Source organism: Rana temporaria, chromosome 5 (assembly GCF_905171775.1).
Source record: "Rana temporaria chromosome 5, aRanTem1.1, whole genome shotgun sequence".
NCBI lineage: Eukaryota > Metazoa > Chordata > Amphibia > Anura > Ranidae > Rana > Rana temporaria.
Genome location: NC_053493.1, coordinates 147,970,305 through 148,114,483, shown reverse-complemented (window position 1 = coordinate 148,114,483; position 144,179 = coordinate 147,970,305). Strand labels below are relative to the sequence as shown.

General features: G+C 43.8%; 1 protein-coding gene and 1 long non-coding RNA gene across 2 annotated transcripts; both read right to left on the bottom strand.

The window, feature by feature from the left end:
- Nucleotides 1-64,027: 64,027 nt before the first annotated feature.
- RALA (RAS like proto-oncogene A) lies at nucleotides 64,028-125,356 on the bottom strand. Its single transcript, XM_040353238.1, has 5 exons — nucleotides 124,975-125,356; nucleotides 86,614-86,769; nucleotides 83,693-83,901; nucleotides 73,253-73,427; nucleotides 64,028-65,007 (listed from the first exon to the last, which is right to left on the bottom strand). The coding sequence occupies exons 2-5, from the start codon at nucleotides 86,725-86,727 to the stop codon at nucleotides 64,885-64,887; spliced, it is 621 nt and encodes a 206-aa protein (XP_040209172.1). The 5' UTR covers nucleotides 86,728-86,769; nucleotides 124,975-125,356; the 3' UTR covers nucleotides 64,028-64,884.
- Nucleotides 125,357-130,986: 5,630 nt separating this feature from the next.
- Nucleotides 130,987-131,667, bottom strand: LOC120939593. Its single transcript, XR_005749290.1, has 2 exons — nucleotides 131,376-131,667; nucleotides 130,987-131,212 (listed from the first exon to the last, which is right to left on the bottom strand). It is a non-coding gene; the product is annotated as an uncharacterized LOC120939593 (long non-coding RNA).
- Between the last annotated feature and the right edge of the window lie 12,512 nt (nucleotides 131,668-144,179).

Sequence of the window (144,179 nt, the reverse complement as noted above, 5' to 3'; positions counted from 1 at the left end):
GTTGCTGGGGGTGTCAGGGAGACAGAGGTTCCCTTTTTCATATTTACTGGAACTGCCCGCTGATTGTCCCCTACTGGACTGAGTTGCAACAACTGTTGGGCCGCCTCCTGGAAGCACAGATCCCCATGTCCCTCAAATTCTTCCTCCTGGGCCTATCTCCCCTGAGAACATCGTTGCCTTGTAGAAAGCTAACGCGCCATATCCTCACAGCTGCCCGATGCCTTGTAGCTCTAAATTGGAAAAAACGCTCTCCCCCTGACCCGGGGACCTTGTACACTAGAATCAAAGATGTGGAGCTGATGGAGAGAATGACTGCCAGGATACAGGACAGGTTGGAAGCCCACGACGTGGTCTGGGCGCCTTGGCGTCTTCGGGAGGACCCACCGTGATCAGGTAACTGAGCTAACTCGATGATCTTTCCCTCTTCTTACCTCTCTACCTCCCCTCCTATTTCTTTTCTCTCCTTTCTTTTCTCCTTCCTCTCTTCTGGGGGTACCCCTGAGGCCCCCTCCATGTTCGACGTTTTGCAGTACACGTATGCATATTGATGTGCTATGGTATTTTCACCTTCAGTTTTGTGTTAGCTATTACCAAGACACATGTAAAAGGCCTGTGTTACTTATTACTTAAATACATGCCACACAGGCAGACACATGCCTTATTATCTTGTCTACCTTTATGCTGTGTCATATGTTCTTGTATACTGTACGCAACCTAATTTTTTTCTATTCAATAAAAAAGTTATTTGAGAAAAATATTTTTTTTTCACAAAACAGGAGGAGGAGAAAGTAAGAGGCACCAAATTGATGTTAGAGGGAGGGGGTGGGTGGGGTGGGGCAGGGGGGGGGGGGTGATGGAGGGTTGTATGGTTGTGGTTTGTATAGGGAGGTATGGTAGTTTGGAGGTCCCAAAAATGGTGAGTAGTGTGGAGGCCACAGGTAGAGCCCCTAGGGGAGGCCCAGGAGGGAGGGTGGTGCAGAGGGGGTAGGGATAGGAGGGAGGGATCTATTAGGGAGAGAGGGGGAAGGGTGGGGGAGGAATGGTTGGGTTACACACCACTATTAAGCGTTTAATGACACGATTTACAATTGCAATTTCCCTATTTAGATCGTTTTCATTATATTTATTTTTTACGGTATGGCGAAGTGAGTAAACACTTCTTGTGGTCCCCTTTTCTTCTTTCTTTTTACTGCTTCTTCAGTGATAGGAGAGTCGTATTATGCTCTCACTTTTGACAAAAGTAGTACCCTGGGGAGTTTTTTATATAGTAGTATCTTATTTTTAGATGTACGTGTTCCTTGCGGTTCCTTCTTTCAGTATATACAATTTTGATTGTTGTTCAGATTTTGTGCCTTCTCCCCTCTCTTTTTACTCCCGAGACCCCTTTTTCTTTTTGATTCCCAAGATACAAATTGGGCAAAGGTCAAGGGTTGCTAAACTCAACTATAACACATGGTAGATAAGACGCTCTGTATAAAATCTCTGAACGTGCGTGGAATGAGGGACCCAATCAAGAGAGCAACTATTCTGGATATGCTGGGGGGGGGGGGTGCTGGCCTGCTCTGTCTACAGGTGACACACTTAACTGCAAGTACAGCTACACAGTTGAGCGGTCCAAAATTCCAGGCCACTTACCACTCATATCACTCATCCTACTCTAGGGGAGTGAGCATACTGGTGGGGAGAGGATTGGTATTCTCCTGTAGAGAGAGCAGGATAGATGATCAGGGAAGGTTTATATTTTTATTCTGCTTAATTGAAAATAAATTATTTGTGATAGCCAGCGTTTATATTCCCCCCCCATTTAAATTTGTCCTACACAAATTGATTGAGTTTACATTGGACAAACCAGGAATACCGATAGTTATTATAGGCGATTTTGATGAAGCCTTAGATAGGACCCAGGATAGGTTCCCGCCAGGAAACAGACCTAAAACAAAAGGAGAGGACCGATTAGCGCTATTTTTGGATGAAGTGGGGTTATGTGATATCTGGCGTACGCGCTATCCGCAGGAATGTCAATACTCCTGTTTTTCGAAGACCCACCACACTTTATCCAGAATAGACATGGCGTTGGGTAACGAGGAGGCAGCAACACTAGTAACAAATATAGAATATGGCCCAAGAGGAGTCTCTGATCACTCGCCGATCGAGCTGACAATAAAAGCTAGGGGTAAATGGTACCCAAGAGAATGGAAAATTAGCCCTCATTGGCTCGAGCTAATGAGTGAACACAGTACGGTGATGTCGGCTCTTAAAGAATTTTTTACAGATAAATGAGGGAACTGCATCAGTGGGGGTGGTATGGGACTCCCTAAAAGCCTACCTCCGAGGCCTCCTGATCCAAAAGATAGCAGGGATTAAGAGGAAGAACAGGGAGGAAGAGAGTGAGATAAGGAATCGGTTGCTGCAGGCAGAGAAGAGATACATTGAAGCCCCAACCTCTCACAGTTTAAAAGAGTGGTTAGAAAAACAACAAATATACAAAATGACTACATTAAAAAGAACAGAGGGAAAACGAATATTCCAGAAACAGAATCAGTTCGGAGAGGGAGAGCGAGTGGGGCGCCTATTATCTCTGCTTATTAGAACTAATCTCCCCCCCCCCTCCACTGTTACAGCAGTTTATCAAGCGGGGAAATTTCCTCCGATAAAACCGTGATATTAAACACTTTTAGAGAATTCTTTGTATCCCTTTATAGCTCCAAGAGGAGGGAGGGGACTGAAGGACCGGGAACATTTTTCCAGGGATTGTCCATCTCGACTCTTTCGGAGGAAGATAACATTGATATGGAGGCGCCAATTACTCTAGGAGAATTAAAACAGGCAGTGGCGGGGATGTCAACTCAAAAGTCACCAGGCCAAGATGGCATGCCCTTAGAGATCTACAAAAGATATGGGGATATCCTGCTACCAGAACTCCTTAAGACATTAAATTGGGCATTGACTCATGGAATACTTCCCACCTCTATGACAGAAGCCACCATTATTGTCTTACATAAGGAGGGAAAGGATCCAACTGAGGCCTCATCGTATCGCCCCATCTCACTTCTATGTACTGACACCAAGATCTTGGCCAAAGTGTTAGCAACTCATCTTAACCGGTATATCCAAGTGCTCATACATCCTGACCAATCTGGCTTTATCCCCAATAGGTCAACCAGTATCAACGTCAGGAGAGTGTTCCTGAATATGCAAATTCCAACAGAGGGGGTGGGCTTCAGAACTGTTTTAGCCCTGGATGCTGCTAAGGCTTTTGACAGTCTGGAAGAGGACTACCTATGGAAGGTCCTAGAGAAATTCGGGTTTGGCCCCAGGTTTATTAGTTGGGTAAAGCTGTTATACAATCAGCCAAGAGCAAAAATTAAAATCAACAACGAATTTTCAGAGATGTTTCAACTAGAGAGAGGAACGCGACAAGGTTGTCCCCTTTCCCCCCTTCTGTTCGCTCTGGCGATGGAACCATTAGCCATTAAAATTAGAAAAACAGAAGATATACAGGGGTTCCGCAGACAGACTATAGAGGATAAGATCGCACTGTTTGCGGACGATGTCCTCTTCTTTTTGGGAGACGTCGAAACCTTGTTAAAAAATGTGATCAAAACAGTGGGCGAGTTTGGGCTATGCTCCGGGTTGGTCATTAATTGGGAAAAGTCAGCACTACTGCCAATTGACCCCCTTGGTGTCCAGATACCTCACGGAATTCCTTAGTTAGAAGTAGTAGTCATGATGAAATATCTCAGGATATGGATCACGAGGGACATCAATAGCTTTGTCCAAAATAACTTAATCCCCCTTTTGTCTAAATGGGAACATAAAATAGACATCTGGTGTAGACTACCATTATCCATAGCGGGGCGAGGTAATCTAATAAAGATGCTATGGTTGCCCCAGTTACTCTATATCCTTCATAACTCCCCAGTCTGGATAGATCAAAAATGGTTCAAAAGGATAGAATCCCTCTTCAGAGAGTTAATTTGAAAGAAGGGACAAGCCAGGATTTGTCTCCAGACCATGCAGTTACCAGCTAAAGAGGGGGGAATGGCAGTACCACACCCGAAAACATACTTTTTAGCTTCACAGTTACAACACCTTGCGAACTGCGGATTGGAGGGAGGTGGGAATTCCGGTAGATTGATGCTGAACGGGCACCACATAAGACAATAGTGGAGGCACTGGAGGCTGGTTCGTTTGTCCATAGATGTCCAACTATAAAACTTATCGTTAAAGTGTGGCAAACAACAAAAGTACTGATGGGCTACAAGGGCTGTTTCAGGTCGGTTTGCAGGTGCTATTTTTAGCATTATAGTGCCTCCAAAGCGACCCAGTGTGAAAGGGGTCTTATGGGTGCTGATATTGCTGCATTTATGGGTGCTGATGTTGCTGCATTTATGGGTGCTGATGTTGCTGCATTTATGGGTGCAGATGTTACTGCATTTATTGGTTATGGTAAGGCTGCATTTATGGGTGGAGCCAGGGGGGTCAGCAAAAATCCTCTCTTTCCTCCTCATCACACTGCGTCCCTCTCTGTCTGTCCCCAGTGTCCCTCCCTGTCCCCAGTGTCCCCCCCCTGTCCCTTGATTGTGTGTTAGTGTGTGTCATTGATTTTGTATGAGTTATTGTGTGCACCAATGTATTTTTAGTAAGTGTGCCAGTGTGTTGACATCATCAGTGATTTTTGTATCAGTGTGTGCCCGCGGGCCATTGTGTGCATGTGTGCCAGTCAGCAGCATGTGTATCAGAGCATGTGTATGGGTCATTTGTCAGTGAAAGTGTATGTCTTTGAGTATATTTATTATGTGTGTGTGTTCTTCCTCTTTGAAATGAATAAAAATTGGAGAGCCCAGCGACAGAATTTGAGAGCACCAGCCCTGACAGCACACTTCTATCAATCTTCAGGTGTATCGCAAAACCATGAAACCTTCCTTGACAAAGAAGAAGGAAAGTGGAGCTGAAGGATGGAAGAGAAGAAAGTTGGAGGCGGAGGAAGCCAAGAAGTCAAGCAAGTTCTTCATGACCTTTTTTGAAAAGCCCGGAACAAGTTGTTGGACGCCTTCCATGGAGTCCCCTGCACCTGCTAAGTTTGTTAGAATCTGAAGGTGGATCAAGTAAAAATGCATCACAAGCCGAGTATGATGAGATTAGAAGTGAGGAGGCCAGAGAGAACATGAACATGACAGGAGGGGAAGACGAGGTGACGGCGATGTTGTGTTTATTGATGATACTGAACCTGATGAATTGGATGGTGTTGAAGCGCCTCAAACTGTCTTACCAGAAGTTATTGAACAGCATGACATTGGACTTCTGAAGTTCGACAAGGAATCTGGAAAAGCAATTCTGCCTGATGCATTAAATACTTGACCACTGGGCACTTAAACCCCCTTCCTAACCAGACAAATTTTCGGATTTTGGTGCTCTCACATTTTGAATGACAATTACTCAGTCATACAACACTGTACCCATATGAATTTTTTGTTCTTTTGGAGCTTTCTTTTGATGGTATTTAATCACCATTGGGTTTTTTATTTTTTTTGCGCTATAAAAGAAAAAAGACTGAAAATTCAGTAAAAAAAATAATTATTCTTCATAAATTTTGGCAAAAATGTATACTTCTACATAATGGCCCGGATTCACAAAGCACTTACGCCAACGTATCTCGAGATACGCCGCGTAAGTGTAACTAGTAAGTGTAACTGAATATGCAAATTCCAACAGAAGGAGAGGGCTCTAGAGCCATCTTAGCCCTGGACGCTGCCAAGGCTTTTGACAGTCTGGAATGGGATTACCTATGGAAGGTACTAGAGAAATTCGGGTTTGGTCCCAGGTTTATGAGTTGGGTGAAATTGTTATACAATCAGCCAAGAGCAAAAACCAAAATTAACAACGAATTTTCAGAAATTTTTCAACTAGAGAGAGGAACGCGTCAGGGTTGTCCCCTTTCTCCCTTGCTGTTCGCCTTGGCGATGGAACCATTAGATATTAAAATCAGGAAAACTAAAGACATTCAAGGGTTCCATAGACATAATATAGAGGATAAGATCGCACTGTTTGCGGACGATGTCCTCTTCTTTTTGGGAGACGTTGAAACCTCGTTAAAAAATGTGATCAAAGTAGTGGGCGAGTTTGGGCTATGCTCCGGGCTGGTCATTAATTGGGAAAAGTCAGCACTACTGCCAATTGACTCCATCGATGCCCAGATACCGCATGGAATCCCTCAGCTGAAAGTTGTAGCTATGATGAAATATCTTGGGATATGGATCACGAGGGACATTAATAGCTTTGTCCAGAATAACTTAATTCCTCTTTTGTCTAAATGGGAACATAAAAGAGATGCCTGGTGTAGACTACCATTATCTATAGCGGGACGATGTAACCTGATAAAGATGCTATGGTTACCTCAGTTACTCTATATCCTCCATAACTCTCCAGTCTGGATAGCTCAAAAATGGTTCAAAAAGATAGAATCCCTTTTCAGAGAGTTAATTCGGAAGAAGGGACAAGCTAGGATCTGTCTCCAGACCATGCAGCTACCAGTTAAAGAGGGGGGAATGGCAGTACCTCACCCGAAAACATACTTTATAGCCTCACAGCTACAACAACTTGCGAACTGCGGACTGGAGGGAGGCGGACATTCCGGTAGATTGATGCTAACAGGAGCACCACATAGGACAATAGTAGAGGCACTCGAGGCTGGTTCGTTTGCCCATAGATGTCCAACTATAAAACTTAGCCTTAAAGTGTGGCAAACAACAAAAGCATTGATGGGCTACAAGGGAATAACAATATTTGCCCCTCTTTGGTGTAACCAAAACTTAAGAGAATTAAAAGACATTGAGAGATGTAAAGAATGGGAGAGACAAGGGATAAGCCGGTTAAACCAGCTGTACAAGGGAGAACAGATGAAATCCTTCGCAGACCTTCGACAGGAATTTAATATAACAAATAAAACATTTTATAGATACCTACAGATACGACATGCTATCCAAGCTCAGTTTGGGTCACAACCCATTGTATGGTCCTCGGCCCCCACCCTCCTGAAAATAACCTCTCCAAAATCAACTAAAGGCCTGATATCTGAGTTGTACTCTAGAATAGGAGCTAAAACCATAAGTAGGGCAGGCCCCATTAAGAGCAGGACAGGTTGGGAGAAAGACTTAGGTCAAATGACCACGGAACAGTGGAGTGCGATCTTGAGGAGGGGGGTATTGGTTTCGATCTCCCCACCTCAGAAAGTATCACACTTGTTCCTCTTACATAGAGTATACTATACCCCCAGGAGAATGTTTAATCTTGGGTGGAGAAGTACTGACGAATGCCCAAGGTGCAGAGCGACAGGTAATCTTATCCACATGATGTGGAAATGCCCAAAGCTATTTAGATACTGGGAGGAGGTGGTCACCATAATAAATAAAACCTATAAAACTAAGCTAGAAGCTGAGTCTAAGACATGCCTGTTAGGCAGCATAGAGGAAAATAGAGTGCCAGCCAGCTCCCTTGAAGTGGTACTGAGATGCCTTTTCCAGGCAAGGAAGTTAATTGCGTTAAGGTGGCAGGCTAGGACACCACCTACTGTCAAATCTTGGGTTGAAATTATAAACACAATGATTTGGAGTGAGAGAGTGACACTTACTCGACAGGGGAATTATAGTAAGTTTGTGAGGATGTGGAAACCCTGGCTAGACGAAACAGGATGTTCTATATAGAAATCGCCATTCAAATTTAACAAATATCTTAACCCGCTATCGGGTATTTCTTTATGGGGAAGATGTACTTAACGTAGTACATTTACTTCAAAAATTGGCTTATGGTGTGATGGGAGGGCGGGTGAGGGTTTAATGGGGTGGGAGAGGGGAGACGAGGAATGACAGTTTAGACACTAGGGGTTTTTTTTTGTTTTTTTTTTTCACTTATTCACAATGTCATAAAGAACGAGGATAGGAAAAGACAAGGGGAAAATAGGGGTAAAAATGTATGCTTGTGTATTGTTTATAACATGCATGATGATGTAATACTTTTTTGTATTTTTTTTGATACGCAAACAACAATAAAAAAAACACTGAATTTAAAAAAAAACTATGCGCCGTCCTATCTGTGCGCAGTGCCCACAATCTGAGATACGCCTAAAAATAGGCTTCCTACGACCGACGTAACTTGCCTACGCCGTCGTATCGTGGGCGCATATTTACGCTTCGCGCATTTTCCGCTCCCATTGATTTGCTATGCAAATGAGGGCGATACGCCGATTCACGAACGTAGTTGCGCCCGCCGCATAATATACGCGGTTTGCGTAAGTCGTACGTCTGGCGTAAAGTTATTCCCCATATAGGAGGCGCAACTCATGCAAAGGTAAGGACCAGGGAACACAAGCCGTCATATCTTTTGTCGTTTACGTTGTACGTGAATATGACTAGGCGTAGGTTACGTTCACGTCGTAGGCAGTGATTCGACGTATCTTAGGCAGTTGTTTCGACGTGATTCTGAGCATGCGCACTGGGATGCGGCCACGGGACGGCGCATGCGCCATTGATTTTAAGTACTTCTATAGCGCTTGGCCCATCATTTGCATGGGGTTACGCCTCATTAGCATGGCTCACGCCCACTTCCACCTACGCTGGCTTACGTCGAGGAAACCCAGTGTATCTTTAAGAGCGAGTGGGAGCGAGTGCTTTGTGAATCCAGTGCTTGCCTCTGTGCGCTGTGTCGGCGTAGCGTATATTAGATATGCTACGCCAGCATAAATATGCGCCAATGTATGTGAATCCGGGCCATCTTTGGTAAAAATATGTACAAATTGGTGTATATTATTTAGTCTGTGTGAAAGTTATAGAGTCCACAAGCTATGCTGACAATATCTGAAAATTGATCACACCTGAAGTACTGACAGCTTATCTAATTTCTTGAGACCCTAACATGCCAGGAAATAACAAATACCACCCAAATGACCCCTTTTTGGAAAGAAGACATTCCAAGGTATTTAGAAAGAGGCATGGTGAGTTTTTTAAAGTTGTAATTTTTTTTCACAATTCTTTGCAAAATCAAGATTTTCGCCCTCACCTTCCAGGAAAGCTACTTAAGAGATGATTGGCTCCACCCTCTACAGGAAACACAAATAAGATACATTTAAAAGGCCCCTCCCTTTCCTCTGACCCTCAGTTGTTTTGTGTTTCCAGACCCTCCAGGAGCACCGACATGTTTTTTGTTTTTCCTAGGTCTGTTAACTGTAGTTGGCAGACCCCCCTCCTCTGGCATCAGCCAGTGCTGGTTGTGACAAAGTCCTAGGTGTATTAGTCCCTGTTTTTTCTGTCAGAAGGGTCCCTATTTTGGAGGTACTTGCTTACCTAGTGTAAGTGATGGCAACTTCCTTCAGGTTTTTTTCCATAGCTCTGCCTGTTGGAAGCCTTGTCCTCGGCTTCACTGAGGTGTACCAAAATGGCGCCGGAACCGGAAGTCACGTGACGCACTTTCCAGCGCCGTGTTCACAAGGAACACACCGTTGTACATTCACCTGGGACAGCAGCCTTTTTCTCCGGCCGATCTCCACTCACTGCATGAAGCTTGAGGACAGGCCTGAGGATGGAGCACCCGCTTGGATTGAACCAGTGGCAGCCTCCGGTTCCCATACTGCCGCAAGGGTAACCCCTTGTCTGTGATTATACAGCAGGGGACCTTTTTTTGTATGGGCCTTCTTTTCTTATGGTTATTTTTTCAGTTTTTTTCTAAAAGAAATGTAGAAACTATATAGCCAGGCTGTCTGATGGATATAAAAAATTGTTTGTGAGGATTGCATTCCATCTAGGGCTAGTTCAGAGACTACCTCTGAAAGAGTTAATGTCTTTTATGAAGGAGGTTGTAGCCTTCTTCTGGTCTTTAAATGACAGGGCAGCAGGTCTGGGGCCTTCTTCATCTAGTCCCAGAATTCAAGTGCCTTCGGGCCTCAGTTAGACCCTTTCCTCTGTCCGAGACCAGTATATGCCTCTGATCTGGAAGAAGGGGAGAACCCAAACTCTTCATCTGATGGGGATTCCCCATCGGTGGAGGAGGCGGGTAGCTCTAAGTATCTTTTTCCAGCAGAGGATATTGATGAACTTTTTAAATCAATATATACCTCGGAACAGATTGAGATGCCACAGCAAATCCAATCTGTGCAGGATAAAATGTATAGGGGTCTTCAGGGGCAGAAATCAAGAACTTTCCCGGTACACCAGTCACTTAAGGATATGATTCTTTCAGAATGAAAGGAACCTGAAAAGAGGTTGTTCAAGTCTAAAGGGCACAAAAGAAAATTTCATTTTCAATCTGAAATTGAGGAGACTTTCTTTAAATGTCCTAAGCTAGATGCCTTTATGTCGCAGGTTTCTAAAAGGTCAGGCCTGCCCTTTTTGCCAAATCAGTGGTCTTCTTGGCTGATGCAGTCCCCGTCTTCTCAAAGGAATAAGCCACAGAATAAGAAGCCTTTTCGCGGTTTCCAGGACAAGGTTAATTTTAGAACCAACAGGCAAAGAAAAAGTGGTCTTTTAACAAAGATAAGCAAAAGAATGGGACTCTCTTTGCTCCTTCAGCCCCTTCCAAAAATCCCCAGTGATGCCAGGATAGGGGTAAGGTTGTCCCATTTAGTCAAAGAATGGGCAGAAATTTCCGACAATTCCTTTATTCTTCAAACATTGGAAAGGGGTTACAGGTTGGAATTCAAGAGTCTTCCCCCCCAGAGATTTTTTCTTACTCATCTGCAGAGAAACCAAGAGAGACGGCAAGCCATGTTTAATCTAGTTTCCGTGTGGGAAACAGAGGAGGGTCTTATCTCCTGTTTCGGAAAATCTAAAATCCCGGAGATTTTATTTCCATGTCTTTTTGGTTCAGAAATCAATTTAAGCATCCTGAACAAATATATTCTCTGCAGTTTCCAGGTGGAAAACATTTATTCTGTAAGGAATCTATTGTGGCTAGAGGTCTTCATGGTTACCCTGGATCTTTAAGACGCTTATCTTCATGCTCCAATCTGCCAGAGCCGCCGAAGATTTGCGATTCTCATGGACAACGGGCCGAGTCATTGGCAGTTCAATGCCCTTCCTTTCGGTCTCTCGGCAGCACCCAGAATGTTTACAAAAATCATGGCATAAGTCATGTTTTTTTTTTTGATACGAAGTGTATCGATCGTCCCGTATCTGGATGATTTTCTGATCTTTGCCCAGAGACAAAGTATCCCTAATCCGGGATCTGCAGTTGGTATTGTGGACCTTTCAGAATGTGGGGTAGAAAGTCAACCAACAGAAGTCTTGTCTGGTGCCCTACCATAGCATACTTGTTCTGGGTTATCTAATGGACTCTATTGCTCAGGAAGAAAAATTTTCTGAGGAGAAAATTTTGAAACTTCTTCTCTCTGTGCAGGCCTTCAAATTGCTCCCACAGACCTCTCTTCGGCGGATCATGCAGTTATTAGGATTAATGACTGCAGCCATCCCAGGGGTGCCCTGGGCCCAATTACACTCCAGACCCCTTCAGGCGTTTCTCTTACGCCATTGGGATCGCAGGAAGGATTCTCTAGATCAGCTGGTTCAGCTGTCGAGAGGATTTTCTCAATCTCTCCTGGTGGGAGCAGCGGGAACACCTGCAGGGAGGGAAGAACTGGCCACAACATGCTCCAGTAAAAGTTACTACAGATGCTAGTCTGTGGGGCTGGGGTGAGCACTCTCAGGGCTGGCAGGCCCAGGGAGTTTGGTTGCCAGAAGAGGCAAGCTGCTCCTCAAATTTCAGGGAACTACTAGCTGTAGGGAAAGCTCTCTTGACTCTGCAAGAGATGGTCTGTTCAAGAGACCTATTGGTTTTCTCAGACAATGGATCGGGCAGAAGTGGTTCTACCGGTAACGGTATTTCCAGGAACCTTCCAGGACAGCGTCTATATTCCCACCCTATTTTACTTTCACCTGGTGGTGGTGTTTTGGTGGTTTTTTTTCCTCTGCTGAGTGCACTTTGGTGGAGGTTTGCTTGATCTTCTAAACAACTGAGGGTCAGAGAAAAGGGAGGGGCCTTTTAAATTGTATCTGATTTGTGTTTACTGTAGAGGGCGGAGCCAATCATCTCTCAAGTAGTTGTCCTGGAAATACCGTTACCGGTAAGACTAACAGGGTTTTTTTTTTCTTTTTTCTTCACAAAATTGTCATATTAGCAGGTTATTTCTCACACACAGCATATGCATACCACACATTACACCCCAAAACACATTTTGCTATTACTCCCGAGTATGGCGATACGACATATTTGAGACTTTTACACAGCGTTGCCACATACAGAGGCCCAACTTGCAGGGAGCACCTTCAGTCGTTCTGGAGCACCCAGGCCAATTCTGACATTTCTCTAAAAATCATAATTTATTTGCTCGAAAATTACATAGAGCCCCAAAACATTATATATGTTTTTTTTAGAAAATACCCTAGAGAATACAATGGCGGTCGTTGCAACTTTTTATCTTGCACGATATTTGCACAGCAATTTTTCAAACGCTTTTTTGGGGAAAAAAACAGGTCTTGTGCTTTAAAAAAAACAAAACAGTAAAGCTAGCCCAATGTTTTTGCATAATGTGAAAGATGAAGTTACTAGTAAATAGATACCTAACATGTCACCCTTCAAAATTGCACAGGCTCATGGAATGGCGCCAAACTTCGTTACTTAAAAATCTCCATAGGCGACACTTTAATTTTTTTTACTGGTTACATATTTTGAGTTACAGAAGAGGTCTAGGGCCAAATGTATTCTCTCGCTCTAACGTTCGCAGCGATATTTTTTTCATTGTTCATTTTACTTTATTTTAGTTTGACACTTTGCCAAAAATAAATGTTTTGATCACTTTTTTTTTCCTACTACAAGAATGTAAAAAATAAATAAAAAGAATTACGATCCTGGCTTTGATCGTAGCGGTGAGTCAGTAGAAGCATCGGAGGGCGGTGGGAGGGGGGACGTCCCCTCTCGCCTCCCGTAAGAACGATCAAGTGGCAGAACAGCCGCTGTGATCATTATTATGTAGCTGCAGGCATCATTCAAAGTCAAGGATGTTATATGACGGCTGGTGGGCGGGAAGTGGTTAAAACGCATTTTTTTTTAACACAAAGTTGTCTATTTATACAATATTTCTAACACATAGCATGTCGTACCAAAAATTACACCCCAAAATGGATTCTCCTAAATAGATTCTCCTGCAGAGTACAGCCAAGTATGGCCGGGTATTGCAGAGTGTGGCCGGGTATTGCAGAGTGTGGCAGGGTATTGCAGGGTATGGCTGAGCATGCAGGGAAGGCTGAGCATGGATGGATGTGACTGCAATTGTAACAGAGCAGCGCTGTGGGCACTACAGATCCACCCCTCCTCTCTATCAGCCAACCCCCTCCTCTCTATTAGGCACCAACCTCCTCTCTTTCAGCCGCCCTCCTTCTCTATATCACGTGCCCCCCCTCCTCTCAATCAGGCGCCCCCCCTCCTCTCTATCAGGCGCCCCCCCTCCTCTCTATCAGGCACCCCCCTTCCTCTCTATCAGGCACCCCCCTTCCTCTCTATCATCAGCGCCCCTTCCTCTCTATCATCAGCCCCCCTCCTCTCTATCAGCCGTCCCCCATCTCTCTATCAGCTGCCCCCCTCCTCTCTATCAGCCGCCCTCCCTCCTCTGCAACGTGTGACAGGTGACGTTGTGGCAAGTGACAATCCGCAATATGTGGCAGGTGGCGTTGTGGCAAGTGACAATCCGCAATATGTGGCAGGTGGCGTTGTGGCAAGTGACAATCCACAATATGTGGCAGGTGGAGCCGTGGCAAGTGACAATCCGCAATATGTGGCAGGTGGCGTTGTGGCAAGTGACAATCCACAATGTGTGGCAGGTGACAAGTGACAATCCGCAATGTGTGGCATTGTGGCAAGTGACAATCTGCAACATGTGGCAGGTGACGTCGTGGCAAGTGACAATCCACAATGTGTGGCAAGTGACAATCCGCAATGTGTGGCATCGTGGCAAGTGACAATCCGCAATGTGTGGCAGGTGGCGTCGTGGCAAGTGATAATCCGCAAAAAGTGGCAATCTGCATCTGGTGGCAGGTGATGTGGCAAGTGACACACTCGGGGCTCCCACTGATTCTGCATTATGGTGAGTTGAACTATTTTATTTTATATAACAATGTAATAATAGAAATAATGTACTTCAATCATTTTTTTTGTGATTCGGCAATGCGATGATTTAACTGACAATTGCGCGGTCGTCTGACGTTGTACCTAAACAAATAGAGCTTTCTTTTGGTGGTATTTGATCACTTCTGCGTTTTTTTAAATTTTTTGTGCTATAAACAAAAATAGCGACAATTTTTTGAAAAAAAAATATTTTTTTACATCTTTCTATAATAATCCCAAACAAATTTAAATATACATTTCTTCATCAGTTTAGGTCGATATATATTCTTCTACATATGTTTGGTAAGAAAAATATGAAATAAGTGTATATTGATTGGTTTGCGCAAAATGATTGTGTCTACCAAATAGAGAATATATTTATGGCATTTTTATTATTATTTTTTTTTTTTTACTAGTAATGGCAGTGAGCCATGACAGGTCCACTTTAGTTACAGTGATATAAAATAATGAATGTGGAGGCATTTTGGTGGGCGTGATTTTTTTTAGGGGGCTGGCACTGGGTGATATGCTGGATGTTATTTACTAATAGCAACCAAGCGCTACATATAGAAGCAAGTTATCTGCAAAAGTGGCAATTTAATGGTTTTGTGGCCTTTGGTTATGCCCTGAAAAGTGGGTTGAGATTTTACAAGGCGAAGAAGAGGATCCAGTGCAAGGTTAAAAAAAATAGGAAAAAGGTGCAACCCTGCCTGTTGCCTCTGGATGTTGGTATAATGCTGCGTACACACGACCGGTTTTCATGACGCCATTTTTTAAATTGGTCATTAAAAACGACCGTGTGTAGGCTCCAGAGCATTTTTCTCGAGGTGAAAAATGACCATTAAAAATTTAGAACATGCTCTATTTTTTCTCATCGTTTTTCACGTCGTGAAAAACGGTCGTGTGTAGGCTTTGCGCAAGCATTTTTTTTCATGATCGTGTGTATGCAAGGCAAGCTTGACAACAATCTCGTCGAGAAAAAATTTGTTTTTTCCATGACATTAAAAACGATCGTGTGTACGCGGCATTACTGAAGATAATTGATGATTTGGTAAGGGGGTTATGGTAAATGTATTTTGTAAAAGAAGAGAAAACATGACCAAAAACCTGGACACTGATAATGTGATTAAGGAGAGACCAATCTATTTTGTCAAAAGCTTTCTCAGTATCAAAGCTCAGGACTAACAAGGAGGAGCTTGCGCCATAGCTTCAATTACTGTTCTGATGTCAATAATAAAGTGTTTTTTTTGTGAAGGAAAACCAATTAATAAGGGTGAATAATGAAGGTATGTGTGAAGTTACTATGACTAACTTCTGACCTGCTTCTAATGCCGTGTACACACGGTCAGAATTTCCGACAAGAAAAGTTCGATGTGAGCTTTTGGTCGGAAATTCCGACCGTGTTTAGGCCCCATTGGACTTTTTCTGTCGAAAATTTCCGTCAGCAAAAATTTGAGAGCTGGTTCTCAAATTTTCCGACGGGAAAGTTCTTGTCGGAAATTCTGATCGTCTGTATGGAATTCCGAAGCTTAAAAAAACACGCATGCTCTGAATCAATTTGACGCATGCTCAGAATAATTGAAATAAATTTTTCTCGGCTCGTTGTAGTGTTGTACGTCACCGCATTCTTGATGGTCAGAATTTTGTGTGACCGTGTGCATGCAACACAAGTTTGAGCCAAAATTCCGTCGGAAAAAAATCCACGTTTTTTTTTGTCGGAATTTCCGTTCGTGTGTACGTGGCATAAGCTGCTTCAAGTTGATTTGAACTTACATTCCCTTTATTTGTAATGGCAAAAGCAATTCTGACGTGGCCAAATATCCCTGTATACAGACCCCAAAGCTTCCAGAGCATGTTTTGTTGATGGTTTATACATTTACTTCAAGTATGATATCGTTGCATATTTTTTTTTTCATTCAAATTTAAGTTTATTTTCAATAAAATAAATACATACATTTGTATTAAAATAGCAGGATATAAGTCAATAGCTTACAGAAATATAATAATTTAAATACATTTCAATTCATATCAATCATTTCTGTCTTACAAACTGCCATTTATATCTAACTATCCCATATGCTCATCACCATATGGTGAAAGTAAGGCAGTTCACATAAGCAAAAAGGATATAGTATTTCAAAGTAATAATTTATATTTGAAAGAGAAAAAGAATAGTTCTATATATCAAGGAATTCCTAGGTCCATTGTTACCACACAATTAGTTATATAAAGGATACAACTAAATGAGTGTACCAGACCAAATTACATAGAACAATTAAAGGATAAGATTACCGGAGTACATCAACCTCTCCGACACCCCTAACGGGAACTTTCTGTGTCCTAGAGGCTGAGCAAAACCTCCAATCCACCCTCCCTCCCTCCAATAACTAATACTGGAACCCACCGGTATCCGAAAATATATTTTCAGAATCCCCATCAAACCTAATACCTCCAATGGTTTGGTAAAATCCTTCAATTACTTTAACATAAACTAAGTTTTTCCAAATAAAACAAACTGAGGATGAAAAATATTAAGGATTCTATCCCCAGAGAAAAAACAATGACACAAAACCAAAGAAGAATCAAAGAAAAAAAGAAAGAATGACAAAAGACAAAAGAGGAAGTGAAAAAAGAAAGCTGGAGGAAAGTCAGGAGAGATAGAAAAGTAGCCTGCCTGCCATCAACCAACATCGTCCTAAAGACTCTGATGTCTTCAAAACCTTCATGGAGTATAAGTTATCCCCATGTATTTCAACCAAGGTTCCCAGATTTCATAGAAAAGAGTAGACTTATCCAACATGGAGCACACCCTTTTCTCTTGTTCCATAATCCATGTGACCTTTCTTTTCATATATAGGATGGAAACATTAGTCTTTTTCCATGCAGCTGCGAGTGTAATCATGGCACCTGTCATAATATATAAGATGAGTTTCCTGGTAACCTTGGAAGTTAGAGGCAACATTCCGTTAAGTAAAGCAATAGTAGGAGATTGATGCAAGTTACAGCCTGTGACACGTCTGACTATATTAAACACCTTATTCCAGTATCCCCGAATTTTGGGACATTCCCACCAAATATGTATCATAGACCCCAATCCATGGCAGCCTCTGAAGCATAGGGGTGAAGTCGACGGATACATAGAGGTCAGTTTAACGGGAACAAAATACCATCTAGTATACATTTTTACGTTAGCTTCTATAAGAGAAACATTCACATAACCTTTAATGGATCTGGTATAATTCTTACACCAGTCCGACAAATCCCATTCGTTATTAAGTTCCTTTTCCCATGCCAGCATATGAGGCAATTTGGTGCTATTAGTAGCAAGTGAATTATATATAATTGAAATATTCCCTTTCCTGAACAAACCCTGATCACATTTACTTTCATAAGGTGTCAAAAGTCCAGATATCGAGTCGTTATCCCATAGGCTTTGAGCGTAGTCATGTAGTTGAGAAAATCTTAGTTTTTCTGAAACAGGAAGGCCTAGCTTGTCAATAAAATGTTGTTCAGGAAGGGGACCTGAACGTGAAAAGAAGCGTCCTGTACGATACAACCCCTTATCATGCCACCATTTGAAGGAATCCTTATCAATTTTAGAAATATAGGGCCAGATCCTCAAAAGAGATACGGCGGCGTAACTGCTGTTACGCCGTCGTATCCCTGGTCCTAACTATGGAACTGATCCACAGACTCAGTTTCCCATAGTTAGGACGAAGATCCGACATGTGTAATTGAATTACACTGTCGGATCTTAAGGATGCAATTCTAGGCCGGCCGCTAGGTGGCGAGGCCATTGAGGCCGGCGTAGAATATGCAAATGACCAGTTACGGCGATCCACGAACGCTCCGACGGGCCCGACGCTCTAAATCTACGTCGTTTACGTCGAGTTCCGCCGCGTAAAACTAGGGCTAAGCCCTAGTTGTCCTAAGCCATGTTAAGTATGGCCGTCGTTCCCGCGTCGAATTTTAAATTCTACGTCGTTTGCGTAAGACGTCCGTGAATGGCGCTGGACGCCATTTACGGTAACGTCTAAGCAAATGACGTCGGAGCGACGTCAGTTAGCGCAATGCACGTCGGGTAATTTACCCGACGGAGCATGCGCAGTACGTCCGGCGCGGGAGCGCGCCTAATTTAAATGGGACTCGCCCATTTGAATAGGAACGCCTTGCGCCGGACGGATTTAAGTTACAGCGCCGCAAAATTCCAGGTAAGTGCTTTGTGGATCGGCACCTAACTTTGGAATTTTGCGGCGGAGTAACTTAAATCAGAAAAGTTACGTTGCGCCAAGGCTTTGTGGATAACCCCCAAAGAGTGGGACTATGAAAATGCTCGATAAAGGCCTACCTTTAGAGATTAGAGAGGGATTGTTTTTAAGTGAATCCCATAAAACTAAAGTTTGAGATAGATTCGGAGATAATATAGAAGGCCTATTCTTGATAGGACTCCACATTAAATCCTCTATCGTTAGATTTGGGATCGCCTGTTCTTCAATATCTATCCAATCAGGACGATCACTTTTAAGAAAAATTTCTGATAATTGCGCTAATCTCGCTGATTGATAGTACCATATCAAATTAGGTACTCCTAGGCCACCCTGTTCAGGTAAGTTATAGAGAGTACGAGATGGAAGGCGTGGACCCTTGTTGTTCCAAATAAACTTGGTAATTTTGCCTTGAAAGGATTTTAGTTGACTTTTTATTATTGGTATGGGTAATGATCGAAAGAGATACAAAAGTCTAGGGAGAAGAGTCATCTTGACCGAATTAATTCTACCAATCCAACCTATATTTTGAGTACCCCAGTCTTTCAGATCCTTCTCAAGTTTTCTATACATAGGGGGATAATTGGCTAAATATAAATTCTGAATATTGGGGGTCAAATTGATACCCAAGTATTTAATATAAGAGGCGTCCCATTTGAATCTATATCGTTTCTTCAGTAGAGAAACCGTGGACTCAGAAAGTGAAACATTGAGGGCCCTGGATTTGGCTATGTTTACAGCAAGACCTGAAACCAAAGAGAATTTGTCCATAAGAGAATATACTTCGGGCAGGGATGCTTCCGGCGTGGTCAAAAAAAGTAAAAGGTCGTCTGCAAATAAGGCGCACTTATGTTCTGTTTTGGCACAACGGACACCCCTGATATTTGTGTTTTCACGAATAGCTATAGCCAGGGATTCAATCACAATAGCAAATATCAGGGGAGAAAGAGGGCATCCCTGCCTTGTACCCCTACGGATCTCAATAGATTCCGAAAAAATACCTTGAAAGCGTATTTTAGCTTCAGGGGAATAGTAAAGTGCAGACAGGACACCCAGAAATTTAGTGCCAAACCCCCAACGGTTCATCACCTTGAACATAAATGGCCAAGATACTGAGTCAAATGCTTTCTGAAGATCTATGGAAAGAAGCATACCCGTTTGACTAGTATCCCCAGACCATCCTGAGTTCAATATAGAAATCAGATCAATAGCTCTCCTAACCTGATCTGGACCTTGCCTTCCAGTAATGAAGCCTACTTGATCTTTACTAACATACTGACCAACGAAAGAAGATAACCTATTAGCCATTATCTTAGTAAGTATCTTAAGATCGTTATTGATAAGAGATATTGGTCTGTAGTTTTCCACCAGGCTATGATCCTTTTCTGGCTTAGGGATTACCGATATATAAGCCAAATTGAGTTGTCTGTCTATAGGAACTCCCTCGGTCATGTGGTTGAAAAACCTCACCAAATAGGGCGTCAAAATGCTCGAAAATGTTTTGTAATATGAACTCGAAAATCCATCAGGTCCCGGGGCTTTATCTAATTTTAGGTGCTTAATCACTGACGATACTTCCTCAGCCGATATGGGAGCCTCCATCACCCCTTTATGCATATCAGACAATTTAGGAAGAATCAAATTGCCTAGAAAATCATCCATCCTCTCTAAAGAAGAATCCTCAGTGGAAGCATAAAGCTTAGAATAAAAGTCATGAAAGGCCCCCATTATCCGCCTAGGATTCAGGGTGAATGAACCATCAATCATCCGTATTTTAGGGAGAGTTCTTGATTGAAATCTAGGTGACAATTTATGTGCTAGCATTGGACCTATTTTATCTTTAAATTTATAGAAATTAGCTCCAGTCCATTTCATGTCTTCCCCCGCCTTAGTCGTAAGTACCAGGTTCAGAGCAGATCTGGCAGCATCAAGTGCCTGAGTAGGGAAGTTATGAGGATCGGTTTTATGTTTTCTACACAGGTCTAAATAGTTTTTTCCAGTTTTTTTATGTCTAGGTTCTTCTGTTTCTTGAGGTTAGCGGCTACTTGTATTATTTTGCCCCTGATAGAAGCCTTGTGAGCAGCCCACAAAGTTTCAGGGGATACATCATCTGTATCGTTGTGCTCAAAGTATTCCAGAAGAGATCGCTCAATATCCTTTATTAGGACAGGATTCTTCAAAATAGATCTATTAAGTGTCCAATGAGATACTTTAGGAGAAGTATCCTCTCTCCTCATTGACAAAAGAACCATTGAGTGATCTGACCAGGAAACATCCACTATATCGGATTTAATGGCTGCCGGGACGTGATGGTTGGAAAGTAATATATGATCTATACGAGAGTAAGAATGGTGAGGGTTAGAATAGTGAGTATAGTCTTTAGTTTTTGGGTTTAATTCCCTCCAAATATCAGTCAATCTGTATTGATGTAAAATACGTACTACTTGCAAACTAATTTTAGTCGGTCTGATGACCTTATCGGCTTTAGGTTTGGATTTATCCAACCCAATGTCGAAAGCCAAGTTAGAGTCTCCACCCATAACAATGATACCCTCCATAAATGGACGGAGGGTATCAAGCATCTGAGTGAAGAACCGCTTCTGACCTCTGTTAGGTGCATAATAAGAAATGAATGTGTACATTTTATCGTCAAGTGTACCTTTTATCAAGATAAACCTACCTTCCGGGTCTCCGTATTCCTTGATCAAGTTAAAATTACAATATCTGGAGAACAAAACGGCCACCCCTTTAGTTTTGTTTTCCGCTTTAGCTGGAAAAAATAATGGAAAGTGAGCATGCAAAAAAGTGGGGTTGTATCGTTTAGGGAAGTGGGTTTCTTGAAGGAAAACCACGTCTACACAAAGAGACTTGTAGACTTGAAGAGCTTTGCGTCTCTTAATAGGAGAATTCAACCCCTGAGTGTTGTGAGTTACAACACTAAGGGGTTTAGATACATCATTTGATCCAGCCATAAGTCTCGTCAACCACTATGTCTAGGCATGACCGTAAGGGTAACATCTGTAACTCCGTTAATACGAGCAATGGCAGGTAGGCCGAAGAGAAGAAGAGGGTGAGAAGGAAAAAAAAGAAATAAAAAGAAGAGGTAAAAAGATAAAAATAAAAATACATACTGCACAACAAGTTACAAATTCGTGTAAGGTCAAATCGTGACCTAGAATGAGGGAAGAGAAAGATCCTCTCTCCCTCATTGAAACAAAAAACACTAGCATAAACCCTTAAAAGGACTATATTCTTACCCATTGGGTCGACAAAGTGTCGCTCCAAGAGGTAAGTTGAGGTTCAATACCTCACCGTCGTCAGTCATCGACAAATTAAACTTTACATCATAAAACAATTTCAAGAATAATGGTATTCTATTAATAAGATCCTCTAAAAAATCATCCCAGACAATGTGTGTCAGAAAGAAATCCTGAAAGATACTTCCTGTGTAAGTCTACTCAATATTCAGGTGATGGGATCTCTTCCAATTTTTCTGTATTTGACCTTGTTCCAAGGATTCGGATTTGGACTAGTAGGCGTATTCCTCTTGCCTGATGGTAGATGAGGTGAAGTAGTGTCCATAGCTGGTTCAAGAGAGATCATTTTTAGATCAAGTAGGAGTTTTTCACCCTCGCGGAGACTATGTATCACGTGGTGCCTGCCATTATGATTGAACTTTAAGGCGAAGGGAAAGGCCCATTTATATTTGATGTCATTGTCAATGAGGGCCGACAATAACGGTTTCATCGCTCTTCTTCTCTGAATGGTGTATGGTGAGATGTCAGAAAATATTTGTATTGTAGCACCATGGTATTGGAGATTCTCCTGTTGTCTGGATCTTTTCATAACGCCCTCCTTGGTGGAGAAATAATGAGGCTTGACCACCACATCTCTGGGCAAGCCATCCCTTCTTAGAGGGCCTAATGATCTATGAGCCCTGTCTAGTTTCATTTTTGGAGCAGGTATAGATGGAAGAAGGATTTTTATAATGTCCTGTATTGCCGAGTGAACGTCTACAATGGATTCAGGAAGGCCCCTGACCCTAAAATTCTCCCTTCTTGACCTGTTTTCCAAGTCATCGATCTTATCTTGAGCAGCCTCCAGTTGATCTTGCAAGAAATGTATATGGCCATCATGTTGTTCAGTTTTCGAAACGTTAATATCCAACTTATGTTCTATAGAATCAATCCTGTTGCCAAGACATTGAAAGTCAGCTCTAAGATCTTTAGTGATTTTCTCAGCAGTATGAGCTAAACCCCTTTCCAGCATTTCAGATATTTTGTTGTATAGCTCAGTAACATTGAAAGAAGCTTCCGGAACATGTTCAGTATTTGCAGTTACCTGTACAGGACCTTGAGAGATGGTCCCAATAGGAATCACGTGGTCAGCCATTGCAGGAGCGAGAGCTCCCCCAATTGTAGAAGGATATAAATCCAGAGGCTCAGTTGAACCCAGAGAAGGAGGTGAAGAGGTGGGTAGCAGAAGGGACGAAAATTGTTCGTCAAACTTAGTATTCTTAACAGATGTCTTAGGGCTTGTATGAGGAAGGGAGTCCATATCATAAAGAAACTCTTTGATGATTGTATGCTTGTTTTTTTTACTTTGTTTCCCCTTCATATATATGAAGTGTTAAAACAAATTATCGATAACAGGACTCAATTAGCAATATATTATGAAATCTGCAGTATACTCCTATATCAGCTCCGTTAGGCAGAACACTCTCGCCACGCTCATCAGTCAGCGGATGTTAATCTCGCGAACAGCTAAAACCCAGCTTTGAGTATATAAGCAAAGGAAAAGACCATCTTTATGAGAATGTCATAAATCATATATCATTCAGATATCCTACTAATGGTTAGGGAGATTCAAATTTGCTTCTTTCGTCGACAGACTTCGGACGGTGTGTAGGAACATCTCAGTGAGTTTCCATTGTAGGAATAATCATAGTATAATCTGACGGTGTATATGACAGCCACTGAGAACTGTATCCAGTCAGTAGCCTAACTTTGATATCTGTGAATAGTCTCTTAATGCAGTCAGGTGGTCAGTGTATATAAAAATATACCTCAGTATAGAAAAAAAAAACAAAAAAACACCACAAGGTTATCAGATATCAATATTGTCATTCACAGTCCTGTTCCCATATCTGTCACAGAACTGAGGCATTTTGGACCATTTGTGCAGCAAAATGTTGTGGTGTCCAGACAATTAGATTTAATATGACACTGTCAGTATCTTGCAAGAAAATAGCTGGGTAATAGTAATAAGCTGTAATAAACGTGTAGGCCACAAGATGGCGTTGTCACCTCAATGGATGAATTCCAAAGTGCGTCTCAATCAGTCAATTCTTGCAGTCAGGTAGCCAGTTTGTGAGGAAGCAAATCAGTAAATGAAAAATCACCAGATAGCTATCAGATATTGATAATAACAATAACAGTCCAGACCCTAAAACCTGCACAGTGGTGTGTTATGAATCTCATAGATTGCAAACAGTTTCATGAGACTTCTGAGGAGAAGGTGTTTCAAGAAATTATCAGGCCCTTGTAATTATATTGCTGGTTAATGAACCTCTGTCCCCACACTGAGCTTCAGTCTCCTGAGGTGGATTATATGAGGATAGTGGCTAAGTACATCGGCTATCACCTCAAAAAAGGGCTGAAATAATTTTAAGTAAATGCGTAGGCCGCAAGATGGCGGCGGTACCTCCGTAGGTAGACTCCAAAGGACGCCTGAGGGCCTCTAGCTAGTATCTTCTAATCATGAAAAGTCATTATGATTTTATCCCATGACAGTGGTCAGTGGTGAGGTAAGTCTCCTTTTATTAAGCCTCCATCTTAGCAGCACTCAGGAACGCACCACCATTTCTCAAATGTAAATTTTGAGGTATAATAATCAGCCGTGAGGTGAAAAATCATCATAGTCAGAGGGCCTAAGGAGTATTACAGCTCATCGTTGCATATTTTATATCGGGGTCTCCAAACTTTTAATAACAAAGGACTGGTTTACTGTCCCTCAGACTTTAGAAAGCCAGGCTTTTATATTCAGGTCTCCCCCACCTTTTTCTTTTTTTAGATCACAGTATTTATCGTTCTCTTTCAGTGTATGGTTTATTCCTATGTGTCACTCTTCTTGTGTCATCTATATATAAATGCAATGGCTGGAATTTTTGGTTGTTTTAATAATATTAATAATTTTTAAATGTCGTTATGTCTATAATGACAGTTTTTTTTACTATACATTTTAATCTGTAGTATATTTTAAGTCCGTAAAGTTGGTCCTGTTTTAGCAAAGCACCAGACACTTTGTACCACCGAAAAAATCCCCCTCATCTACCATCCTCTTATATATGGGTATGTGCACCCGTTGTATATACATTTACATTATTCACACACATATATATATATTAGGGCTGTGCAAATTAACTTTTAATTAATCGATTAATCTTTAATTTTTTTGATCGATCAAAATCTTTTTGATTGATTAAAATTCTTTTGATTGTTACTCACCTCTCCGCTGGCTTCTGGGCCTTCAGGGAGTTCCGTCGGAGATCCAGTAACATAACGGACACCGGCGGGGCTTGCCGTGTCCATCTGAAGGGCTCCTTTGCTGTCCCTTCATATCTGCATGCCGGCGGGACCTTACTATCTGCCACATGCAAGGGCTGTTACACTTCCCTCTATCACTTCCCTCTATCAACCTGGGATTCTACAACCATCCACTGGGAGTTGTGATAGTTCCCTTCATTGGACATCTACATGCCGACGGACTGATGTTAACCTCTCCTCATCTGGATTCAGCAGTGGAATCGTTGTACACATTTTTATACCAGTATCATACTTAGCTACATGTTTTTATGACTGCTTTTGGTACCGTTTGGTATTACTCGTACCATTTTTACAGTTTATGTAGCTACATCGATTTTATCTCCAGTGCAATATTTATTTGGTTACCTACTTGAAGACTATAAAAGTTTTAATGCTATTCCCATTGAGCGCTGCCTTTGTGTGTTTTTTGTATCCTGCTATCCATTTTTCCAGTGGTTGGTAGCTGCACTGGGAATCGGCCTGCAAGAAGATCAGCTATAAGTAGTTGGATCTGTATGTGCATTATAATTAATCGAAATTAGTCGATTAATCGATAAAAAAAAAAACGATTAATCGAACAGAAACATTTTGATCAGTAACAGCCCTAATTATATATATATATACACACAGTATCTCTCAAAAGTCAGTACACCCCTCACATTTTTGAAGATATTTTATTATATCTTTTCATGTGACAACACTGAAGAAATGACACTTTGCTACAATGTAAAGTAGTGAGTGTACAGCTTGTATAATGCCGCGTACACACCATCACTTTATGTGATGAAAAAAAACGACATTTTCTGTGAAGTAAAAAACAAAGTTTTTGAAACTTCAATTTTCAAAAACGATGTTGCTTACACACCATCGTTTTTTCACAATGCTCTAGCAAAGCGAGGTTACGTTCACCACGTTTTTCCATTGAAGCTCGCTTCATAACTAGCTTCTGGGCATGCGCGGGTGTAAAAACGTAGTTTTAAACGTCGTTTTTTGCTACACACGGTCAATTTCTGTGAAGTAAAAAACGACGTTTTGAAAAACGACACATAAAATTGAAGCATGCTTCAATTTTTTTTTTGTCGTTTTTCACAAGACATAAAACGACGTTTTCCCCCACACACGGTCATTTAAAGTGACGTTTTTAAAAAATGTTGTTTTTTCTCATCACATAAAGTGATGGTGTGTACGCGGCATCACAGTGTAAATTTGCTGCATCCTCAAAATAACTCAACACACAGCCATTAATGTCTAAAATGCTGGCAACAAAAGCGAGTGCACCCCTAAGTGAAAATGTCTAAATTGGGCCCAATTAGCCATTTTTACTACCCGGTGTGTCGTGTGACTCATTAGTGTTAAGTTCTCAGGTGTAAATGTGGAGCAGGTGTGTTACATTTGGTGTTATCTCTCTCATACTGGTCACTGAAAGTTCAACATGGCACCTCATGGCAAAGAACTCTCTGAGGATCTGAAAAAAAGAATTGTTGCTCTACATAAAGATGGCCTAGGCTATAAGAAGATTGCCAAGACCCTGAAACTGAGCTACAGCATGGTAACCAAGACCATACACCGATTTAACAGGACAGGTTCCACTGAGAACAGGCCTCACCATGGCCGAACAAAGAAGTTGAGTGCACACGCTCACCGTCATATCCAGAGGTTGTCTTTGGGAAATAGACGTATGAGTGCTGCCAGCATTGTTGCAGAGGTTGAAGGGGTGGGGGGTCAGCCTGTCAGTGCTCAGACCATAAGCCGCACACTGCATCAAATTGGTCTGCATGGCTGTCATGCCAGAAGGAAGCCTCTTAAGCCTCTAAAGCCTCTAAAGATGATGCACAAGAAAGCCCACAAACAGTTTGCTGAAGACAAGCAGAATAAGGACATGGATTACGGGAAAGATGTCCAGTGGTCTGATGACCAAAAACAACTTATTTGGTTCAGATGGTGTCAAGCGTGTGTGGCAGCAACCAGGTAAGGAGTACAAAGACAAGTGTGTCTTGCTTTCAGTCAAGTATGGTGGTGGGAGTGTTATAGTTGGGGACTGCATGAGTGCTGCCGGCACTGGAGAGCTACAGTTTTTTTGAGGGGACCATGAATGCCAACATGTACTGTAAAATACTGAAGCAGAGCATGATCCCCTCCCTTCGGAGTCTGGCCCACAGGGCAGTATTCCAACATAACAACCCCAAACACACCAAGACCACCACTGCCTCGCTAAAGAAGCTGAGGGTAAAGTTGAGGGACTGGTCAAACATGTCTCCAGACCTAAACCCTATTGAGCATCTGTGGGGCATTCTCAAATGGAAGGTGGAGGAGCGCAAGGTTTTTAACAACCACCAGCTCCGTGATGTCGTCATGGAGGAGTGGAAGAGGAGTCAAGTGGCAACCTGTAAAGCTCTGGTGAATTACATGCCTAGGAGGGTTAAGGCAGTGCTGGAAAATAATGGTGGCCACACAAAATATTGACACTTTGGGCCCAATTTGGAAATTTTCACTTAGAGGTGTACTCACTTTTGTTGCCAGCGGTTTAGACATTAAAGGCTGTGTGTTGAGTTATTTTGTGGGGACAGCAAATTGACACTGTTATACAAGCTGTACACTCACTACTTTACATTGTAGCAAAGTGTAATTTCTTCAGTGTTGTCACATGAAAAGATATAATAAAATATTTACAAAAATGTGAGGGGTGTACTCACTTTTGTGAGATACTTTTATATATATATATATATATATATATATATATATATATATATATATATATATATTACACACATATATATATATATATATATATATATATATATATATATATATATATATATATATATACATCATTTTTATCTTTCAATACGTTTTTAATTTTGTTCTTGTTTCACAGGAGCACTATGGGGATGTGTGCGCTCACTGGTCAGGGTACACATTTCCCAGTGTGGCTCCTGTTGTGTCACCGGAAGTGAGGTTTACGGGTCACAAGTCCGATGTTTGACACACACAGTGCGACCATGCTTCTGGGAATCTGGCTAGCGTGTGTTCCAATGGCCAGAGGAATTGATGGCATTAGGGTGACCACGTGTCCTGGATTGCCCGGGACAGTCCCGCATATTGCAGGTCTGTCCCGGGCACATTCATTCCAAGACAATAAAGTGTCCCCGAATGAGACTGACACAGCCACCCCCCGGGCCAATCTGATGCTCCCAAAAAAGGCTGCCACATCACTGCTTTACTCACTGACAGTACTTGTCCTGGCCCGAGTTTGCCTGAAGGAACACAATCCCCGCCCCCTGCATGTGATTGGAGGAATCATAAATCCCGCCTCTTGTGTCCAATCACTGTGCTGTGATTCGTTACAGCACAATCAGATTTTTGGGAAGGGAGGGTGTCCCTGAATGGTAGTTTGGAAATGTGGTCACCCTAGATGGCATGGTGTTACATGTCAGAGCTTCTCAAGCTTTTTCATCTGACAGTCATCTGGCCACTACTGGCATCGCCCTGCATTGTGGCAGCATGTATACCTTACATTCAATCCATCTCATTACAACTGAGTGAGAGTGAGTTTTTTTTTTATTGTGAAGCAAACAACAAATAGGACAAATAACAGAAAAAGTCAATATTCATAACTATTCAACAACCCCCCTAAAGTCAATACTTTGTAAAACCACCCTTTGCGGCTATCACAGCTCCAAGTCGCTTTGGATAAGTCTCTATGAGCTTGCCACATCTTACCACTGGGATTTTTGCCCATTCCTCCTCGCAAAACTGCTGCAGCTCCTTCAAGTTTGATTGTTTGTGCTTGTAAACAGAAATCTTTAAGTCTGACCACAGATTTTCTATTGGATTGAGGTCTGGGCTTTGACTAGGCCATTCCAACACATTTACATGTTTCCTCTTAAATCACTCAAGTGTTGCTTTAGCAGTGTGTCTGGGGTCATTGTCTTGCTGGAAGGTGAACCTCCATCCTAGCCACAAATCACACACATGGTGGTACAAGTTTTGCTCAAGAATATCCCTATATTTAGCACCATCCATCTTTCCCTCAACTCTGACCAGTTTCCCAGTCCCGACTGCTGAAAAACATCCCCACAGCATGATGCTGCCACCAACATGTTTCACTGTGGGGATGGTGTTGTTTGGGTGATGTGTGGGTTTGTGCCAGACATAGCGTTTTCTTTGATGGCCAAAAAGTAAAATTTTAGTCTCATCAAACCAGAGCACCTTCTTCCATACATTTTGGGAGTCTGCCACATGCATTTTCACAAACATAACAAAAGTGCCATTTTGTTTTTTGCTGAACGTAATGTCTTTCTTCTGGCCACTCTACCATAAAGCCCAACTCTATGGAGCGTACAGCCTATTGTCGTCCTATGTACAGATACTCCAGTCTCTGCTGTGGAACTCTGCAGCTCCTCCAGGGTCACCTTAGGTCTCTGTGCTGCCTCTCTGAATAATGCCTTCCGTGCCTGGTCTGTAAGTTTTGGTGTGCGGTTGTGTCATGTTCTTTCCATTTGGTTATGATAGATTTGATGGTGCTCCTAGGGATCATCAAAGATTTGGATAGTTTTTTAATAACCTAACCCTGACTTGTACTTTGCAACAACATTGTCCCTTACTTGTTTGGAGAGTTCTGTAGCTGGCCAGCTAAGACCTGTCATAGGTTGCTAATTTGACTTACATGCATATACAGCTAGACCTGCTCATAACCTTAAAGCGAAGGTTCACCCATACATAACTATTTTTCCCCTTAGATGGATGCTCGTTTTGTCTAAGGGAATCAGCTAGTTGTTTTAAAATATGAGCCGTACTTACCGTTTACGAGATGCATCTTCTCCGCCGCTTCCGGGTATGGGCTGCGGGACTGGGCGTTCCTATTTTGATTGACAGTCTTCCGAGAGGCTTCCGACGGTCGTATCCATCGCGTCACTATTTTGCGAAAGAAGCCGAACGTCGGTGCGCAGGCGCAGTATAGACCCGCACCGACGTTCGGCTTCTTTCGGCTACTAGTGACGCGATGGATGCGACCGTCGGAAGCCTCTCGGAAGACTGTCAATCAAGAAGGAACGCCCGCTTCCGAAGACCCATACCCGGAAGCGACGGAGAAGATGCATCTCGAAAACGGTAAGTACGGCTCATATTTTAAAACAACTAGCCAATTCCCCTAGACAAAACGAGCATCCATTTAAGGGGAAAAGAGAAAAAAAAACTTAATTGGGTGAACTCCCGCTTTAATACAGTTCATATGCTCATACGTGAGAGACAAAGCAGAGCTATTTACTGTGATTTTATGTTTTGAATGTCATATAACAGTTGTATATTGTGTTCACAGAAACAAAAGAGAAAATATGCCTTTTAAGATTTGTTATGTGACTGCAAGGTAAGCTCAAGATTCAGCAGAATTAAAACCAGAAAGCAAAGAGTTAAGCTTTTGTTATTCAGCAGGAGTCTTGGCGAATCACAGCCAATCTCACATTGAGCAGGAGTCTTGGTCAATCACAGCCAGCTTTACACTCATTGGCCCAGATTCTCAAAGAAGTTACGCCGGGGTATCTCGAGATGCGCGGCGTAAGTGTATATATACGCCGCCGTATCTATGCGCCGTACCCACAGAACCAGATACGCCTGAAAATAGGCTTCTTCCGACCGACGTAACTTTTCTGCGCCGGCGTAGCGTGGGCGGATATTTTCGCTCCCATTAATTTTGTATTCAAATATGCAAATGAGGGAGATACGCCGATTCCCGAACGTACGTGCGCCCGACGCAGGCTACGCACGGTGCGCGTAAGCTGTACGTCCGGCCTAAAGTTACCCCTCATAAAGCAGGGGTAACTTTGCACCAGACGTGTGCAGGTCAGCTGGAGAGCAGCTTCAGCAGCACCGTTACGGACGAGCTGAGCAACCACACTTGCAGGACAACACATCCGTATGCCAACATGCCAGGGGCAGGCATTGTCATAGCACTACTAGTGTGTTCAGAGGCGCTTAGAAGGAGGAGGGCACGGGAGAGGATATACCGAACGCGCATGAACGTCTTTGGCATGGAGGATTCGGAGGTGTATCGCATCTTCAGATTCAACACTGCTGCCATCCTGGAAATAGCCACAACCCTGAATGATGACATCACCAACCCAACACACCGCTCATATGCAGTGCAGCCACTGGTCAAGGTACTGGCAACACTCCATTTCCTTGCCAGTGGATCATTCCAGCGTACAAGTGGAGTAGTGGCTGGGATGTCACAAACCACCATGAGCAGATGTGTGCACCAGGTTGTCCCCGCAATCCTCACACGCATGTCCCACCACATCATCCGACCCACCCATGAGCATCTGCGGCAGAAGGCAAGGGGTGATTTTGTCAAAATTGCAGGATTCCCACGCACCGTGGGGGCCATTGCTTGCACCCATGTGGCACTACGGTCCCCCCGTGCCACAGAGCACATATACCGCAATCGTAAGCATTGGCATTCCATCAACAAACAGGTGATAGCCAATGCCCAATGCCTCATATGGCACGTCCGTGCCAAACACCCAGGGTCCAGCCACGACAGCTACATATACCGTCAAAGCACCATCCCAACAGAATTTGAACAGAACGTGTACGGGGACAGCTGACTGGTTGGTGAGTGACATGGGAGTCAGGCATTACTGTCCGACCCCATGATGCAGACATCACGAGGGGCACATGCACGACTGACATCCTCCTGTCTTTTCCCTTCCAGGTGACTCTGCATACGCACTTGGACCCCATCTCATGACTCCATTCCGGAATCCCCAAACCAGAGGAGAGATAAACTACAATGCTGCACACATATGTACCCGTGCAGTGGTGGAAGGCACATTTGGCCTCCTGAAGTCCCGTTTCCGATGCCTGAATAAGTCCAGGGGTACCCTGTTGTATTCCCCAAACTTTGTGTGCCAGATCATCGGTGCATGTTGCATGCTACACAACTACGCCATGAGAAAGGGCCTGAAGATTGACATATGTGATGACCTGACCCCCGAACCAGACATTCCCCCCCTGCCCGAGGCTACCCCGTCTGCTGAAGGAACAGCAGCCAGGAATTGCCTCGTGGAACGCACCCACTGTGGTCTCTAGCTCACACACACCACATCCACATCACATTGGATTAGCCCAAGTCCACCATGCAGGACTTGGGAGCAGCAACGCCACGCCAAGACCCCAATTATGTCGCTGTTCATTCATACCACATTCACACGGTCATGGGGAAAACTTCTCCCCGACGACCCAGGGTGACAAACCTTACTGTCAGGAGTGTCACCCCCACATTCACACACCAGTCACACTAAAGTCTACACGCCTCACCGTGTGCAGTAATTAAGAAAAAAAACTCATGACCTGAGCAAAACCAAACAAAAAACGCTCATCACCTGAGCAAATCTAAGGTACAACAAAAAAATCATGTGCCCTGTCGTGGGCCAAGCCTGGTGCCACGGCCACGGCTCCGTAATTGCCTGGTGGAAGCCTCGGGTGGGGGGTGGGTTATCAGGTGGAGGAGCATCCCCTGGTCTCTCCCTGGCTGGCTGCCTGCCCTCCAAAGCCACGGCAATGCGGGTGAGTATGGCATTGGTCTCCACCTGCACCAGCCGCGTTTGCCTCCCCTCCGCCTCAATGGCAGCTGTATTGCCCTGTACGGCCTCTGTCAGGGACTTCACCTCTGCCACGAGGGTAGCCGTTGTGGCTTGCAGCTCCCCCAGGCAGGTCATTATCGCTGCACTGTTGCCACCGGCATCAAAAAGTGCGTCATTGATGTGGCCCGTGGAGGCCAGGCTGTCTGCCACACGACGCATCTCCACAGCCACTTCACCCATATGGCGGGTCTGGCAGTCCTGTGCCCTTGCTAAACTTTCCGGCAGGAAGTCAGGAACCACCCTTGTCTTCCTGGTAGCCTTCCTGGGGCAAGGAGAGGCTTGGGCCCTTGCATATGGGGAGGCCCTTGAGGGAGAGGTTGGGATGGCAATGGATCCTGAGAGGCTTGATGAGATGGGGCTGGAAGTGTGCGAACAGGCCCAGCTGATAGGGAGGATTCCTCCAAATAGAGGCACACCTCCTGATCCATAGGGACCGCATCCTCCTCAACCACCTCTTGATTTGAGGTCTGGGCACTCCCCTCCACCAATGACTCTTGGCTTCCCAGGGGGTCAGGCTCAGGATGTTCAGGGGATGATGGTGTGGGACGGCCACAGGCAGCAGATGGCCCCGCTCCCTCCTGGACATCTTTGGATGACACAAAACATTCACATGTTGGTGGACCCGTCACATGTCCCCTTCCACCCCCTCACATGCTACACACCAGATAGGAGATAAAACACACTTACCTGTCCTCAAGGCCGGTTCAATGGAGTCATAGCCCTCCACTCCATCCACTTGCTCCCTCTCAAGACAACGGGCAACCACCTGCTCCTCAGAAGTCAGCCTAAGAGCAGAGGCTGGTCCACCTCCAGTGCCCCTGGCATGCTTTCTCATCTCGCCCAGCTTCTCTTTGACCTTCCTACGCAGGTCATTCATCTTTTCCAAAATGTCCTTGGGCCTCCTTACCTCATTCCCAAGGGCATTGACCTGGGTGGTGATCTCATCCCTCTTGGCCTTACTCGTGCTTTTACTCTCTGCCCCATGGAGGCGAGCATCATACCTCTCCATGGCTGATATGATAATGGCCCTCTCCTCTGGGGAGAAGTGTTTCTTCCTCTTATCACTCCTAGGAGCAGACATGGCACAAAGCAAGACAAAGCAAAAGCACTTACACCACTAACAAATAGACGGGTGTACTTTTGCACTTGACGGGCACATGTCTGGGCGTATTTATGCCCTGGGCATAAGCGGTGGGCCAGCGTATCTCAGGGGTTACGCCGGGCGTAGTTGTGAGCATGCACAGAGGGGCGCGGGACATACGTCCTCGTCACGGCGCATGCGCCGTTCGTTCGGCCCTTCATTTGCATGGGGTCACGCTTCATTTAAATGGATCACGCCCACTTCCTTCCTACTTTGAATTACGCCGCCTTACGCCAATGAATTTACGTTACGCCGGTGCAAAGTTGGGCGCATTTGCTATGAGAATACGGAGCTTGCCTCTCTAAGTTACGTCGGCGTAGCGTATATGAGATGCGCTAGGCCGGCATAAAGATGTGCCGATCTATGTGAATCTGGGCCATTATGTCTAGAAAGTTCCCTAGCAGAGCAGCTAGAATTTATTACCCCAGAGAGAGAGAGGAACTGAACAGACACACATCCATTCAGAGTTCTGTTTTATGGAAGCAAGTGGCCAAAATAGGTATTTAATACAGTTATATATGTTCCTATTGTTAATAGTGTGATTAGAACTGTATACTGAACTAGTTGTGTGTGTTTACTTGTAGTTCCACCAAACGTTCAAACTGCAAACAGCAAATTTCAATACCAAACATCATAGCAAATGTTCAAGCAAGCAAACAAACAAACAAACGTGCTATCAAACTGCAATAGTAAATGTTCCAGCAAACAGCAATATAGAGTGAGTAAAACTATTGATTAAGCCTCAGAGAGATCATAAAGTGTTTAAATAACTTAAAGTGAGAGTACAGATACTGAAGAAAGAAATATATCTACCATTTTATGTAGAATGACAAGATTGAACAGTTGAGCCGCCATTTGTTATACTTTATTCAACACGTGTTTGTAAATGAACTGCCTGCTGCGAAAGTGTCAGTGTTATATATGAAGAAAAGCTGAAGTTAATAAAGAAGTTACCCCAAGTGTTTGGTGTGCTGCTCATTAAACCTACTGCTTCCATAGAACGGCACTAGAGGAATTATAGAGAAACAGCTAGTCTTGTTTGGAATAAAAGATCAGAGAAATCAAAATTATTTTAATGCCACAGCTCATTAAGGCACTTCATAGTGCTGCACCTGCCAAAAGTTCCTTGGTCTTCATGGCAGTGTTTGGCTAGTGGTGCCTCTTGCTTGGGTGTTGCAGCCTCTGGGGCCTGTATATGTAATGACAGATCATGTGACACTTAGCTTGCCCACATATGGATATCATTTTACTAATTATGTGACTTCTGAAGGTAATTGACATCTGCCGACGGTGGCAAGTGACACGCTCAGGGCTCCCACTGATTCAGCATTATGGTGAGTTGAACCATTTAATTTTATATTACAATATAATAATAGAAATAATGCACTTTAATCATCCTGACACCATAAAAACCATGGTGCCGTGATGATTGAAGCGCCAACACCAGCCATTTGTTGGAAGTACCAATAAATATAGCCTTATTGAAAATGCTAATTATCATTCTCATGCGTGAGTGTGTAGACAGGGCTCCAGTGGACTGTATTGCCCGGGGGCCTATAATGCTCTTAAGATGGCACTGTTTACAGCCACTGCACTTCCAAGTGCACTTTGCACTTGTAGTGCAAAGTGGTTTTTCCTTTCGTAAATAACCCCCCTAGTGTTGTTCTAGAATGCCATCTACCAAGTCTCTCTCTCAGGGGCGTATCATGAAATGAGTGGGCCTGTGTGCAAGATAAAAAGTGGGCCCCAGTCATCTATAAAATAAAATGCGGCGCACAAAGCGGGTCACGGCAGAATGTTGGTGTGGCTTAAATTGCGTGCAATATTGCCCCCGGCTTAAAGGGTTGTGGTTTAATAGAGTCTGAGATTACTTACATAATGCATAATGGGGTAATGTTAAACAGGGAATGTACAGTGCAGAGTGTAAGGTGGTGGGTAGTATGTGCAGGAGAGGGGTGTGGAGTGTATGGCAGTGGGTAGTATGTGTAGGAGAGGAGTGCGGAGTGTATGGAGGTGGGTAATATGTGTAGGAGAGGAGTATGGAGTGTATGCTGGTGGGTAGTATGTGCAGAAGATGAGTATGTTGTGTATGGAGGTGGGTATTATGTGCAGGAGAGAGGAGTGCTGACCGTATGGAGGTTGGTAGTATGTGCAGGAGAGAAGTATGCAGTGTATAGAGGTGGATATTATTTGCAGGAGAGGTGCATGGGTGTATGGAGGTGTATAGAATGTGCAAGTGAGGAATGTGGAGTGTACGGCGGTGGGTAGTATGTGCAGGATGGTGTCAGTAGGACAGTGTCAGTAGTTATTTATATATTTTTTGTTTTTTGGGGGCCACTGGTTGGTGTCAGTAGAACAATGAACATTATCAGAATTTTTTTATTTTTATTATTTCATCTTTTTTACAATTTTGTTTTTACCTTATTTTTTTCACAGTGCTTCTGGGAAAGTGGGTGTTATGGGGCAGTGGTCTGTGCCAGTAGGGCAGTGGATGGTGTCAATAGTGTTTTAATTTTCATTCTCACAGCTGCTGGGAGAGGAGCGAGCCGGTTGCAGGGGGAATAAGGGGGGGGGAGGAGGAGGACAAGGGGCCAGAGAAAACAGGGCTGGAGAAGGAGGACACAGCGGTCGGAGGAGGACAGAGGTCCGGAAAAGGACATGTCGGACATTGGGGGGGATGATCGGTGTGGCAGAGGGACAGTTGCGAGCACCGATCTCCCTGTACGCAATTTCAGCTGACAACCGAGGGAGAGGAGGAGAAGAGCCTGTCTGAAAAGCTATGCAGGCAGATCGGTGCTTGCAACTGTCCCCCCGCCATACCGATCATTGTCCCAATCAAGGAACAATCATCCATGTGTGCAGTGTGGGTCACAGTGGGCTCCTCCCTCTTAGGGGCCCGTGTGCAGTGAACACCCTGCACACATGGATGTTATGCCACTGCTCTCCTATTTATCATTTAATAGAAGGATAAAGGTGGAAATTGGAAACTTGAGCAGCCTGCAACTGCACCTTTTACAGACTGGTTGTCCAATTCGTGCAATTGAAGTAATACTCTTATACTGCACAAATTTTTTTATGGTCTCTGATCCTCAAAATGGTATTTACTGATGCCAGTGTTTTGGTGAAAACCCTTATGTACTGTACAGTAAGTGGCTAAGGCTGTATAGTGGTATTGTTTTGTCAAGATGAAAAACTCTTTCAGACCCTGCATTCTGTTCAATCTAAACCAGGCACCTAGAGGTGCATGTATATTTTATATTTACACATGACAATTGCACCTGCTATATAGCAAAAGTATGTGGACAAGCCTCCAAATTATTGAGTTCAGGTGTCCCGGAGGAACCCTTGAAATAATTTTCAGGTCTCAAGGAATTCTCGCTAATACCAATTAATCAGGGGTCAGTAGGAAAAATGCACTTCTGACACTGTCGAGTGGTGTTGGCCATGGAACTATGCAAAGCACCATCAAATAGGAAGTCAATAAACCAAAGCTCAAGAAACCTCTAGCAACCTCCGGAGAAACCCTAAGGTTCCACAGCACCCTGGTTGAGGATGGTTGGCCTAGAGAGACAGAATTTATCATTCTGATCTTGCCTAGTGCACAGATAGACAACCCTTCATACAGTAACTGCTCTGGTAATGGCTGTAAAGACCATTTGTGACCATTTTTGACTAGTGCATCATCAATCAGATACAATAAGCTTTAGCTGCCAATCGATGTATTGAAATTCAGCTGGTTCATCAGGGACCGGACACATTTTGTTCAATCTATGGCTGTTCCAGTGATCAATTGCTATTGAATGGGACTGTTGGACAACTTTTCTCGGTCAGCTGGCTACAGCCAGTGATCAGTGAATCAAAGGAACAAAAAAGGGGGGAAGGGGGGAAAAAACACAGAAAAGCACTCACATTAGCCACATCCGTATTGGGTAGAAAAAGGGAAACAATTGCTCGAAAGAAGTAATTGATGGTCGGACTTTGAGGCAAAGCGGAAGTATATAAAAAATATAAATTTATTACAAAGGTAGAAAATATACAACAATAATGAAAAATAAAAAACCATATAAATTGATAAATAGATATGGAAAAAATCCTCTGAAGTGCCCTACGCGTTTCGCCGTTGGGCTTCCTCAGGACGAGCAGAAGGGATTTGACAATGTACAGATATTATTTCATAGTCTGAAACGATATGTATTACATTAGCATAACATTACAACATCTTTAATGGTTTTCAAAAATAAATAGTAAAACACACCTATAGCACCACGGTGGATATAGCCATCCAGAGTACTCTATACATATCATTCTTTCGAGCAATTGTTTCCCTTTTTCTAGCCAGTGATCAGTGTATTCTGAGAGCGGAGGAGTTCACTGTCGGAATACAATGGCATACTGGAGAGGACTCTTCCATCCACCTCGATTGTGTGGATGGGGGAATCTGTTCATTTTATTTCAATCAGTTCTATGGCTGATTGGAAAAAAAAAGAAGCATCTATGGCTAAGCTAAAGCTGGGTACACACTATCCAGCGAATACCAGCATACTTTTGGTCAGTGTGTACAGTAGACCTACAGAAGCCAGTCTAACAACCAGCTTTTCTCAAAGGGATATGCAGGAAACCAGTTAATGGCTTTAAGCACTGATCGGTGTAATCATACGGGGGGTTGGGGTTGGGCAAGTTCCCCTGTCAAAATACAATAGCACAGCAGGGGAGACCACTGCACCAACATCACTTGTGCTGATACGGCGATTTGTCAGTGTTCTTTCTTTTTTTTTACTTACTGCGTTGAACGGAAAAAAAAACTTGCAGTGTGTAATGGGTTTTATTCTCTTTTTGAAGCAGTATTTCTGTATTGACCCAAAACGTTTGTCCTAATCACCTCTTCTGGCCTTTTGTGCTGAAGTAGGGGAAAAGAAAAGGAGTTATAAGCCTGTCTGTGTCTGACACGGCTGGGGGCAATTTATCCATTGCTAGGGCTTCTTTCATAGCTCAGATTAAAAGTTCTATAGCACCTACGTCAAACAATGATGCTGGCTGAATTTTATTTGCTGCTAATCTCCCTGATCTTGTTTTTCCCTGATTCCTGATCTTTGTCCTAATAAGAACAAACTGCTTGAGAAGACTGACTCAGACTTGGTCATGTTGTGTTAATTATGACTAAGTAATCTACTTTGACAGTCACTTCATCCATAGAATGAACAGAAGATTTTTTTTGTCCATTATGACAATTAGTAAACTGATCTGTAGCAGGAGAGGACATCCAAAAAAAATCCTGACAGATTCCCCCATCTCTGCCGGTGCTCTGTCGAGAAGTGCCCGGCTATCAAATAGTCCCGGGGGGAACTGCGCATGCACCGCACAGAGCCTCAGAACAGCTGAGGTTACGATCAGCTGTTGTCTCGCGTGGCCGAGGCACGTTCATGTAGCTGAGGGGCCGATATTTACTTGAAGGGGTTGGATTTTTCAATGATGGACAGTGCTGGGGGTGGGGGTGGAATTTTTATCAATGGCCAAACAAATCTGCGAAATAAATCTTTATCTGCTATTCATTTTGAACGTTTGGCCATTGATAAAAATTTCGCCCCCAGCACTGCCCATCATTGAACTATCCGCCCCCTTCATGTAAATATCCGCCCCTCACCTACATGTACGTGCCTCGGCAACGCGAGACAATAACTGATGTAAACTCAGCTGTTCTGAGGGTCCTTGAGGCACATGCGCTGTTCCGGCCGGGCATTTTGCGATAGGGGGCATTTCTCGACAGGACCCCCGGCTGTCTTCTGCCCCCTTTTCTGTTTTTACTGACAAACTGCTGAAAAAGTAACAGTAAACAATTCACATATGCAGGAAATTCTGGGGCAAAGCGGTTCTGTACACATGTACAACATTTCTGCAGTGTTGTAGTGTTACATGGAAGTTGCAGGAATTATATTTTTAAGCTTTTAAACAAATTGCTACATGCTTACATTTAAAGTTACATAAAAAAAAGGAGAAAATATGGATCGCAACTATAACGGTCGGGGGGTTAACGCCGTTTACGATATTCCATTCCACAAACCCACGACAGCTTAGACGGTCGTTTTTTGTGATGAAAAAAAACACAGTTTTTAAAAACGTCATTTAAAATGACCGTGTGTGGGGAAAACGTCGTTTTATGTCTTCTGAAAAACAACAAAAAAAAATTCGAACATGCTTGAATTTTTTGTGTCGTTTTTCAAAACTTCGCTTTTTGTGTCATTTAAAACGATAGTGTGTGGGCAAAACGACGTTTAAAACAACGTTTTTAAACCCGCGCATGCTTAAAAGCAAGTTATGAAGCGAGCTTGAATGGAACAGAGTGTCGTCGTACGTGCTGAACATAACCGCGCTTTGCTAGAGCATTTTGAAAAAACGATGGTGTGTATGCTACGTCGTTTTTAAAAATGAAGTTTCAAAAACGTTGTTTTTTTTCATCACATAAAACGTCGTTTTTTTCTATCACAAAAAACGACTGTCTGTACGCGGCATCAGTGTTTGATGACAAATTTCACCACAAATTACTATCTCTCAATTCTGCAGGTGATTCTAATTTAATATCGCTGTTTTCTAGCTGGTCTAAAACCACTTTTGACGTAAATGGACACTTTTTGGTTGCTATGGACAATCTCCAGTTTCCAGACAGAAAGAACAGTATTTATATTATTATAAATACAGAATAATCTAAAACTGTATGCAGGGCACTGCATAAATCACTAGGGACAAAAGGGATGTCAAAATTTGATACAGTAATGTAATCTATAAGATTTCAGTGTACTGTATGTGTAATGTGTTTTTCAATTTTTGATTTTGGTGCTGTACTCAATCCCGTGCGTCAGGACGCCTACAGGGAACGGAGCTCGGCACTGTGATATGAGCCGATTGGTCAAAGTCGGGCCTATCAGTGGATGCCTTGAACAGGGTTTGGGGATGGATTGTGGCGTGATCCACGGTAAGTGCGAAATGGGTGTCTGCGAAAATGTGTCCTCCACTCGGACCCAATCCTTGTGGTCTCTGTGTACATGCCAATCCACTATTCTCGCAAGTTGGCATGCTTTGTGATATAAAAGCAAATCAGGCAGGCCTATTCCCCCCTTTTGCTTAGGGAGGATAAGCCTGTTCCATCCCAGTCTCGGGGAGTGGCCGGCCCAGAGGAAGGTACTGCACATATTTTTAAATGGAAAAAAAAGTTCAATTAGACGGGAAGGAAGTTTGATACCTGGGTACGTGATGTCGTGTTGCTCCCATTTAAAGGGGAAATCTTGTTGGCACAGCGTAACCATTGTCTTGGGGAGGGTAATATTAAGTGCTGTGGATTTACTAAAATTAATCTGGAGGTTAGAAAGGGTCTTAAATGTCTGAAAATCTTTAAGTAGGTTTGGTAGGGTGATAATGGGGTTGGTCAAGAACAACAAAATGTCATCCGCATACGCAGCGACCTTCTGCTGTTTCTGCTCAATAGTGATGCCTCTGATGTCCTGGTTATCTCTTAACCTGCGAAGGAACGGCTCCAGAGAGAGAATAAAAAGTATGGGTGAAAGGGGGCAGCCCTGCCTGGTGCCGTTGTGAACAGAGAAGGCGTCTGACAGTTGACCATTCACCCTAACCCTAGCGGTAGGGGCGGAATATAGTGCCATGATCAATTGGATAAGACGTAGAGGAAGACCTGTCTTGTGTAAGTCTGCGGACATGTAGTCCGAGGCCACCCTGTCAAACGCCTTCTCTGCATCAGGAAAAGAAAAAGCTGCTGTTGTTCGTTGTGGTTAGCCAGTGATGTATATTGATTGCTTTAATGGTGTTGTCCCTGGCCTCCCTGCCTGGGACAAAACCCACTTGATCAGTCGATATCAGGTCAGGTAGAAAAGGGAGCAGTCTGTTAGCCAAAATCTTCGCATAAAGCTTTACGTCAACGTTAAGTAGGGAGATGGGCCGGTAATTAGAGACTAACGTGGTATCTTTACCCGGTTTTGGGATCAAGGAAATATGCGCTTCGAGCAGGTTAGTACTGGTGTGGGGGGGAGTGCGTTGAACGCTTTCACGAATTTGGGGATCAATATCGCCGAAAAGGTTTTATAGTAGCCTGAGGGCAGGCCATTCGGGCCCGGGCTTTTCCCCGTTTTCAGTTGCTTCAAAGCTAGGAGGGCCTCTCCAGTCGTAATAGGTGCTCCTAAGTGGGACATGTCTTGCCCCGGGACGGGCAGGAACCATAAGTGGTTAGAAAGTCGTCTATGAGTTTTGTACGTGCTAGAGTGTCTTCGGTCGCAAGGAGTTTAGGCAGGTTGTAAAGGGAGGAGAGGTATCGGACAAAGTGTTGGGCTATGTGTTCAGTCTTGGTAACCGAGGCACCTGTAGGGGAAGTGATGGCATGTATGGTAAGAGCCGCTTTTTTCTTTTGTAGGGCATTGGCCAGTAACTTCCCTGCCTTATTACCAAATTCGTAGTATAATTTATGGGTAGGGGCAAATTTACGTTTCAACCGTATTTGTAATTCACTTAACAGTTCCTCCCTAGCTGAGAGAAGAGCAGCGTGGGAGTCCGCTGCAGGAGTGCGCTTGTGAGCCCTCTCTAGGGTCTTCACCCGGTTAGATAGTTCTGTGATGTGGGCCTTCCTGAGTTTGTGTCGTTTTGCCATTAACCACTTCCCCACCGCGCCATAGACAAAAGACGTCTACAGCGCGGTGGAGTTATTCTGGGAGGACGTCCCTGGGACGATTCAGCCATGAGAGATAACATAGGGTAAGCGAGTTAATAATAATAATGATAATTAAAAAAAAAAACAGCAATCTAGAGCTGATTCACATCCTAGAAGGCATGAGTGCAGTATACGCAGAAGAAAGCCCCAATGTGACACGTGCCCAGCAGCCATACACCCCCCCATCCCGCAGCAGACAAGGCCCAGTCCAGCCAATGAGGGCCCGAGCATGCTACGTAGAGATCCCAGCCGGGGAGGGGGGGCATGCGGCCCCGGACAGCGCCACACAAAGATCAGGGAAAGAGTATATTAGTTAGAATTGCATAAACCTCATATACGACTGATCCTATAATGTAAGCTTAGGAATACATAGAACAAATACAAAAAAAAAAAAACCTAAACAACCGAGGTAATAAAAATAGAACAGCCAGCGAAGAGGTATGTCAGTTTTAAACCAGGCTTATACATATCAATCAGTGAGTCCGGCTAAAATCAGATCCTAGAAAGCTACTGTTGCAACTAATAAACGGCACCACAAGCCTGGAGCCACCTAACCAGTCCTAAAGGTTCATTCTCCGCACCAGAGCGAAATCATGAACGGATGAGTGGTCCTCGCCTGGCGAAGAGAGGGCACCCTAAAGTTCCCCCAGGACGGGGTGTCCCATTGCAGTACTTAAACAGGTCGTCTGTGTGCGGGATGCACAATAAAACAAAAGTACATAGTGCATTAACTGCAGCATTAAAGGGTCGGCAACGACTGCGAGAAGCGCAGCAGTATATGAATGGACCCAAACGAGCACTGTTCACCGTATCCCAAGGGCAAAGTACCTTGTAGGGTCCAGCAGAAGCACGAGCGGCACGGTCTGGGCTCGGGAAACAGGGGTAGGGTAAACAGTTATAGTCAGATCCCAAGAGCACTCACCCCCCGGACTCCGCTTGCCTCACTAAACTCCGATGATGACAGTCCGCCACCGACTCGTAGACTGCTGGGCCAGGGAACACGAACACGACGGCGGTCCATCAGGCGGGCAAGCGGGATGTCAAGCTGAGGTCCACAGCCGAGAAGTAGGATAGCCATTGGAGTCAGGAGGAGGAAGTGGGTGTCTTCGGCACTGCAAGCGATACTAGTCCACCGCCGCGCGTATCATCAAGTGTCCTGAGAGCCACGTCCGGAAGGGCTCAGATGACACGCCACCGCATCCGGGCAGCCAGCCGCGCCCCTCCGCAATGTGGTATGGGTATTGTAGTTCACAAGGAAGTGCCTTCGTCGCCCTAGGCAGTACTCCCGCCGATACCCAGAGCCCTGGATATGGGGGGTAAAAACATGAGCATCCCGTCAGACAGTCACAAAAGGAGTCTCAAACAATAAACTTGGATGAACAGAAACATGAAACTGTAGAAACGTATAAAGGAGTAGTCGGGGCTCGGTGCGGTTAATAATCCCTACGAGCTCTCCTAGACCCTGGAGACGCTTTGGGATCGTGGTCATTCCTGAGCACTTGTGAACCCGAATGGTGCCTGGATCCCGAGGGAGATCTCCTCCTACGGAATATAGTGGCCTGGGTCTCCATCGGTTCCTCTTGGGGTTTGGGCCATCTACTCACAGATTGGCGGTATGCAGCGTACCACTCTGGCACTGCAACCAGAGGAATCCCCAGCATGTCACAGAAGCGAGGCAAGTCCTCAGGGACCCTCAGCATGGCGGTGCGGCCCTGGTGTGATGCCGAAAGGCAAAACGGAAACTTTCATTTGTACCTGATCTCTTTCGAATGGAGGGTGTTTCGAATGGAGGTCTTGAAAAATCTGAACTGGGCTGTCCTCATGAGTCAGTTTGGTGGCCCCGTGCTTGCTTCAGGATGTCCTCCTTTAGTTTGTAATCTGTCAGGCAGCAGACTATGTCCCTCGGGGTGTCTGTATCCCGGACCCTGGGGCGCAAAGCTCGATGGATTCTATCCATACCAATGGCCGTCTGAGGGGGTCGATTTAGCACCGAATTAAAGACGTTGATCACAGCCTGAGGGACATGTTCCCCCTCAATGGATTCCGGCAGGCCTCTAACCCTCGGATAACCGGGGCCGCCGCCATAACCTAAGTCCTCCAAGTGGCGGTTCATGTCCCGAAGTTGAAGGGTATGGTCATCCACTTTCCTCGTGGATCATTGGAGAATCAAGCCATGGTCCTCAACCACCCTTTCAGTGCAGGAGACCCGGTCAGTCAGGGAGCGAATGTCCAGGCGGAGGTCCGCAATGGCGGCCGACAGGGTGTCCGTGATGTCCGCCATGATGGTCCTCAGGTCTCCGAAGTTTAGCTGAGGTAGTGTCGGGGTGGGCAGACCTCCTTGTCCCCCCTCCGAAGTGTAGGTAGGCTCCGTTGGAGGTGCCGAGAGAATGATCTCTGGTTGTTCATGTGGTGGAGGCTGTGAGAGGCCTGCCTGAGACCCGTGGCGGGAAGGCGCCATGTTCCCTCTATTGGAACGGAACATCTCCGGTATGTTGTGGTTCATAGCACCGGTTTGTTCCCTCGGGAGCGGGATCTGGACGCTGAAGACTGTCTAGAGGCTGTACCCATTCTCAACAGCGGAAGATCTCAACAGCGGTTGAAAAAGACGGTTTTTGCTCTGAGGTGGCAGGAGCTCGAGGTTTAAGCGTCCATCTCCTAGCTCGGTCCGGCCACACTCCCTCCACCCCCCCAGTTAACCCCTTCACCACCTGTCACTGTGTCACCCAGTACAGCAATCAGATTTTTTTTGATCGCTGTAGTAGTGTCATTAGTAACTAAAATCAGTGTTAGGGTAATTAGTCTTAGGCCCAGATAGGTCAAGGGACCCCCCCTAACCCCCCCAATAAAGGTTTAACCCCTTGGGTACCCCGTTGCCAGTGATTACAGTATAAGTGTCACGGGTGACGCAGTTTAGCTAGTTTATTTTTTATAGCATCAAGGCACACGCTATATTTTTCCCCAATAAAGGTTTAACCCCCTGATTGCCCGGCGGGTGATCAAAGTTTGGTTTTAGCGCCAGATAGGGTCTGCGTCGCCCCAGGCAGCGTCAGATTAGTGCCAGTAGCTGAACTGATCGATACCTGATCTGATCAGATCTATACTAGCGTCCCCTGCAGTTTAGAGTTCCCAAAAACGCCCAGCCCACCCAAGTGCAGTATCGATCGATCACTGTCACAAAACACATAACTGCAGTGTTCGCAGAGTCAGGCCTGATCGATCGCTAACAGTTTTTTGGTAGCGTTTGACTTATTCGCTTACAGTCAGGTGCTTTTTTACCTTTGAATTTTACTAGTGTACCACTAAATTTAGAGCCCAAAATGGCAAATCGAAGGTACACTAATGAAGAGGCCTACACGTTTCTGAGCCTGACAAATAGTGAAGAGGAGGTCACTCATCTGTCAGATTCTGTCTCAGAATACAATCCTGTAGACGACAGCTGCTCCCTGACAGATAGCTCTGACAACGGAGTTGTGGTTAGGGTTGCCATCTCATCCCTTTAAACCCGAACACATATGAATTACACAGGTTCTGTGGCTGATTTAATGCAGATAAGGCACCAAGTGAGTTTAATTACCACCTTAATCAGCCGCAGAACCTGTGTAATTAGTATGTGTTCGGGTTTAAAGGGATGAGGTGGCAACCCTAGTTGTGGTCCCTGCTATGGTCAGGCGTACCAAACACCGATCTTCTTCTGCTGTCGTTGAGGTGCAAGAACCACAAGGCTCTCGTATGGAGCAGAGAAGTACTAGCGCCGCTATTCCTTCTGGTGAACTGGCAAGCACCAGCGGCCTAGTACACCCTGGTCATACATCCAGCACTGCAGTATCACGTGGTGACGTGGCGAGTCCCATAAGTGCAGTTTAAGCTGGCGAGGTGGCACGCACAAGTAGTGTCCCGCTGCCACCAAGAAGAAGACAAAGACAGGCCCGTCGTACCCAATCCTGATTGGGTACCCACCACTTCTGCAGCACCCGTACTTCCCCTATTTACTGGCCAGCCTGGAATTCAGGTGGAAACAGTGGATTTTACGTCACTTGATTTTTATTCGCCGTTTTTCACCGAAGATCTCTATAGATCTATTGTGGACCAATGAAATTTGTATGCTGGTCAATTTATCGCCACTAATCCCCAGCTTACCCTTGCCAGAGATTGGAAACCAATTACGGTTTCCGAATTTAAAACCTTTCTGGGCCTATCCCTCCTCATGGGCATTACAAAAAAAGAATGAGTTGAGGTCATATTGGTCCACTGACCCAATTTACCATATGCCAGTGTTCTCTGCCTCCATGGCCAGGGCACAATACGAGCAGATCTTGCATTTCAATGACAATGAACTCTGTCGTCCTCGGGGAGACCCTGGATATGATCGGCTCTACAAAATGTGGCTCCTCGTAAACCACTTCAGCAAACGTTTTGCAGCCTTGTTTACTCTTGATCAAGTTGTCTGCATTGATGAGTCCCTGATTACGTTTTATGGTCGCTTGTCTATCAAACAGTACCTTCCCAGCAAGCGTGCCAGATACGGGATCAAGATGTATAAGCTCTATGACAGGGCAACAGGCTATACATCTAGACAGAAAAAACTGCGCCAGCAATATTAAACCAACAACCGGAATAGTTGGGGACAGAGTGGGTGATGTGTGATATAAGCTTCTAAATGTTGTGCATAAAATGCCAGGACAATTCAAACCCCCCCCCCCCCAAATGACCCCATTTTGGAAAGTAGACACCCCAAGCTATTTGCTCAGAGGCATGTCGAGTCCATGGTATATTTTATATTTTGACACAAGTTGCGGGAAAAAGTAAAACATTTTTTGCACAAAGTTGTCACTAAATTATATATTGCTCAAACATGCCATGGGCATATGTGGAATTACACCCCATAATACATTCTGTTACTTCTTCTGAGTAAGGGGATACCACATGTGTGAGACTTTTTGGGAGCTGCGTACGGGACTCCAAAAACCAAGCACCGCCTTCAGGCTTTCTAGGGGTGTACATTTTTTATTTCACTCCTTACTGCCTATCACAGTTTCGGAGGCCATGGAATGCCCAGATGGCACAACCCCCCCCCCCCAAATTACCCCATTTTGGAAAGTAGACACCCAGACCAATTTGCTGAGAGGTATGGTGAGTATTTTGAAGATCTCGCTTTTTGTCACAAAGATTTGAAAATTGAAAAAAAAAATAAAAAAAATTATGTATTTTCTTTCTTCATTTTCAAAAATAAATGAGCGCTGCAAAATACTCACCATGCCTCTCAGCACATAGCTTGGGGTGTCTACTTTCCAAAATGGGGTGACTTGGGGGGGTTTTGTGCCAAACTGATAGGCAGTGAGGAGTGAAATAAAAAATGTACACCCTTAGAAAGCCTGAAGGCGGTGCTTGGTTTTTGGAGTCCCATATGCGGCTAGGCTTCCAAAAAGTCTCACACATGTGGTATCCCTGTACTCAGGAGAAGCAGTAGAATGTATTTTGGGGTGTAATTCCACATATACCCATGGCATGTTTGAGCAATATATCATTTAGTGACAAAAGAAGTTTGTCATATTCCAGCAACTGGTGGCAAAATATAAAATATTCCATAGACTCAACATGCCTCTCAGAAAATAGCTTGGAGTGTCTACTTTCCAAAATGGGGTAATTTGGGGGGTTTTGTGCCATCTTCGCATTGTAAGGCCTTCAAAACTGTCATAGGTAGTGAGGAGTGAAATAAATGTATGCCCTTACAAATCTTGAAGGCGGTGCTTGGACTTTGGGGTCCCGTACGCGGCTAGGCTCCAAAAAAAGTCTCATACATGTGGTATCCCTGTACTCAGGAAAAGCAGTAGAATGTATTTTGGGGTGTAATTCCACATATGCCCATGGCATGTTTGAGCAATATATAATTTAGTGACAACTTTGTGCAAAAAAAAAAAAAAAGGTTGTCATAATCCAGCAACTGGTGGCAAAATATGAAATATTCCATGTACTCAACATGCCTCTCAGAAAATAGCTTGGGGTGTCTACTTTCCAAAATGGGGTCATTGGGGGGGGGGTTGTGCCATCTTGGCATTTTATGGCCTTCAAAACTGTCATAGGTAGTGATAGGTAGTGAGGGTGAAATCAAAAATGTATGCCCTTCGAAATCTTGAAGGCGGTGCTTGGTTTTTGGGGTCCCGTACGCGGCTAGGCTCCATAAAAGTCTCATACATGTTGTATCCCTGTACTACCACATTAAATTTTTTTTTTACATATAACCATTTTCCAAAATTCGAATTTCATATAGAATGAAATCGAATTTGAATAGAAAAGATTATAAAAGATTAGTTTCATATTAGAATTTGAAAATGCTTTGACCAAATTCCTAAAAAGTCGATCAAATTTGAAAAATTTAATTAGATTAGAAAAAAAATCTACTGCATTCAAAAAAAATTATACCGCATTTGAAAAAAATCTACCGCATTTGAAAAAAATCTACTAAATTAGAAAAAACTACCACATTCGATTTTTTTTTACATATAACCATTTTCCAAAATTCGAATTTCATATAGAATGAAATCAAATTGGAATAGAAAAGAATAGAATAGAATAGAAAATAATAGAAAAGTTAAACTAGAAAAACAATAGAACAGAATAGAATCAATTATAATATATATTATATTTTATTTTATTCTCTTTCTTTTCTATTCCATTCTAATCTTTTCTATTCAAATTTGAATTCATTTTATACGAAATTCGAATTCCTTATTGAATGAAATCGAATTTGAATAGAAAAGATTATAAAAGATTAGTTTCATATTAGAATTTGAAAACATTTTGACCGAATTCCTAAAAAGTCGATCAAATTTGAAAAATTGAATTAGATTAGAAAAAAATCTACTGCATTCGAAAAAATTCTACCGCATTTGAAAAAAATCTACCGAATTAGAAAAAAACTACCGCATTTGAAAAAAATCTACTACATTAGAAAAAAATACCGCATTTGAAAAAAATCTACTCAATTAGAAAAAACTACCACATTCGATTTTTTTTTACATATAACCATTTTCAAAAATTCGAATTTCATATACAATGAAATCGAATTGGAATAGAAAAGATTAGAATAGGATAGAAAATAATAGAAAAGTTAATAAACTAGAAAAACAATAGAACAGAATAAAATATAATATTTAATTTGCTTTTGTTCTATTGGTTTTCTAGTCTATTCTTTTATATTATTTTCTATTCAAATTTATTCTATATGAAATTCGAACTTCCGAAGCCATCTTCCAAAATTAGAATTTCGTATAGAATGAATTAGAATCGAAAAGAAAATAATAGAAAAGAATGGCATAGAAATATATATATATATATCATTTTTTTTATTCTGTTCTATTGTTTTTCTATGCTATTCTTTTCTATTCTATTCTAATCTCTTCTATTCAAATTCATTCTATACGAAATTCGAATTTCGGAAAAAGGTTATATATTTATATAATAGGCTTAGGGTTAACCCTTAACCCTAATATTTATAGATATATATAACCATTTTCCGAAATTCGAATTTCGTATAGAATGATTATTAATTAGAATAGATTAGAATGGAATAGAAAATATTAAAGGATAGAATAGAAGAACAATAGAACAGAATAGAATAAAATATAATCTATGTTTTTCTAGTTTATTCTTTATTATTTTCTATTCTAATCTTTTGTATTCAAATTCGAATTCATTCCATACGAAATTCAAATTTTGTATTCAAATAATATATATATTATATTTTTTCAAACATCTTCCAAAATCCGAATTTCGTATAGAATGAATTCGAATTTGAATACAAAAGAATTCAAAATCATTGAATACAAAATTAGAATTTCGGAAAATGGTTTATTTATATATATATATATATATATATATATATATATATATATATATATATATATATATATATAAAAATATAAATACCCTAACCCTATTGTATATATATATATATATATATATATATATATAATAGGGTTAGGGTATATATATATATATATATATATATATATATATATATATATATATATATATATATCCATTTTCCGAAATTCTAATTTTGTATTCAATGATTTTGAATTCTTTTGTATTCAAATTCGAATTCATTCTATACGAAATTCGAATTTTGGAAGATGTTTGAAAAAATATAATATATATATTATTTGAATACAAAATATGAGTTTCGTATGGAATGAATTCGAATTTGAATACAAAAGATTAGAATAGAAAATAATAAAGAATAAACTAGAAAAACATATATTATATTTTATTCTATTCTGTTCTATTGTTTTTCTATTCTATCCTTTAATATTTTCTATTCCATTCTAATCTATTCTAATTAATAATCATTCTATACGAAATTCGAATTTCGTAAAATGGTTATATATATATCTATAAATATTAGGGTTAAGGGTTAACCCTAACCCTATTATATAAATATATAACCTTTTTCCGAAATTCAAATTTCGTATAGAATGAATTTGAATTTGAATAGAAAGATTAGAATAGAAAATAATAGACTAGAAAAACAATAGAACAGAACAGAATAAAATTATATAATTATATTTTATTCTATTCTGTTCTATTGTTTTTCAAGTTTATTATTTTCTATTTCTATTCAAACCCTAATATATATATATATATATATATATATATATATATATATATATATATATATAACCATTTTCTGATGTATAGAATAAACTTTGAATTAGAATAGAAAATATTAGAATAGATTAGAATAGAAAAGAAGAAACTAGAAAAACAATAGAACAATATAGAATATATAATATAAGATATATTGTATCTTATTCTGTTCTATTGTTTTTCTAGTCTATTCTTTTCTATTCAAATTCAAGTTCATTCTATACAAAATTAGAATTTCGGAAAATGGTATATATATATATATATATAGTTTTTCGAATTCGGTAGATTTGTTTTCGAATGCGGTAGAGTTTTTTCGAATGCGGTAGAATTTTTTCGAATACGAAATTAATCCCCGAAAACGAATGTAATGAATGCAACAAACTTAACTAAACAAATTTAATTAAATAACGAATTAAAACGAAACAAATTTTTTCATCCTGCACATGTCTAACACACAACAACAATACAAAACTGAGAGAGTGGGTAACCGCTCAAAGAGAACCAGGTAATCCGATTCCTGTGGTCCGAGCCAAGGGTGCAGGCAGTGCAATCAAAATGCAGGTTAGGATGAAGGAAAAAAGCTGGGACAGCCGCACTCCAAAAAAAACTCCTCCTTTAATTAAAAATCACAAAATACATGCCACAGCAAAAAACAGCACAACAAAAGAAAAGCTGACGTTTCGCACTATGCCTTAGTGCTATGAAGAAGCACTAAGGCATAGTGCGAAATGTCAGCTTTTCTTTTGTTGTGCTGTTTTTTGCTGTGGCATGTATTTTGTGATTTTTAATTAAAGGAGGAGTTTTTTTTGGAGTGCGGCTGTCCCAGCTTTTTTCCTTCATCCTAACCAACAATACAAAACTGTTTAAAAACAATGGACGTCCGGACATCTTTTCAAACATGCACATACACGATGTCATACAATTGCGTAATTGTGCCCTAATATTGAACCAATATAGCTATGAGCAGACATCAGGCCTGTGCAATAACCCAGAGATGTGGAAAACTTGAGGGTCTTAAATCAGTAGTAGAATACATTTGAATTGAATTGCATCAATCAATGATGGTATACTGTGCATGCTATGCAAGGTGTGGGAAGATGATGATCCGTGCCACGAATGGGATGCTGCATGAAGACTTAAAGGGGTTGTAAAGGTAAATGTTTTTTCACCTTAATGCATCCTATGCATTAAGGTGAAAAAACATTCGACGGTACCGCCCCCCCGAACCCCCCGTTTTACTTACCTGACCCCTCGAAAGTCCTGCGCGCGTCCACGTGATCCTCTTCGGTTTCCAGCCTGGCCGTTGATTGGCTAGGCTGGACGGATTGATAGCAGCGCAGCCATTGGCTGGCGCTGCTGTCAATCACAGCCGACGACATTGCGCGCCGCGGCGCTGGGCCGAGTGATACAGTTGGCTGGGATGCCCGCCGCTGTATCACGGGAGCGCGTTCGCAAAAGCTTTCCACCATGCGAGCTCGCTCGCATGAAGGTGGAAAGCTTTTGCGAGGAGGAGCCGAGACAGCCGCCGAGGGACCCCAGAAGACCGGATTCGGGGACACTCTGTGCAAAACGAGCTGCACAGTGGAGGCAAGTATAACATCTTTATTTAAAAAAGATAAAAATCTGCCTTTAGTGTTCCTTTAACATGTGTGCGCTGTGTTGGACAATATTGGAGCGCACTAGATTATTGCCGGTGATCACTTAAAGGGGTTGTAAAGGTACAATTTTTTTCCCTAAATAGCTTCCTTTACCTTAGTGCAGACCTCCTTCACTTACCTCATCCTTCCATTTTGCTTTTAAATGTCCTTATTTCTTCTGAGAAATCCTCACTTCCTGTTCTTCTGTCTGTAACTCCACACAGTAATGCAAGGCTTTCTCCCTGGTGTGGAGTGTCGTGCTCAGCCCCCTCCCTTGGACTACGGGAGAGTCAGGACGCTCTCTACATTGCAGATAGAGAAAAGAGCTGTGTGTTAGTGGGCGTCCTGACTCTCCTGTAGTCCAAGGGAGGGGGCGAGCATGACACTCCACACCAGGGAGAAAGCCTTGCATTACTGTGTGGAGTTACAGACAGAAGAACAGGAAGTGGGGATTTCTCAGAAGAAATAAGGACATTTAAAAGCAAAATCGAAGGACGAGGTAAGTGAAGGAGGACTGCATTAAGGTAAAGGAAGCTATTTAGGAAAAAAAATTGTACCTTTACAACCCCTTTAAGCTTCCTATAGTTATAATAGCTAATATAGTTCCTGTTTAGTTCACTGTTTTGTGACCCAGGCTTACAACAATAATGTATCTCCTGTAAGGGAGAGTAAATGACATGCAGATGGTACACCAATGGTTAATAGTTGAAACAGGTGCTGGTCGATTCACAGTATGTATTCGCCCCAGCATTGAAGATAATTCAGGATGGTATGTCAATGTAACAGGAGTGACTTTTGGGCACAGATTGAGCCAGGAGATGGGGTGGCAAGTGAATCATAATTCATGTATTACATGAGATGGGACATTAATAATAAATCATGTTTGCAGGATGTCTTGAGATATCACAAGTTGTTGGCTATTCAATGTGGGGACACATTCTTTTGAAAGGTGTTAATTGCATCTACCCCTAGACATTTCATTAACCATTGTGTAAGGCTGTAAAGGTGTTAATCCAGGTCTGCTCCCAGACCTCTAATTATGTATGCTAAATACTGTTTTGTGTGTGGAATGGAACTTGTCAACCTGTCTGTCGGAGACAGAACGTCTGCCTAACGATGTGGATTGAAGAGATCATTGTGTGATGGTGTTTTGTTTGAGTTCTGTTAATGAAGGAATGTGCAGTGATTAGATCATGATAATTATAGGCCGGCGCTGACATGTCTAGAATGTTTAGTAATTAGCTCAAAGAATGTGATTGAAGCCCCCCAAGGTGTGATGTGTGGGTGGGGAGTTCATTGTTCCTGTGATTAATTTTAACATGCTGTACTGTATATAAGAACGCTAAGTGTACCATTAAAGAGTCCTACTTGACCCTTCAAAACGTAGCCCCATCTTGAAAGGGCATTCTATTGGATTATTATTCTGCTCCTTTTACAGCTGAACTTGACTCTCTCTCTGGAGCTCGTGGATGGGATTATACCGGCTTTACTTGCATACAGCAACTTGTCAGGGAAAAGGACGTCTCCAACGGCTGATACCCTCTCACTACTTGGGTAGCCGTTACAGTCAATTTATAAAAAGACTAGCGATCAGGAACTAGATGTGAGGAGGAGAGTAAGTGGTAGTTGGAATAAATTTAAGAGCCTTTTTCAGAGAAGAGTCAATAATTTAGACATGCCTATCATGGCTTGGGTACATTACCACAGCAGGCTCTTCACTCCAATTTTGCTGAGAAACCCTCATCCGTCTGTCCTTTGGTGCTGGATTAAGGATCACTCAGGACTCTTGATGGTCTTGCCGTCAGCATTAATAGCCATTGTGGTGTTAGCCAAGTCTGTCTCCCCAAAAAGGGGTTTTGGAAACCCACGGTATGGCACTATGCGTGCTTCTTATAATGGGCAGTAGGTCCGTGCAGGACTCCAAAACCCACACACACACACAGATTCTGTTGGCAAGATTCAAGATCCACACATGTGGGCATCCCGTTTATGGCATCATGGGCGTTGAGGACTTCAACGCGTTTCGCTAAGGAAGTAGTGTAGCTTCACCTGGATGTTCATTGGACAGTTAGCCTATGGCCCTTTTTAGCAGTGTTTTTCTTTCCACAGGTGCCGCCCATCTAAGAAACATTAAAGGGGCATTATATGTGCTGTCCAGAGTTCATTGCATATTGTCTTGCGTATTCTTCCCAGGACTTTTTCAAATGTCAAATTTAAGTTACTATATCAGATGGGATTATTATGCTTAAAAAGGGGGAAAAAGAAAAAGAAGGAAAGCAAAATGAACTATACTAATACAGAAGTTAGAACCCAAAAATCTGCTCTAAAAGACCTTAAATAAATATATAGTATAATCGTGTGATGGTATGACAATCTTCCAAAGAGTAGAGGGGGAAGGGGAGAGGGCTTGGGGGATGATGGGAATAAGTAACAATTAAAGGTGTAGAACAATACCCTAAATAAATGTCATAAAGGTAACTTACTCTAACTAGAAAGTACAACTAGAAAAGAAAGAATTAAGACACTACTGTGGCATTTTAATAATTTAGGAGTCTTTGTAAAGAGGAGATCTGGATCAGGGGTAAGGCTAATTGATGTCTCGATTTTACAGAAATACCTGGAGATTCAATTCAGTATTGAGCCCCACTGGCGTGAGGGACTTTTTACCTGTATATCCACCATTTTTCTTTCTGGAGCAATATACTTTTGAAGTTCCCCCTTCTTGTCGGTAATTTAAGCGTATAGAACCCTTTCACCTTCATGTCCTCTGGGTTCCCACGTGGCACGAAGAGAAGTTTTTTGCCAGTGGTTTCTCTGGATCTTTCTCATTAAATTCCCTGAGGTGCTTGCCTATTCTGACTTTCAGGGGTCTTTGTTGGAGATAGAGACATATACATATAGATATATCCCTATCTATATATCTATCTATATATATATATATATATATATATATCTTTGGGCAGGGACATGTAATCATGTAGATCACCTGTGTTGTGGAGCAATTTACTAGGTCTCCAATTTCATAATTTATTGTAGTTTTAGTGCATCACATTGGACTTACCTTAGTAGCACTTAACGTTGGATCAGCGCGTGTATTGTTTTATGTTTTGGAAGACCATTTTTGAGAAGAAAAAAAAATGAATACTGCAAATCCAAAATTACAAAACAGAACTTTATTTATCTTGAAATGGAGCAAATGGCAAAATATAAAACTGGGTAGTGGAATCAGCCTGTACATTGTTAACTGAAACTAGTAGCTTCATAATACCACAGAACCCAGCACAACAGCTGCAAAGCAATTTAAAATACACATTTTGTCTACACACAATGGGGAGGAGGGCATTTTGTGGGCTGAACTAAAACTGATGACAATACAGCTTACCATTAGGAACATTATGAGCAATATATATGGGACACCATCTGATAAGCTGCATTGTTATCAGTGTTGGAACATTTTACAAAATGGTTGGCTCCACTGTGCCCAGGTACCATGTGCACTTCAAAGCATTAGTGGTCAGAAACTTTAGTTAACATAGGAACAATCACAGTAAATAAGTTGAGGCCCACAATGACCTCCAAATTTAATGTTATGTAGTTTGGACATGGTATCTGAATGCTATATGGTCAGAGAAATTGACATTTATATACAGTTGACAATCATAAGATTCAGTGTTTCTTGGCTTATGATCACACGACAAATTCACAGCAAATTTCCATTGCTTGGAAAAGGTATATCTTCAACATTTTTTGCTTGTTGCCAGCTGCAAAATCAGTAGCATCATCAAAAATTGTGGAAAGGAAATGTCATCAAAAGATGATGGACAGGCAAATCACTAAGACTAAAACCAAATCTGACCAGACCGATGGGAAATAAAGGTTAAATCGAAGGTCACACACAATATTTTGACCAAACCAGTGCCGAGAAACAGACATAAAAAAAACAAAAAAAAAAAAACTGGGTTGGACAAAGCCTAGGAGCTAGGCAACCAGTGTTCCTAAAAAAAAAAATTCAGATTTTTACCCATTTTTATTTTTTTTACCGTTGTCTGTCGGTCACAGCAGAAGCTCCTGTCCTTCTGAGATCCAAGTTCTACAATACTTTGTCCAACCCTGATATAAGCAGTATGGAAATTACAGCTTTTTGTTGCTATTTACCTTGTGATAGTAACTTATTGTAATAGCTTTTAATAAGATTCAATAGTGGAAAGGTTTTAGACCTTTGACATATACTGAATGCATGTAAGTGCTGAACATGCAGACTCGAAAGTAGTGTTTTAGTATTAAGCGTGAGGTTTGCTACTGTTGTATCCACGATGGATTTGGTAAAAGCTCCTTCCTGGTATTAAATATGTAATAAATCCAATAAAAAAAAAGTCATAAAATACATTTATTACAATCACAGTAGGAGACCTGCGGCTTTCAGCCAATGTTTAACCTTGTACATCTTCTGAAAAATTCCAAGAGCAGCTAACAGTCTTTTCTGTAAAATAACAGCCAAAGAACGACCGGTTGCTGAAGGCAGAGTTCCATTGAGCCAAGACCATAAATATCTTGCTCTATTAGCACACTGTTTATTAATAATTGGCTTGCTAACTAAGCTACTCTTATACAGCAATTAGGTACTATGTTGTTCTCGACAAGGATACCAAAAATTATTCAAAAATAAGGCTGTTGGTACTACTTCTAAATTTGTTTTGTATTTGCAGATAACAAGATCTTGTGCAACAGACACACAAATGGTCTTGCCCTGTTGAGGCAAGCGCCATGTAAAACAATGCAAGACAAGTAAAGGGTGTAAAGCTGGCCATAAACTATGAAAACTTTAGTTGGTTCCCGATGAACCAGCTAAAATTTACCCCACGGGTGGCCCTGATACCACCCTCCTGCCCAACATCCTTCGCTGAAGGAGCAAGACGGAATTTATTTTCTACAAACAGCGACTGCATCCAATGAGACCCAGCCACCGTTTGGGTATTCTAACAGCCGGCAGCGACTGTCAGAATACAATAGACGCAGCAGGAGATTTGTCCATTGCTTCCATGCTGTATAACGCAGATGGAGAAATCTGTTAGATGTTTTTTGTTCCCTCGAAGAGGGTATGGCCAGCCTAAGATTGCTTCTAAGTAATTAGTGAAATACAAATAACACTCTGCTTATTATAACTTGTAAACAGTGAGGCCAGATAAAATAAAAAAGACAGAACCTAATTTGTTAGACGTTCATCACTATTATGGGCTTTATCTAAATATTTGTCTGAATTTCTCACTTCCTGTTCCTCCTCAGTAAGCTGTTCAGTAAGCTGTTCTGACTGACTTTCCACCGCTCGGATGATGGTGGAAAGCTTACTGAGGAGAAACAGGAAGTGAGAAATTCAGACAAAGAAAAAAAACATTTAGAAGGGAAATCGAAGGAAAAGGTAAGTGAACCAACAATGCACTAGCTTAAAGGAACCCATTTAGAAAATAAAAAACAAACCTTTACAACCCCTTCATGCCCAAATGGTGTAGCCATCGGCCCTTCAGGACCAGCACAATCTGTTTGTGCTGTGTACATTGTATATTTTGAAAATTTCTTTTTGATAAAGGACTGGTTCTTCCAAAAATTTAAGATTTATTGAATCTTTCTTTTTCATCAATATTGAGTGGATTTAGATTGGTGAACCTTCATGAGCGCAGATCTCCTTTTTTGTGTAATTGTGTATTAGTGGTACTTCAGGGTACCCGGACTCCTGCAGCACGGACTGTTCACAGCCCACACAAGGGTTTTCAAACATGCTATTGGACAATATTTTTCTTCCATAGAGTGCCAGTGTTTTTTTGTATCAACAATCTGTTTGGAAAGTGCTTTGGTATGGTAAAACAAGAAAACCTTCTAGTGTGTTATTTCATTCAGCAGAAGCAGCAGCTGAAAGAACACCATGAAAAAGTCAGCATTTACATAGCATGAGCCTGTCAGCAACATTTTATCCAATCATAATGCTCAAGACCAGTAATTACATACACTACCAAATTACTAGGAAAATTGATAAGGCGTCTATTCTGCTAGCTTGGAGTGTGCATTTCTAGAGAGCAGGAGAGAAATATGCTGATCATCAGGGAACACATGAAAAATATCTTCAGCATTAAGGTCTTATTCTAACCAGCCCCGCTGGGTTGCACGCAGAAACCTGGCAATTCGCCTTATGTCCTGTGCATTTAGTTTGCAGCAACAGCAGCATGCGTGGAAGGCTTTTTGTGTGGAAGCAGTGGTCCCTCTACAGAGGTCTGACACCCACACTGTATTGATGGGCACATAAAAAAAAAAAAAAAGGATGTCTTATTTTTGTGCAGCACATTTCGACATGGTGTAGTACACTGCAGCACATAGAAGTTTTTGTGCTGTGAAGCGCATATCGACATCCTGTAATGCATCACCATAAGCTGCAGCACATAGAATCAATATAAAAGTAAAAATAAAATAAAAATTGAGCAGCACAATGCAATAATGCTTGCAGCACATAGAATCAATGCATTGCAGCACATGTTCATATCGCACCTGCATTATGTGCTATGTTGTGTGAACCATCTCTTCGGTAAGAAGATCATAACAGCGTAATTGTGTGCAGCAACTCAACCTGTTTCAATTACTTTAAAGTGCAAGTTCATCTTTAACAGATACATGAAAAGGTGGCTCAATACCCTACACCAGGGATATGCAGTTAGCGGACCTCCAGCTGTTGCAGAACTACAAGTCCCATGAGGCATAGCAAGACACTGACAGCTACAAGCATGATACTCAGAGGCAGAGGCATGATGGGACTTGTAGTTTTTCAACAGCTGGAGGTCCGGTAATTGCATATCCCTGCCCTACACCCCCCTCCAGTCTATCCTGCACTTACCTCTGTGGGTGATTAACTGTCACTGCCCACACAGCCAGAGATTTGACAGGCCTACTCTCCTTCCTTGTCTTTTTACATATTAAAAAAAAAATAGAGTATCAGATTGGTCAAACTTCTAATGTGCCAGCATTTGACCAATCAGAAATGGTCTGATCTGTCCCAGAAGGTCTAAGGAAAGACAGAATAAGAATGGGGCTTCTAAGGCCCCGCACACACGGTCGTTCCAAACCAATGAGAATGGTCCGACGGGCCATTTCCTTCGGTTCACCGCTGAAGTGGCCTGATGTGCGTACACACCATCATTCCAAAAACCGATCGGGTCAGAACACGGTGACGTCAAACACACAACGTGCTGAATAAAACAAAGTTCAATGCTTCCAAGCATGCGTCGACTTGATTCTGAGCATGCGCGGGTTTTTGGACCGATGAAACTGAACCTCGGTCCATTCTCATCGGTTTTGTCCAACCGTGTGTACGCGGCCTAAGACCCCCAGACCACTGCACCAGTTGCATGAGCAGTGCCAACGAATCACTCACAGAGGTAAGCGCAGCAGGTTAGAGGCAAGGTTGGTCGGGTGAAGGGGTAGGAGAGCGTAAGGCGTTTTTTTTTTTAAGTGGAACCTACACTTTAAAAGGTAGTAAGACCAATAAAAAATGTTAATTGGTTACTAAGAGTCACTGAACATTGGTCCTCCTTTTATCACAGAAGGTTCATGTATTATTCTCAATAACATGAACTTTTGTTCTCCAATAAAAATGTGTCCTAAAGAGTTGCCGGCTTTTATGCAATTAAGGCAGCAAACACTTTATTTGATTTTACATCCTTCCAACCCTCCAAATACACATTTCATGCAGCCTTTATAGGTTTCTGGGTCACACGACTACTTTGCAAGTCACATGATTCTTGTGAACAGGCCCATATTACACAGTCCATTGTACCAATGGCTCACTCACCCAAATTTGATTTGTATTCTAAGTGCTATTTTATAAATAGGCTTTTTAACATTTTACAAAGAATATTTTATGAGACAGGTACACAAGCATAAATACACAAAGGTCCTTCTATGATTTCAGAATAGAAAAACGTACGCAGTTCCAATTTCCCATTCATCTGAATCGCATTTATAGATGAGATGTTTACCAAACTACAAAAATATGTTCTAGAAAACGTACTCAAGACCTTGAGAATGGCACATCATCTCATGACATTTGGGTCATGCAGCAACACACACACAAGATAAACTCAAGAAAGAGATTACTTGTCTTCCACTAGCAGACACCTGCATACAATATGGTGGTTAAAGTATTGTGGGCTGAACTGACATACTTTCATTTTACAGCTTCAGGCATAAACAAAGAGTAAAATGATTGGTCTGAACACAAATGACGAATCAGCTTACCTCGATTTTCTATAGATATAGGTCCATTACAAAGCAGATTAAAGCCTCAATGAACTTTCAGTTTCAGCTAAATACATTCCAAGTGCCTCAATACAAAAGATGTGCAAAGTCTTTCAGTGGAGTTTCTTTAGAAAGCAGATGCAGCTTAGATGGAAAAGTATGTCCCCTGCCAGCAATGCTGCAGTCAGACCTTTGCTCTAGGGTTGGAAACAGTGGTCCCTCTACACAGGTCTGACACCCCCTGCTGAGCAACAACTAATATTCGCCGATTAGCAAAGAGAATGATCTTTGCCGATTGCAAGGCTAAAGGTCTCACTCAGCAGGCGGCATGTCAGACCTCTGCTGAGTGGGCTCCTTGCTTCTCTGCAGGATGCTGGCAGGATACAGGCTTTTCTATTGTGGCTGCTTTGTAAAAAAAAAATAAACTGTACGCCTTTGAGCACCTTTTGTTCTGATGCACCTGGACTGCATTTGGTTGATTTAGAGCATGGGTCTTCAAACTATGGCCCTCCAGTTGTTCAGGAACTACAATTCCCATCATGCCCAGTCATGTCTGTGAATGTCAGAGTTTTACAATGCCTCATGGGATGTGTAGTTCCGCAACAGCTGGAGGGCCGTAGTTTGAGGATCCCGGATTTAGAGCCTAACTCCATGGTTATTTTCATTTTAAATATTTAAAGGGATTGTAAAGGTACATTTTTTTTTCCCTAAACAGCTTCCTTTACCTTAGTGCAGTCCTCCTTCACTTACCTCATCCTTAGATTTTGCTTTTAAATGTCCTTATTTCTTCTGAGAAATCCTCACTTCCTGTTCTTCTGTCTGTAACTTTACACACAGTAATGCAAGGCTTTCTCCCTGGTGTGGAGTGTCATGCTCGCCCCCTCCCTTGGACTACAGGAGAGTCAGGACACCCACCAACACACAGCTCCTTTCTCTATCTGCAATGTAGAGAGCGTCATGACTCTCCGGTAGTCCAAGGGAGGGGGCGATGCACGACACTCCACACCAGGGAGAAAGCCTTGCATTACGGTGTGTAGTTACAGACAAAACAGGAAGTGAGGATTTCTCAGAAGAAATAAGGACATTTAAGAGCAAAATGGAAGGATGAGGTAAGTGAAGGAGGACTGCACTAAGGTAAAGGAAGCTATTTAGGGGGAAAAAAATGTACCTTTACAGCCCCTTTAATTTGGACCAGGCTGGACCAAACAATCCATTTCCTTCACTAATAGTTGCGCCCGCTGTCAGCGCTGTATACATTGTATGTAGTATCAGCTACTTACAGTATACAGCACTGTGTTTCGCCAATGGAGTGGGGACTTCCAGCCAGGAAAAGATCGAATAGGCCTGAGCCCAGCCATTCACAGGAAGCCATGTATTTTGCCAATAAAGGGCCTCTTCTGATTGGCTGAGGTGGCAGGGCAGGCAGATGATTGCCATAATTATGTTCTGGCAGACGATCCCCTGCCGTACACAGCGTTGTATACTGTATGGTGCTGATGCTACATACAGTTTATACAGCTCCAACATTGGCCACAGCAATTCGGAAAGGAATTAGTTTGTTTGCGGCAGCTTGGCCCAAACAAACTATTTAAAAAGGAAAGTAAACCTGGAGTTTGGCTTTAAACTCAGAGTTCAATTGGACGAAAAAAAAAAGAGAAAAATTGCAGATGAAGCCCACTTTCCTTTCTGAAAATGCTAGTTCCCTGGTTGTCACAGTGGCCCTCTTGCCTCAATACTTCAAGCCCCCGATGTAAAACAAGCACGCGGATAACTTTTTTTTTTCTGACTGTGATCTGCATACTTGTACTGAATCAGCGACTCAAAGTACTGAAACCAATGGCTCATAATAGCCTGACAACTATCATTTTAGTCAGCGGTATCAGCCCCCTTCTTCTACGAAGACAGGTGCACTTTTAAAGTGTTTCTCACCAATTATAAATTAGAGCCCTTTCACACTGCCAGCGCCCCGAAAAACGCTTTTAACCCCCGCTAGTGGCTGAATAAAGGGTTATGAGCGCCTACAAAGCACCGCTGCCAAGGCGCTTCCCATTGATTTCAATGGAAAGGGGCGCTTTAGGATTGGTGCATTCACCGCTCCTAAAGCGCTGCAAAGAAGCTGCTTGCAGGACTTTTTTTGACGCCCTACCAGCACAGCTCCTCAGTGTGAAAGCACTCAGGCTTTCACACTGGGATTGCAGAGGAGGCTTCTTTCAGGCGCTTTTTTTTTGCGCTAAGGCACCTGAAAAAATGCCACAGTGTGAAAGGGGTCTTAATATATTAAAGCCGCTTCTAAAGCAGCAACATGAAGGTGTCCTTCCAACTCTATTCTGTGAATAGGAAACTACAGGTTTAGAGATCATAGGCAGACCAAATCTGTTAGCCAAACATTAAGAACCCTTTCACACTGGGGCATTTTTCAGGTGCTTTTGAGCTAAAAATAGCGTCTGAAAAATGCCCCTCCCCTGCAGTCTCAGTGTGAAAGCCCAAGTGCTTTCACACTGAGGCGATGCGCTGGCAGGACGTTAAAAAAACCCCACTGCAAGCAGTATCTTTGGAGCAGTGAAGAAGCGGTGTATACACCACTCCTCCACCGCTCCTGCCTATTGAAATTAATGGGCAGCGCGGCTGAACCGCCACTCCAGCCGTGCTTTGAAGGTGGTTTTAACCCTTTTTGGTCCGCTAGCGGGGGTTAAAAGCGGCCCGCTAGCGGCCAACTACCTCCACAAAAATGACGGTAAAGCGCCGCTAAAAATAGCCGCCTGCGCCCCAGTGTGAAAGCAGCCTTAGTTGTAATGTAATGTAATGTAGTTCTATCATCATCTTTATATTTTAGAGAATAGCCTGTTCTTGTTGTTTAGAAAATGGAGGGGGGTCCCTCTATTAGTACATGGGGGTTAGAAGTAATCAAATCCCTATGAACTGGAAGTAATATAGGCAGATATTTTGAGACACCCTTGTACGAATAAAGCTCTGTGTAAAAGCAAGCAAAATATAAGAGTAGTTTATGTTGCTTTAGACAACAAAATTACACGGAACCTGCAATAAAGCTGGACTACAGACAGACAGCAAGGTGTGCAGTTGAAATGCATATCTGGTAGTGGTTTCACCTAAGGATTTGTGATTTTGTCCAGCCAGTCTTAAGATTTACACTGAGCTGCCACATAGCACAGCCAAGCTGTGACCTGACTCTTTTCTACTATGGGTAAGCAATACAGCTTGGTCACCTATGTGCCCCCAGCCCTGATTAGACAGCATAAGAGAAGCAACAAACTGCTAAGGTAATCACTCTCCTCTGTCCTTCTGTCAGCAGAACCCTATGGGCTTCAGGTGCTGGGCTTCTTTTTCCAGGTCTGTGTACTGCTGTACAAGAGAAGGATCTCAAATCAAACTTGGATACACAAACTAGTTGGATACCTAGCATTATACTGCGTTTTTATATTTGCCCGGAGGTTCAGGTTCAGCTTTAATGTCAATCAGTGCTGCTGCTCTATTTAAAAGTAGGAATAGAAACAGAGAAGCATAACCTCCCCAGAAATGAAGTATTCACATACTACCGCATCCGCTCTCAAAAACATATACATTCAGGAACATTATACAGGTAATTCCAAGCACGTCTTCCAGATGGGTTTTCGTTTCTAGGTGATGTAGTTAGTGATTTTTCGTTTTGTAGTGGTCTGTCCAGAGCAGTGTCCCAGTCATGCTTTTTTAGTGTAATGTAATGTCTCCAAAATGAAAATGACAGCTGGACACCACAGCCGTCTGAGGGCATGCTAACAAGTAATGGTTCTTATTAATTAAAACAAAAAAAAGTGGAAAAAAAAAGTGAGGATGTCGGGTTTTCATTATAAAATACAGCATCTCTCTCTTATCCTCTTGGCTAAGCTTTTTCTCTTCTTCTTGCCATTCTTTTCTTTGCTGTCCTCCATTTTTCGGGCACGGATTTCTCGCATTAAATCAAAGAATACCTTTTAAAAAAAAGGAAAAATAAATATTTATTTCACAGTGAAAATAATGAAAACACACTACATGTTTTCCCAGTGGCTATAAACATAAATTAAAAATGAAATACAACTGCATTCAGGAAAATGTGTGTGTGTGTAGGGGTGCTGCATTCAGGACAATGTGTGTGTGTGTGTGGGGGGGGGGTGCTGCATTCAGGACAATGTGTGTGTGGGGGTGCTGCATTCAGGACAATGTGTGTGTGTGTGTGGGGGGGGTGCTGCATTCAGGACAATGTGTGTGTGTGTGTGTGGGGGGGGGGGGGGGTGCTGCATTCAGGACAATGTGTGTGTGGGGGTGCTGCATTCAGGACAATGTGGGGGGCTGCTGCATTCAGGACAATGTGGGGAGGGGGGTGCTGCATTCAGGACAATGTGGGGAGGGGCGATGCTGCATTCAGGACAATGTGTGTGTGGGGGGGAGGGGTGCTGCATTCAGGACAATGTGGGGGGGGGGCTGCTGCATTCAGGACAATGTGGAGGGGTGCTGCATTCAGGACAATGGTGGGGCTGCAGATGGGCAATGATTTGGCTCCATTCATGGGCACTGACCCTTTTTTGGCTTCACAGTTACAATTTAAGATTTTTACCTGAAACTTTCCTCTTAAAGTAAAGGTGCGTGTTATAAGCCGAAAAATACAGTATATCCAAATAACACACCCAAGATCATCTCTTCACCACACATAATTCTTGTTGGGCAGTGTATTAGTGATCGGACGAACACACGTATGCCGCGTACACACGGTCGGAACTTCCAACAACAAATGTTCGATGTGAGCTTTTGGTCGGACATTTCGATCGGGTGTAGGCTCCATTGGACATTTGCTGTTGGAATTTCCGACAACAAATGTTTGAGAGCTGGTTCTTAATTTTTCCGACAACAAAAGTTCTTGTCAGAAATTCCGATCGTCTGTATTCTGACGCACAAAAATCCTACGCATGCTCGGAATCATTGAACTTAATTTTCCCGGCTTGTCGTAGTGTTATACGTGACCGCGTTCTTGACGTTTCGGAATTTCCGACAACATTTGTGTGACCGTGTGTATGCAGGATAAGTTTGAGCGAACAAGCCGTCGGGGAAAAAAAATCCACGGTTTTGTTGTCGGAATGTCCGATCGTGTGGCATTAGACCATTGACCAATTTTAATGGTTAAAGAATGTCAGGTAAAATGGTCGGCCCTCACGCATGTTCCCTTCATCAAATCTGTCCCTCTTTGAAAAAAGCTTTGCAACTGGTGGAGGGCCGCCAGTTTGAGACCCCTGCTCTAAACCCCATGGTGCCCATCCTTCTGCCCTTTAATACTTTTTCCATGGCCCAAAATAGTAGTGGAAACATAGATTTGCAAACAGGTTGTAATGGCAGTGATCTCTAGCAGTGTCACATGTCGCCAGTCTCTGACTGTCTTCTACAGCAGGTTTTCGGTCAGATGATGGACACCTCCCTAGTATGTCTGTAGTTTTTGCCAGTCTTCTGTAGCTCAGCATATACTGAACATTTGTAGCCCTTTGTTGCTTTCAGGAGCTACAGCTGAGGCCCCCTGTACATTATACATTGACAATCAGTGCTATAGCTATAAACTTTCTCAACAAATCTTAAATTAGAAAAAGGAACCACTTCAGCCCTTTGGATGTATGAAGTACATTCAGAGAGTGAAGGATTAAGCACAAGCTCATGGCTGCAGTAGTGGCTATAACATTGAGTTAATTTTGGTCAGCTGGCTCCCAGTTTTAAAGTAAAAGTAATATGGGTGGCTTTATAGCCGCTCAATCACTTTAATGCCGTGTACACACGATCGGACATTCCGACAACAAAACCGTGGATTTTTTTATGATGGAGTGTTCGCTCAAACTTGTCTTGCATATACACGGTCACACAAATGTTGTCGGAAATTCCGAACGTCAAGAACACGGTCACGTACAACACTACAACAAGCCGAGAAAAATTAAGTTCAATGATTCCGAGCATGTGTAGGATTTTTAAGCGTCAGAATACAGGCGATCGGAATTTGACAAGAACTTTTGTTGTCGGAAAAATGGAGAACCAGCTCTCAAACATTTGTTGTCGGAAATTCCAACAGCAAATGTCCGATGGAGCCTACACGCGGTCGGAATATCCGACCAAAAGCTTGCATCGAACATTTGTTGTCGGAAATTCCGACCGTGTGTACGCGGCATTACAGTGCGGGTGGTGCGATTTGTTATAATATAAATACATTCCACTTACACTAAATATGTTAGTGCCTATACACTACTCCTCTTGCTGCTGTTCATTACACAATCAGATATTATACTACAAACCACAGCGCAAACAGTACCAAATTAAAGCACAAATGCTGTGCATAATACACCATAAACTTTAAATATCAAAAAACAAACAAATCATAAGATCATGAAAAAAGTCCATTATGAACTGAAAAGCAAGTAGCTAGTGAAAGTCCGTATTGGGACTTCAGAACAGTCCCAAACACAATTTTCTTCCAAAAGTGCTCTTGTGCAGAAATATTCTAAAGTGCTGTAGCGCTCCAAAATATCACACAGCGATTCTGTGCTCCACACACCCCCTTGTGCTTTAACTCACCAGATGGTATGGACCCCTTAGCAGTACTGCATGAAGGTCCGTCAGGCTTAGACCCCTTTCACACTGAGGAGTTTTTCAGGCGGTACAGCGCTAAAAATACCGCCTGAAAAACTCCTTCACTGCCTACTCAATGTGAAAGCCCGAGGGCTTTCACACTGAGGCGATGCGCTGGCGGGAGAGAAAAAAAAATCTGCTGTCAGCAGCATCTTTGGAGCGGTGAGAGGAGCGGCATGTATACCGCTTCTTCCCATTTAAAACAATGGGAAACCGCGGCAATACCGCCTCTGCAGAGGCAGAGGCGCATTGCAGGCGGTATTAACCCTTTATCGGCCGCTAGCGGGGGTTAATACCGCACCGCTAGCGGATGATTTCCGCGGAAATCCCGGCGGTATAGCGCCGCTATTTTTAGCGGCGCTATACCGTCACCGCGGTTCACGCTCCAATGTGAAAGGGGCCTTAGGCTGGTGAGCGGGGAGAAGTCTCTTCCTCTGTATCTTCCCATGCAATTGCCTTTCGTGCATGGAGAGAGAATCCATATATTGTAATAAAACATTAAAAACAGACAATATTCCAGAGTTATATTCACTTTGTACAAACATCCTTTAAGTTCTTTTTTAGGGCAGTTGGCTTGCTCCAGGAACTGGCTTGGTTCTTACATTCCACCGCTCACCGGATGTGACGTCCCTGAGGAACTCGAATCTTTGTCGACCCCTTTCGCAGGTCTTTCATAACGCCCTGGGGGAGGGGCAAAACATGTCAACATAAATTTGAGTTCCTCAGAGACATTACGTCCGGTGAGCGGTGGGACACACGCAAGGTTGTGAGAACCAAGCCAGTTCCTAGTGTGAGCCGACTGCCCTATAGAAAGAACGTAAAGGATGTTTGTACAAAGCGAATATAACTCTGGAATATTGTGCGTTTTTAATCTTGTATTACAATAAACAAGAACCTACTATACTATATGGATTCTCTCTCCTTCATGCACAAAGGCAATTACTGTATATAGGAAGATATAGAGGAAGTAACATCTCTCCACTCACCAGCCTAAACCTGATAGACCCACATGCAGTACAGCTAAGGGGTCCATACCATCTGGTGAGTTCAAGCACAAGGGGGTGTGTGGATCACAGGTTACCATGTGATATTTTGGAGCGCTACACCACTTTAGAATACTTCTGCACAGGAGCACTTTTGGAAGAAAACTGCATTTGGGACTGTTCTGAAGTCCCAATAGGGAATTTCACTAGCTACTTGCTTTTCCATTCACATTGGACTTTTTTCATGATCTTATGATTTGTTTGTTTTTGGTATTTAAAGGTTTATGATGCATGTACAGCATTTGCACTTTAATTTGGTACTGTTTGCGTTTTGTGGTTTGTGGTATAAGGTGCGATTTGTTATAACCCCTTGGTATTCTTTACCAGGATATTGACACAGACATGCTATCTTGACTCAAAAGCCTCGTACACACGATCAGTCCATCCGATGAAAACGGTCTGAAGGACAGTTGTCTTAGGTTAACCGATGAAGCTGACTGATGGTCTGATGTGCTTACACACCATTGGTTAAATAACCGATCGTGTCAGAACGCGGTGACGTAAAACACAACGATGTGCTGAAAAAAACGAAGTTCAATGCTTCAAAGCATGCGTCGACTTGATTCTGAGCATGCGCAGGTTTTTAACTGATGGTTTTGCATACTAACGATCGGTTTTGACCTATCGGTTACCAATCCATCAGTTAAATTTTAAAGCAAGTTTGCTTTCTTTTAACCGAAGGTTAAATAACCTATGGGGCCCACACACGATCGGTTTGGACCGATGAAAACGGTCCATCAGACCGTTTATCGGTTTAACCTATCGTGTGTACGAGCCTTAAGAGAGTCAGTGAGTGGGGAGTGCAGGTGGGGATCGGAGTGAAATCTGCAAAAGAACTTTAATCTGCACAATGGACTTTATTACTTAAGTTTGTTGGTAGAGACATTTATTTTGCACTAGTCACTTTTTTGTAGAAAGATTGTATGTTTTTTTTTTTTGTATAGAGGGTTTATGACCTGTTTAAATGTATTTATTTTGAACGCATTGCTTTTGGAGTATATACAAGAGCAGCACTCAGTCCTTTGCTATTTAATCACTTGGATTATATTAACCTCTCACCATAGCAGCAGCTCTGAAGTTTGTTATTTATTATTTCCACAATTTAATAAAAAAATTTGGGTTGATTGGCACTATTTAGCAGGTAACCACAGCACGTGTTTATTACCTTACCCATTAGTATATGCTGTGGAGATTTTTGTGTATCATCGTTTTTCGTGATTCGTGTACTTAAAAACTTGCCTCAAAACTCGGGGGTCGTCTTATACGCCGGTACCTGTCTTAGTTAGACCCCGGGCATCCATTATTCAAAAGCCGCGCCTCCTCCTCGTGCTGTTCTGTGATAGGCGGAAAACTCAGTTTCCCAGCAGAGCCTCTGTTCAGTGTTCCGCCTATCACGGATGTCTTCTCATCCTCGGTCGAGAGGACATCCGTGATAAATGGGAGAAAATAAATTTTGGACGGCCGCACTCCAATAAAAGGTAAAAAGGTGGTGCCTTTTATTCTGGTAAAAAAATACTACAAAAGCAAGAAAAAAACAGCAAACAGTGGGGTAATAGAGCTAACTAGTTTCACATTGATAACCAATGCTTAGTCATAGCCCGTGATAGGCGGAACACGGAACACAGGCGCTGCTGGGAAACTGAGTGTCCTGCCTATCACGGAACAGCATGATGAGGAGGCGCGGCTTTTAAATAATGGACGCCCGCAGTCTGACTGACTGACTATGCATACAGGGATAAGGTATGGGATCGTCGAGGTATGCAACGGCACAGTGAGGCATGCAACGGCACAGTGAGGCATGCAACGGCACAGTGAGGCATGAAACGGCACAGTGAGGCATGCAACGGCACAGTGAGGCATGCAATGGCACAGTGAGATTCCTGTCAGCGGTTGTTCCGGTTACCCCTTAGCTTCCAGACAGACTAGTAGGAAGAGGGGTCGTCCTATACGGCGAGTATATCCCAAAACCAAAATTTTAGGGGGTCGTCTTATACGCAGGCAAATATGGTACTTGATGCAGCCCTATATAAAAAAGGGTATTCTACTTTGTGTAAAATTCATTTTTATTATATTTTTTTCCTGGAAATATGCATTTGATTAACAGCTGCACAAATATCGTGCAATATAAAAGACAATTGCATTTATCACATTATTCAACAGGGCCTCTACTTTGAAAAAATATATAATATCATTTTATAGCCAAAAAAATCTGATGTTTAGCTGTGTGCAAAAATGAAAAAATAAACACTCAAGCTTTAGGTGCATTTTGGTGTTTGTTCAGCCAAAATGCTCTTATTTTGAATGCACAAGTGATTTTTTTTTCTTCCTCTAAATGCTCCTGCCCCTAAACTCCTGTAAATGTCTATTTGTGTATGTACACACACGGAGGGGCATTTAGGGGCAGACAAACTAAATTTAGAAAAAGGCCAAATGCCTGTAAAACAGGTGTTTTTCAGCCCAAGTGTGCATGAGGCCTTAAAGTGGAGCGGTACTATTAACCACTTAAGACCCGGACCTTTAGGCAGCTAAAGGACCTGGCCAGTTTTTGCGATTCGGCACTGCGTCGCTTTAACTGACAATTGCGACGTGGCTCCTAAACAAAATTGATGTCCTTTTTTCCCCACAAATAGAGCTTTCTTTTGGTGGTATTTGATCACCTCTGCAGTTTTTATTTTTTGCGCTATAAACAAAAATAGAGCGACAATTTTGAAAAAAATAAATGCAATATTTTTTACTTTTTGCTATAATAAATATCCCCGATACGTATTCTTCTACCTATTTTTGGTAAAAAAAAAAAAAAAAAAATCGCAATAAGTGTTTATCGATTGGTTTGCGCAAAATTTATAGCGTTTACAAAATAGGGGATAGTTTTATTGCATTTTTATTAATTCTTTTCTTTTTTACTACTAATGGCGGCAATCAGCGTTTTTTTTTTTGTGACTGCGACATTATGGCGGACAGTTCGGACACATTTTTGGGACCATTGTCATTTTCACAGCAAAAAATGCATTAAAAATGCATTGTTTACTGTGAAAATGACAATTGCAGTTTGGGAGTTAACCACACGCTGAAGGGGTTAAGTGTGACCTCATTTGTGTTTCTAACTGTAGGGGGGTGTGGCTGTAGGTGTGACGTCATTGATTGTGTTTCCCTATAAAAGGGAACACATGATCAATGACGGCACCTTAGTGAAGAACGGGGAAGCTGTGTTTACACACAGCTCTCCCCGTTCTTCAGCTCCGGGGACCGATCGCGGAACTCCAGCGGCGATCGGGTCCGAGGGTCCCGTGGTCACGGAGCTTCGAACCGGGTCGCGGGCTCGCACCCCACGGCTGGGCACTTAGAGGACGTACCTGTACGTACATGTGCCCAGCCGTGCCATTCTGCCGACGTATATGTGTAGGAGGCGGTCCTTAAGTGTTTAAAGAAAATGGCTCAGCCAATTTCAGACACAAAACCATGGAGAAAAAGTTTGTTAACTTCAGCTAAGACTCTGTTACAAGGGACCCTTTTCATGCTGACAGTGCACACGTTAGTGTAGAAAATTGTTTATTTGGACCAGCTTGCCCCAAACAAACTAGTTAAAGGGAGTATAAACCTGGAATTTAGCTTTTAGTTCTGATAAGGAGCGATACCCCTCGATTGCTGTTTATAATTTAATTATGTTCTAAATAAAGCCAAAAAAAATGAAAGTATGCAGAAAGGTGAGGTCAGGACTTCTGATCAGCACATTCTGGTGTCACAAGTCTGTTATACTGATGTCTGGTACCAGTGGCGGCTGGTGCTCAAAATTTTTGGGGGGGGCGCAAACGGAAAAAAAAAATTGCAGCCTCACTGTGCCAATCAAATGCAGCCACTGTGCCATCAATTGTCACCACTGTGCCATGCCATCAAACGCAGCCACTGTGCCATTAATTGTCACCACTGTGCCATGCCATCAAACGCAGCCACTGTGCCATCAATTGTCACCGCTGTGCCCTTTAATTGTCCCCACTGTGCCCATTGTCCCCACTGTGCCCATTGATGTCACCGCTGTGCCCTGTAAAGTGCCCCTCCCCCCCCGCCCGGCACTTACCTTTACTGGAGTCAGCCATCCACGTCCCTCGACGTCTTCTACCGCCCTCGATGACTGACAGGCGTCTCAGCCAATCAGGTTAAACTAGCCAGAATAGGCCAACCTGATTGGCTGAGACGCCTGTCAGTCTTACACAAGGAGCGCATCCCTATTGCGTTCCTTGTATAAGCTTCTGGGACCCGAGGGCTGTACACGAAAAAGCCTATCAGAGCCGTTGGCTCTGATAGGCACTTCTGTACAGCCAACCAGCTGCCATTATTCAGATGGCCGGACATGAGCGCCGGCTATCTGAATAGAACAGCGGCAACAGCGATAATAACATAGATTCATGCAATGCATGAATCTATGTTATTAGACTCAGTGGCGGTGAGAGCCAGAGGGGGCGGCGCTCCAGCGCCCTCTATGGACGAACCGCCACTGTCTGGTACAGAAAATACAGATGTGCATATATAAATGATTTACCTTATCAACATTGGCTCGTGTCTTTGCTGAAGTTTCTACGTAGTTAACATTCCACTGATCAGCTCTGCTCTTTGCTTCTTCTACAGAGACCTGTCTTTTGTCCTCCAGATCTGATTTGTTACCGACCAGAAGAAACGGGACATTCTCATCTTCTTTTACTCGCAGGATCTGCTCCCTGTGTGAAATATAGAAAATACTCTCAATAGTTCTCACCTACTAGGTTTATACATTTCTACACACCCAACCTAGGGGCCAGTTTAGTGAGAAGTCCATTATTCTATATTTTCGGAATGAGGGAAAGAGCCCACAGGAACATATGAAAAATAAGCTGGATGCAAAAGGTTCAAATATACACTAAAGTCTTAACTACCATTTTGTTTAATTGTTTTGGGTCAATGAGTTATCAGGTAGTAAGGCAAAGATTAGGATGACAGCCTATCATAATATTATACTTTCTGTAGTATCTTGTGTCTCTTATTGAAGGTCCATAATTGTCTAGTATATAAAAAGTGCCAAGGGCGCAAGCCCTTAATACTGCCTCATTCTTCGGTAATCTTAAAGTGGAACTAAAAACAAAACTTTTTTTAGCATTCTGGATGGAGTAAAGGAGGGTTATTACCTCCACAATTTGTTTCCCCATTGAGGAGATTTCCCTTAACTTCCTGTCCCATAGTCAAAACAGGAAGGGAGAGGAAATCCCTCCAAAAGTGAGGGTGTCATCAGACCTATTGTCCCCATTGGAAGATTTCCCTTCTATTAGGCAGCCCATACATCATTTTTTTTTTTTTGTTTTCTTATTCAACTAGCAGGCTGAGCAGAAAAACGGAAAATTGTATACTCACCTTTCCGTAATTTTCCTTTCCTGACGCATCTTCATGGCAGCACACACTGGGTTGTGACTCCGCCCCCACAACCTGACAGGATTGGTTAGCTATAAATTCGAAGAGGAGACACCCGGCATCATTCTCCGTAAATATCATCATCATTGAACAACAGGGTGGGCAGCTGTGTGCTGCCATGAAGATGCGTCAGGAAAGGAAAATTACGGAAAGGTGAGTATACAATTTTCCGTTTTCCTGACGCATTCATGGCAGCACACACTGGGAAATAACTCGCTAGTCGGGCGGGTTCAATGCAAAAAGTTTTTTATTTTCTTATAGAGCCGAAGAATTGGCCCTGAAGATAGATCTGCCAAATTCGGAAGTTGCCAACAGAGCGGCGTCCACCCTATAGTGGGTGATGAAGGTATGCCTGGAGGACCAGGTTGCTGCTCTGCAGATGGTCTCTGAAGAGACTCCACAATAAGCTGCCCAAGAGGTAGCCACTGCCCTGGTTGAATGCGCTTTGATGCCTTCTGGGATCTCCAGCTGTTGAGTGGAATATGCTTTCCCGATCGCTTTAACTAGCCAAGAGGCGATGGTCCGAGAGGAGGCAGCCTGACCTCGTCTGGCTCCGTGAGGTATAATCAGGAGGGTGTCTGTTGACCGAAGGTGGATAGTGGCCGACAGGTAGTTAGAAATTGCAGACTTAATGTCCAAGGCATGCGGTTCACCCTCTTCGTTAGAAAGACATGGCAAGACGATGTCCTGGCCGTAATGGAAGGCCGAAGTAACCTTGGGGAGGAAGCGATCCGAAGGCCTTAGTATCACCCTGTCGGGCAGGAAAACTAAGTATGGCTCTTTCGACATGAGAGCTTGCAACTCCGACACTCTCCTAGCCGAAGCAATGGCAATGAGGAAGGTCAATTTCAGGGTCAGGTCCCATAAGGAGATAGAGTTGAGTGGGAAGAAGGGAGGATTGGACAGCGCCTCCAGAACTACCGAAAGATCCCAGGCCGGAAAGGATGGTTTTCTGGGCGGCCTAATCTTAATACATGCCTTCATGAACTGAATTATCAACGGGTGTAGAGCCCATCTAGTGCCCGTCTTGGCAGACAGAGCGGAGATCTGTACTTTCAGGGTGCTTGAGCTCAGGCCTTTGTCAATGCCTGTCTGTAGGAATTCTAGGATTTGGTAAGGATCCGGAGAGGCGTGATTCCAACCTTTGAGTTGTGCCAAGTGGGCGAATCTTTCCCAAACTCTGGTGTAGACCGTGTTTGTGGTGATCTTCCTGGCCTGCATTAAGGTTGCTATAACTGCCTGGGAACATCCTTGTTCTCTAAGCCTAGCCCTCTCAACCTCCATGCTGTTAAGTGGAGTCTGTCCGGAGCCGGATGGAGGAGCTGACCCTGGTGAAGGAGGTCTGCTGAGACCGGTAGGTGGATTGGAGGTCGGGTATTGAGTTGCAGGAGAGTCGTGAACCACGGTCTCCTTGGCCAGAATGGTATTATTGCGATCACCGTGGCCGATGATCTTCGGAGCCGGGATAGGAACCTTGCTATCAAGGGAGTTGGGGGAAAGATGTACCCCAGGTTGAAGTTCCATGGATGAAGAAGGCAATCTGTCCCCTCTGCTGTCGGAAAGGGAACTCTGGAAAGAAACCTCACGCATTTGGCATTTGCTGGTGTTGCTGCCAGGTCGATCTCTGGAGCCCCCCATGCCTCCGTGAGAATGGAGAACTCCCGGAGGTTCAGAGACCACTCGTTGTTTGAACGAAGTTCCCTGCTCAGGAAGTCGGCTAGCGTGTTCTGTGCCGCTGGAACGTAAACTGCTCTCAGGTCTAATAGTTGAGCCTGTGCCCATTCCATTATGGGGTGAACCTCCTCTAATAGAGTGTGGCTTCGTGTACCGCCCTGTCTCTGGACATAGGCTACCGCCACCTTGTTGTCCATCCGGATTAAAACAGTCTTCCCCTGTAGCAGAGGCGCGAAGGCTAAGAGTGCCTGGAACGCAGCTCGGAGCTCCAAAATGTTCGAAACTGTGCCCCGGGCAGGGAAGTGCCACGGTCCCTGGGCAGTCTGGTCCCGGTAGTGAGCTCCCCAGCCCTTCTCGCTGGCATCCGAGGTCACGATCTCCGGACTCGGAGGAACTATAGGTCTGGATCTCCTGAGGTTGGGAGGATATGTCCACCATACAAGAGCTTGTTTCACTTGACTGGGGATTCTGATATGTTGGTGCATTGAAACTCCGTCCCACTGTCTTAGAAAGGAGTTCTGGAAGGTCCTCATGTTCCATTGGGACCACTGCATCATGGGAATAGTTGAAGACATTGAGCCCAGTACGCTGAGGCAGGTTCTGGCTGACGCGAGTTTGGAGTTCAGTAAATTCCGTACCTTCTGAACTAGGGGTTCCACCTTCTCCAGGGGCAGCTGTACCCTGTTCTGTTTGGTGTCCAATTCTGCCCCAAGGAATGTCATCACCTGTGAGGGTTGAAGGCTGCTCTTCCGCCAATTGACCAGCCAGCCGAAATTCTGAAGGGTAGAGATCAGGATTTCCCGCTGGAGGAGCAGAGTCTCCTGGCTTGCTGCTAAAAGCAGGATGTCGTCTAGGTAGTGATGTACCCGGAGCCCCCTCTCCCTGAGGAGGGCTATGAGAGGTAGGAGGACCTTTGTGAACGTCCTGGGTGCCGAAGAGATGCCGAACGGTAGGCAACGGAATTGGAAGTGATGTTGGCTGATGGAAAAGCGTAGAAACTTCTGAAAGGCAGGATGGATTGGCACATGGAGGTAGGCGTCGGAAAGATCCACTGACAGCATCCAATCCCCGAGATTTACTGCCAGAAGAATAGACTGGAGGCTCTCCATCTTGAAAGCTTCTATCTGAATTCTCCTGTTGAGTCGCTTGAGGTCCAGAACGGGCCGAAGGTCCCCTGATTTCTTTCGGACCAAAAATAGAGGGGAATAAAATCCCCTGCCTCTTTGGTGCGAAGGAACTTCTGCGACTGCTCCCTTCAGGACTAGCTCCGAAACATATCGGACGAGAAGCTTCCTCTTGTCCGGAGAAGATGGAATCTTGGTGGGTTGGAAGACGGTGTGAGGCAATGCCCCCATAAAGTTCCACTTGTGACCCTGATCGATCGTGGAAAGAGTCCATGGGTCGTTTATGTGCTCTGACCACACTTGTGCGAAAGCCCTGAGCCTGGCGCCCACCTGAGCTGGGTGGGCAGGCAAAGCTTCAAAAAGATTTTGGTTGTTCCCCTGCGGTAACGGCTTTGGCCTTCTGAGCCCTTGCAAAGGGAGGGCGAGAAGCTCTCCAATCTCTCCTAAACTCCCTGCCGGGGCGATAGGTTCTGGCATCTCTGTATCTGTCAGGCAGATTTCGCCTGAAGGTAGGGCCCCTCTGCGGTTTGGGCCTCCTGTCCGAGGGAATAAGCCCCGACTTTCCTCCCGTGACCTTGGAGATCGCTGAATCCAACTTAGCGCCGAACAAGTTTGTGCCGTCGTATGGTATCTTGCACCAATTGGATTTTGATGTTGTGTCAGCGACCCAGGGTTTCAGCCATAAGGCTCTGCGGGCCATCACTGAGGCTAGCATGGATCTAGCCGAGGAGCGAATGGCGTCTACTGAAGCCCCCGCCACAAAGTCGCCCGCCAGCCTGATCTCCTGTAAAGAGGATACCACCTCCGCCTGGTCAGTACCTTCTAGGAGGGCCTTCTCAGCATTGGCTGCCCATGCGGAAATGGCTCTGGCAACAGCCGCCGTGGTAATAGCTGGTCTGCAGGCTCCCCCTGCCGTAGAGTATGCCTTTTTTAGCTCCAAGTCAATCTTGCGGTCGAGAACGTCTCGGAACGAGACCGCGTCCTCTATAGGCAGCGTGACATGCCTGGCTAGCCGCATTAAGGATGAATCAACGATGGGAGCGTTGATGAGAGAAGAAACCTTAGACTCCCTCAGAGGGTATAACTTAGCGAGCTTATTAGACAGACCGGGCCGCTTATCTGGTCTTTCCCACTCGTCCTTGATGAGGTCTTCCAATTCCTCAATGAAGGGGAACAGTTCGGGGTCCCTCCTTAATTCTGGAAAGTATTTCCCCACCTTTGGTGGTTCCGCCACAGGCTCTTCCCATCCTATGGCCTCTTTAACGGAGCGTGCAAAGGGCTCGACCAAGCAAAAATCAAAGCCTGAAATCATCTCCTGTTCCTCCTGATCGGGAAAGGATCCTGCCGGCTGAGCATACGGATTGAAGGCTGAAGAGGTGCCCGGAGTGGGTTCATCGCAGGCCAGGGGGGCCATGGTCCAGGCTGCTTCCTGCGTAGGCTCTCCTGAGCGATCAGAAGCGACTCTGGTATCCGTCTCCCTTTCCTTCGTTGCTTCGTTGAAGCATGAGTGACAGGCTAGTTTTCCTGGCATTGCAGTAGCACCGCATACCCAGCAGGCGTTTGCTGCAGGACGGGCATGGTAATGTTCACGGTGCGATGAGGGAGACCGTCTGCGGTGGGACCGACTGCGACGGGAGCGGCTGTGGCGTGATCGGCTGTGCCTTGATCGATGGTAACGGGAGGAAGACCTCGACCGACTTCTGTGGGACTTCCGGCTTGATGCATGCCTGGATCTCTCCCTGCGTCGTGGGCTTGCGTCTCTTGGCCTGGGACTGCAAAAAAAGGCAGTGTTCAGTGGCCGGCTCTCTTTTGTTTCTTCGCTACTTACCCGTCATATGATGGCCTCCATACCTCGTTTGTTGGTGGTGGTCTGCTAGGGCAGTGGGTTCCATGAAGAGGACAGGGACAGCAGCAGATATGGAAGCTGGAGGAAAAATGCATAAAGAGAGGTTAAAAAAGGGCAGGAATAGAAATGCCTGGAAGGGAATATGAGCTGGAGTACCTGGGAAAGAAATCCAGAGAAAAAACAGCAGAGCAGCAGCCTAGGGAAGGAAAACAAAAAATGTCATTTTTTTTCTTTCTTTTAAATTCGGCGCCGCCGTCGCGGCGCTGATGACGTCATCGCGCATGCGCAGTAGCGCCGCGCGCATCCCGCCGCCATCTTGGAAGAGGGCGAAAGACACTGGCGCTGTCATCAGTGTGCTGCGCCCAGCGCCGAATGGACAGGAGGACGCAGGTAGGCGGGGAAGAAGCATGGGACTACAAGGACCTGCAAGCCCAGCATAAGGAGGTACACTAAGGGCAGAAATAAATAAGGTTAAGCAGGCAAAAACGAGGGTGCATAAAAACACAGCAAGAAACACAGCAGAGCAGCAGCTCTATGGTAAAGGATACTGATCATACAGAGTAACCCACTGCCGAATCTAAGCTTGTTTAAAGCTTGTAATATGCCAGGATATTGCCGGGATTTTAGCCCTTGAGACCACCAGAGCAGGGCTCCCCCCATAAAGCTCTATTAGAGACTGCACAGGGGGGACTTCCAAACAGGAGAGGCTGAACCTGCAGGGGCGATAGCGGTAGGAGGCAGCTGTACGTCCACGTCCTTGTCAGGTGAGGATAAAAAAGAGAATGATGCCGGGTGTCTCCTCTTCGAATTTATAGCTAACCAATCCTGTCAGGTTGTGGGGGCGGAGTCACAACCCAGTGTGTGCTGCCATGAATGCGTCAGGAAAAATAATTCTGACAGTGGGGAGGCTTTCCTGTCTTCAGAATACATAGATCAGTGCCGCTATAGATTGGGAAAAACCCGATAGGCTGGTTGCACAGAAGTCGATCAGTAGATTTACTTCTGTACAACCAGCCTGGCGAAACATGGATCAAAATTCACCGGGTTCCTGCCAAACCAGACAGATTTCAATCCATGTGTGGCCAGCTTTACTGTTCTGTTAAAGCGGTTGTATAATCACTTTTGGAACTTTTACCTACAGGTAAGCCTATAATACCCAGAAGACGCGCCGAGGCAACATGTCAGCTACCCCGGTGTGGACCAGGTGAGTTACCGATGCCTCGTTCTAAAGTAAGTATTTCAAAATGAGCTAGTATGCGGTGCATACTAGCTCATTATGCCTTTTTCCTTACATGTTATGGGACTATAAAACCGCTTTAACAACCCAAGATTTTCTTCTATTTTCAATGAAAACAGTAAACAGGACAAATAGAGAGGGTGACTATCCCTAATGGTGGTACAGACAGCAATAAGAGCCGACAAGCTATTCAATACCAAAGGGGGAAAAAAAATGTGTGTGTGTGTGTGTTTACTATAATTGTACCACTAGAGGGAGCTCTATAACAACATATACAATTTAAACTGAAAAGCATGTTTAGTCACAGGCAACAAAACCTCCATTTTACGTTAAAGAAAAAGGAAGTAAAAGTAGCACAAAAGGCACACACACACACACACACACAATATATATATATATATATATATATATATACATACACACACACACACACACACACACATACATATACACAGAGAGGGGGGGCACAAAAAAACATATAATCACTTCAACATGAAAAATATATGCATAAAAATGTTATTACTGGACTTATATAAACATCAAAGGGTATCTGTAAGTCACACTGCAATTATGCCGTCACATTAGGTGCTCAAAGTAGTCAACATTAGAATCAAAACACTTTGATTTCGGTAAACTACTGCATGAACATTGAATAGAGTTTCCACAGGAATGGCTCTGCATAATTTTTCTATTTCTTCCTGTAGTGCAGTCAGTGTAGGTGGATTTCTACGGTACATCACATCCTGTAGACCCCCTTCACACTGGGGCAGTGCCACTGGGTGTTAGCGGTAAAGTGACACTAGTTTTAGTGGCGCTTTACCTCTATTATAGCATCGGCTTTTTGGCCGCTAGTGGGGCGCTTTTAACGCTAAAGACAGAAGAAAGGGTTGATAGCGCTGAAAAAGCGATTTGCAGGCACTTCAGCAGCACTGCCCATTCATTTCAACTCTGTATTAATGACCATGGTTTTGGAAATGGATGCCAAATAAACTCATATGTGATGGTCTATAAATACACTATGAGCATGGAAATATATACAGTGCATACATAGCAGAAGATTACATTAAATAAATTATGTTTTGTTTTACTTTACTTGTGATAAATCTGAGTAAAACTATTTTAGAACATTGTAATTGGGATTTGTATGACATTATTAACATATACTTCTGATTTTAAAAAAACAATAATCTGTACATGGAAACATTAGTAAAATGAGGTTTAGAAAATGACTAGATCAGTCAAAAAGTATGAGGGCATTTTGTCTTCTGAGCCATACTTTAATATGTAACAAATATGTAGGATGTGTGTGTACTTTGCATTTCAGTACTGCTCCACTATAATGGTCAAGGGTGTTTCAGTTATACTACGTAAGATTGTGCAAATTGAAATTTTACCTTGTCTGCTTTCTGCTCATTACTTTCCACTGCAAAAGTAAAAGTTGGTGGACCTGGCTCCCCACCAAAGTATAGTGGATATAAAAAGTCTACACACACCTGTTAAAATGTTAGGTTTCTGTGGTGTAAAAACTAGGTGTTGCCATTATTTAAAGTGCCTTTGATTAAACCAAAATAAAGTTCAGCTGTTCTAGTAGGTCTTTCCTGACATTTTCTTAGTCGCATCCTATAGCAAAAGCCATGATCTGCAGAGAGCTTCCAAAGCATCAGAGGGATCTCAAGGTTAAAAGGTACATTTTTTTTTTCAGAAAGGCATTAGTTATACCATGGAACACAGTGAAGACAGTCATCATCAAGTGGAGAAAATATGGCATAACAGTGACATTACCAAGATCTGGATGTCCCTCCAAAATTGATAAAAAACCGAGACGAAAATATATGTCAAGGAGGCTGCCAAAAGACCTACAACACAGTGTTGCCAACCGTCCGTATTTTTACAGACAGTTTGTAAAAACTGGCAATTTTCCCCCCCGTTCGTAAATGTCCATGGTTGCGGGAATGTGCCAGTAAAAATAGCCGAGAACGGTTCGGCTTGGAACTGCGCATGGAGATTGGAGGCAGGGGGTGATGGTGGCTGCGGTGGCACCGCAGAGGGGGATGGAGGCAGGGGGTGATTGGAGGCAGGGGGTGTTGGTGGCCCTGCAGAGGGGGATGGTGGCACCACAAAGGGTGGGGGATGGAGACAGGGGTTGTTGGTGGCACCGCAGAGGGGGATGGAGGCAGGGGGTAATTGGAGGCAGGGGGTCTGGGGGAGATTGGAGGCAGAGGGAGGTTGGGGAGGCAGAGGGAGATTGGAGGCAGAGGGAGATTGTGGCACCGCAGATGGGACTGAAGGCAGAGGGTGAAGGCAGGGGGTGTTGGTGGCAGAGGGGGCTGGAGGCAAGGGGTGATGTGACTAAATAATTTACCCTTATATCGAAAATAAAAAATATATATATGTTTTTTTACCTTAATATATACCTTAAATCACATTGCTATTTGCCTAGCGTTCTTGTTTGTAGCCTAAATACGAAAATTTGCACCTAAAAATGTAGTTTAGTAACTTTTGTAAAATGCCAGTAAAAACGTGTCTGCGCCAGTAAATTTCAATCTGGTAGGTTGGCAACACTGCTACAACAACATTAAAGGAGTTGTAGGCATATCTGGCAATTACTGGCTATGTGGTACATGTGACAACAATCTCCCCTAGTCTTCATATGTCTGGGCTATTGGGTAGAGTGGCAAGACGGAATCATTTTCTTACAAAGAAAAACATCCAAGCCTGGCTAAATTTTGCAAAAACACATCTGAAGTCTCCCAAAAGCACGCAGGAAAATGTGTTTTTCCAAAGTCTGGACCGGCTGAGTGTCGTCTGCCAGCAGTGTGCTTTAGCCCGCTGTCGGCTGAATACAGTGCACTTTGTTCTGAAAAAGAGCTTTGGCCCTACTTCTCCTTTAGGTCTGTGACCTCTAAACTGTGGCCTGTGGGCCAGATGCAACAGCTTGCTTGCCTTTATCCAGCCCACAGGACATTATTCCTCCCACTGACATCTATGGTGTTGCACTACTACTCCTATTGATATGAAGAACAGGGCACAATTTCTCTCACTGACACCAACTATGGGGCACTACTTGTCCCATTAGTACCAACAATTTGGCACCCCACTGATACCAACAAAGGATCACTATTCCTCCCACCAATGACAGGGCACTATTATTCTCACCGATACCAACGATGGGGCACAATTCTTTACACTGACACCAATGATGGGGCACCCCACTGATACCAAAGGGTAACTATGCCTTCCACTAATACCAATGATGGGGCACTAGTCCTCTTCTTACTGACCAGAGGCATTATATATATATATATATATATATATATATATATATATACACACACACACACACACACACACATACACACACACACCCCCCTTTTTTTTTTTTACGATATTCGACCACCAAGCTTGAGGCCCTATTTGCTCCCACTGATGCTGGGACATTTTCTACTCCCACTGGTCACAGTTCAGTTCCCCTGAAGTCTGAAGGACAGTAAACTGGCCCATTCTTTAGAGGGTTTGGAGACCTCCAGTTTAACTGTCTGTAAGCTGCTGTGTGTCAACGGTTATCTTAAATGAAAATGACAACTGAATTGGCTATAAAAAAAAATAAAAAAAAAAAAATAACTCTTTATTACTTTTCTGGACGAAACAAATAAAACCCACCTGAAGTCTGCAGTAGCAGCAAAGGATTCCTGTTCTGTGATGGAGAAGACACAGAGAAATCCCTCTCCACTGCGGAAGTAATTGTCTCTGATAGCAGCATAATCCTCCTGACCCGCAGTGTCCAAGATGTCAATCTGGACCTCAACTCCATCCAGCACAACTTTCTTGCGGTAACTGTCTGCTTTCGTTGGTTCATAGTCTTCTACAAACTAGAAAACATATGCAAGTCTGATAAGCTAAACTAAAACAAATGCCACCTAGATTGATAGTAATACTCATAATTTCAGCGTACCACATTCCACAGATGATCATTTAGTTGAGAGCAGGTCTAAAGGTTCATTCAGAGATGAAGAGGGCTGTACAACACCAGAGTTCAGAGCATACAGGATGACAGACGCCACAGTTCTACAGATATAGGTGCACATCTGAGGGGTTACATGTGTACAAGGACAAATGAGTGGCCCCAGACACAAGCTGTTTGTGGTTATGCCCCCTCGACAGAAGCCAGCTGAATGGTCGGCCAGGTGTCCAGGGTCCGTGATCAATTCAATCCCTGTACACATGTAGCAGATATATGATTGCATCTGTACTGCTGCAGCTCCTGTAGTGCTGGACACAAATCATCAAAGATAATGGATGCTCCACATAGTGCATTAAAAGTATAAAATGTTTATTAAAAAAGAGGTTTTGTAATACACTTACAAATGTTGCAGAAAAATAGGCCTTAAAGCGGAGGTTCGCCCAAAAGTGATCCTCCGCTTTTCGGAACCCTCACCCTGTATAAAACAGGTATTTGCACCACTTCCGGGTTTTGACTCCCGCGGGAGTCTGGCCCCTCTGCGTCACCCCCCGTTGTGTTCTGGGAAACACTCGGCTCCCAGAACACAACAGGAACCAGTGGAACTGCACAGACCGACTCGCGCATGCGCAGTAGGGAACCGGGCAGTGAAGCCGCAGCACTTCACTTCCCGATTCCCTTACAGAGGATGGCGGCGGGGGGAAGCCGAGCTACCGCTCCGCTTCGGCAGACACGCTGGACAGGTAAGTGTTATTTTTTAAAAGTCAGCAGCTGCTGTATTTGTAGCTGATGACTTTTTAAAAAATTTTTTTGAAGGTGAACCCCCTCTATAAATTTTGGTGTGCTGGGCGGTACACAAAACACTGACACCCATCCTGAGGAACCGTATGGAGCTCGAGGTGACGTCAGTACGCCACTCCGCCCTACGCCCGTTTCGTAATAACTTACTTCATCCAGGGGCATCCATTATCTTTTACATATCGGATATGCCTACTTTGTGTCCGGCATTGGATGAAAGTTACTGCCCAAGGTTCGGATTTGTTTGAGCTGTTTTCTGGAGTGAGAATTTTTGATTACATGCACATAGTAATCCTCTGTCATAGAGGATCATGGCAAGCTGGTAAGAAGTACCAGCTTGCCATGATTTCTGTTGATTGGAGGATTCATCACGTTTTTAGACACGATAGTTATCAACTTATGGACTTTTTCTGCACTGAGCACTGGTGTTTATTATTTGGTGTTCATTAACATCAAACATTTATGGACTGTATATTTTAGGGATTTCATTGGAATTACACATATTGGTTACAACCATATTATTAATTGATTTAATTAATTGTCATGAGACCATTATTATAATGGTAATTGATGTATTTATGTTTATTACTAGCCTGTTGTGGGTTATATTTATATATTTTGGTGATTGAATTTTTCAAATTATTATTACCATAAGGTTAGGGAGTAGCGCAATTTATTTTTATGCCTTTTTCAGTACCAATTGTTTACATGTTAATCGCAGCTCCCAATTGAATAGCTGCGACCTGGTTTTGCAGCTTTCTTTTTTTCTAGTACTTCTAGCGCAGTTTTCCAATTTTCCATATTAGTAAGGTCAAACCAATGTTTGTTTCCAGCCGCAGTGACAAGAAAATGGGAAGGTTCAAGATGGAAATTTAATCCTAAAATAAAAATTCTAACAGTGAGTGTGTTTTTTTCAGTCAGGTCCATTCATTCCAAAATCGAATGGTAATAGCAAGCAACATTTTGGATAACATTAGAATGATATCCATCAAATGTACCAAGAGCTTTCATACAAATTTTGGTACGAATGTTCATACGAACGGTTCATTCGAAAATATACTAGTGCATGGCCAGCTTTAGGAAATTCTCTCTTAAGCCTCGTACACACGCTTAGATTTTTCGACGGAAATTGTGTAATGGCAGGCTGTTGTCGGAAAATATCCGACCGTTTGTATGCTACATCGGACAATTGTCGCATTTTCCACAGACAAATGTTGAATAGCATGCTTTAAAATTATCTGCCAACAAATGTGTGCTGTCGAATTATCCGATTGTGTGTACATAAGTCCTCCGGACAAAAATCCAAAGTACAAACACGCATGCTCAGAAGCAATGCTCACCATAACACAACATTAGCAAAAGTTGTCCAAGGTTGGCGCTAAAGAGCTGAAAAAACACAGTTTTGTGTTTGTTGGCCAACAATTCTTTGCCATTTGTTTGTATGCAATACAAGTTCCCGGCCAACGCACTTCGGACAAAAGTCCTACGCTTTGTCCGATGAAAATCCCATCGTGTGTACGAGGCTTTAGACAGTTGACACAGCAACAAGTGTTCCTATTGGAAGACTTCTTGTTCCAGAGACGGCTCAAAATTTTGGATTTCCCTTGTTCCACTGAATATTGACAAAGAGAGAGAATCTCCCCAGCGGGGCAACATACAACTGTAAAACTTGATATGGTTGCTAACCTGTTCCTAATTTTAGGAAAAAAATATACCATTTAAAATGTAACTGCTACTGCAGACTTCTGTTTAAAACAACGACCAAAGGCCCAAAACGTGCTTCCAGGTGTAAATTAAAGTGCAAAGTGGTCTCTCTTGTGTTTACCTCATCATACATAAACTGAAGAGTTAAGGCAGATTTTCCTACACCGCCACTTCCCACCATGATGACTTTATGTAATGCCAAGGAATTCTGCCCCTTAGGCTTATTAGCTGCCATCTTTGGACTCGTTTTCAGTTCCCGATGGTAAGAAATATCAATCTGAAAGACAAAATAAAACAAGATTTAATCTCATGGTTAAATGTCTCTGTAAGAAATTGGCATTGGCTTTGAAAATACCTACATACTTTGTTCTGGATGAAGAGATCTTAAAGAAATAGTAATCTACACCAGAGGTGTCCAACCTGTGGTCCACGGGCCACACGTGGCCCAAGACGGCTATGAATGTGGCCCAACATGAATTTGTAAAGTTACTTAAAAATTTAGATTTGGGGGATTTTGTTTGTAAAAATGCATTTTACACTTAGTGAACACACGCGGCTGAAGAAAAATGTGACAGTGACTCTTTACTAGACTTTTATACGTTTTATCAGCATCAAAAAGTGTTTTATGTTGCCCCTTTAAATAAATACATAATAAAAAATGATATATAATCTATATATATATATATATATATATATATATATATATATATATATATATATATATATATATATATATATATATATATATACATAAATTAGGTTACTCAGATAGGTAGGTGGAGAGGGGGCAGGGAAAGCCGCCCCCGCCAGGAGAAGACAGTAATTATCACTAACTGATATAGCAGCCGCTTGTGATAACCAAAAGCTAATCCTGCAGACTGGCTGTACCCAAGTTGATCAATCAATTTTGTAATTAAAGTGGAGTTTCCATCCCAAAATGTTGTTTTCATTATTGTGCTCATTAGACCTAAAAAAGAAAAAAAAATGTTTTACTCATCTGGAAATGCCTGTTGCTATGCAGTCCCACGAGATCTGCCTTTGGAATCACCTAGGATCCTGACATCATCTCCCTCTAATGCTCCTGGGAAATGTGTGTCATTTCCCAGGATGCAGTGCGCTACCCAATAATCACTCCCCATCCAAGACTTCCAGGAAGTGCTTGTGGGCTTCAAAATGCCCACAAGCAAAATGACAACGGTGTGGACATAGTTTTATAAACTATCTTTTTTGAATAACTTTTGAGCGGCGGCGGATTGTAAAATAGTAAGTGACCGGATTTATATTATAAAAACGCATGATGAAAGGACATACATTTAAAAAATGCTAATTGTGGTTGGAACCCCGCTTTAAGCCTGCCCATTAATGGTTCGAATCTCGGATGGACTTGAACCGTGTACGAGAGGCCGAAGACCATAAAGGAAAAATGTAAGCCCACATTTTATGCCCCGTAGGATTTTTTTGTGCCATCCACATGTCCAGAGATCATTGTGCCAAACATTTAAATAATATATATTGGCCCAGATTCAAGAAGCTATTGCGCCCGCGCAACCATAGTTGCGCGGCGCAATAGCTGTTTTGCTCCCGCGTAGCGAATGCCCCTGATTCAGGAACATCGCTACGCGGACTGCAGCCTAGGATATTACAGACATAAGCCTCCTTATGCCTTCATATCTCAGGCTGCATTCTTGCGTTGGCCGCTAGGGGGCGCGGCCATTGTGATCGGCGTATAGTATGCAAATTGCATACTACCACCGATTCACAAAAGTTGCGCGGGCCCTGCGCACGCAAGGTACGGAGTTTCCGTACGGCGACTTTAGCGTAAGGTTGCTCCTGCTAATAGCAGGGGCAGCCAATGCTAAAGTATAGCCGCCCTTCCCGCTCGTGAAATTTAAATTTCACGTCGTTTACGTAAGTGATTCGTGAATGCCGCTGGACGCCATTCACGTTCACTTAGAAGCAAATGACGTCCTTGCGACGTCATTTGCCGCAATGCACGTCGGGAAAGTTTCCCGACGGAGCATGCGCTGTTCGCTCGGCGCGGGAGCGCGCCTAATTTAAATGATTCCCGCCCCGGCGGGATCATTTACATTAGGCGCCCTTACGCAGGGCTAATTAGCATAGCGCCCGCGCAATTTACGGAGCTACTGCTCCGTGAATCGCGGGCAAATCGAAATATTTGCGTGGGCGCAGAGCAAAAATCGTTGCCCTTTGATCTACCTGAATCTGGGCCATTGTATACAATGGTGAAATGTTAATCCTTTACTGGTTGGGTGCCGTTTAACTCAATACTATTTTCCTGAGCATCATTTGAAACAGAGCCTTAGGGCTCTCATTCACACTACACATAGAAACTTCCCTGTGTGTTGACATGTGTTAAAGTGGAATTAAAAAGAAAAAAAAAAGTTTGCCAACAGGTAGGCTTTTAAGGCAGATTGGGGTAGGTTTACTAAAACTGGTGCACTCAGAATCTGGTGCAGCTGTGCGTGGTAGCCAATAAGCGTCCAACTTCAGCTTGTTCAATTAAGTTTAGACAATAAGGCTGGGTTTACACTGGTGAGACACAACAACCGTCCTACTTTGGATCCGACTTTTCCCTGCGACTTGAAGCAGACATACGTCCGACTTTCAATGAACAGGGATCCGACTTGGATCCCCGCCAATACCAGGGGGAACTCCACGCCAAATTTTAAATAAAAAACCAGCATGGGTTGCCCCTTCAAGAGCATACCAGGCCCTTCGGTCTGGTATGGATTTTAAGGGGAACTTTTTAAGGGGAACTCCCTACACCAAAAAAAACGGTGTGGGGGTCCCCCCAAAATCCATACCAGACCCTTATCTGAGCACGCAGCCCAGCCGGTCAGGAAAGGGGGTGGGGACGAGCAAGCGCCCCCCTCCTGAACCGTACCAGGCCGCATGCCCTCAACATGGGGAGGGTACTTTGGGGCAGAGGGGCACCCTGCGGCCCCCCCACCCCTAAATACCCTGTCCCCATGTTGATGAGGACAAGGGCCTCTTCTCGACAACCCTGGCCATTAGTTGTCGGGGTCTGTGGGTGGGGGGCTTATCGGAATCGGGGAGCCCCCTTTAATAAGGGGGCCCCCAGATCCCGGCACCCCACGCTATGTGAACGAGTATGGTCTCCCATAGGGAAACATTGATTTTCACACGTCATGCAACATGAGCTCCCAATGTCCGAGCGTTTGTCGCACCAGTGTGAACCCAGCCTAAGCCCACGTTCACATAGGGTCATTTTGACATGTCAAATCACCACCTGGATCTGACAACGGCACTGTCCGAATCGGTGTGGCGCTGCAAAGTAGTTCCCAAAAATAGTTCCTGCACAGAGGTCTCTGAAATCGCTCCTGAAGTCGGACCGACATGCAGGTTTTGAATTCATGTGATGTTCAGCTGAACTTGCACGATTTCAAACCCGCATCAGTGTGAACCTAGGCTTAAACCTGGAAGCTGAAGGTTTCTATGCAGAGCTGCACCAGATTTTTCACCATGCCGTTTTAGTAAATAACCCCCTAAATGTCTCTTCTGCATTAGGGTTCATGCACACAGCTGTCTAAAATGAAGAATTCAGATGTGTACGGTTTATAGTTTTCTATGCAACTAAATGCAGAAATATAGGAATCAATGAGACCATGCACACAGCCGCGTCTGCAAATAAAAACGCATGCCCCATTTAGTGACATTCAAAAAAAAGTAGGGTACAACGGTGTTCAGGGCCCTACATATCTGAACATTTAACACATGTATGCAGGTGGATAGAGAAGTTGTCAAAGCACTGGAGGGGCGGACACTTTATCCGCCGTGAATCTTTTTGGATCTTTGAGCTCAAAGTTGCATCTCCTGCGGGCGTGAACGAGAATTGTGTTTATGTGGTATTGCTATGGATTGATCTACCAGTGGTGGCGATCGTGGATGACGTCCTTTATATATGAAAGTTATATTGCGGGCATGTATATATATATATATTTTGTATATTTTATGTGCGTAATTTTATATATAAATTTTACTTGAAGTAGTTTTGTGCTATATTGTGGTAATCTAACATGGCATGTCGGAGAATTTTCCTTTTTTTTCTCTGGTGCATGCCTGTTGTTCCCATTTAGCTATCCAGTAAGTCTGGTTACTTCTCGTTTAGCGCAATGGCCGTCTAGCCATTCCCAGATTACGAGCTCCTCCTGTGAGATGCAAGTGCCGTCATTGGCTACATCCGCAGTTGGATGCGATTGGCTGACGGGTTACTGTGGCTACATATAAATAATACACAAAGGGGACGTCCGTTGTGTTTTCCCTTAACCCACGCTGAAGAAGTCCCACCCACGGGACCCAACGCGTACATGGGGGAGGAGCCACGCAGGACGTCACCCACGACCGCTGCAGACTGTTATGCATACACGCTGTTACAGCTGACACTCGGCGTATAGAGTGTCTTAACATGTGAGTGTGTCTTCTTTTTTACTTTGTCCTAAATAAATTAAGTTTACCAGAGAGCCCTAGATCTTCTTTTTCTTCCTTATTACATGGTGGTAATATTGCTGGAAGGTGATCTGGTCTGGATCCGTGGTGCCATCTTCAACAATTCGTTTTCTATGGAGGTCCAAATTGATCCTTGGTTTAACTGACATGCTTTGTGACCCGCAAGGGTCGAAGCTGTGAGGCGAGAGGCTATCCTGCACTGGTGGTGGATATTCTATGGTGTCATCTCTTCACTTACACTCTATTTTGGATTCTTTTGAGTTGGATATTTGGATATATCATTATATGGACTTTTTTTCACATGGACACATTTTCTTTCTTTTTCACTTGTTCTCTCATGAACTTGCGATCATATATGTATTTATTTAGTTTGATTTTTTCACTGTTGCGCTGCACTGTTTATACCATATAAATGCACATAAAACACAAACAAACGTGCAAGATTTGCTGTATCGCACTGTAACTGGCTCTATTACTACCATATAATAGCTTTTTTTTTTTTTACTTGGGGGACTTGATTTTGCTTTATGACACAACAGCTAAGGATACATGACTGTCAAATGAATTTTCAAGAAAACTAAAGTTAATTTTATGTTTTATTTCTGCTATATAAAAGCGTATGAACAGACATATCCAATAGAAATATGCAACGGTCAGCAGCATTTAGTAGACTATTCTAATGCGTGTTTCTTTAGATATGGGCTTGAAGTTCCCACGAGTCCTGAGCTTTCCATTATGCAAATAAGAGCTTTAGCTTACAAAATTGAGCCTCAAGCTCTCCCATATATTCCAGTACTGGCCAGAAAGGTCATCCATTACAGCAATGGACCAACAAGGGTGTGGGGGCAGGATGAGGTCAGCAAAAGTCAATTACCGTATATACTTGAGTATAAGCCGAGTTTTTTAGCACGTTTTTGTGTGCTGAAAATGCCCCCCTTGGCTTATACTCGAGTCACCTTTTTGCGCCTGATCTCCCGGAATTTGGGGACCTGGTAACGGCCGGCCGTAGGTCCCCGGCAGAAGAGAGGAACCAGGAGCGCAGATGTGGCACCCGAGAAGAGGAGGGGCATTTTCAGCACAAAAAAATGCTCTGTGCAAAACCACGGCACAGAGCAGGTAAGTATAACATGTTTGTTGTTAAAAAAAAAAAAACGCTTTAATGAGCTACTAAACCCACAACAATAATATCAGTCTGTGTATGCAGTAAAGCATGCCTGTTATACTTCCTATGGAACCTAAGGGGTTAATACTGCGCATTGTGTAAAAAGGCTGTTTGATCCTGTCTTCTCTGATCCTCCCCTTCTTTTACAGTCCTCAATTCATCTCCTGACAGTACAGAGCCCTAGCAGGCACTCTGAACATGCTCAGGTTGGTGTGTATTGCTATTTATTTTATTTTATTGGGAGAGTGCATGCGATCAGCACAGGGCCAATCAACACTGTCCAGACAGAGGGTCAAGGGCCTCATAGGACAGTCACAGGAGAATGAAAACTCCTCCTACAAGCTTTAACCAGTGCTTAGCAGGACATTGATAGAAGACTGCTATATACAGTTGAAGACAAAAGGTATTTTGTAGTTTATATTTCCAAAAAATAATTGCATTACCATGTTCTGTGTACTGTGGGAGACCAGATATAGTTAAAGGGGTTGTAAAGGTTCGTTTTTTTATTTTCTAAATAGGTTCCTTTAAGCTAGTGCATTGTTGGTTCACTTACCTTTTCCTTAAATTTCCCTTCTACATTTTTTTTTTCTTTGTCACTTTCCCACTTCCTGTTCCTCCTCAGTAAGGTGTTCAGTAAGCTGTTCTAAATGACTTTCCACCGCTTGGATGGTGGTGGAAAGCCTACTGAGGAGAAACATGAAGTGGGAAATTCAAAGAAAAAAAACATTTAGAAGGGAAAGTAAACCAACAATGCACTAGCTTAAAGGAACCAATTTAGAAAATAAAAGACGAACCTTTACAACCCCTTGAATGCAGGGTCCTGGGTTTAGTAACACTTTAATGGCCCTGTCATTTATTTTTCATGAAATAGTTTCTTGCAAGGAGTCAGAAAAACACAGCAACTCCTCCGAGAGCTCTTACCCCCTCCTAATGACCAGGCCATTTTTTGCGATACAGCACTGCGTTGCTTTAACTGACAATTGCGGCGTTGTACCCAAACAAAATGTGTCTTTTAGAGATTTCTTTTTGTGGCATTTGAGCACCTCTGTGCTTTAAATTTTTTTGCACTATAAACAAAAAAAATAGGCCGACAATTTTGAAAAACAAAACAATATTCTATACTTTTTGCTTTAATATGTAACCCCCCCCCCCCCCCCAAAAAATGTAAAAAAAAAAAATTCTACATTAGTTTACGCCAATATGTATTGTTTTACATATTTTACATATTACATAATTGACGTTCTTTTTTTCCCCCACAAATAGAGCGTTTTTTATTTTTTTGCGCTATAAACAAAAAGAGAGCGATAATTTTGAAAAAAATAAATCAATATTTTTTACTATAATACATATCCCCAAAAAAGATATATATAAAAAATAAAAACATTTTTGTTCCTCAGTTTAGGTCGATACATATTCTTCTACATATTTTTGGTAAAAAAAAAAAAAATTGCAATAAGCGTTTATTGATTGGCTTGCACAAAAGTTATAGCGTCTACAAAATAGGGTATATTTTTTTTTAGCATTTTTATTAATAATTTTTTTTTTCACTAGTAATGGCGGCGTTCAGAGATTTTTATCATGACTGGGACATTATGGCGGACACATCGGACACTTTTGACACATTTTTGGGACCATTGTCATTTTTACAGCGATCAGTGCTATAAATATGCACCGATTGCTGTGAAAATTACACTGGCAGCGAAGGGGTTAACCACTAGGTGGCGCTGTAGGTTAAGTGTTCCCTAAGGCGTGATTCTTACTGTAGTGGGGCGGAGCTTGCTGTGTCACTAGGCAGAACAGCGAGATGTGTTTACATTAACATCTCCTCATTCTATCTTTGAGACGATCGCGGGTAAGCCCGCGGCGATAGAGTCCGCGCGACTCGCGGGCAGGCTCACGGAGATTGCGGCGGGTAAGAGTCTGCATCCCAAGCTGTATGCCAGTATACATACACGTTTAAGAAACTGCTTATGTACACACACAAAGTCACGTACAGCCCTGGACTTCCATAGGCAGCTGTACGCAGCACCTGTGGGCATTCCTGTCAGGGAAACTCACACTACATGGCCAGATATGACCGTGTTTATAGGTTCGCTATACAGTAACACTCTTTAGTGTTTTTTTTTATAAAATTTACCTTGCTAGGGAAGAGTGCATGGCATATAAATTCTTGTCACCAATTACAACATTTTAACATTGACGCAGTTTTAATAGGTAAAGTATATCTTTTAAAATCCAACTATACCACCACAGAGCAACTTCAAGGAAATCACCTGCTAAGTAAAATTTCCACGTTCCTCTCAGAGTAACTCTGCTAATCTGATTTTTAATAACCACATTCTTCTTACATAGCAGGACATTTGTCGCCTGAGCTTCTCACTGGTAAACGCTTGCATAAAATGCCTTTTATCGATTCAATATTAATATACTTATAGAATCTCGCTGACATCCTGAGTGAAGTTAATTTACATGCTGTTGTGCTGTAATGGAAAACGGAAATGAATGAAAAAAGGGGGAAATAACTAAGCGTTTCATACTCAATGGAAATCTGAATAAACAGATTATGGCCTCATACATTAGTGCTATGGTTAGCGCAGGTGGTGTTTTACTATGAGCAATATTTTATTGTCCCCTTGTTAGGGCCCTTTCACACGTGCAGACCATATGTCCGTATTTCATCCATCCGTTTTTGGATGAAATACGGACATACATGTATCCCTATAGAACATCCGCTGACACCCGATCTCATCAGTCCCCGCTATGGTCCGATTTTGCAGACAGAAGAAAATTCTATTTTTCCATCCGTCTGCAGAGCAGATTGGATGAACATGGACAGACGGTCCGTGTTCATCCGATCCCCTCATAGGGGAGAGTGGAGATCTGACAGGGCGGTCCCTGCACACTGTGCAGGGACTGCCCTGTCATCTGCCAGCTCAGCGGGGATCAACGGAGCGATCCCCGCTAAGCAAGCGCATGAGACATGTACGGATCTTCACTGGACCCATACATGTGAAAGGGGCCCAAGTGCCACTTGCTTTGCCAGCTTTTTGTTGCCCTGTCCCAACTTTTTTGAGATGTGTTGCTGCCATCAATTTCAAAATTACCGTATTTATCGGCGTATATCGCGCAAAATCGTGGGTGCGCGATATACGCCGATACCCGCGCCGAGTTTTGAATACTGCGCCGACATATACCGAGCGCAGTACACTCGGGTATAGTCGGCCAGTCTCGGCTTCTTCCGCGGTCACGTCCTGGACATACAGGACGTGAGCGTGACAGTTGCCGAGCCTGCCCGAGTGTACTGCGCTCGGTATATGCTGGCGCAGTATTCAAAACTCGGCGCGGGAAACGAGCGGGGAGGACGCCGGACCCGCCGGGGAGGACGCCGGACCCGCCGAAGAGGACACCAGACCCGCCGAAGAGGACACCAGACCCGCCGAAGAGGACACCAGACCCGCCGAAGAGGACACCAGACCCGCCGAAGAGGACACCAGACCCGCCGAAGAGGACACCAGACCCGCCGAAGAGGACACCAGACCCGCCGAAGAGGACACCGGACCCGCCGAAGAGGACACCAGACCCGCCGCAGAAGGACACCCGAAGCCGCAGAAGGACACCTGAACCAGCAGAAGGATGCCGGACCCGCTGAAGAGGACACCCGAAGCCGCAGAAGGATGCCGGACCCGACGAGGCCGCCGATGGACCGATGGACGCCGCGCAAGACACCAAAACTGTAAGTACAAAAATTACTTTTTTTCCACAGGATTGGGGGTCACTTTGGGGGTGCGCGGTATACGCGGGAGCGCGTTATACCGCATAAATACGGTACTTATTTTTTTTACATAAAATGATACATTTTCTCAGTTTAAACATTTGATATGTTTTCTATTTTCTATTGTGAATAAAATATGGATTTACGAGAATTGAAAATCATTGTTTTTATGTAGTACACAACATCCCAACTTATTTGGAATTGGGGTTGTATAATAAAATGTAATAAAAAAATAAATAAAGCAACGCCATCACCTTGTGCACACCTGCAAACAGTGATTGTGGCACATGCTATACAGTATATAAAAAATGCTAGCTGTAAAGGCAATTAAAGTGTCACCTATAAATCCTAGGTACCATCATTTTTCACCATATACTAGGCCCGCGCAATTTTGAGGTATGACACATTTGGTATCTATTTATTCTGCACTACCTCATCCTTTATTTTGTACAAAAAATGGGGACTAAATTGTGCTTGTGTGCAATAAAATAGATTTTAGTATATTTTTTCCCCGAAAATATATATTTGATAAACAGTTGGGAACAGATTGTGCCGTATAAAAAAAATTGCAATATTTATCTTTTATTGTTCAAGGTCTCTGCTCTCAGAAAATATAGAATGTTCTGGGGGATTCAAGTCATTTATAGCCAAAAATGCAAATTTTAACGTGTGCAAAAAAATTAAAAATGTATCTTGGGTTGAAATGGTTTAGGAGTGATGATCTTTGGGAATTGCATACATTTTTAGGTTAAAAAATTGTTAAAATACTGTATGGGGTGAGCCAGCCTATAAATAATTAGAGTGTTATTTCTTCAACAATGATGAAAATTACAGTAAAGCAAATGACACATGGCGTAAAGCTTTTGTGAGTGGACTCTATTGTATTATTTACCACGGAACTCATAGAGGGCCAGGTGTTCCTCAGCCCTATTATGTCTCTTTATTACAACAAATATTCATCAATCTAAAACACACAAGTGCTTCCATAATAGCTTGCACAGTATACTTTGGATAGGATTTGTTATATAATAATCCTCCAAATTAGTATACCACATTTAAAGAATGACTGTAGTAGATGCAGTTGTTTGTTTTTACATTTCTTTATTAATTAGGGTAAGCACTAAAAAAATGTAATCAATTTGTAAAAAGAAAATATGGAATGTTACATACCAAAAATTAGCACTCTCTTTTTGAGCCAGCAGGTGGAGATTTCGGCTCCTTTGCTGAACATTTTTCAGGCTCTTACTTTGCCGTTTACAAAACTCAATAGCCCAAGCTGAATTTTACAATGCAAATAAATGCCTTATCAGCAGTGACTGATCCCTTATAGGGCAACGGAGTCTGAACTTTTCAATCTGTCAAGTGAGCCAAAAGCAGATAATAGGATAGGATCAGAGCGGATGTCGGCGGGTGTCAAAGGACATATGTCTACTGACAACCACCTCTTCATAGAGGGCAATGGATGGTCCAATCGGGTCCACCCAAGTGGAACCGATTGGTCCGCCCGTGTGAAAGGGGCCTATGTGGGGGGAGAGCATACTGAAGGTTTTTTACCTTTATGCATTTACAACCACTTTAAATTCCACAATTCTAGCTATCACAGGATCCCTGATTACCCGTTAACACTCCATGATATGGAGATAATATACATTCCACATCTTGCTTTTGCAATTTGACACCCTTACCTCTACCTATGATAATTTTCATCTGCTTTCTATTTCTGGTCTGCTTCACCTGCGAGTGGAACTATATGTTATGGATTACAAATTGAGGAAAGAATAATAAAAAATACTATAACGCTGATGTTATTAAATAAAAGTACAGTAAAACCTTGGTTTGAGAGTAACTTGGTTTGAGAGAGTTTTGCAAGACAAGCAAAATGTTGCCTTGATATACAAGCAATGTCTTGATATAAGAGTAGCGTCATGTCACAACTGAGTATGAAAAAGAAGAGAGGAGCCTCTAAGTATAGCAATACACCCATTGCTCCACCCATAGCAGCTGTGAGCCAGAGAGGAGAGAGAGAGCCGACAACCAGCTGAGTGCTTGGAGCTGCGCTCATATAGGTACAATCGGGCAGATAGTTTACAGAACACAGGCACAATTATTATAATGGTACACAGAGGATGGGAGCATTTAGTAGAAGTGGGTAAACAACCACTTTAAATGTCCTGCGCTGATCCTTGTTGGCTCTCTTCTTTTGTTCATCTCAACTGCTTGTATGTGACATCACATGGGATGCACAAGAGAGGAGTGCCAGTGGCGATCAGCATCACAGAACAGATTGTAATCTGTCCCTGCGCCACTCTACAAGTGGAGGAAACCACTTCCTCACTACAGACTACTACTGACTCCCTGTACTACGCCCTGCTGCCCTCTGTGCGCTGCTAATAAAATAAAATAAAAAAGGTCTTGCAATAAGGAGGAAAATTTTACTAGTCATTAATTATTTATTACGATTTCTAAAAAATAATTGTTGTTCTAGCATCAACTCGCAGATCACATCAATGTTCTTCTGTGAGCTCGGGGTTGCCCGAGATCTCAAAACTTCTTGCTAAGGGTTCCTCCAAGGTAAAAAGGTTGAAAAAAAGTCTGTGCTAGGGCATCTAACACTACCCCTTCCACAAGTTGGCAATGCTTCTGTCCAACTGTGTCTCCACTGTTACTCCACTCAGAGTGGAGCCACCCTAAGGCCGCGTACACACGATCAGTCCATCCGATGAGAACGGTCCGAAGGACCGTTGTCATCGGTTAACCGATGAAGCTGACTGATGGTCTGATGCGCCTACACACCATCGGTTAATGAACAGATCGTGTCAGAACGCGGTGACGTAAAACACAACGACGTGCTGAAAAAAAACGAAGTTCAATGCTTCCAAGCATGCGTCGACTTGATTCTGAGCATGCGCAGGTTTTTAACCGATGCTTTTGCATACCAACGATCGGTTTTGACCTATCGGTTAGGCGTCCATCGGTTCAAATTTAAAGCAAGTTCTCTTTTTTTTGACCGAAGGATAACTGACCGATGGGGCCCACACACGATCGGTTTGGACCGATGAAAACGGACCTTCAGTCCGTTTTCATCGGTTTTGACCGATCGTGTGTACGCGGCCTAAGACAAAAAGTGTGTTACTGGCCAGATCATCAGATGAAAAATAAATGCCTAAATAAAGAAAACAAATGCAGCCACCACATTTAAGGATTTGTAAGCTGCAATATATTACATTTTTTTTTTGGCTGTTCATCTCTCTAGTATGGACTCTGGATCCTAGTACAAAGCCACCTGAGCGATCCCCCAGCAGGAAGCTGGTACTGTCCTTGACCAATCAAAATTGGCCAGTGCATTCCATATCCTGCAGCTGAACATATACAAATAGACGTGCATATCAGTGGTTGCGGGGTGGGGAAAGCCTTAACTGCATATGATTGGCCAAGGACCGCATCAGCTTCTTGGCATGATTTTTTTAGGAGGGTTAAAACTTGAGAACAAACAGACTGGAGCTCATCTCTACTATCTAGCTATAGGTAGCAGCTGTGAAAAACTGTAAAAATTAATTTCTCTCCATTGTCTGAATACAATGGCATCATTCCTCCCTTCCCAATCTGAAAAAAATTATACTATGCTGTCAGCTCACTGTACTAGGTTATGATAGGGGATAGTTATAGTGAATAGTGAATATATACTGTATATATCTAATTTATCTAACATTTTTAGACTATACACCTGGGCTCTGCCGTTGTTCAGAGGTTTCTGCAGCCTAAACCATCTGAAGCACAGCATTATTTTTGTTCTTTTGCAGAAAGATATAGGATTGTTGTCACAGAGAACGTCACCATCATTAAGGAACCCGGAGCATAAGAAAAACCAGGTCAGCTCTATTCTATCAACAATCAGCTTGGTGCTTGAGCAGATCACTCTCCAGTTGCAGTGTTCCCTGTAGCCTTGATGTGAGCATTATACAACAGCAGGAGTCACAAAGAATAAATATCATACATTACTGAAACTTTCACTGGGATGTAAATGTGTCCTTGGCAGATTTAAAAGAGACCCTTAGGTCAGAAAACATAAAACTACATATGCACACTTTAAATATCATTTGGTAAGCCTTGCAAAAAAAAGACACCAGGAAAACATGTAGCATTATTAATCCTTTCACGACTAAGCCTAATTCTGACATTTGGTGTTTACAAGTTAAAATTCGTATTTTTTTCTAGAAAATTACGTAGAACAGAGTTTTTAGCAGAGAAGCTAGAGAATAATTAATATTATAATAAAAATATTATTATAATATTAAACTAATAATATTTTACGTCACACAGTATTTGTACAGCGGTGTTTTAAACGCAACTTTTTGGGAAAAATACACTTTCATGAATCTTAAAAATATAAAAAAATGTAAAGTTAGCCCATTTTTTTTGTATAATGTAAAAGATGATGTTACGCCGAGTAAATCGATACCAAACATGTCACGCTTTATAACTGCACGCACACGTGGAATGGCGACAAACTACGGTACATAAAAATCTCCATAGGCGACGCTTTCAATTTTTTTTACGGTTACTAGGTTAGAGTTACAGAGGAGGTCTATGGCTAGAATTATTGCTCTCGCTCTGACGATCGCGGCAATACCTCACATGTGTGATTTGAACGCCATTTACATTTGCGGGCGCAACTTCTGTATCCGTTTTCTTTGCTGCGCGAGCTCGCGGGGACATGGGCGCTTTAAAAAAAAGTTTTTTTTCCCTTATTTATTTTTAGAATATAAAATTGTGTTTTAAAAAAAAAAATAACTTTGATCACTTTTATTGCTGTCATAAGGAATGTAAACATTCCTTGTGACAGTAAAACGGCGATTCTGAATACTGTGTATTTTTTTTAACCACTTCAAAACCGCACACCATCATATGATGTCCAAAAAAGGGATCTCTTATCCCGGGTGGACGTCATATGACTTTGTGCGGTGATATCTGAATGATGCCTGCACCTAGAGGCATCATTCAGATATCATTTTGTTCCGGCGGCGATCCTGTGGGCTCGCCGCCGGATGGTCACCAGTCATCTCTATGACCATCGGAGGCCCGGGCGCGATGTGATGACGTCACGCCCGGATACCCGTAAGTAAACAAACCGCAATTGCGGCTAGTAAGAATGAGATCTGTGAATTTTTTTTCACAATCTCATTCTTTCCAGCCTGGAGTAGAGATGTGGGGTCTTATTAACCCGCATCCCTCCTTAAAGAGGACCTGTCACACAATATTCCTATTACAAGGGATGTTTACATTCTTTGTAATAGGAATAAAAGCGATCAAAAAAAAAAAAGTAAAAAATAAATAAATAATAATAATTTTTTTTTTTTTTTTAAACGCCCCTGTCTCCAGTAGCTCGCGCCCAGAAGCGAAAGCACGCGCAAGTCCCGCCCACGTATGTAAACGTCGCTCAAACAACACGTGAGGTGTCGCCGCGTGCGTTAGAGCGTGTGCAACAATTCTAGCACTAGACCTCCTCTGTAACTCTAAACTGGTAACCTGTAAAATGTTTAAAGAGTCGCCTATGGAGATTTTTAAGTAACAAGGTTTGGCGCCATTCCATGAGTGTGTGCAGTTTTAAAGCATGACATGTTAGGTATCTATTTACTCGGCGTAACATCATCTTTCATATTTTACAAAACAATTGGGCTAACTTTACTGTTTTGTTATTTTTTAATTCATGAAACCATTTTTTTTTTACAAAAAAAAGGGCGTTTGAAAAATGATTGCGCAAATACCGTGCAAGATAAAAAGTTGCAATGACCGCCATTTTATTCCCTAGGGTGTCTGCTAAAAAAAAACATATATAATGTTTGGGGGTTCTGACTAATTTTCTAGCAAAAGATTTGTAAATGTAGGAGAGAAGTGCCAGAATAGGCCCGGTATGGAGGTGGGTATTAAAGCCCTGTATTGAAGTGGTTAAACTGGCCCCATTGGCAGCCGAGTAAACCGGAAGTGACGTAGTTTCCGTGTTTACATTCAGGAGACTGGCACAAAGACGTTTACTGACACAAGGCACCGGAAGCGATGGATCGTGTCTCCCGGTGGGACGGGAGGCCTGGTCAGATCGGCGGGAGGGGATGTCCGCTCCTGCATAACAACCGGCTTTTAGCCACAACGATTGTTATGCCTGGATAGCCAATCGCCCGCTCTAAACAACGGTACCGGGATCATGCCTGCATAACCCCGGTATAACATTTTTTCTGTCTGCTTTAAGGAGGTCATTTTCATATTAGCCGACATAAAAACAAAATTAATATAAAGTTTATTAAAGAGAGGGCACTTGATCTGCAGAGATATATATATAAAAAAAATCAAGGTTAAAAAGAAATCTCCGATTTCAGCATTTCACGCTGATCTACATGCTTTGTCAAGGCATTCAGGATATTCCAAAGTGACCTTGGCAATAACATTTCAAGCTGCAAGCTCCTTCATTTCCTAGACTACAAAAATGTTACTGTTAGTCCACAAGAGCACAGGGTGGTCACTATGGAATGGAGAACATACCCTTTGGGCCAGATTCTCGTAGATCGGCGTAAAAATGGGCGGGCGTAACGTATCTGATTTACGTTACGCCGCCGCAAGTTTTTCAGGCAAGTGCTTTATTCACAAAGCACTTGCCTGTAAAATTGCAGCGGCGTAGCGTAAATCAACCGGCGGAATTCAAATTCGGCGGGTAGGGGGCGTGTTTCATTTAAAACTGCAGCCGAACAAACTGCGCATGCGCCGTCCCTAAAATTTCCCGGCGTGCATTGCTCTAAATGACGTCGCAAGGACGTCATTGGTTTTGACGTGGACATAATTTACGTCCAGCACCATTCACGGTCGACTTACGCAAACGACGAAACTTTTAACATTTTCGACGCGGGAACGACGGGCATACTTAGCATTGACTGCGCCTCATAGACCCAGGGGTAACTTTACGCCGGGAAAAGCCTAACGTAAACGTTGTAACTTTACTGCGTCGGCCGCGCGTACGTTCGGGAATTCGAGTATCTAGCTAATTTGCATACTCGACGCGGAAATCGACGGAAGCGCCACCTAGCGCGGGGGGGAAAAAATTGCAGTTACACCGTCGGATCGTAAGAGACTTACGCCTGTCGGATCAAAAGGATATCTATGCGTAACTGATTCTAAGAATCAGTCGCATAGATACGACGGCGCTAGGCAGAGATACGACGGCGTATCTGGAGATGCGCCGTCATATCTCTTTTGAGAATCTTGGCCTTTGTTTCCTGAATTTTTTTTGCTGTCCATGTCCCTACTGGGGAGATATCTTATTGTGTTCCTTCAGTGACAGTGGTCACTTGGACAGAAAATTGAGACAAATCCCACCACTGACAGTTGTCACCAAGCACCAGTGGCCACACCTGTCACAGACACAAGGGCAAGGTGCAATTTCTACTTGCTTTGCTCTCGATCACATGACCCATTCAAGTAAAAAAGGCTGCATTGTAAATTTTGAGTAATGCACATGGTTGCAACGTAGTCTGGTGGGTTTTTAATTTAAAATAGGCAGATCAGGAGGCAACATATCACCTCAGAGCCACCTATCAACTGTCTCTGAAAAGAGGGGAGGTAAACTCTACTGCACATGTAAACAAGGCCTAAAAACCAACATGAAAGACACAAATTAATCTGACATTAAAAGCAGAACGTCGCTCATAAGTCAACATTGATTATTTTGAATCCTTATGCTGCTAGTATTAGTAAATAGATAAAAAAAGTACACTACTCCAAAAAATGAAAGGAACACTTTGAAAACATATCACATCTCAACGGGCAAAAATCTCATGCTGGATATCTATACTGATATGGACTGGGTGATGTGTTAGGAATGAAAGGATGGCAAATCATTTGATGGAAATGAAAATTATCCACCTATAGAGGGCTGAATTCAAAGATACCCCAAAAATCAAAGTGAAAAAATTATGTAGCAAGCTAGTCCATTTTTCTGAAATTTCATTGCAACAACTCAGAATGGTCCTCAGTGGTTTGCATGGCCCCCAAGTGCTTGTATGCATGCCTGACATCAGGACATGCTCCTAATGAGACGACGGATGGTGCCCTTGGGTATTTCCTCCCAGATCTGGACCAGAGCATCACTGAGCTCCTGAACAGACTGAGGTGCAACCTGGCGGCACCGGATGGACCGAAACATAATGTCCCAGAGGTGTTTTTTGGATTTAGGTCAGGTGAGCGTGGGGGCCATTCAATGGTATCAATTTCTTCATCCTTCAGGAACTGGCTGCATGATCTCCCCACATGAGGCTGGGCATTGTCGTGTACCAGGAGGAACCCAGGACCCATTGCACCAGCTTAGGGTCTGACAATGGGTCCAGGGATTTCATCCCGATACCTAATGGCAGTCAGGGTGCCATTGTGCAGCCTGTAGAGGTCTGTGCGTCCCTCCTTGGTAGTGCCCCCCCAGACCATCACTGACCCACCACCAAACCGGTCATGCTGAACGATGTTACAGGCAGCATAAAGTTTATGTGACAGACCCTTTACGTCTGTCACATATGCTCAGGGTGAACCTGCTCTCTTCTCTGAAAAGCATGGGGCACCAGTGGGGGACCTGCCAAATCTGGTGTTCAATGGAAAATGCCAAATCGAGCTCCACAGTGTCCGTCAGTGATTACAGAGCACACTAGAGGACGTCGGGGCTTCAGGCCACCCATGAAGTCTGTTTCTGATTGTTTGGTCAGAGACATTTATACCAGTGGTCTGCTGGAGGTCATTTTGTAGGGCTCTGGCAGTGCTCATCCTGTTCCTCCTTGCACAAAGGAGCAGATACCGGTCCTGCTGATGGGTTAAGGACCTTCTACGGCTCTGTCCAGCTCTCCTAGAGTAACTGCCTGGCTCCTGGAATCTCCTCCATGCTCTTAAGACTGTGCTGGGAGACATGGCAAACCTTCTGGCAATGACACGTATTGATGTGCCATCCTGAAGGAGTTGGACTGCCTATGCAACCTTTATAGGGTCCAAGTACCGCCTCGTGCTACCAGTAGTGACACTGACCCTAGCCAAATGCAAAACTAGTAAAAAACAGTCAGAAAAGATGAGTGGGGAAAAAAATGTCAGACACCTCCTCCTGAAAAAACATTCCTGTTTTGGAGGTCGTCTCATTGTTGTCCATCTAGTGCACCTGTTAATTCCAATTAACAGCAAAGCAGCTGAAACTGATTAACAACCCCCTCTGTATACACCCCTCCCCCACTTCTACTTAACTGACCAGATCAATATCCCAGGAGTTCTGATTCAAAAGTGTTCCTTTAATTTTTTTGAGCAGTGTAGATCATATTTACTGGTTTTCAACTTTTTTGTACATCCTGTTTTTTTATGCCTAGACAAATTAAGTCATACATCCCAGGAGTCTTCAGGAAGGGGGTAAGGGCTTTCTCAGCTTAACACACCTTCCTGTCTGTATGTCTGAGCTAAGGGCAGATGGATTCTAGAAAGTAAATGCTACATGAATAATCTGCCCTCACTCAAGATGGCCAAGGCCATAAATTCTAGAGGGTGATTTTCAAAGTGGTTTCTCAGCAAAATAAAGCACGCAGACATGAATGGATGGGCGAGTTTGCTCTGAATATTAAAAATATTAATATAATTTTTGATTTGTGGTGCTTGTGCAGTGTAGTTCTGTTTTAAGGACAAACATTAATGCAGATCTGTAATCATTAAATCATGATGAAATGGGTTTTTAAATGTAAGCAGTATAAGTATTTAAATCTGATCAGCTATCAGAAGTCTTGAAGTCCCAGTAAAGCAGAGCTTAAACTATAACTAAAGGCAATATTTTTTTTTTGGAGTTTTGGATAGGGTTTAAAACCCGGTCAGTTTTTTGCAGTCTGTGCCCCCTCTATTTTTCCCCCCCGATTACCATAATCATTGAAAGCAAAATGAAAATCACAAATTTTGTCCCCAGAAAAGAAATAGGAGGGGACATCTTCCAATGGGAACACTAGTTTTGGTGAGTTGGAGGTCCCCAAGGAATTCCCTTAATTTGCAGGGATTTACACACTTCCTATTTTGGCTATGGGACAGGAAGTGGAAATCTCAGCAATGGGACACTGATGGGGGGGAAAAAAAAAAATCTGAAAAGGGTCATAACCCTCACTTACTCTATCCCAAAAAAAAGGGGGGGTCTGCCCATAGTTCCCCTTTAAAGCGGAGGTCCACACAAAAAGTGAACCTCCGCTTTTCGGAACCCCCTCCGGTGTCACATTTAGCACATTTCAGGGGGGAGCAGATACCTGTATAATACAGGTATTTGCACCCACTTCCAGGAATAGACTCCCGCCCCTTCCCCCCTGCGGTCTTCTGGGAAACACACTGGTCCTGTGAGACAGCGGGGACCAGTGAGGATGAGCCGCGCCGCTCGCGCATTCGCAGTAGGGAACCGGGCATTGAAGCCGCAACGCTTCACTTCCTGATTCCCTCACTGAGGATGGCGTGGGGGCAGCCAGGAGACAAGCGATTGCTTGGACGCACTGGACAGGTAAGTGTCCATTTATTAAAAGTCAGCAGCTGCAGTATTTGTAGCTGCTGGCTTTTAATATTTTTTTCCCATGGGACCACCGCTTTAAGGCTCCATTTCCACTTGTGTAACTTTTCCTGCAACTTGAGACTGCAAAGTCGCATGACAAGTCGTACGCTACGATTTCCAATGAGTACTGTTCATATCTGTGTGACTTCAAAGTAGTCCCTGCACTACTTTGGTCCGACTTTGATACGACTTGAGGTCCATAGACCTCAAGAATACACAGGCACTGAGTCAAGTCGTGGCAAAATCGCACAACTTTTAGGTTGCAACAGCTAATGGCCCATACACACGATATGAAAATCGTACAAAAAAAAAACGCTTTCTAAGCGATCGTATGAGAATCGGATCATTAGTACAGAGCTTTCAAGAGCTGATCACGACAGTTCATCCGATATTATCCGATTGGAAATGCACGAAAATTACTGATTAAATGAAAAGCGTAGGATCTGGTACAATTGTCGTCCGAAAATACAATACAAATACCACTACAACACATGACATCAGAGCTTTAGTACGATCTGTTGTCTGATTTTCGGATGTGTATGGGGCCATAAGTGAGAGAGGCAGAAGAAGCACAAGGAGCCAATAAGTTCACGCAGGGGTTGACAAATTTGCTTGGAATCTAGGAGCCAGCTAAAAAAGTTAGGAGACAGAAAACGCGCCCCGTCCCGACGAGCTTGCGCCCAGAAGCGAACACATACGTGAGCAGCGCCCGCATATGTAAACGGTGTTCAAACCACACATGTGAGGTATCGCCGCGATTTGTAGAGCGAGAGCAATAATTCTAGCCCTAGACCTCCTCTGTAACTCAAAACATGCAACCTGTAGAATTTTTTAAACAACGCCTATGGAGATTTTAAAGGGTAAAAGTTTGTCGCCATTCCACGAGCGGACGCAATTTTGAAGCGTGACATGTTGGGTATCAATTTACTCCGTGTAACATTATCTTTCATAATATTAAAAAAAATGGGGATAACTTTACTGTTGTCTTATTTTTTAATTTAAAAACGTGTAATTTTTTCCCAAAAAAGTGCGCTTGTAAGACTGCTGCGCAAATACGGCGTGACAGAAAGTATTGCAACGACCGCCATTTTATTCTCTAGGGCAGACCTGGGCAAACTACGGCCCGCGGACCTTTTAATCAGGCCCACCCCTGCCGCCGAAACCGCCGCCGCTGCCACGTTAATCACCGCGGCGGGGAACATTAGACAGCGTTCGTTTGAACAGCTGTTTTCCCCGCCGCGCATAGACACTCCCCCTTGGACGGATCTGTCCAATCGCGAGCAAGTGGGAGTCACATAGACACTCCCCCTTGCTCGCGATTGGACAGATCCGTCCAAGGGGGAGTGTCTATGCGCAGCGGGGAAAACAGCTGTTCAAACGAACGCTGTCTAATGTTCCCCGCCGCGGTGATAACAGTAGGCAGGGCCGGGAGGGGTCACACGCAGCCACTTGTGCCAACACACGCAGCCACTTGTGCCAACACACGCAGCCACTTGTGCCAACACACGCAGCCACTTGTGCCAACACACGCAGCCACTTGTGCCACCATAAATTGTCGCCACTGTGCCAATCACACGCAGCCACTGTTCCCAAACACAGCCACTGTGCCAATCACACGCAGCCACTGTTCCCAAACACAGCCACTGTGCCAATCACACGCAGCCACTGTGCCAATCACACGCAGCCACTGTGCCAATCAAACGCAGCCACTGTGCCAATCAAACGCAGCCACTGTGCCAATCAAACGCAGCCACTGTGCCAATCACACGCAGCCACTGTGCCCATCAAACGCAGCCACTGTGCCAATCACACGCAGCCACTGTGCCAATCACACGCAGCCACTGTGCCAATCACACGCAGCCACTGTGCCAATCACACGCAGCCACTGTGCCTATCACACGCAGCCACTGTGCAATCAATTGTTGCCACTGTGGCCATCACACGCAGCCACTGTGCCATCAATTGTCGCCACTGTGCCCATCAAACGCAACCACTGTGCCATCACACGCAGCCACTGTGCCATCACATGCAGCCACTATTTAATCAATTGTTATTGATTAAACAGTGGCTGCCTGTCCCCAGCCTCTGTCCCCCTCCTGTGTCATGTCCCCAGCCTCTGTCCCCCTCTTGTGTCATATCCCCAGCCTCTGTCCCCCTCTTGTGTCATGTCCCCAGCCTCTGTCCCCCTCTTGTGTCATGTCGCCAGCCTCTGTCCCCCTCTTGTGTCATGTCCCCAGCCTCTGTCCCCCTCCTGTGTCATGTCCCCAGCGTCTGTCCCCCTCCTGTGTCATGTCCCCAGCGTCTGTCCCCCTCCTGTGTCATGTCCCCAGCATCTGTCCCCCTCCTGTGTCATGTCCCCAGCCTCTGTCCCCCTCTTGTGTCATGTCCCCAGCCTCTGTCCCCCTCCTGTGTCATGTCCCCAGCCTCTGTCCCCCTCCTGTGTCATGTCCCCAGCGTCTGTCCCCCTCCTGTGTCATGTCCCCAGCGTCTGTCCCCCTCTTGTGTCATGTCCCCAGCCTCTGTCCCCCTCCTGTGTCATGTCCCCAGCCTCTGTCCCCCTCCTGTGCCATGTCCCCAGCCTCTGTCCCCCTCCTGTGTCATGTCCCCAGCCTCTGTCCCCCTCCTGTGTCATGTCCCCAGCCTCTGTCCCCCTCCTGTGCCATGTCTATAACAAGTACTCGTACGAGTTTTCCAACAATGATATTTACTGCTTTTTATAAAGAAATAAAAATGATTTTATGCAGTATTGAGTTTAGCCTTTTGGCCCGGCCCTCCAAAATATTTTTAGTTTCTCATGTGGCCCCATCGAAAAAATAATTGCCCACCCCTGCTCTAGGGTGTTAGGATAAAAAATATATATAATGTTTGGGGGTTCTAATTAGAGGGAAGAAGATGGCAGTGAAAATAGTGAAAAATTACATTAGAATTGCTGTTTAACTTGTAATGCTTAACTTGTAATACCGACGGCCACCACCAGATGGCGCCAGCTTACACATCTGGTGGTAATAACTTGTAATACCAACGGCTCACCACCAGATGGCGCCAGCTCACAAGCCAAGTCGCCAGGACCCTATTTCTAGTCGCCATGGCGACCGGGATTTGTCGAGCCCTGAGTTCACGTGCTGACAAGAAGCATGCTGAACGCAAGAGAAAAGCAAAGTGACAGAGGGATGAGCTCATCACCACTCTGCTGCTTCTCCTTTCACTGTCCTGTCACAGTCTGGGGAGCGCCCTGGACAACCCGGGCTCAGAAGAAATGGACTGAACTACGAGACTGAAGACATCTAGTGGCAAAGCACTGTGGGGGTAAATCTCTGCATTGAAGGTGAATATTGCAGAAAAAGTGGGCTTTAGCTTTTATTTGGATGTTATTTTCGGCTGGAGTTCTGCCTCAACAAGTCACCAGACTAGAACAATCGTGCATATCCATATGAGATGTCTCAACACCTGCTTCATATAAGCCACCAATGGGTGAAGCAAGGATGATAACAGCTCTGGAGGCTGTGACAAACAACGTGAGCTTCCATACTTCTGACAGATTACCGTTTATGTAGATGTAGTTTTTAGGGCCATCACTGCACTTCTGGGAAACGCATGCAAATTGCAAAATGAGTCATGAAACAGCAGCATCCATCAGAGCCTACTTGCTCCCAGAGGTGTTTAGCTTTGGGACAGATTCCTGTAAATTCAATTTAAAACTAATTAAACTGTTATATAGCATTATTTAGATGCTGGGTATATACAATATTCCATTTTCTATTGGTAAAGGAAATATGGATTTAAGACACACTGAGCATTCCAGTTCATAACGAAATCCATACCAATACATTCAGCTCAGCAACCGAGACATGAAAATCCATTTCCCAAAATATGCAGCATACTAGCTCTCAACCAAAGGAACAGCGCGGTTATATTTTTATCATCTTTAACCACTTCAGCCCCGGAAGAATTTCCCCCTTCCTTACCGGAGCACTTTTTGCGATTCGGCACGGCGTTGCTTTAACTGACGTGGTCGTGCGACGTGGCTCCCAAACAAAATGTACGTCCTTTTTTTCCCACAAACAGGAGCTTTCTTTTGGTGGTATTTGATCACCTCTGCGGTTTTTATTTTTGGCGCTATAAACAAAAATAGAGCGACAATTTTTTTTAAAAAAAATGCAATATTTTTACATTTTTTCTATAATAAATATACCCCAAAAAATTCACAGTTTAGGCCAATACATATTCTTCTACATAATTTTGGTAAAAAAAAAAAATAAAAAAAAAAAATCGCAATAAGCGTATATAGATTGGTTTACGAAAAAGTTATAGCATCTACAAAATGGGGGATAGATTTATTGCATTTTTTTTTTTACTAGTAATGGCGGCGATCTGCGATTTTTATTGTGACCGTGACATTGCGGCGGACACATCGGACACTTTTGACACCTTTTTGGGCCATTCACATTTATACAGCGATTAGTGCTATAAAACTGCACTGATTACTGTGTAAATGTGACTGGCAGGGAAGGGGTTAACCACTAGGGGGCGCTGAAGGGGTTAAATATGTTCCCTAGTGAGTGATTCTAACTGTAGGGGGAGGGGACTCATAAGGGGAGGAGACCGATATGTCTTCCTCTGTACTGGGAACACACATCGGCCTCCTCACCTGACAGGACCGTGGATCTGTGGGTGTAAACCCACAGATCCACGGTCCTACCACGATTGCGGGCAATCGCGGGTGCCCGGCGGACATTGCGGCCGCTGGGCACGTGCACCGGGTCCCGAGCGATGCCGCGCCAGGAAGCCCAGGACGTCATATGGGAGATCCCATTTGTGGACGTCATATGTCTATGGGCGGAATGTGAAGTGGTTAAAATAATTTTGGTGGAGTCATTACATTTTTTGATTCATGAGAAGTGCGCTTAAAGTAGAACTGAAAGGACAAACATATTTTTAGTTTTTATTGCTGTCTGGGGCCCCCCCGTTAGCGATATTCACCCACTCCGTTTGTTCTGCTGTCCGTTATCACATAAATAGAAAGTAAAAAAAAAAAAAATCCTAAGTTTTGAGTGGTCACCAAAGCAGGAAAGGAGGGGAAATCTTCCATTGGCTCTTGTGACAACCAGGGATTCAGGGATTTTTTTCACTTTGGAGGAATTTCCTCTCACTTCTTGTGGCTATGGGACAGAAGTGATGGAAAATCTTTACCGATAGGACAGGGATTTCATGCTTTCCGTTTTCATCAGATCTCCCCATAGGAGACAGTGGCGCTGCACAAGCCCCTCCCCGCTCAGTGAGCAGAGAGGGACTTGTCATCCACCGGCTCAGCGTAGACCAGCGCTGAACCGGCAGGAGCAGACGGACTCCGTAGCGCCGAGTCCGCCTGTGTGGAAGAGGCCTAAGGGCTTTTTCATACAGGCAGACTCCACCAGCGAATCAACCAGCTCAGTGTGGGAGCCTTCTGCTGCCCCCCCCCCCCCCCCTAGCAGGCGGTTGGCTTATGCAGAGCAGACACGGACACAGCTGTCCTCCATGGGCGGTTGGATGTAACATACCGCCTATCCGTTTACATGCGATTTTCATCCGACTCAAACCACCAGATGGATGGAGAACAGATCCCCCATCTGTCTGTTTTTAGTGAATAGGATTGGTTGGCGGCGGGTGTAAACAGACACATGTCCGTTTACATCTGCGGCTTCATAGAGGACAATGGATGGTCTGATGGGACCTGCCCAAAAAATTGAACCCGTTCGGTCCGCCTGTGTGAAAGGGACCTTACTACACAGCAGACTAGTAATGTTAGTTTTAAGCAGGCATCTCAAACTGGTGGCCCTCCAGCTGTTGCAAAACTACAAGTCCCATGAGGCATTGCAAGATTGACAGTTGCAAGAATGACATCAGGTAGAGGCATGATGCGAATTGTAGTTTTGCAACAGCTAGAGGGCCGGCAGTTTCAGACCCCTGGTTTAAAGCATAACTAAAGTTTTCTTTTAGTTTTGGAAAGGGATTAGAACCCCTGGAGGGCTTTTATAACCGTTTGTGTCCCAGTTAGAGGGTCATCCTCTATTCTTCCTGTATACCATTATCACGGAGAGTGAAAAGAAAGAAAATCTCACATTTGAGTTGTCACAAGAAGTTGGAACCCTTCCAAAGGGCAGACATTAGTCCTTAGTTCTGGTGACCACCATAGATTCCATGATTTTGTAGGGCTATCTTCTCACTTCCTGTTTTGACTATGGGACAGGAGGTATCTATTATACAGGCATCTACTGTATTTTTATAGCACTGATCGCTGTATAAATGACAATGGTCCCAAAATGGTGTCAAAAGTGTCCGACGTGTCTACCGCAATGTCGCAGTCTCGATAAAAAAAAAAAAAAAAAAAAAACGCAGATCGCCGCCATTGCTAGAAAAAATTATAATAAAAATGCCATAAATCTATCCCCTATTTTGTAGATGCTATAACCAATCAATATGCGCTTATTGCGTTTCTTTACCAAAAATATGTAGAATACATATCGGCCTAAACTGAGGAAAAAAATAGTTTTTTTATCTTTTTTTGGGATATTTATTATAGCAAAAAGTAAAAAATAATGCATTTCTTTTCTTCAAAATTGTCTTTATTTTTTTCGTTTATAGCGCAAAAAATAAAAACTGCAGAGGTGAGCAAATACCACCAAAAGAAAGCTCTATTTGTGGGGAAAAAAGTGCTTTAGTCAGCAAGTGGGTAAATCCTTCCGGGGCTGAAGTGGTTAAACTTGGCAGGCCTGTTTTTTATTTCTTCTTTTTTGACAGCTGCCGACTTGAGCAGAGAGCGGCTCGGCACTGAATCGAGGAAATGCTGTGTTAAGATCACAATGGCGATAGAATCGCGATCTCGATTCTTTAACGATTAATCGTGCAGCTCTAAAACCTAATTTAAAAAAATACAGCCTAGCCTGTTGAAAAAGATGCCAACAAATTGCAGCATTATATCAGTTGTCTGTTTTAAACAATTTGATCAACTTCACGCAAACACAAAATAATACATTTCTGCCTGCTCTGGAGATTGCCTTATTTCCATCTGAAAAGAGCCGTACAGGGAAATAAAATCACACAGCACCAAAATGATTAGAAATGAAAAACGTCACTGCAAAAATTAAATGAACACTCTTGGGAAAGATCACAAATTTCCATGGAATCAATATCCCAAAATGAATTCAGCCGGGGATACCGGCACCATGCAGCAACACGATATAACAGCGCCACGCCTATGAAATTCAATGGTCTTCATTTTCAGAATTAGTCGAATTTCTTTATTTGTAAGAGTGATTTTGAGCAGGCCTAAATCCCTACACTTCTGACACATTCAGAATACAATTAAATGATAAGGGGTAAATTGAATTTAAATTATATATGTTTTTTTCAAAGGCCAATTTAAACCATGTTATTTATGGAGCCCGGGGTCACAGTTACGGCTGGGGGAAAAAACGATTTGAATCTTGAATTGAGTTGGGAGGTCAAATCGGTTCAGATTTTGACCAAATCGATTTTTTTCCCCATAGGACCAGCACTCCGCGGACTAGGCCGAAGCCTTGCCTAAAAAATCCTGCCCGCAGCTCGTCGCGATCCTTTGCCCAGGATCGTGGCGAGCAGGATTTTTTGGGCGAAGCCGCGGCTTCGGCCTAGTCCGCAGCCTTTTCCCAGGACCTTTTCATCGGTCCAAACCGAGCGTGTGTGGGCCCCATCGGTCCGTTATCTTTCGTCTAAAAATGTAGAACTTGCTTTAAAATTCAACCGATGGGCGCCTAACCGATTGGTCAAAACCGATGGTTCAAAGTACACGCATGCTCAGACTAAATGAGGGGACGGGAGCGCTGGTTCTTGTAAAACTTGCATTCTTAAAGCGGGGGTTCACCCTATCAACGCAAAAAAAAACATTTTTTTTTCTTTTACCATAAAATCAGGCATTGTAGCGCGAGCTACAGTATGCCTGTCCCGATTTTTTTACCCCCGTACTCACCTTGTAATCGTAGATCGAAGATACCGGGGAATGGGCGTGCCTATGGAGACGGAGGATGATTGACGGCCGGCTCTGGCGCGTCACGCTTCTCCGGAAATAGCCGAAATAGGCTTGGCTCTTCACGGCGCCTGCGCATAGCCTGTGCGCAGGCGCCGTGAAGAGCCGAGACCTACTCCGGCTGTCTTCGGGGAGAGTGACGTGCCAGGGCCGGCCGTCAATCATCCTCCCTCTCCATAGGCACGCCCATTCCCCGCGGGAGCCGAAATCTACGATGTCCGATTACAAGGTGAGTCCGGGGTTAAAAAAATCGGGACAGGCATACTGTAGCTCGCGCTACAATGCCTGTCTCGATGGTAAAATCAAGTCAGTGAGGGTGAACTACCGCTTTAATGGAGATAGCACATTTGTCACGCTGTAACGAACTGAAAAGCACGGATCGTCTCTCACCAAACTTTCACTAACAAAGCTGTAACACGGAATCCGAAAAAAGCAGAGGCAAGGGTGGCGCCAAAGGCTTTGGCCTTCCCCTTTATAGTGACGTCGTACGTGGTTTACGTGTCCGCGTTCTGAACCGAATGCTTCTTTAACCTATGGTGTGTAGGCACATCAGACCATCAGTCAGCTTCATCAGTGAACCGATGAAACGGTCCTTCAGTCCGTTCTCATCGGATGGACTGAACATGTGTACAGGGCTTTAGGGTATTTTGACAGCTGGCGCCCCCCCATCCAAGCCACAACAGGCTTGGATAGGTCTGCCAACTCTAGTCACATGACTATTCTGTGCAACGTCCCATCTTCCTCTGTACGGCACAGTAAAAGGACTACAATAACGAAGTTCTAGCAATTAGCATTCCTAAGACACTTTTGGCACTATAGACATGCCTAGATGAAAAACAGAAGCCTGGTGTTCCTTGTACAGTGAATCTGGAAAGTATATGGATCCACTATGGATTACATTCATTATTTTCCTCAAAATTCTACAAACAATACCCCATAATGACAACAATGTGAAAGTTTGTTTGAAATTTTTGCAAATTATAAAATGGAAAAAAAAAAAAAAAAAAGTATTCACAGCCTTTGTTATGACACAAAAAAATTGAGCTCCGCTGCATCATGTTTCCACTGATCAGCCTTGAGATGTTTCTACAACTTGATTGGAGTCCACCTGTGGTAAATTCTGGTGATTAGACATGATTGGGAAAGGCACACACGTCTATATAGGGTCCCACAGTTACCAATGCATGTCAGAGCACAAACCAAGCCACGAAATCCAAAGAATTGTCTGTAGACCTCCGTGACAGGATTGTAACGAGGCACAGATCTGGGGAAGGGTATAGAAAAATGTCTACCGGATTATCCCAATGAGCACAGTGGCTTCTCTCATCTGTAAATGGAAGGCCTCCATGCAAAACAGAGATCAGGGGGAGAAGGGCCTTAGTCAGGGAGGTGACCAAGAACTTGACGGTCAATCTGACAGAGCTCCAGGGTTTCTCTGTGGAGAGAGGAGGACCTTCCAGAAGAAGAACCACCATCTCTGCAGCACTCCACCAACCAGGTCTGTATGGTTCAGTAGCCAGACGGAACACTCCTTAGTAAAAAGGCACAAGACAGTCCACCTGGAGTTTGCCAAAAGGCACCTGAAGGACTCACAGACCATGAGAAACAAAATTCTCTGGTCTGATGAAACAAAGACTGAACGCTTTGGCCTGAATGGCAAGTGTCATGTCTGGAGGAAACCAGGCAGCGTTCATCACCTGGCCAATACTATCCCTACAGTGAAGCATGGTGGTGTCATTGAGTGGCCCAGCCAGAGCCCAGACTTGAACCTGAACATGGCTGTGCACCAATACTTTCCATCCAACCTGATGGAGCTTAAAAGGTCCTCCAACGAAGAATGGGAGAAACTGCATGGGCCAAGTTTTTAGCATCATACTCAAAGACTTGAGCCTGTAATTGGTGTCATAGGTGCTTCAACAAAGTATTGAGCAAAGGCTGTAAATACTTATGTACATGTGATTTTTTTATTTTTAATACATTGCAAAGATTTCAAACAAACTTCTTTTACGTAGTCATTATGGGGTATTGTTTATAGAATTAATAAGAAAATAATGAATTTAATCCATTTTGGAATAAGGCTGTAACATAACAAAATCTGGAAAAAGTGAAGCACTGTGAATACCTTCCGGATGCACGGTATGCTTTTTAAAACATATTTTTTAACTTTAAAAGACTAAAAACCATGGGCCAGATTCAGAAAGATCAGCGGATCTTTCTGCTGGCGAAACGTATGTCATTTACGTTACGTCGCCGCAAGTTTTTCAGGCACGTGCTTTATTCACAAAGCACTGGCCTGTAAAGTTGCTGCAGGGGTAGCGTAAATCACGCGGTGGAATTCAAATTCGGTGGGTAGGGGGCGTGTATCATTTAAATGGAGCGTCCCCGTGCCAAACGAACTGCGCATGTGCCGTCCGTAAAATATCCCAGTGTGCATTGCTCCAAATGACGTCATTGGTTTCGACGTGAACGTAATTGACGTCCAGCCCATTCACGGACAAGTTACGCAAACGACGTAAAATTTTCAAATTGCGACGCGGGAACGACGGCCATACTTAACATAGGATACGCCACCTAGGGGGCATGTTTATCTTTACGCGGCATATCTCTTACGGAAACGGCGTATCTTTACTGCGACGGGCAAGCGTACGTTCGTGAATCGGCGTATCTACTCATTTGCATATTCTACGCCAAACAATTGAAGCGCCACCTAGCGGCCAGTGTAAATATTGCACCCTAACATACGACGGCGCAGGCAGGTTTAAGTGTATCTCAGTTTGAGCATACACTTAAACATAGATTCCGAGTTACGTCGGCGTATCTACTGATACGCCGGCGTAAATCTTTGTGAATCCGGCCCCATGTTTTTTTTTTTGGATAGAGTGCAGAGGGATTAGAACAATGGTTAGATTTATTTCCGTCTGTGATGCCCCCCCCCCATTGTGGAGATTCACCATCTCTATTTGTCCTGTTTACCATTATGATTGAATATAAAAGTAAAAGAAAATCCCACATTTTGGGCCGTCCCCAGAAAAGAAATAGAGGGTAAATCTTCCAATGAGACAACAGTACACGAGATAATGAGTGGACATTGTTAGTCTGCCCGCTAGTAACCAACAACATGGTCGCCTCCAAGGCGGCAACACATTTTTTCCTCCTTACCCGGTGATCTGTCAAAAACGGCCAACTCGTCGTGTACCGTGGTCTATACGCTGCCGGTGTTCTGTGAAAACAGTTGGAGTTTTCAGCAGAACACCGGTACCTGCTGAGCCGGCCTAGATTCAAACCGTCTACTATGGCCTGCCTTAGGCAGTACATACTTGTTGGTAGATCTAAAGAAGAGATTGTGCAATCAGATTGTAATGTGTGATAAACTTCAGGCCTCGTTCACATGTCCCAGTGTGGCCAGACAGCAGATCCTTTTTGAGGAATCAGAAGAGTCACATGTCTGGAATCATGTTTGCATGCATCCACACATCCAGAGTCAATCATCTGTCGCTAACTAGAGGTAACCACTAGCCATGCCTTCAGTCTGCCTCTTAGTGCCTTGTACAGGCTGAGCGGCCACCGCTGTCTGCACACCCCTGTCATTTCCCCAGCTATAGTAATCTGCTGACTGTCCCATTTCAGATGTGAGCATGAGGCCTAATGCCGCGTACACACGAACATTACCGTGTTTCCCCGAAAATAAGACATACTCCTAAAATAAGCCGTAGCAGGATTTCTAAACATTTTCGAAATATAAGCCCATACCCCCGAAAATAAGACTTTGTGATGGGCGTGACTATGCGTAGCAGAGCGGAGCGGGAAACAAGACGTGATAGGCGTATGTACCGTAGTGTACTGGTACAGAGCTGTAAAGAAGTTGTGCAGCCCTTCTTATCTGCCCCATCGTGACAGCTGCTATGGTGACCGGAGAGGTGTCGGCAGCACCATCAATAAGGTCAGCTCCCCCTGTCAGGTCCCGGTCTGTGAAAGCGAAAGTAAAAAGTCTCCTCAGTGAAGTGTGAGGAGCTGGATGCTCTGTCCTCAGGGGAAGAAGTAAAGCTGCTCCCCAGCACTGACCAGCAACAGCCTCTCACCCCACACAAACAAATGTAGATTGTTGTACCATACTTGCCGGTAATACAAATAAAACATCCCCCGAAAATAAGCCATAGTGTGTTTTCTTGAGAAAAAATAAATATAAGACGGTGTCTTATTTTCGGGGAAACACGGTATTCATGTCATGAAAAAAAAATAGTTTTTCTCGACGTGATTTGTCGTGATTCCTCTCAAGCCTGCCTTGCAAACACACGTTCGTGAAAAAATATGCTTGAGCAAAGCGCGGTGACATACAACACATAGGACGGCACTATAAAGGGGAAGTTCCATTCGAATGGCGCCACCCTTTGGGCTGCATTTGCTAATTTCTCCGTCTCATAACTTGCATGCACGTTTTTTTCCCCCTCGTTAAAGCCTACATACGACCATTTTTCACAACGTGAAAAATGACGAGAAAAAATAGAGCAGGTTCTACATTTTTTTCGGGCATTTTTCTCGTCGACAAAAGTGCTCTGGAGCATACACACGACCGTTTTTCACGACCAATTAAAAAAATTATATTTTTATCGTCATGAAAAACGGTCGTGTGTAGGCAGCATTAAAAAACTGGTATCCATCTGAAATACCGTGTTTCCCCGAAAATAAGCCCGGGTCTTATATTAATTATGCCAACAAAAGACACAGTAGGGCTTATTTTCGGGGTAGGTCTTACCATGTAATGTGCTGTCTTCTCTCCCCCTCTCCCTCCCTGCCTGTCAGGAATCCCCAGTGTGAACTGAGTTAAAATGCTTGTAATACTCTATTACAGTATTATATAATGTACAATGTGCGTGTTCCTGTAATATAATTGAGCCAAATACCTTTGTTATAGCGCCATTCTGCGCTTCTGTGATCCGCTGGAGCTCTCTTCCCCGCAATTATATTACAGAAACACACACATTGTACATTATATAATACTGTAATAGAGTGGATTTTAGGATTTTACAAGCATTTTTAACTAGGGCTTATTTTCGGCATAGGTCTTATATTGCAGCCCTCCTGGGAAATAATGCTAGGTCTTATTTTCAGGGTAGGTCTTATTTTTGGGGAAACAGGGTAGTTATACATGTACCACGGGCACCCATTACGTGTGTGCCTTGCTTGTTTCCTTTTTCCTGCAAATATACCCAACGCTCTGCAGTATCTAATTACATTAAACACCCACGATTCTTTTGTTTCACAGGGGCAATGGGGTTGATTTACTAAAGGCAAATAGGCTATTCATTTTGCAAGAGAATTTTCCCTTAGTTTAGCGAATAAGATAAAGCTCTGCTGACATCCATTATCTAATCACGTACAAGCTGTAGGTCAAAGAAATGCTGGAGTTTTTCTTTTCATGACAAGAAACAGGTACTTGTTTAATTACAATCAACAATGATTTGGAGGTACTGGCACAGGCTCTACTGATTCATGCACATTTTAGCTTTAATGATAGGCAGCAAGGTGCATGAGTGAACAGGAGGAATCACCCAATTAACAATGGTGACCTAATGCAGGTGATTAGGATTACATGAACAAAACCACCTTTATTCTGGGGCTATTATAAAATGAAACATGACCTCATTTAATACGGTAGTATCCCCAAGCAACCAATTATCTAAATTTACCATAGTCAGATCATGAGAGAGCGAATTTCTGATCGGCTTCCATGGATTAAAGTAGGTGTAAGCCCAATCACAAAAATCACATAATCGATAGGGTTCATTCACACAGGTGTTACACATGATGCTACAGTTTTGTAGCAACCTAGAATGCTAGGCAAACGGGGTCACTTGTGTCCTGGCAACCAAATACGCTAGGGTGCATTGGCCTTCTGCATCCTAGCCACCTAGGATGATCGTTGTTAGAAGCTGTCTGCATCCTAGCAACCACCACCTATATCCTAGCAACCCAGGATGCTAGAGGGCAGGAGCTGCCTGCATCCTAGCAATCATGTACGCTAGAGTGTAGGGGCCACCTGCGTCATAGACACCATGCACTCTAGGGTGTAGGGGCCGCCTGCATCCTAGCAACCATGCACTCTAGGGTGTAGGGGCCGCCTGCATCCTAGCAATCATGCACTCTAGGGTGTAGGGGCTGCCTGCATCCTAGCAATCTAGGTTGCAGGGGCCTATCATTGTGTTTACGCCACTGACTACACATTTTTTATATTGTCGGGCCACGACAAGAGATGTGGCCCACATTTGCTGTCCTGCTGGCTGCATGTAAATATTACACAAACATTACATGTGTACTGCATACGGACAGCTAACATGCAGGAGCTTGCTGTCCATCAGCAAGATCCTGCATTTTCACTTTGTTAAATCTGTGTGTCCTAACATAGCCTTCCTAGTGTTACTCCAAAGAAACCCTTTCAGGTTGTAGGAAGCCCCTGCTCTAAAAATAGCGCCTGCAAACTGACCCTAAACAGCGGCTGCTGTTTCTCCAGTGTGAAAGCCCGAGGGCTTTCACACTGGAGTGGTGCGCTAGCAGGACCGCTCCAAAAGTCCTGCTAGCCGCATCTTTGGAGCAGTGTGTTTACCGCTCCTTCCCATTGAAAGCAATGGGAAACCGCGGCTATACCGCCGGCAATGCGCCTCTGCAGAGGCGCATTGCGGGCGGTATTAACCCTTTTTTGGCCGCTAGCGGGGGTTAAAACCGCACAGCTAGCGGCCGAATACCGCCGCAATTCCGAAGGTATAGCGCTGCTATACCGCCACCACACCTGCCCCAGTGTGAAAGGGGCCTTAGGGATTCCCAGCTGACAGGCGATTGTAAACAAAAGACAGTTAGAAAAAAAAATTGCGAGTGGGTTTCCCTAAATCCATACCAGGCTCTTCGGGTCTGTTATGAATTTTAAGGGGGACCCACTGCCCAAAAAAAAAAAAAAACCTATGGCCCTTCCCCAAATATCTGTACCAGACCCTTATCTGAGCATGCAGCCTGGCTGGCCAGGGAAGGACAAGCGTGCGGCCTCCATTCCTGATGCATACCAAACTAAATGGGGGCACAAAAAAAACAGAAACTCCCCTGACATGCAGTACACTATTTCAGTGCTTGAAGATTCAGAGCAATTAAATTTAAAATCCCTTTGAGGCAGAAAAACGCAGATAGTATTATTGTGCTGATTCGCTATGACATCTACTAATACTGCATTATAGAAGCCTGATCACAACATATGAAGGTCACATACTACAGATAACAAATGAAGGACGACTCCCACTGATTTCCACATCATTGGGAGAATTCCTATTTATTCATCCAAGCTTACACATAAATAGAACATCCAACAGGATTCCTCCAGGAATCATTAAAAGGCAAAAAAAACAATATGGCCAGGGAGCTGATCTATAGCAACAGGACACCGACTCAAACTTTCCGATTGTTCGCATATCTCGCCAAAGCTCTCCAACTGTCCCAAAATGCCTTGGGTGGTAACCGAAACGTAATATCAGGGATTTCACAGAGGAAAAAGAAGTGCAACGGAGATAATGACTTGAAGGAAAAGCCCTAAACATCGAGCTGCACCACACCCCAACAGAAGGCCTGCAAGATTTCAAATAGAAGATACTAACCCAGAAAATCCACAGTCTGATATTTCACACCAATGACAAAACACAGTACTACATGGCATCATTCAAAGAAATAGGTTCCTTACATTTACTGTGTTTGTTTCCATATTCTACACATATAAAAGCATGTGCCATTATCACTTGGTATGTAAAGGACTTTAGACTCAGTAGAAAGTGTGAGCAATGTTAACTGCATTATAATTGCATGTACTATAGGCATAGAGCAGACATTCTCAACTACTGGACCCCAGAGGAATCCTTCAATGCACTTTCAGGTGTAGAGGAACCCCTGCTAAATACAATTTATTGGGGGTCAGCGGGAAAGATGCCCCATTACATTGGTGGTCAGCGGGAAAGATGCCCCATTACATTGGTGGTCAGTGGGAAGAATGGCACCTTTACAATAGTGGACAGTGGGAAAAATGTCACCTTTACATTGGTGGACAGTAAGAAGAATGTCACATTTACATTGGTGGACAGTGGGAAGAATGTCACATTTACATTGGTGGACAGTGGGAAGAATGTCACCTTTTCATTGGTGGACAGTGGGAAGAATGTCACCTTTTCATTGGTGGACAGTGGGAAGAATGTCACCTTTTCATTGGTGGACAGAGGGAAGAATGTCACCTTTTCATTAGTGGACAGTGGGAAGAATGTCACCTTTTCATTAGTGGACAGTGGGAAGAATGGCACCCTTACATTGGTGGTCAGTGGGAAAAATGTCACCTTTACATTAGTGGACAGTAAGAAGAATGTCACATTTACATTGGTGGACAGTGGGAAGAATGTCACCTTTTCATTGGTGGACAGTGGGAAGAATGTCACATTTACATTGGTGGACAGTGGGAAGAATGTCACCTTTACATTGGTGGACAGTGGGAAGAATGTCACCTTTTCATTGGTGGACAGTGGGAAGAATGTCACCTTTATATTGGTGGTCAGTGGGAAGAATGTCACCTTTATATTGGTGGTCAGTGGGAAGACAGCTTTCTACACTGTTGGTCGGTGAGAAAAATGATACCCTTACTATGGTGGTCAGAGGGATGAATATCATCCCTATAGTGATTGGCAGTGGTAGGAATGCACCGTACATTGGTGGTCAGTTGGAGGAATTCCGCCCAATTAATTGGTATCCACGAGAAAAATTCCCCTTACACAGGGAGTCAGCAGGAAAAATATCACCCTTACAGACAGCTAAAAAGATCATTGGTATCATGCCACTGTCTCTTCTAAATAGAATTAACCCGGGAAGTATAGAAGCACCAAATGGGAAGTCAAGAAGCCACGCTCAAGGAACTCCTATCAACCTCTGATTGAACCCTAACCTTCCATGGAACCCCAATTGAGAATGGCTGACAGACACTCGGTCTACACTTCAAAAGCAATTTTCCTATATAACTAAGCTGTGTGAGATGGTTTGCTTAAGCATACAACCTGATCTACCAACAAGTATGTAGTGCAATGGCCCTCCTGATTGGTTGAGGTGGGCCATTAGCCACTATTAAGTGGATCTTTACATAGTTTTGCTAAATCTATAGTGAATTGTATGGTCAGATCGCAATGTGTATGGTGAACCTTAGAAAACTAAAGACAAAAAAGGTGACCAGTTGCCCATAGCAACCAAATAGTGGTTGCTATGGTCTCCTTCACCCATCTTCTCGACCCCAGACTTATTACATGTATGTGTGTTGAAGTCAGAGCTGTCACATCATAAATACATACAAACATACATAGAGATCACATCATGAGATCTTACATACATGCATAGAGATTATATATATGTATGTGTGTGTGTGTGTGTGTGTGTGTGTGTGTGTGTGTGTGTGTGTGTATATGTATGTATGCACACACACGATCTCTATGTATGCCAGACCTGACATACATATAGGTCTTAAATACATACATACCTGGCATACATACATACATATATAGAGATCTTACATACATAGAGATCTGGCATACATACATAGAGATCTTACACACACATAGAGATCTGGCATACATATACATAGAGATCTTACACACACACATATATAGAGATCTGGCATAAATATACACACATAGAGATCTGGCATACATATACATAGAGATCTTACACACACACACACACACACATATATAGAGATCTGGCATACAGAGATCTGGCATGCATACATAGAGATCTTACTTACATACATACATAGAGATCTGGCATACATACATACATAGAGATCTTACACACACAGAGATCTGAGATCTGGCATACACATACATACATAGAAATCTTATACACACACACACACACACATATATATATAGAGATCTGGCATACATACATAGAGATCTGGCATACATACATACATACATACATAGAGATCTTACATACATACATAGAGATCTTACACACACACATACATAGAGATCTGGCATACATATACATACATACATAGAGATCTGGAATACATACATACATATACATACATACATAGAGATCTTACACACACATAGAGATCTTACACATACATAGAGATCTTACATACATACATACATACATACATACATAGAGATCTTACATACATAGAGATCTTACACACATACATAGAGATCTCTGCCTTGTAGTGTTCTTTCCCTAGCAGACACCTCCTATATGGGTAGTATAGAGATGATTATCAGACAAGTGTATGGAGCTGACACATGGTATGGAGGCTCCAGCCTGTCCCTGCAATGTCTCCCCAGCCCTGATCAGTCCATGGAGTATATCCTATATATAGCAGACAGGAAGCGGGCATTGTTGTGATGGCACACACACATACCGTCGTGCAGCACTCACCTCTGTGCTCCTGGTCCAGTCTATGCGTTGTCCCCACACACGATCGTTCCTCCTTCCTTGTCTCCACACCCCGATCGGGGCCCTGCTCTCCCCCCACCGATCCTGCCTCCTCTCTCCCCTCCCTTCCTTCTATTTCCTCTTCCTCCTCTGGCTGGCTTGTACGATTCTCTATGGAGAGGATGGATCCGATGTGGGGGCCAAGGACGCGGGCTGTGGATGGTGTCCTGTGGGGGGCCAGATCAGGCCGACAGCTGTGTGTCTGTATGGGAGTCCTGGAGGTGGAGGAGGAGGAGGAGGGTGTTGCGGTTACTAATGATGATGATGATGATGTTGCTATTTGCAGTGAGCTCAGAGCTCTGACCCGCCTGCTGGTTGCACGGTGTGTATGGACGGTAGTGGGGAGGACTGGGCGGACAGGTTATGTCACCGATCAACAAGGCTTTATGTGTACAACTTCAATGCCAGTCCTTTACTGCCAGTCCTGCCAGTCCTATGGAGCCTGATCATCCCTACAGGAGGGGGAGATGGGGGGACTGGTCCATAGGACTGGCCTATGTCTGCACCAGGGGCTCCAAACTTTTCACTTCCTGATTATTCATGGGACAAAAAATACTAAACAGTTTTATAAATCAATATACAATAATTGCATTTTACTTGGATCTTTTCTTCACCACAGGATTCAGAACAAAACAGAAGACGCTTCATTAAAACAAACTAAAGTCCTCCGCTGACATCAGGGTCCCTACCTGAGCCCCCCTTACATCAAAGTCTGCCTTAGGAGTCCCCTGTACATTAGGATCCCCATCAGAACCCCTAACACCCGAGACCACCTTAGGCACCCCCTTTATCAGGGGTCCCATCAGAGCCCCTAACACCAGAGACCACCTTAGGCACCCCCTTTATCAGGGGTCCCATCAGAGCCCCTAACACCCGAGACCACCTTAGACCCCCCCCCCTTTATCAGGGGTCCCATCAGAGCCCCTAACATCAGAGACCACCTTAGACCCCCCCTTTATCAGGGGTCCCATCAGAGCCCCTAACATCAGAGACCATCTTAGACCCCCCCCCCCTTATCAGGATCCCCATCAAAGCACCTAACATCAGAGACCACCTTAGACACCCCCTTTATCAGGGGTCCCATCAGAGACCACCTTAGACACCCCCTTTATCAGGGGTCCCATCAGAGACCACCTTAGACACCCCCTTTATCAGGGGTCCCATCAGAGACCACCTTAGACACCCCCTTTATCAGGGGTCCCATCAGAGACCACCTTAGACCCCCCCTTATCAGGCTTCCCATCAGAACCCCCTTATATTAGCGCTTAGACGCGAGTTTCACAACTCGCATTCAGCGCTCTATAAGTATTTATTCCAATCCAATATCAAAGTCTGCCTTAGGAGTCCCCTGTACATCAGGATCCCCATCAGAGCCCCCAACATCAGAGACCACCTTAGACCCCCCCCCCCTTATCAGGGTTCCCATCAGAGCCCCCTTACACTGAATAGGGTTGCCACCTGTCTGTCCGGGTTTCAACCCGCCTGAAACCCAGAAACAGTATTCAGACTGGGCCGTGGCTCCCCAAGTAACCGAGATGGTCGCGCATAAATCTGTTGCCATCCAGGAGCTGTGGGTGTCTGTCTGGGGCTAGGTTTGGCATCACTGAAAAATGGATGATGTCAGCAAGAGCAATTTGGCCACACCCACTGTTCCTCACAGCACACTCTGCACGCCACATTACTGCTCTCCTTGGGGCACCCAAGTGTGTCCCAGGTCCTACAGTGGATACTGCAAAAAAAATTGCCCTGTGCTACAAATGTGTTCAGGTTTGGGTGACCAGACATCCCCAGTTTCAGGGGACAGTCCCCTGATTGAGGACACTGTCCCCGGACCAAGTCTGTCCCTGGTTTTGTGCCCAGATTGCATTTAATAGGGGACAGGGGCAATTTCAGAGACAGTCAGTGCAGAATTAAAATAAAAAAATTAGAATTACACCCCCCCCCCGCTCCGCTGTGCCTATTAGCATGGGGGGGGGGTTGTATTTTTCCCATTTATCTGTGCCCCTTTCTGATAATCATGTGCTGGTCGGAGCGGAGGGAATATTTCTTCAGTTTCGGGCGCATGCCCATTCAGCTTCGCTCGCATGTTCTTCTGCCCTGGCTCAAATCCTGGCCAGCCACCTGCCTATCTCCTTGCCTTCCCTGGCGGAGTGATCTTCCTCCGCTCCCCATCCAGTAGTAGCCGGGCCCGAAGAGTAAGACGTGAGAGCCTGTGAGACGGGCAGAGAGTCGCTGATTTTTGCAATTACCCTAGGAGTCCCCTGTACATCAGGATCCCCATCAGAGTCCCCATAACACCAGAGAAAATCTTAAAACCCCCCCTTATCAGGGTTTCTATCAGAGCCCCCTTACACCAAAGTCTGCCCTAGGAGTCCCCTGTACATCAGGATCCCCATCAGAGTCCCCATAACACCAGAGAAAATCTTAAAACCCCCCCTTATCAGGGTTTCTATCAGAGCCCCCTTACACCAAAGTCTGCCCTAGGAGTCCCCTGTACATCAGGATCCCCATCAGAGACCCCCATTAACTTTAGAGACCACCTTAGATACTCCCTTTATCAGGGTTCCCATCAGAGCCCCTCTTAACATCAGAGACCACCTTAGCCATTCCTCTTTAAATCAGGTCCCCATCCTTAGAGTCTGCCTTAGGGGCCCCCCTTCCATCAGAGTCCCCATAAGAGCCACCTTACATCAAAGTCCACATTAGGAGTCCCCTTTACATCAAAGTCTGCCTTAGGAGTCCCCATCAGAGCCTCCCTAACATCGGACCACCTTAGTCACCCTCCTTTATCAAGGTTCCCATCAGAGCTCCCCTTAGACCCCCCCCCCCCTTTATCAGGGTTTCCATCAGAGCTTCCTCACATCAGAGACCACATTAGACATCCCCCTTATTTCAGGATCCCCACCAGAACCCCCTTACATCATAATCTGCCACAGAGCCTTATCCTACATCAGATTTCCCATTAGAGCCCCCCTTACATCAGAATATTCATCAGAGTCCCCCCCCCCCCCCCCTATTTTCGGCTCCTTATTCAAGCCTCCTTGATTTAGATTGCCTATCAGTAGTCTGCCCCTACCTTAATTACAGTGTGGCTGTATCATGTAGCAGCAGAGCAGGAGTCAGGAGACTGAGCAGGTATGAACGTAGGAAGCTTTGACCTCCTGCTGGGGCAAGCATGTCATCAGTTGCTAGAGCGGCGGCAGGCCTAGCAACCAGCTGACTTAGGCTGGCCATACATTATAAAAAAATGTGTCCAATTTTCTTTTAGATTTAACAAAATCAGTCAGGCCTTTGTACTTCATAGTTGAAGGTAAAGTTAAAGGAAATGAAACAAGAAAATTGTATAATGTATGGCCCACTTTAGAGAAAGAACCTTATTAGTTGTGGGCCATGTGCAGTCATGTAGCAGGTGGGATTTGGCCTGCGGACCATAGTGGAGTCCCCTGGTCTACAGTCATCAGCACTGCAAAGGGCCTTCAAAAATTTATTGCAAGCACATAAAGCCAAGATGCCAAATATTCAGGACCTTTCAGGGTTTCCTTCTTCAGGGCAACTGAATAAACGAGTCACCCTAAGGAAGGGAACCCTGCTTGAACCGCAACATTGGCATCTTGACTTTATGTGACATTATGAGCCCAATAATTAATTGCATTTGTGAATTGTCCCTGGCGCACATGTGATCTGCACTTGAAGCAGTATGAAACCCTCTGCTTTTTTAGTTTAACACATCAAGCATAATAAAATAAATATTCTCCAGTAATCCATCTTTACAGGAAAGAGTTAAAGCCTAACCTTCATTCATAGAAGAAGTCCTGTAGCTTCCATAAATGAAACAAGATCTATGAATGGAAGACGAGCCGATGAATAAAAGATTTACCGCCTCCATTTTATGATCTATGATAATTTTTTGTTCTATTTGTTTTATTTTATATATTTTTGGGATTTAAGCGGAGTTCCACCCTAAAGTGGAACTTCCGCTCATCGGATTCCTCCCCCCCTCCGGTGCCACAATTGGCACCTTTTTGGGGGGAGGGGGGACAGGATACCTGTCAAAGACAGGTATCCTTCCCCACTTCCAGGAGTCCGGCCGCGGCAGTGACATCACCGCGGGGCTCCCTCCTCCTCCTCCCCTGGCCGCCGGGCTAATAGGAGAGAGGAGCGGGCCTCGCGTATGCGCAGTAGGGTTCCTGGAGTGAAGCCGAAAGGCTACACTGCCGGGTTCCCTTACCCGCAATGGCGACAGCAGGCAGCACCCGACAGCTGATGGGAAACATCAGCTGCAGTGCCGACATCGAGGGACACCAGGACAGGTAAGTCTCCATTTATTAAAAGCCAGCAGCTGCAGTATGTGTTGCTGCTGGCTTTTATCTTTTTATTTTTTTCCCCGGAACACCCCTTTAACTTTATTGCTATCACAAGGGATGAACAACATCCCCTGTGACAGCATAGGCATGACAGGTGACAGCATAGGCGTGACAGGTGACAGCATAGGCGTGACAAGTGACAGCATAGGCGTGACAGGTCCTCTGTATGGAGAGATCTGGGGTCTATTAGATCCCAAATCTCACCTCTGGCCTCCAATGCAGCCGCCACCCACAGAAATGATCGAGTGGTTATTTAGCCTCTCAAATCACTTCTGGTAGAAAGAGAATCGCCGGTTAAAACATTTCATGAAAGCATTTACTGACTACTAATACAGTAAAACCTTGGTTTAAAAGTAACTTGGTTTGAGAGCGTTTTGCAAGACAAGCAAAATATTTTAATACATTTTGCCTTGATATACAAGCGATGTCTTGATATAAGAGTAGCGTCATTTCACAACTGAGTATAAAAAAGAAGAGAGGAGCCTCTAAGTGTAACAATATGGTTATGTTTAACCACTTAAGGACCGCTGCACGATGATATACGTCGGCAGAATGGCACTGCTGGGCACATCAACATACAGTGATGAAAATAAGTATTTGAACACCCTGCTATTTTGCAAGTTCTCCCACTTGGAAATCATGGAGGGGTCTGAAATTGTTATCGTAGGTGCATGTCCACTGTGAGAGACATAATCAAAAAAAAAAATCCAGAAATCACAATGTATGATTTTTTTAACTATTTATTTGTATGATACAGCTGCAAATAAGTATTTGAACACCTGAGAAAATCAATGTTAATATTTGGTACAGTAGCCTTTGTTTGCAATTACAGAGGTCAAACGTTTCTTGTAGTTTTTCACCAGGTTTGCACACACTGGAGGAGGGATTTTGGCCCACTCCTCCACACAGATCTTCTCTAGATCAGTCAGGTTTCTGGGCTGTCGCTGAGAATCACGGAGTTTGAGCTCCCTCCAAAGATTCTCTATTGGGTTTAGGTCTGGAGACTGGCTAGGCCACGCCAGAACCTTGATATGCTTCTTACAGAGCCACTCCTTGGTTATCCTGGCTGTGTGCTTCGGGTCATTGTCATGTTGGAAGACCCAGCCTCGACCCATCTTCAAAGCTCTTAGGCCCCATACACACGAGAGGATCCATCCGCTGGAATTGATCCGCGGACCGGCTCCAGCGGATAGATCCCCTGGTGTGTACAATCCAGCGGATCTGTTTCCGCGGATTTTTATCCCCTGGGATGGATTTCCGGCGGATAAAAATTTGAAGACATGCTTTCAAATCTATCCGCTTGAATCCATCCCAACGGATTGATCCGCTGGTCTGTACAGACTCACCGGATCAATGCGTCCGAATGAATCCCCCGCATGCGTCGTAATGATTCGACGCATTCGTGGAATTCCTTATATGACAGCGTCCGGCACGTCGCCGCGTCATCATCGCGGCGACGGCGCGACACATCATCGCGATGGGATTTCGGCGCGGATTTCGATCCGATGGGGAGTACACTCCATCAGATCAAGGAAAAAACATGAAATACCCCCTCAAGGGTGGGACTTTATAAGTGACACAAACACGTGAATGAGTAGAAAAATATATAGCAAATTTATTTAAACAATTCAAGTCAGGACATCATACAGTGTCCTAGCAAGGATAAAAGACCACATGCAAGTGGTATACAGATCCTATTTGTAAAGCAATAAAACAGACATGAGACAAAAATTGGTCCAACCCGACAGCCGTTTCGGTATCTGTGATCCTTCTTCAAGGGGTATTACAGAAGATCATTGTGTCAGAGAAATACATGTCTATTAGAAAAGAGATATATACACATATTACATAGAAAAAATTCAACTTAAACAATATTTACAACTCAAGTGACCGAAATTGTTAAAAACATGGGGAAGGGGAGACAAGAAAAGGACAGCCATACAACTATGTCATTTATCAAAACAGATATGAGCTACTTACAGTCAATAAGATCTGTAGATAGAATCCTGTCTCAGTGTGAAAGTACGCCAAAAACAAGGGGATAATGCTGTATATGGAGATCAATGTCTCTGTGTTCACGGGGAGGATATACAATCATAGCCTACCAAAAAGGTCCACGCCTAGGGAAGGAAGGGAAAGAGGAAAAAAAAAAAAGTATATATAATATGTATATATCATTATTTGTTGCATTCAAAGAGTTAAATGCAGACACACATGTATAGCAAAGAAGAGTAACCCCATAGAGCTGATAATCCAAAAATGGAGCCCCATAGAGCTGGTAATCGGATCAAAATCCTCGCAAATCCTCAAGAGGATTTATCCGCGGAAACGGTCCGGTGGACCGTATCCGCGGATAAATCCTCTCGTGTGTACGGGGGCCTAACTGAGGGAAGAAGGTTGTTGCCCAAAATCTCGTAATACATGGCCCCGGTCATCCTCTCCTTAATACAGTGCAGTCGCCCTGTCCCATGTGCAGAAAAACACCCCCCAAAGCATGATGCTACCACCCCCATGCTTCACAGTAGGGATGGTGTTCTTGGGATGGTACTCATCATTCTTCTTCCTCCAAACACGGTTAGTGGAATTATGACCAAAAAGTTCTATTTTGGTCTCATCTGACCACATGACTTTCTCCCATGACTCCTCTGGATCATCCAAATGGTCATTGGCAAACTTAAGACGGGCCTTGACATGTGCTGGTTTAAGCAGGGGAACCTTCCGTGCCATGCATGATTTCAAACCATGACGTCTTAGTGTATTACCAACAGTAACCTTGGAAACGGTGGTCCCAGCTCTTTTCAGGTCATTGACCAGCTCCTCCCGTGTAGTCCTGGGCTGATTTCTCACCTTTCTTAGGATCATTGAGACCCCACGAGGTGAGATTTTGCATGGAGCCCCAGTCCGAGGGAGATTGACAGTCATGTTTAGCTTCTTCCATTTTCTAATGATTGCTCCAACAGTGGACCTTTTTTCACCAAGCTGCTTGGCAATTTCCCCGTAGCCCTTTCCAGCCTTGTGGTGGTGTACAATGTTGTCTCTAGTGTCTTTGGACAGCTCTTTGGTCTTGGCCATGTTATTAGTTGGATTCTTACTGATTGTATGGGGTGGACATGTGTCTTTATGCAGGTAATGACCTCAAACAGGTGCATCTATTTTAGCATAATAAATGGAGTGGAGGTGGACATTTTAAAGGCAGACTAACAGGTCTTTGAGGGTCAGAATTCTAGCTGATAGACAGGTGTTCAAATACTTATTTGCAGCTGTATCATACAAATAAATAGTTAAAAAATCATAAATTGTGATTTCTGGAATTTTTTTTTTGATTATGTCTCTCACAGTGGACATGCACCTACGATGACAATTTCAGACCCCTCCATGATTTCCAAGTGGGAGAACTTGCAAAATAGCAGGGTGTTCAAATACTTATTTTCCTCACTGTATATGTACGTTGCTCTTTAAGCCCAGCCGTGAGGTCGCGGGCGCGCGCCCGCGACCCTGTCCGAAGCTCCGTGACCATGAGACCCACGGACCCGATCGCCGCTGGAGTCCCGCGATCGGTCCCCGTTCGTCACTGTGGCGGCGTCATCGATCGTGTGATCCCTTTTATAGGGGGACACAATCGATGACGTCACACCTACAGCCACATCCCCCTACAGTTGTAAACACACTTCAGGTCACACATAACCCCATCAGCGCCCCCTGTGGTTAACTCCCAAACTGCAACTGTCATTTTCACAATAAAGAATGCATTTTAAATGCATTTTTTGCTATGAAAATGACAATGGTCCCAAAAATGTGTCAAAATTGTCCGAAGTGTCTGCCATAATGTCGCAGTCACGAAAAAAATCGCTGATCGCCGCCATTAGTAGTAAAAATTTTTTTTTATAAAAATGCAATAAAACTATCCCCTATTTTGTAAACGCTATAAATTTTGCGCAAACCAACCGATAAACGCGTATTGCGATTTTTTTTTACCAAAAATAGGTAGAATAATACGTATCGGCCTAAACTGAGGAAAATATTTTTTTTATATATATATATATATATTTGGGGGATATTTATTATAGCAAAAAGTAAAAAATATTGATTTTTTTTCAAAATTGTCGCTCTATTTTTGTTTATAGCGCAAAAAATAAAAACCGCAGAGGTGATCAAATACCACCAAAAGAAAGCTCTATTTGTGGAAAAAAAAGGACGCCAACTTTGTTTGGGGGCCATGTCGCACGACCGCGCAATTGTCAGTTAAAGCGACGCAGTGCCGATTTGCAAAAAGGGGCCTGGTCCTTTAGCTGCATTTTGGTCCGGGGCTTATGTGGTTAATGAAGGTGCAACATTTAGCAACTTATTGCTACACCTAGAGGTGCCCCTCTTCTCTTTTATACCCTGTAAAAAAATGCTTTGATATACAAGTGCTTTGGATTACAAGCATGTTTCTGGAACAAATTATGCTCGCAAACCAAGGTTTTACTGTATACCAGTTCCAGGATGGTGACTCAAAGATTAGATTTATGGTTATTGTCCAAGAACTAGCTGGAGCCATAGAGTGGCTACTTCCGTCAGGCCGAGTACTCACGGCAGGACATGTCCGATGAAAACGGTCTGCAGACCGTTTCCATCGGACATGTCTGGCCGGGGACTGCCCGGGGACTTCTGTTCGATGGCTATACACACCATCGAACAGAAGCCCGCGCGTAAACATTACGCGGGGCGTGTCCGCGGTGTCGCCGCGTCGATGACGCGGTGTCGCCGCGACAATGACGCGGCGACGTGGGCGGGCCGCCTTAAAAATGCTTCCACGCATGCGTCGAAGTCATTCGACGCATGCGAGGGATGCGGGCGGCAGGACATGTACGGTAGGTCTGTACAGACGACCGTACATGTCCGGGCGGACAGGTTTCCAGCGGACTGTTTTAAAACAAGTCCGGGAAACAGTTGTCCGCTGGAAACCTGTCCGATCCGTCCCAAAATGGTCCGCTCGGGCCAACACACGGCCAAACATGTCTGCTGAAACTGGTCTGCGGACCAGTTTCAGCAGACATGTTTGGTCGTGAGTACGGGGCCTCAGAGCTTAATCACACAAGTGTTTTTTTAAATATCAGTTTTCCTTAAAGGGATCTACATATAAAACATGAAAAAAAGCAATCAACAGGCCATATAAACACCTGTTTAACTGTGTTTGTATTTTGTGTTTGGATGCATTGTTAGACGGAAAAGTTAACGATCCACGTCACAATCTGGCCACTCTAATCCTGGAGGCACAAGGGTTGACTGTATGATCTGAGCAAACAGAAGACCCAGCCAAATTCTACAGTGCCAATCAGTGTAACAGCTGGCGTCTGGAGATGCTGAAGTTCAGGAAACGTTAGCAGGGGGATTTCTGGAGCTCATATTTTAATTGAAGAATTACAAAGTGTACCTGATCCTCTTTTATGTGTTATTATGTTTGTCTAAATAAAGTTCTTACAATTCCAAGCCACTGTAGAAAAAAGAAAGAAAAAGGTCTTGGATGGAGCTGGGCTTTGTAACACAGCTGCCCAGCATCTAAAAAGACAGTGGCCCAGATTCAAGTAGCAATTGTGCCTGTGTAACCATAGGTTACACAGCGCAATTGCTTACTTGCTTACTTGCTCCGGCGTTACTAATGCTCCTGATTCAGGAACATCGTAACGCCGACTGCAGCCTAAAATCTGTGTGGCATAAGGCTCTTATGCCACGCATATTTTAGGCTGCATTCTTGCGATGCCCGCTGGGGGGCGCTCCCATTGTGCTCAGTGTATAGTATGCAAATTGCATACTAACACCGATTCACAATGTTGCGCGAGCCCTGCGTACGCAAGTTACGTCGTTTAGCGTAAGGCTGCCCCTTCTAATAGTAGGGGCAGCCAATGCTAAAGGATACCCGTCGTTCCCGCATCGCGATATTTGAATGTTACGTCGTTTGCGTAAGTGATTCGTGAATGGCGCTGGACGCCATTCACGTTCACTCTGAAGCAAATGACGTCCTTGCAACGTCATTTGCCGCAATGCACGTCGGGAAAGTTTCCCGACGGAGCATGCGCTCTACGCTCGGCGCGGGAGCGCGCCTAATTTAAATGATTCCCGCCCCCTACGGGATCATTTAAATTGCGTGCTCTAGCGCCGGGCAATTTTGCCGGCGCGCCTTCGCAATTTACGGAGCTACTGCTCCGTGAATCAAGGGCAGCGGAGCAAATTTGCGGGGGCGCAGGGCAAAATCGTTGCCCTGCGCCTCCACAAAAAAAGCGCAATTCTCTTTGAATCCTGGCCAGTGTGACTCGGGAGTGCACCATAGGGAATCCATACTGGATAAAGGCAAAATAACTTATTCGGAAAAAAAATTCTAGATGTTCATCTAGACCAGTGGTCTCCAAACTGTGGTCCGAAGACCAGATGTGGCCCTTTGCCTGTTTTTATCTGGTCCTTTTTTAATCCACTGAAACCAACAATTGGACATACTCCCCCCCCCCCCAGCATAGGCGTGACAGGTCCTCTGTATGGAGAGATCAGACCCACAACTGCTGCATAGACATGAGTTAGAGGATGAGGCTGTACGATGTGTGCTTTTGGAGCATACATGCGTCCAGGTACTTTACTCAACCCCGGCGTATACCCACAAGCAGCCACCTCTTCAAATTGATGTATATGGGCAGCTGTACACAGCAGCCACAGGACCTGTGAAAGTGCTTACACTGGCTCTGGACAAGACGGCTGGAGAGGAACACACACAAACTCAATTTTGACTCTCATATGTATGGGGTACCTGGAAATACAAGTGTAGCACCCTCCTAGGTAAGTTTTAGGATAGTTAGATAAGTGGTAGTGTTTGTTTTTGACAGGTTAATTAATTGCCAAACTGTAGTCTGTGTAGCTGTGATTTTGGTTGAGGTAAAAGCATAGTTTGGTTCACTGTACTCTGTTCTGCTGCTGCCAGTCTGCTGAATAGCTGCCTCTGTATCCAGGCAACTTGAAGTTTCTGGATGATAGGTGTGGAGCTATGCAGATGGCAGCATGAATATTGATACGGCCCTGGCCTATCCCAGAGAGGCAGGCTCCAAAGGCATACTGAGAGAACGTATTTATTCTTAGAGCACACAAAGCGCTGGGTCTTGTCCCTCAGGTGGGTGACTTGAGGGAGGAATGCAGAAACTTGGGTGCTTAGAGGAATCTGACGGAGGGGAGCTATCTGCCACAGATTTGTCTGTTATCACTGAAGGGCATCCCTTGCAAGATTGGAAGAACGCATCCATCTGTCCTTGGCCTTGCGAGTACAGACACTGAGGAATCTTACTGACCTTGTGCTCTAGCTACCCCTCTGTGCCTTATAGTCAGCTGTGGGTCTATTGAAGAGGACACTAGCTGGTTTCCTGAAGATCTTAATCTAGAAACTTTCTTATTTAAAAGGGACTTTGCTCTACCGGCTTTACTACTAAAGTTTGCTCAGTAAGGAAAACCAAGTCCTCCGTTGTACATAGTTCTCATGTTTGGAGTCTCCCACCACTTGCCTCATCCCTATCCAAGTTCTCCAAAAATAAAAACAACAATCCTCTAGACTGGTCTTTAAAGCAAGAGTTAATGAGCTTGATGTGTGCCTGGCTGCAGGGCAGAAGTTGGGAAGACCTGGACAAGTAATTCCTGCGGCTCCTATGGGAGGAGCACTTCACAAGCTTTTAAACAATCCACAGGATTCGGTTCATGACTTGCAACATATGAGGCTATCAAAATGTTCAAAGTGTAATTCTTCTGCTCAACCCAAATAACTGATTAAATGGAAAAAAATTAGGGTTGTCCCGATACCGATACTATTATCGTTATCGGTACCAATATCGAGCATTTCCCTGAGTACTTGTATTTGGGGAAATGCTCCAATGCTTGACCCGATACCTGGGCAGTCAGGGGTGATCAGTGCGGCGGGGGAGTTACAAGCACTGATCTGCCCCCTTTTCAGCTGCTTTAGTGAAAGTTGTACAGCGGTGATCGGTGCTTGTAACTCCCCCCAAAGCTGCACCGATCACTGCTGACTGTCCCCGTATCCTCCGTGCTGCTCTCCCCCTCCAGGTTCGTATCCCTCTCCGTGCTGCTCTCCCCCTCCAGGTCCTTGTCCCCCTCCGTGCTGCAGTCTGTGCTCCGTGTCCCCCTCCATGCTGTGTGTCCCCCTCCGTGCTGCTCTCCCTCTCCGGGTCCTTGTCCCCCTCCGTGCTGCGGTCCGTGCTCCGTGTACCCCTCCTGCTGCTCTCCCCCTCCGCGCTCCGTGTCCCCCTTAATGTCCTCATCCAACCCTCGATCTGTCAGGATGGAGATAAATCCGGCTTCTACCTTTTCCGAATGTACATCAGTGTACAATCACTGACACTGTTTATTCACATAACTAAAACATCCCCCCAACAAAGCCCCCCAACAGGGCTGATAAAAAAAAGGAAAAAAAATTGCAATAAATAAAAAAAATGAATTGTAAAAAATAATAAAAATGTAAGTAAAAAAACACACTTACACAATCCACCCCCCCCCCCCCCTAAAAAAAGAAGAAATCACAAAAAAGAAAATTGTAAAAAAAAAAAAAATACTGGCACATGTGCCACTGTCACATGACATACAAAAAAAAGTATCTGTAATCGGTATCGGGGAGTACTTGAAAAAAGTATTGGTACTTGTACTCGGTCTTAAAAAAGTGGTATCGGGACAACCCTAAAAAAATGTCTGCTTGATTGGATAGTGGATTGGCTAAGAGACCAGGTACTTGTGCACTGCTGGTTATATCAGTTCATAGTCCCCTCTTGTAAATTTGGCTCTTGCATCAGGTTGCCACCAAGAGGTTAGCTGCAGCCATTGGTGCTCATAGGTGAATAAGGAACACCTTCTGCTAATAAGGCTGGTTGCACACTAAGCATTAAACCAACAGCGTCCAACCCCAGAATTTTAGTGCACCCAGGAGGCACAGGTGCCACATCCGGGCCCACTGCCTTCAGCCTATCAAAGTTTAAGGCAGGCTAAAATATGCTGGATTGGACAGGGCTAAATGCTGCACCAAGTAATACTCACATTTAGGGTGCTATGCATCCAGGGAACTACACCTGGAATCAGGGCCATCTTAATAGCATCATGGGCCCCTGGGCAAAGTAATGCTCTGGCCCCTCTACGCCCTACATCTCCCCCCAGCACTCTGACCCCTCTACACCCCGAATATCCCCCCAGCACTCTGACCCCTCTACACCGCGGATATCCCCCCAGCACTCTGACCCCTCTACATCCCAGATATCCCCCAGCACTGTAACCATATACCATAAGATACCCCTTGTATTGTGACCCCACTACATCCCTGATACCCCCTACACTGTGGCCTCTCTACATCCCTGATACCTCAAGCAATATAGCCACCCAAGCTACCCCAAGCATTTCTTTGGGGAAAGTGCAGTGGCCCCCAATGCAGCTGGGGCCCCTGGGCAGTGCCCAGGTGTGCCCTCTCATTAAGACAGCCCTGCCTGGAATGCAGAATATCTGTGTTCTGGGCACATCTCTGAACGCATACACATCTATACTTAAGTACCACTTGGTACAGATTTTAGCCTCATCTAACTGCAGCAAATTTCAGCCTGCCATAGACTTTGACAGGCAATGGGGTTGGATGCTGCACCTGTGCCTCTTGGGCACACTAAAATGCCATGTTTGGACACTAAAGGGGCTAAATGCCATGTGTGAAAATCATGTATTCACACCATTTCTACACAAAACTATAGCACACAGATCTCACTCTCATCAGAACTAGGTTCTTCAGTTGACTACATTTTATTCTGAATCTCCTGCAAATAATCACTTATATATCCAGAGCACTGGAGACCTTATCAACTGATCACAAACCTCTCTTTATAAACTCTACATGTATTCAGTAGATACTATAAATGATAAATGACACATATTTTAACCAACACTAAATTTTATGAATGGTGCTTTTATTTATAAATCAGGAGTTTACAATGGATTAAAGGACAAAGACTCTCTTTGTTGATTTTTATTTGTTTATAGGAACATACTTGGCAATACATGCAATAAATTATGAAATATTTAAATACTCTGCTATAAAGTTGTTTTTAGGAACAGCAACTGAAAGGCAATGACCTTTATTTATTCAACTAAATGGTAAAGCTTTCTGACATACTATCAGAGAAAAAATGGACTTCAGCAGCCATATATTGTATAAATTATAGGTAATGTTGCCACTGGGATGATTTGCACTGTGTTTGACAAAATAACCAAGCTCATGCACACACAATGGCCCATATTCTCTCTAAAAATCCGCGGGCTGCGCTTAAGGCACTTACACTCCGCTGTCCCAACTTACAGGAGCAAGTGTTGTATTCCCCAAACACTTGCTCCGTAAGTTGGGACGGCGGAGTGTAAATGCCCCGGCGTAGCCTGGCGGATCTCCAAGGGGGCGGATTGTATTCAAATTAAGCGCGCCCCCGATTCTAATGAACTGCGCATGTGCCGGGCTTCAAAAAGCCCAGTGCGCATGCTCCAGTTCTCGGCGGAAAACGTCAATGACGCCGACGTGTGCGTCATTGACGTAAAGTCGTATTCAAGAACGACTTACGGAAACGACGTACCCGACGAAAAAACACGACGCGGACCCGACGCCATCCGTAACATGGCCTACGTGGGACTTGCGGAAACTTACTCCTCATATAGCAGGAGTAAGTTTCCGCTTACGCAAACGACGTTAGCGACGGTTACGCGACGCAAACTCGTTCGGGAATCGGCGTAGAAGGATCATTTGCATACGCAAATGAGTCCTTCACGTAAATGCCATCTAGCGGCGGCCGGCGTCATTACATTTAAGATCAGCCAGTGTAAGTGACTTACAGATGGCGGATCTTAAGTGTATCTATGCGAAAATGATTCTAAGAATCAGTCGCATAGATACACGGGCCAAAAAAGGGAGATACGATGGAGTATCCTGAGATACTCCATCGTAACTTCTATGAGAATATGGCCCAACGGGACTGCTGCTCAAAGGTTTAGAGTGGGCCCTTTAGTAACTGCAAAAGTCTATTCAAATAAATTCCTGGCCCGGCCAATCAAAATGGCTAAAGATCGGAAACCGGAAAAAAAACTGTCAAAGATGTCAGCAGCCGGTGACATTGCAGCAGTGAGTAGAGGTGAGCATAGTTCGGATTTTAGGCAGAATGAAACCCCAAATTATAAATGTAATATATTGCAGCTCACCAATTCTAATGCCGCGTGCACACGGCCGTTTTTCATGACGTGAAAAATTTCATTTTTTATTATGTCATTAATAACTATATTGTGGGCGCTCCAGAGCTCCATTTTTCACGTTGTAGTTTTTCACGTCGTTAAAAATGATCATGTGTAGGCTTTAAAGACGGGAAAAAAACACGCATGCTCAGAAGCAAGTTATGAGACGGGAGCGTTCGTTCTGGTAAAACGAGCGTTTGTAATGGAGATAGCACATTCGTCACGCTGTAACAGACTGAAAAGCACGAAGACTGAAAAGCGCAAATGTCTCTCATCAAACTTTTACAAACACTAAATCAGCAAAAGCAGCCCAAAGGGTGGCACCATCTGAATGGAACTTCCCCTTTATAGTGCCGTCGTACGTGTTGTACGTCACTGCGCTTTGCTCCAGCATAGTTTTTTCTAGAACAAGAAAAACGATTGTGTGTACTCGGCATTAGATGTGGTGGCTGCATTAATCTCCTTTTTAGCCTTTTTTTTGTATTTCCATCTGGTGATCCGCCCATTTGTGATTGTAAAGTCTCGATTTTTTTGCTATAAAAATAAAAAACGTGTTATACTTACCTGTGGTTTTGCACAGAGCAGCTTGCTTTGGGGGCACTCGTGCCGAGTGATAGCTCCCTGTGTCCATTCAGACATGGAGCCTCGACCTGGTCCCACCCCCCCTCTCCCCTGATTGGCTAGCTGACTCTGATTGACAGCAGCGGCAGCCAATCGGGAGGGATAGACATTCTTGGACATTGCTGGAGAGAGATGGGGCTCAGGTAAGTGTTAGGGGGGCTGAAGGGGGCTGCTGCACACAGAAGGCTTTTTATCTTAATGAATAGAATGCATTTAGATAAAAAACCTTCTGCCTTTACAACCACTTTAAGTCTGTTATTTTGTTAACTTCCTTTAACAGACTAAGCTTTCCAGCAAAAGTGCTATCAACGTTTATATATTTATGTAAAAACTTTACGCCCAAAAAAGTTGCTATAAGACCCCTTTCACAATGGATCAATTTGTAGGCACTATTGCGCTAAAAATAGCGCCTGCAAACCAGCCTGAAACAGCCGCTGTGTCTCCAGTGTGAAAGCCCCGGAGCGGGAAAAAAGGGCCTGCTAGCCGCATCTTTGGAGCGGTGTGTATACTGCTCCTCCATCGCTCCTGCCCATTGAAATCAATGAAACCCTGCGACTATACCGCCGGCAATACGCCTCTGCAGAGGCGCTTTGCGGTGTTTTTAAATCTTTCTCGGCCGCTAGCGGGGGTAAAACCGCCCCGCTAGCGGCTGAATAACGGCGCACAATCAGCTGTAAAGCACCACAAAATTGGCTGTAAAGCGCCGCTTAAAATAGCACAGCTTTACCGCCGATGCTGCCCCTGTCCCAGTCTGAAAGGGGCCTTACTGCTTAAAATGGTTATCTATAGTACAGCTTTAAATTGTTAGTCAAATGACTCTAGTGTAAATTTGCTAGTGTATTAAAGACTACCCCCAACAATACTTCCGTCTAAAGGTGTCTCTGTTGCTTCTCCATAAACAGTGGAAACACCCTTTGTGGATTTTTATGCTGTAATATATATACATTTTTCTTTTGAATTTATTACCGCTCTAAGTGTGTCCTTAAATCTTCACTATTCTTTTTGCCACAATTAAACACTGTTTGCAGTTTATCTGGGGGAAATTAAGAAAAAGGTATAAAATTATTTTGCGTATTCTGTCCAAACCCTTTTTACGAGCGCATTGACAGTTACTACAGAGGTACAATACATTTCCAGGTAGACAGGATGCACCTGTTGTTTACAAGTTTGAGATTTCACAAGAATGACAGTTAAATTATTATCTAAACTATCATAAATGTCACTTTGTGACTAGTAGAACGGACTATAGAAGAACAAGAACAAATGTCTCCAATGTTTGTTTTTCAGATACAGGATAGGCCATAAATGGTTTTTCTTTTGTTAGATAATTAATAAAAATAAAAAAAAATGCAGGCATACATAACCCCTCCTGTGCAACAGATGAAACTGTTGGTGGTAGGTTCATCCAGTCGATCGTTAAAGTGGTTATAAACCCCTTTAACCACTTAAGACCCGGACCTTTATGCAGGTAAAGGACCTGGCCAGTTTTTGCGATTCGGCACTGCGTCGCTTTAACTGACAATCGCGCGGTCGTGCGATGTGGCTCCCAAACAAAATTGGCGTCCTTTTTTTCCCCACAAATAGAGCTTTCTTTTGGTGGTATTTGGTTTTTATTTTTTGTGCTATAAACAAAAATAGAGCGATAATTTTGAAAAAAAAAGAGAGATAGTTTTATTGCATTTTTATTAATATTTTTTTTATACTACTAATGGTGGTGATCAGCAATTTTTGTTCATGACCGCGACATTATGGCGGACACATCGGACAATTTTGACACATTTTTGGGACCATTGTCATTTTCACAGCAAAAAATGCTATAAAAATGCATTGTTTACTGTGAAAATGACAATTGCAGTTTGGGAGTTAACCACAAGGGGGCGCTGAAGGGGTTAAGTGTGACCTCATATGTGTTTCTAACTGTAGGGGGGCGGGGCTGGACGTGTGACATCATTGATCGTGTTTCCCTATATCAGGGAACACACAATGAATGACACTGCCACAACGAAGAACAGGGAAGGTGTGTTTACACACACCTCTCCCCGTTCTTCAGCTTCGGAGGAACGATCGCGGGACACCGGCGGCGATCGGGTCCCGCGGGCGTGGTCACGGAGCTTCGGACCCACGGCTGGGCTTAAAGGGCCACGTACAGGTATGTGGATGTGTCCAGCCGTGCCATTCTGCCGACGTATATCGGCGTGAAGGGGTCCTTAAGTGGTTAACCTACAGGTAAGCCTAGATTAAGGCTTACCTGTAGGTGCAAAAAATAAAGGTTTTTGAGAGATTTGCAGAAAAGACAGGCACCGATGTCTACGGCGCATGCACCATAGACATCAGGCGCACTGAGCGTGCCGCTTCTAACGGCGATTATGCTGTTAGTGATGGCGCATGCGCGGGAGAGACGTCATCGCTGCTCCGGCCAGTCACAGCGCCAGAGCAGTGAAACCCAGAAATCACTCCGGGTATCATGGCAGCGACGGAGGAGGTGTCGGAGGACCGCTGCGGGGGCTTCGATCTCAGGTAAGTAATTCATAATTAGCTAGTATGTTATGCATACTAGTTCATTATGCCTTTGTCTTGCAGGGTTTTTTTTTTTATTTATTTTGTTATCAGAACTAGTGGGAACTGCATAAAAAACTGCAGTATACTGTATGTATGGCCTGCATTAGGGTGACCAAAAATGGACAAGAAATGGGGGGAGCGTACTTCAACAGTACCTCGGGGGAACAGATAATAATAAAAACCTGACAGGGCTTTATCCCTCTCTTATTTTAGTAAATAATTATCGTTTCAGTATGTGTGCCTGCTGCAAAGGTTTCCCATGGTTCCCAGTTCCAACAGGAGATGAAAGGAAATATTCTTTTTTTTTTTTTTTTTTTTTTTTTTTTTTTTCAGTTTCAA

Excerpts from the sequence above, each read along its gene's own strand:
- RALA (XM_040353238.1), bottom strand. The coding sequence starts at position 86,727 with ATGGCAGCTAATAAGCCTAAGGGGCAGAATTCCTTGGCATTACATAAA. Across the intron at positions 83,902-86,613 it reads TTCAGTTTATGTATGATGAG|TTTGTAGAAGACTATGAACC; the intron begins GTAAACACAAGA and ends TATGTTTTCTAG. Across the intron at positions 65,008-73,252 it reads CACGAGCCAATGTTGATAAG|GTATTCTTTGATTTAATGCG; the intron begins GTAAATCATTTA and ends TTTTTTTAAAAG.